This window comes from Jaculus jaculus, chromosome 6 (genome assembly GCF_020740685.1).
Source record: "Jaculus jaculus isolate mJacJac1 chromosome 6, mJacJac1.mat.Y.cur, whole genome shotgun sequence".
In the NCBI taxonomy this organism is placed as follows: Eukaryota; Metazoa; Chordata; class Mammalia; order Rodentia; family Dipodidae; genus Jaculus; species Jaculus jaculus.
In genome coordinates, this window is record NC_059107.1 from 89,994,770 (window position 1) to 90,138,948 (window position 144,179).

A 144,179-nucleotide genomic window follows, 5' to 3' on the forward strand; every position below is an offset into this window, starting at 1 on the left:
AGGAAGGGTGCATGGTCTAGAACAGTCCTGCTCATTAGGGCTGCCTGCAGTGACGAAAATGTCTGTATCCACATTGCCTCCCACAGTAGCCCTGAGGTAAGTAAGCCTAGAACTGTGTTCAGGTGAGGAGCAGAGTGCTTATTTTCATTTACGTTTAACTATTTTAACTTTAAGTTGTTCAACAGTGGGGGTTTAGGACCGAATCTTGGATCCTAAAAACTCAAAATCCTTTTGTCCTGATTATATCTTTCTGGGGTGCATTCCTCTTGGACCCCAGGAAAGCACACATAGCCCTGCAGGTTTTGTGTTCCTCTTGACCCCCTGTGAGAGCACTATGGGGGGCTCCCTTAGCAGTGTCCCAGCTTCACACTCCTCCAGTCAGAGAGAGTCTCATTTAGGCTTTCCTTTCTCGAAGGCTCTCCCTTTTCATGACAAAGCAGTCCTCAAGTCCTGCTTCCAATTCCTTGACTCCCACCTCACCTCTCCCCACGCCTGTGTCTTGAAATCTTTTCAGGTGTTTCTACAACATAAACATAAAGTAAATCACATTTCCAGGTTCCCCTACCAATTTCTCCTTAAAAACTCTATGGGTTGGGCATGATGACCCCATTTACAAATCACAGCCCTGTGTTTTTGGTTAGTGATTCTTGTTTGTGACGTCTATCGTGAACTCCGTTTCCTTGCAAAGGGAGAAGGGTGTACAGGATCTTGTTCCTCTGGGCCCCTAGTGAGCCTTATCTATGCTCAGGAGCCATCTTTAATGCATATCACATTTTTATTAATACTCTCCAGGAAAGGCCACACTTGAGATTGAGTCCAGGACATTTGATCAATCAAACACTTCTTGAGAGTAGAGAACTCTGTGATCCAGCACCTTTCATTTCCCCATCGTGGAGCCCACTTTAGGAAGAAAAACCATGTTTATATCCTCCTTAGCAGATAGCTCATTCATCACTTGTCAGATCCCTTACCCCAGCAGGAGGCAGTGTAATGCTGCATCTAACACTGCATCTAACTCATGGCTTCTGGATCTGGCTGCCCGGGTCCAAATCCTATCTCTCATTCACCACCGGCATAGTTTTGGGCAAGTTATCCTCACTGCCAAGCAGGGGCACTAGCAGTCTATCTCTCACAGGGTCCTTATGAGGATCAAACAAGCTGGTTTTCATAAAGCATTTATTTACAGCATTTCTTTCCACAAAGTAAGTGCTCTGTAAGTATGAGCCATTTTTATTATCACAAGCAAAGCTTTTTTTCATTGGTTTATTTGACAAGCTCCTGGCAAACTTTCTTTCTCATTTTTTTTCTCTTTGGAAATTTCTCTGGAGACTCTTTAAAGCCTGCTGTCTGGTTTTCACAGATTTGTCACACTCCTCGACTTTCTCTGTTGGCCTGACTTGGACTCCCCCTACTTGCTTCCACTTAAGTCATTTGGGTGCATACTTCTCTTCATTTCCAACAATGATCAAAAGTGTTAGCCCGCCATCACGTTTTCAGTAGAAGCAGATCAGATGAGGCCATTTCCCCAGCTCCTGAAACCTTGCTGGTCCCTCTTTTCGTCCCAGCTCCTACTCTTCCCTTTGGGCACAGCCTGGGTGGCTGTGGGCCCTTGAACTGAGTAAGTGGTACTCTGCAGAGGCCAGTGGAGTTTCCTGGAGAAGGCAGGGCCAGAGGGAGAGCTGGAGACATTACAAAGGCCAGTGCAAGTTATTAGGAAGTACACAGCATCACACGGGGCTGAGGAGGAAAGCCCAAAGGCCGGAGCCCGGTAGGAGAGGGGTTCTGATTCACAACACAGGTGGCAGGGACTGAGCACCCATCCTCCTCTTTCAGTGGGGTTATAACCCAGGGAAGAAGAAAGGTCCCGGATTTAGATTTGCTTTAAATTCCAGGGCTTCCTTGCATCCTGGGTCAATTGTCGGGGGGCGGGGGGAATGGAGTCCGAGATCAAGCACTGGGCAGTGAAAAGGACACTGGACCACAGTCTGAATTCTCTCAGGGCCTGGCAATATTTCTGACTAATTGTAAGAGCCTGAGTAAGTCCGGCCTTCCTCTAAGTATCAGTTTCCTTTAATAGAGGGATTGAACTAGTTTAGCAATTTTCAAGCTTTTTTCTCCCATTGAATAGTAAGCTGGATCACATGTTCTGCAGCTAAAATCAAAGGTCTTTCTCTCATCCTCTGTATAACAATGACAATAGTCATCAATGTACAGTATTTTCCCAGTGTAGGCTTTTCTTTTTCTTTTCTTTTCTTTGTTTTTTGAAGCAGGGCCTTACTCTAGCCCAGGCTGACCTTGAACTCACTCTGTAGCCTAGGCTGGCTTAAAACTCATGGTGATCCTCCGAAGTGCTGGTAGTAAGGCATGTGCCACCATGCCTGGCCACAGTGTGTTTCCACAGAAGTGGCTCTGAACTGACAATGTCTGTGACCCTTCATCATAGAACATAGCACAGATGGATTCTGATTCGGAGACCAGCTCATACCTCCTACATCTGAGACGAACCTGTTGTATTCCATTCTGTAATATGGAACATAGCTTTCAGATATTTTTCTACCTGAAGAAGTTCTGGAAAGTGGCCACTGATGGCACTTGCAGGTCAGGTTTTTCAAGGAACAAAAACATGTAGATGGAATGACACATCTTGGGGTTTGGGTGTCCACATGTCTGCTGATGTTACTACCCTGTTGACATGTCCAGTGAGACCGTGTTCCTTAACTCAGGCACCTCAAGGATCCTCTGTGAGGCCCTCTGGGAGGATCCTTTCTGGGAGGCTTATACACCTATAATCCACACTCAGCAAAGAGCGCAGTGGGGGTTAGCCGCAGAGGGTTCCCACCTCCTGGGCTGGACTACTACAAAGGAGAAAACTGAGTTTGAAGTAACACAGCCTACTTCCTCACCTGCTTGTCTTATGGGCCTGCTTTGACTTTTGGGTGGTGGAGTGCGAATCGGCGCAAACTAGCCCACTTACTATACACCTACACTCTAAGCAGTACTTCTACCCTGTCCTGACAGGTGACATGGTAGTGCCTGGTTCTACATATGAACAGCAAACTTGAAATCACATCTGGGCAGCTGATAATCCTCCTCCATCCCGCCCCGCCAGGTGGAGAAGAGGTGGCCCCCACAGGTAAACAAGAGGTGACACTCCTGCTCTCGATGCTGAGCTGACTTCTGGGCCACCCTTGGCAGTGGGAGAGTGAGACCCCTGGGAGGCCAAGAGAGGAGGGCCCGGCCGGGTAAGGAACTGGCAGGTAGAGGTGGACAGGGCTGCCTCTTTTCTGCTACTGTGTGACAACTCAGTCCTGTGCCGTGCATGACTGGAAGGAAAGAAAGTCCCCTCCCACTATCCCCTAGCTCCAAGATGAGGAACCCTGAGCTTTGGGGACAGGCACAGGCAAGGCTTCCATCTACTGGCCTTCTGGGAAGCTGGCATTATCTGGTCTTCACTGCCTGGGCCCTGACTTCTACCCCATCGAGACCTCTCTGTAGCGGGCGTTCTCTATCCATAACTCTGAGGATGGAGGGGAAGCACACCATACCAGAGTTATGGCCTGTGAGGGGATCACTGTGGCAAAGCCACGAAGGTGGGCACTGCAGGTCTAGGGTAGTGCCCCTTAGTCAGTGCAGTGGATGTAATGGGAGTTATGAGCCTAGACATCTGTGTTTTGTCATCCTTGGCAGTGAGTGCCGTAGGCAGGCCAGGAGTAGGAAGGCAAAGGGAAGGGGTCCTACTATGACCCACTGGTCTTTGACAGAACAGTGCAGACTAGAGGGAGGACGAGATGGAATGGGCAGAGGATTGTGGGCTGGGTGAGCATTGGGAGGAGGTTCCCTGCCAGGCCTCTGGACAAGTACATCTAAGGTCGGGGAAGGCATACCCTGAGGAGTGGGAGCATTTCTCCTGCCTGCCTTTCCTCAGCACCCGCTGCAACCCCTTAGGGAGTGGTGGGGACATCCCTGGGCAAGGCCCTGTGTCTCGCCTGAGCCCTCTGCCTTCCCACTTGAGTTTTTTCAAATGAATACCAACTTTTTTATGACTGACATCTCAAGGGACAAGGGGCAGCTATAGCCTGTAGGAAAGGGAGACCTGGTGTTAGGCGGGGCAGGAGAAAGGATGAGACGGGCAGAGTCAGTGGCATAGGAGGGGCTGAACTCCAGAGGGGGAGGGAGGCGCTGCTGGGCTGGAGCCAGCTCAGGGCCTGGGCACAGGGCCCTAGAGGAGCAGCTCCGCCTAGGCTCCACCGCTTGCTCCCTGGTCAGGAGATCTCATTGCCAAACACCTCCAGCACGAGTGGCGTGAGCTTCATGCTGCTCTCCGGCTGGACGGAGAGCGAGCGGTACTGCTTGGAGTGCTCCTCATTGAGGCTGCGCAGGTCAGCCAGCTTCTGGATCATCTTGGCATACAGCTGGTGGCTACCTGGGGGCGGGTGGCGGCAGCGAATGTACGTCTGCAGTGTGTTGGACAGGCGGTCCTGGATGGACTCAATCAGCTTGGCATCTTGTACCCCAGGTCGGTCTGTGGCATAGCAGGCAGGAGGAAAAGACACAGAGACTCTCAGTTGGTTCCCTCACTGCTCCGCCTCACACCACCCACCCATCCATCCACCCAGTCACACAGATTTCCTATCTCTATACTCCCCAGGTCACCCCGTAAGACTGCCCCTCAACTTCTTCCCGCTGCATTTAGGACCAAGATCTCTCATGAGCCCGTGTGGTCCTGTCCCCACCCCACGGAGGCCCCTCTGTCTTAGGGTCAGTCTTTGCCTTGGAACCCTGATGTTCCACACCCCATGAGTAACAGCTCTTCCTCTGCCTGGAGCTTAGCTCTGCTATCTTTGCTCAACTCTGACTGATCCCGTGGGGAACAGACTCAAAGCCTTTCCTAAAAAGGCCCCCCACCTTCATGTCCAAGATGTACATCAGGCTTGCTCTGCTCTTGCAACCTCCTGTGGCAGTGCATTCATCCTTATTTTCAAAACTCTCATCATATTGGGAATCAGTTGATGGACAGTGTTTGTTTAATGTCTCCAACTAAGCTTTATGGGAGAGAGTCTGAGTCTTGTTTGCCACTGAATCCCTGAGCCTCACCCAGTGCCTGCTACCTAGTGAGGGCTCAGTAAGTTCTTGTATGCTGGAGGGAGTTGACACCAGCTGAGCAATGGGCAGGGAGCTCATGTCCAGTCCCTGGGCTTTTAGTATAGGAAGGGTGTCTTGGGCAGAGGCTACTAGCTTGTCCCCTGAGCACATGCAATCCAAGCTGAGCCACGGTTGTACTCTTTGGGCTCCTTCACCGACATAACATCTCCTACACCGCGATAGCATCCTCCTAGCCTTCACTCCCTCTTCCTACTTCAAACAAGCAGACTCGGTCAAGGTTCACAGCGCACTGCCTCCCAGATCAGTCTAGGCAGAACCGTCCATCATCCCTCAGGGTTTTTGTGCCCTCTCTCTGAGGAACCTCAGGTGACAGGAAAGTTCAGCCCAGTTCACTCAAGGACAGAGTCTGGAACACCCAGACCTGTCTGTGGCTCGTGGAACCCTGTTTATCTGGTTCCTCAGGGTCCTATGAGTCAGTATGGTCTACTCAAGACAAAGCTAAGAATGAGGAGGGATCCCTCCCTCTACGTACACCCTATGGGCCATGCCAACCCAGCAAAGTGAGCGTTTCCTTATTTTCCTCTATCTTGTTCATTTCTCTCTCAAATTGGACTATTGGCCCTCAGGGTGTCTTTGCGTCTCACGGTCCCCACTTCTCAGGCCCCAGCAATCCTCCTTGCTGGCTGGCTCCATACCTGGGGAGACAATGCAAATGGCCATAAGCAGGACATGCTCTTCTTCGTGCAAGTTCAGCTTCTTCAGCCCCACCTGGAACTTGATGAGGGGCTCAATCAGCTCCAGGGTGTGCCCAGCTATGAGAGAGAACAGCCAGGGTTGTAGCAGAGCCAAGGCATCAGCCACCCCCTGCCCCTGCTGAGACTCGGCCTTGCTGTCATGGCTTTCCACATGCCTGACAGTGACCCAATACCCCAGGCAGGACAGATCAGAGTCTGGAAACTAGAGAAGGTGGAGATGGAGTCCAGCCGCACCTTTGGTCACATCAGTGACATCGTACTTATAGTCCTGGGTACCACAGTCCCAGGACATGTCATCCATGGTGAAGGACTGGTTGGAGCGCAACATGATAACCTCGATGGCACTTGATTTGAGCAGCACGATTTGGTCATCAGAGGTGAGATCCCTGTGGGAGGGAGGGGAGGAAAAGGTCAGGTGACTAGTCCAGACCTTCAAGTCACAAGCATCTGGTTGGCCAGCATGCGTCTAGATCCTCCACCAAAAAGTTTCATCCTCTTTGGAATGTCTTCCGTAGACAACTCAAGGCTGATTGTGTCCCAAGGTGAGAAGTGCAGTAGTTGTTACTGACAGAATGAGCAATAGCCCCGAGGAAGCTTTCTGTGCTGCGGCATGAATAAGGGGATCTACAAATGGTATGGCCAGAGCCACCTTCAGCATCTCCCATGTGGTGGTGTTCCCCTTCCTCCAGTCCTCCTCAGCAGCAAGCTCAGCCAACTCTGTTCCCAGAACATCTCTCAGGCTTTGACCCCATTCCTGTCCATAGCCCCATTGTCTTTTATAATACTCCCCTACTGGAATCCTACAGTCTCAGGTCTCTCATTCATCTTTCCTATTGCTACCACAGATCACTGCCATTCTTGTCTTTTTGTTTTTTTTAAGGAGGAAGGTTTATTTTGGATCATAGTCATTTGGCCCTATTGCTATGGGCCTGTGGCCACAGAGTACATGAAAACAGTCCATTGTGGAAGAGGCTTTTTCATTTCATAGTGGGTGTGCAGAAAGGAGGTAGGAAAGAGAGAGAGAGAGCGAGCTCAATGACCTAGCATGGTTCCATAAGGCACCACCTCCTAAAGTTTCCATCACCTTCCAATAGTGACAGCATCTATGGACAAAACCTTCATCACATGACCCTTTAGAGAACATTCAAGGGCTGAACTGTGTGTAGTGGCTCAAACCTGTTATCCCAGCTATTTGCGAGGCTGAGGCAAGAAGATCACAAGTTCAAGGCTAGCCTGGGCAACTTAGTAAGACTTTCTCAATGTCCTTCTTATGCCTAGAAACTTCCTTAGCTCTCAGGCACCCCAGAATCAAGCCTATACTCTGAAACTCGGTTCTAACTGGTATTTCTAGGACCCCTGGCCATTGCAAACCCCACCACTCCTATATTCTAGAAATTTTGGGCTACTCTGTATTCAGATGCTGTGCAGTCTCATACTACCATGCCTTTGAGCTCCAGCTAGGATCACTAGGTCTTTCATCTTGAACTCAGTGTAATCCTCCATGGAGCTGCTCACCCCTCCTCACAGCCCTTTGGCAGAACCGGAGCCATTCATTTTATCACCCACTGCACGGTGCTGTGTGCTTCTTCTGCCCTCCCAGCTCTGCTCTTTGTGTGCTTGTCTTCAGCTCCTTGTTCTCTTCTTGTGTGTATATGTGGGTGTGTAGTGTGCACACGTACCTGTCTGTGTGCATGCATGTATGTGGTTTGTGGGTGTACACAGGGACATGTGCACACGGAGACCAGAGGTTGACATCGAGTGTCTCTTCCATTTCTCTCCACCTTATTTAAAAGGTCTCTCACTCGAACCCAGAGCTCACCAATTCAGGGTGCTTACTCACCATGGAGATCCCATGTCTCAGCCTCCCAAGTACTGGCATCATAGGATAGCCATCTAGTGCACCCGCAGGTATGTGGGTGCGGAGGGTTCAAACTAAGGGCCTGCTTGCACAGGCAAGTGCTTTATCCACTGCGCCATCTCCCCAGACCAGCTTTTTTGTTTTTCTTTTCTTTCTTTCTTTCTTTCTTTTTTTTTTTTTTTTTTGAGGTAGGGTATTACTCTAGCCTAGGCTGATCTGGAATGTACTATGTAGTCTCAGGCTTGCCTTGAACTCACAGTGATCCTCCTACTTCTGCCTCCCCATGGCTGGGATTAAAGGTGTTTACCACCATGTCTGGCTTGTTTTTGCATTTTAAAAAATATTTATTTGCAAGTAGAGACGAGATAGATAGAAGGGAGACAAGCAGAGAGAATGGGCAGGCCAGGACCTCCAGCTGCTGCAAGCAAACTCCAAATGCATGTGCCTATTTGTGCATCTGGCTCTATATGGGTCCTGGGGAACTGAACTTGGGTCATTAGGCTTTGCAGGCAAGTGTCTTAACCGCTGAGCCATCTCTCCAGCCCTGTTTTTGCTTTTGTTGACACTAAGTCTCTTCATTTAATTCTTAATTGATTCATTTATTCTCTTCATTCATTCCAGGCTGGCTTGGAATTCAGGATTCTAAGTTCCTTCTCCCAAGTGCTGGGACTCTAGATATGCACCACTACACTCAGCCATAACTTTTACTCATAGTTTACTTGAGAGTCAACACTACTGCTTAATTAGCTTGCTGATTCCCATACACTGATCACTGAGCCCTGGCTACAAGAGGATCCATAAACATATCCTGGTGTCACAAGAAGCCAACTGTTGCACTACTCTGCGTCTAAAGCTAGGCTCATCTGAACAGTGGCAGGAAGAATGTAGGGTTGAGAAGCCAACTTGCTCCCACCTTTTCCTCTGAAAGTAGCACATCCTCTCTGTGCTGAATGTTGGCATGTCATTCAGAAAGCAGAATGAACCCATGGGAGTTCTCATGAACAGACAATAGATGGCAGGGAACGAAATAAGGCTCTCATGGTTATGATGGCGAGCAGAGGATCCAGACTGCAAAAGCTCACACAATGTTAGAGTTGGAAGGCTGTTCAGAGACTGCATGGGCCAGTTCTGCCTCAGAATTTCTGATGGATGGCTGTTATATGATCATGGCAAGACACTCCTAGTGTCAAGCTCATGGCCTCTGGATCTAGATACAGAAGCTGCTAGGTAGCTTCTGAGTCAATGGCCTCTTCCACTGAGCTACCACCCACATGATGACACGTCACCCAGGGCTTAGGATTCTGTACAGAGACCACACTTCCCCATCAGCCATAAGATCTTCCTCTAACCATGCACAATGGATTTTTGTTTGCTTGGTTTTGAAGCAGGGTTTCACTCTAGCCTAGACTGACATGGAACGTATTTGATTGCCCAGCCTGGCCTAAAATTCATTTCTTAAAAAAGAAAAATACCATGTCTTTCTTTTATTTTCTCCAAGATAGACTAACCATGATATCTAAACATGTCACCATCCTTGTTATTTTTTCCCTACTTGCTGAATCTGCATTTAAAAATAAAAACCAATACCACCTTCATTTGAGTTTTAGCTTATTCTGTAAGTAAAACTCCTGAATTATTAAATCTTTAGAATATATAGAAAAATATAAAAGCAAATAAAAATTGTTGTTAACACTTTGGTGTATTTTAGTCCTTTTTTCCAATGCAAATATATATATGTAGATACATGCATAGACATGTATGTATCTATGCAAATGTGTAATATGTTTAAAAACGTACTTAGGCTGGGCGTGGTGGTGCATGCCTTTAATCCCAGCACTTGGGAGGCAGAGGTAGGCGGATCGCCATGAGTTCAAGGCCACTGTGAGACTACATAGTGAGATCCAGGTCAGCCTGGACTAGAGTGAGACCCTACCTCGAAAAATAAAACAATCAATCAAACAAACAAACAAAAACATACTTAGCATTTCACTTCTGACAACATTAAAAATTCTTTAGCTCTCAAGGAGGAGGAATACTTTAGACTAGGAATTTAAGGCTAGCCCCCAAAACAATGCATTTGGGATGGAGAGATGGCTTACAGGTTAAAGTGCTAGCCTGAGAAGCCTAAGTATCCAGGTTCAATTCCCCAATACCATGTAAGCCCACATAAATCAGATGCACAAGGTGGCACATACGTCTGGAGTTTGTTTGCACTGGCTAGAAGTCCTGGTGCACTCATTCTCAATCTCTCTCTCTGTCTTTCTCTCTTTCTCAAGTAAAGAAATAAATAAAGCTGGGCATAGTGGTGCATACCTTTAATCCCAGCACTTGGGAGGCAGAGGTAGGAGGGATCACCACGAGTTTGAGGCCACACCCTGAGACTACATAGTGAATTCCAGGTCATCCTTGGCTACAGTGAGACCCTATCTCAGAAAAAAAAGTACCAAGAAATAAATAAAATGTTTTTATAAATTCTTTTTTTAAATCTATTTTATTTATTTGAGACAGAGAGAAAGAGAGTGCAAACGAACTCCAGAGGCATGCGCCACCTTGTGCATCTGGCTAATGTGGGACCTGGAGAATTGAACCTGGGTCCTTAGGCTTTGCAGGCAAGCATCTTAACCGCTAAGCCATCTCTCCAGCCCAAGTTTTTATAAATTCTTTAACTCACTTCCTAGTGTTCTATCATATCAATATACAGGCTGTTTAATCAGTCTCCCAGTTACATCTTTTCAGATATTTTTGCTTGTTCTATTTTCTTCTGGGACAGGTAAATTTCTGAGGAATATTTATCTCCACTCAGAATGGGTGGCCACAGTGAGCAGTCATCCCTGGATTTGTGGCCAGAGAGATTCAGTGTGATCATGGTCTATGATGACTCAAACATGCTACTGGTGGGAAGGAAACCTACAACGACCCTGTGTTATACCCACCACTGGGAAGTATAGGGACTTTCTAAGTGTAGCTCACAGCCAGAACTGCGATTGAAGTGGTGGGTAGAAGGAGATTTGATGTCTAAAAGGAAACTGGTTGAAAGGGTTTCTTCTTCTATAATAGACATCACCAGGACCTGGCCTGTACCTCCTCCCGGCCCAGAGTCATAGTTACACCCTCGTCACTGTTCACAGTTGTGGCCGCTCTGGACATCTTGAACGGTGTTACTGGTTGGCCTTTCCCAGCCCATGGCAGAGTCAGCCCGTCCCTGCTTGTCTTCCCAAGGGGTGGTACCTAGCTCAGGTTTTCAGCAGAGCACTTATCTCTTTGCAGCCATTGTGTACTAGTCTATCTATCCCATCAGACAGTGAATCCCTGGAGGCTAGCGGCGGGCAGTGTCCTAGTCAACTGCTATTCCTCACAGTTTATAGAAGGCAGCTGTTTGTTGGATGGATGAATAAGTAAATGCACAAGAAAGGGCAGAGAGTAAGAGAAGCCCTGGGACTCCCAGGCTTTTGACTAGAAAGGAGTTCCTGGATAATGGACGTGGGGCTGAAGGCACTTATCCTATGGAGCTGGGTTCAAGCTGGTGTGCCCTGGTCCCTGCGCATTTCACTGGGCAGAGCAACCTGGGAGTTCTCAGCCCTTACGTCCACAGCTGCACCTGGCCACCATAGAAGCTGTTCCCACCACTCCGCCTCTGTGGGTTTCTTTGGCAGCACCAATAGGGAGAGAGGTTTGTGGGTGAGCTGGAGCAGATGAAGGGCAGGAGGTAGGAGGAGGGAGCAGGGCCAAGGCTACATAGCTGTGCAGTTCACGCCCAGAACAACCCATCCAGTCCTGCCCCTTATTGGTCCCATGCCCATGTTAGAGTCTCATCCTGCCCCCCTCACCCACACAGAAGTCTCATCCTTCCTTCCCCACACCTGTCTGCTGCTCCCCCACCCTCCAGGCAACAAGATCAAAGTGGGGCGCCAGTCACTGCTCTTCCACTTCTTGGGAAAGCACAGCTCCTTAGTGTGGAAACCTCAAACCCAGAGAGCTGCTGGGTTAGCTCCCATCCAGGCACAGCAGCCCCTCACATGGCCAGCTTATCCACATCAGTGTCCCTCCAGAGCTCTTGCTGGAGGCCCTCTCCATTCTTATTAAAAAACGGTCACTTTGGACTTCTCAGGCCATGCTGAAGAAAGAACCAGCCCAGGTTGTTCAGATCAATTTAGCTCATAGCTAGGCAGCTCCATCCTGCACCTCCTCAGGTATGTCTAACTTTGGTCATAACTACAGGTCTGGACTTGAAAGACTTTAGCTTAGCCTTAGAGAGAGAAATTCAGGGAAGTATAAAGGGTAAGAGCCAAGGACCTGGGAGAAAAAATAGAGGCTGGCAGGTGCGTAGGAAGGAGGCAGAGCTAGTGTGATCTGGCTTAACAAGGAGCTTTCTTTCCAGGACAGTTTTCCTATGTGAGGGCCTCAGGGGTCACCTGTCCCACTAGAGCAGGGAAAGATGAAGTTACAGAGGCTAAATCAGAATGGAAGCCAGGCGTTACTGGGTAGACTAGTACCCTGTAGTGTTTTTTCTCTCATTACTTAGATAAAACAAGACTATGGGGCTGGAGAGATGGCTTAGCGGTTAAGCGCTTGCCTGTGAAGCCTAACGACCCCGGTTCGAGGCTCGGTTCCCCAGGTCCCACGTTAGCCAGATGCACAAGAGGGCGCACGCATCTGGAGTTCGTTTGCAGTGGCTGGAAGCCCTGGTGCGCCCATTCTCTCTCTCTCCCTCTATGTGTCTTTCTCTCTGTGTCTGTAGCTCTCAAATAAATAAATAAATAATGAACAAAAAAATAAAAAAAAAAAACAAGACTATGGAAGATATGGAGTTTGCAAACGGTGACACAGAATATGGTAGAGGGAGGTGGGACTTGTGCCAAAGGAAAGGCTGTGAGGGTAAGCTAGGTCCAGCACGACACGGGGCTCACAGAAGATGACATACTCCTGCCCGACTGCCAGAGCAGCCCTTGCTCCTACTGCTGCAACTGAAATGAAATAAGAGGGCCTCCCTGTTGCTGAAGACTCCACATACTTGGGCTGCAAGGTCACTGAGACATCCTGCTGGAACTGAGCTGAAAACCTCCTCCATGTAGACCAGCTGACAGAAAGCTGGAAGAAGCCACACTACATGCAGTTCAATGGGAGAGAGAAATCACCAGTGAAGATACTCCACAGTGGACACTGCAAGCCTTTTATTTGGCCAGCCAGGCCAAATGAGCCAATGGGTGCAATAGTGGCACATCTGTTATGGGGGAAACCAACTGCCCTCTAATTTGACTGGAGGCCTGCTCCATGGGAGGAAATACATATCTGATACTGAAAACCCACAACAGGGGTAGTCATGAGCCCTAGGGGTGTAACATCTGCTGCTGTCTGGCTAAATTTATGTACTATGCTCACCAAACTGCCCAGTAAGCACTTCTCAAATATTAATGCTACTCTCACTTTTGGTTAGAGAACCTTCTCTTTTCAGTTGGCAGTGACCTTGGGATGACTCAGAAGGCACCATGGTGCTGAGAAGTGACAGAGGAGTGCTCAGCACTGAAATATCTCTATCACACCTTCCAAGGCTCTGGGTCCATTGTGGAAGAGGTGACGGAAAGAATGTAAGAGCCAAAGGAAGGGTAGGACTCCTTACAATGTGCTCCTCCAGACACAAAATGGCCTGGATATTCATGACCTCACAGTGCCTGACACTACCTACATAATTGCAATTATGGAAATTGTCAAAAGAATTTTTTTTAAAGTGAAGGAAATGCAAGCTAATGGATACCAAGGGAGAGAGGGAGAATAAAACAAATTTAAACCACACACACACACACAAATGAAATAGGAGAGTCTCAACACAACGTGCTATTTTTCTCTTCTTTGAGTTGTTGAGTGGCATAAAATAACACCTAGTCAATTGTCTCCAAGCAGAAGCTAACTGGGGAGTGTTGAGTTTAGTTCTATGAACCACCATTGTTGAGAGGATTACATGGTCATTTAGAGAGTAACTCTCTGACATAGCAGAGAGGTTGAAAGACAATAAATGATACCTCATATTAGTTTTCATCCAGAACTAACCAACATCAAATCATTTCTATCTACCAGGATCCCAGCACAGGACTCAAGTTTCAGTACTTGGGAGGCATTCTGCCATTTCTACTAGCATGACAGCTAATGCTACCATGTGAGATGACAATGACACTGCTTCATAATAAGTGAATTCTTCCTATTTCCCAACCATATTGTGCATATGAACCCAATGAACTCTTGTAAATAATGAGGATATCAATACGCATAAATAAAGATGTAACCATCTGCCAACATATCTACTAAAAGTGACAACATTCTATTGTTTTAAGAATATTTAACATTATGGCCAGGCATGGTGGTGCATGCCTTTAATCTCAGCACTCAGGAGGCAGAGGTAGGAGGATAGCCATGAGTTGAAGGCCACCCTGAGACTATGTAGTGAATTTCAAATCAGCCTGGGATAGAGACCCTACCTCAAAAAATAAAAAAAAATAACATCACATAAGTATTCAACTATAAGTATTATGCATGACATTATTATTAAAAATCAAATATTGAAATGAATAAGCAAAATTTGGATAAGTGAAACTGTAAAGGAAAACCTATTTTAGTGAAACTGTTTATATATCTATCTAGTTTGGCAAGTAGGGTTTAGACAAATTAAGAGATGGTGTATGGATACAAATTTGGACAAAGAATGGTCAGGTCATATATGCTGGAGAATCTGCCTCCCTCCATCTAGGATTCTTGGATTATCTCACAAGTCCACAAGCCCTAGACATTCTCCTTTCTATCACTTCATCCTGGTTTCAGAATAGGGTGTAGAGGAATCTTATAAGTTGAATCTGAAGGGGGATAAGTTTCAAGCCAATGGGAATGGGTACAGCAGAGAACTTTGGGTCCTTGGCCTGGCTCTGATATCAGAGAGTGATCCTGGATGGCCATGAAACCTCTCTGATACTTCATTTCATCATCCAGAAAGTATGGGATAGACCTGCTTTCCAGGACTGGCTCACAAAGCAATGGCAGATGGCCTGGCATGCTAAGATACACATCCCTGGCTTCCTCCAAAGAGTAGTTTAATAGATTGGGGGTGTGGCCTGAGACTCTGGGAGAAGCAGTGGAATAGTCACCTCCAAGAATTGTTATAGCCCAGTCCAGGATTCTGACTGTTCTCAGACACTGTACAAGGTTCTTACCTGAATCCTGGGATCATCTTGGCAAAGCCAATGACCTTTTGGATACTATAACTGACCAGGTCTGCCAAGTGGGGCAGCATAGAGAGCTGAGACAGGTCCAGAGTCACGGAAGGATCATCCGAGTCTTCTTCATTCAGATCCAGGTTGGAGAATGTGCATGGCTCCATCAAGTCTGGAGACGATGAAGAAAGACAGAAACTATTCAAGGACATGAAGGACAGACCCCTTTGCCTGCCCCTGTGAGGAGCTATGTTCCTCAGGCAGCAGAGACACCTGAGGATCCCAGTGACAGTCTTCCTCCAAGGTCATTCTTTAACTCCAGTTTCTCTCTGGGTCTCTTCCTGTCTCCTGTTAAAGCAGTGTGAGACAGTAAAACCAAAGAACCACAGCTATTCAGAAAAACAAAACTCTAAGCCACAATTTTGCAGAGCATGTGGGCTTCCTAATGATCTCAATCAAGAAGGAATTTGGAACTACTCAATCCATGGGAGAAGTGTGTTTGACCTTGCTAGTGATGAAATGACTGCAAAGTGTAGAATATCTATCTCTTTCACCTAAAAATTGAAAACAGAAATGCTTAAAGTTGATGCCATTCTTCGCAGATTCAGGGCATTAGGCAGTGCTTATGCAGTGATGGGTGTTACAGAACGTGTGTATCTGTGTAGGTAATCTAACAAGATATTTGGAATTAGGAGCCAAAAACCTCCCATTGCTGGGTGTGGGCCGATATGTCTTTAATCCCAGCATGCAAGAGGTAGAGATAGGAAGATGAAGAGTTTGAGTCCAGACTGGGCTGCACAGGGAATTCCTGTCTTAAAAAAAATGTAGGGAGAGAATCTTGCCTATTATGCATAAAGTTCTGTGTTTGATTCTCAGCAACACACACATACACACACACACAGAGAGAGAGAGAGAGAGAAAAAAAAAGAGAAAGAATGGGTATTCCAGGGCCTCCAGCCACTGCAAACAAACTCCAGATGCATATGCCACCATGTGCATCTGGCTTATGTGGGACCTGGAGAATTGAACCTGGGTCCTTAGGCTTCAAAGGCAACTGCATAAACTGCTAAGCCATCTCTCTAGCCCCCCACTTCCATGAATTCTTTATAAGAAAAAAAGTTGGACTAAATATACATATTTACTCACAAGAAAATTGTTATCTTATTAAAAAGCTGGAAAACCATCTAGCTGTCCAATAGTAGGGGATTTTGATACACTATTATATTTCAGAATACTATGCAGCCTTTAAAATTTATATTGAGGGCTGAAGAGATGACTCAGTAGTTAATGTGGTTGCCTGCAAAGCCTGATGACCTGGGTTCTGTTCCCGGTAGCCATGTAAAGCCAGATGCACAAAGTGGTACATGCATCTGGAGTTCGTTTGCAGCAGCTAGAGGTCCTGGCACACCCGTTCTGTCTGGCTGTCTTCTCTCTGCTTACAAATAAATAAATAAATAAAAATATTTAAAAACAAAACCAAAAGAACTATATTGAATGACATGTTGGTACAATATATAATTAAGAAAAGAAAGTCATCAGATTGCATCACACAATTCCATGTCTGAATGTGTTTACTTAAAAAAATAAGAAAGACATAAATCAAAGTATTAACAATAATTTCCTTTCAGCAGTTTAGGATTAAAGATCATACACACACACACACACACACACACACACACATAATTTTATTTTAGCTGGGTGTAGTGACACATGTCTTCAATCTCAGCACTTGGGAGGCAGAGGTAGGAGGATTGCTGTGAGTTTGAAGCCAGCCTAGAACTTATTCTAGGTCAGCCTAGGCTAGAGACCTTACCTTAAAAAAAATGAGAAATTTATTTTACTTATTTATTTATTTATTAGAGACAAAGAGAGGGAGAAAGCAAATGAACTCCAGATGCATGTGCCACCATGGCTTACATGGGTACTGGGGAATCAAACCTGGGTGCTTAGGCTTCACAGGCAAGTGTCTTAACTGTTAAGCTGTCTCTCCAGCCCGAGAAAATTAAATTACATTTAAAAATATTTATTTTTGCCGGGTGTGGTGGTGCATGCCTTTAATCCCAGCACTTGCGAGGCAGAGGTAGGAGGATCACCATGAGTTTGAGGCCACCCTGAGACTTAATAGTGAATTCCAGGTCAGCCTAGGTTAGAGCAAAACCCTACCTCAAAAAACAAAAGCAAAAAAAAAAAAAAAAAATCATTTTCAAGCAGAGAGAGATAGAGAAACAGAGAGATGGACAGAGAGAGAATGGACATACTGGGACCTCTTGCCACTGTAAATGGCCTCCAGATGCATGTGCCACTTTATGCACCTGGCTTTACATGAGTACTAGGGAATTTAACCGAGGCCATCAGGCATTGCAAGCAAGTGCCTTAACTGCTGAGCCATCTCTCCAGCCCTAGCTTACATTTTCTAAGTAGCTATGGTGAACATGTATTACTTTGGTATAATTATTTATTTATTTGAGAGAAAGAGAGAAAGAGAAAGAGAAGGAGGATGCCAGGACCTGTAGTCACTGCAAACAAACTCCAGATGCAATTATTACCTTGTGTAACTGGCTTATGTGGGTACTGGTGAATCAAACCTGGGTCCTTAGGCTTCACAGGCAAGCACTCTACCACTAAAGCCATCTCTCCAGCCAATGTATATATATATATTTTAAATGAACTTTTATTGTAGCAACAATTTTATTTATTTATTTGCCAAGTGAAAGAGAGAGAGGCAAAGGAGAGAGAGGGAATGGCACACCAGGGCCTCTAGCCTCTGCAAACAAACTCCTGGTGCACACACCACTTTGTGCATCTAGCTTATGTGAGTAGTGGGGAACTGCACCATGGTCCTTAGGCTTTGCAGGCAAATACCCCAATCACTTATCCATCTCTCCAGCCCAGTGTAATTTTTTTAAATAACAAAATTTTACTTTATTTTGAGTTTTTTAAAATAAATTCATGTGACACTGAACATATCATTGGTATGGGTAAGGACTAAAGAAAGGTCAATTAACTTATCAAAAGTATAAAAATTCCTAGAGGACATAAAATGATTATTAAGCGCTGAAATACAGAGCAATGTGAGGCCTCTACTCTGTGGCCTTCACTGAGACAATGACTATGCCAAAAGCAGAATTACCCTATGGGAGGGGGAGGTCCCTGCAAAGGGAGGGCCTGGGCCAGTCAACCCAATTTTGGGCCAGGGCTTCTTATGCCTAACCACCTTCCTCTCATCACTTCTGGTGGCTATATGTCTGCTCTAACTGCTGTCTTTGTCCACTTAGCATTGGGACCCCTTCTCACCCTCTGGACTCATACACAGGTGTGTCACTGGGTCTGGAAGTAAGGTAACTGAGGGCTGTAACTGCTCCATCTCCACTCTCCTGTAGGCCCCAAGTAGAGGCATCGAGGCTGAGTGAGAGCTAGAGGGAAAAGGGACAGGAAAGGGAGAGGCAGGAGAGATGGAGCAGGATGGTAAAGAGGGAGGTATAAAAAGTCAAAAGTGGGTTGGAGGGCTAGAGAGATGGCTTAGCAGTTAAGCGCTTGCCTGTGAAGCCTAAGGACCCTGGTTCGAGGCTCCATTCCCCAGTACCCACGTTAGCCAGATGCACAAGGGGCACATGTGTCTGGAGTTCGTTTGCAGTGGCTGGAGGCCCTGGCGTACCCAATCTCTCTCCCTCTCCCTCTCTCTCTCTCTCTCTGCCTCTTTCAAATAAATAAACAAACATAAAACAACAAAAAAATTTTTCTAAGTGGGTTGGAGAGATGGTTTAGTGGTTAAGATGCTTGCCTGCAAAGCCAAAGAATCCAGGTTTAATTCCTCAGGACCCATGTAAGTTAGATGCACAAGCGTGTGCATGCGTCTGGAGTTTGCAGTGGCTAGAGGCCTGGCGCACCCATATTCATTCTCTCTCTCTCTCTCTCCCCTTTATATCTGCCTCTTTCTCTCAAACAAATAAAGAAAAGAAAAATAATTTTTTAAAACAGTCAAAAGAATAAAAGTATGATGTTTCTCAGACTCTTGTGTGAGCTGGAGGTGGCAGGTTGTCAAGGAAACAGCAGTCAGCCCCCTCGGGGGCTCATCAGCAAGGAACCCACAGATTCTCATTCCAAGTTCACCTTCCAAAGAGCCCAGGGCCAAATAATCATTTAAAAGAATGAGATCACCGCCAGGCAGGCAGGGGGCTTAGGACAGAGCCTGGCTAAGAGGCCATGCTGGATTTCTGGGCAGCTAGAACCCCAGCTCAGCCTCGTCTCATTAGAGCCTTCTGAGAAAGAGGCGCTGCACACGGCACATAGTGGTGCTTCCCCCTTCCAGCCACAGCCCAAGTGCAGGTGGGTGGGACCCTCTCCCCACTCACTCTGTGGAATCAAGCTATGCTTACCTAGCGAGGTGGTGTAGAGATCAGAGCCAGAGGAGGAGGAGTCCCCAAAGAAGCTGGGTGTGGGCCTTGAACAGTCTTCTCTTCTGTCATCCCCACGTATTGGAGGCTGGAAGGGAAAACAGTGTCTCAGACTCTTCCTAATTTGGGGCCACCTGCTTGCCTTGGTCCCATTTCTGACAGCAGTGGCTTCAGGCTGGCCAGTAGAGCAGCCTCTGTCTGTTCTCTGGTCCTGGGCCAGCAGGCCCCGCCCCTCAGCACCGTCTTTGTTCCCCATGCACTGACTACACGTGATTCTCCACTAGCTTGGCTCACTCGCTGACCAGCAGACATACCCGGAACTGGCTGAAATCGGCATAGGTGGGGTCATAGGTCTTGTGGTGGGCATCCAGCAGGATGGCGATGATGCGCTGCTGCTCCTCCGACAGCTTGGGCCGCAGACTGTCCTTCAAGGCCTCTTCTTCCTTCCGCTTCAGGATCATCTCCCGCTTGCGCTGCACCTCCTCATCCGTCAGAATGACTGTGGGGGAAGAAGGGAGTGGCAAGGTCCGCAGCTCCTTCGGGATCCCTCACTCCACTGCTGAAGGGCCAGTGTGAGAGGGGCTGGCCAGATCCTACCACTGGGGCTCCTTGGGACCCTGCTGCCACAGGAGCTCCGACTCCAGAACGCAGAGGAAGCTGAGTTGTCTGCAGTGACAAGGCAGGCGCATGTGCAAGGAGGAAAGAGGACTGGAGAGGAGGGGTGGACTGGCAAAGGGAAGTCTGGATTCTCAAGAACTGGTTGTGGGAGTTTGGGAAAACTGCTTGAACCCTCCAGGCTTTTGTTCTTTTTTTCCTTGTTTGTAAAATGAGAAGTTTGGACCATATTTTCCTCCAAGCTCTCATTTTTGCAGAGAAGGAAGGAGGGAGAATAGGAGGAGGAGAGAGAGCAGAGAGGGAGAGAAAGAGAGACAGAGAGAGAAGGAAGAAGAGGAGGAAGAGGAAGAGTGAGAGGAGGAAGGGAGGAGACACCACCTCAAAACACCAGTTTGGAGAGCTAGCTGGACACTTGGCACAGCACAGACGCTAAATGTGAGGCCCTGCTCCACCCACAGTGGTCCCTGATCCTGAGGAGACATCAGGGTGAAGCAAGGGTGAGAGCAGCTGAGGGCCCTCACGGTGTGGGAAGAGGCGAGATGCTGAGAAGCACACTCTGTGGCCATCCACATCCACGTTTCCTGACATGGAATTCAGCCATCCAGTTTACTCTGACCACACTGAAAGACTTTGGTTCTCCACAAAACATCTCTGTCCTCTAGCCTGCTTGGTCTTGTGATTTCTGATCAAGGAAAGTTTTAAGTCCTCTTGACTCAAGTCCCAAACCCAATCTGGGATACTCTCTCCAGTCACGAGCAGGGCTGACTGTGGGAGAGCCTCTGCCAACTGCCACCCTGTGCCGAGGCAACTGCCCTGGAGGTCGAGGCTGGGGCAGGGATGCCTGGCACAGCAGCCAGGCAAGCAGACCTCCTGGCCAGGGCTTGCAGAGCCTGATGACAGGAGTGGGCACTGGAGCCCTCAGCCTGTACCTACTTGTTGTTTTCTTGGGCTGCCAAGGCATCTGCCCACAGAACTGTGGGGTTTCACAAGAGCAGGGAAAAGATTAGAACTGGAGAATGGATGGATTCCAGGCTTCAGAAAAATGTCCCTTGGCCCCAGTACCTCAAGGAAAGGAAGAATGAGAAGTTGGTAGGGGGCGAGGAAGTGCTTATGGAAGGTGGGAGTGAACAACCGTGGTCTCAAGCATCACAAGAAAGAGAAGGCTTCAGGAAAGATGGAACATTCCCTTCAGGGCTGAGGTATGCCATCCACCATCTCAAGAGCAGAGCTGTGAGGAGGCCACGCCCAGGTGACTGACTCACCTGTCCAAAGAGTTGCCAACCTTCCTCCCACAGAGTGTCTGCTCAGTCCCTAGGAGGTCATGCAAGTGTGGGGTGGGGGAGGAGAGAAAGAGCCAAGAGCACCCCAGGGGAAAGGGAAGATAGTTTGCAGAGGCCGAGGTCAGATGTTTGGTCTCTCTTGCCCATCTGAAGCGTGGGCAGAGTGGGCGTGAGACAGGAGCTTGGGAGGTCTGGCTCTGCCAGCCACACTGTGGATGTCCACAGATGTGTTTCTCAGCCTAGTACACTTGGGTATCTTCCCCTCTACGGATTCTGTGATGGTATTCTCCTGCTCAGAAACTTCTCATGGCTTACCTAGTCCAAACCAAAGTCAAGGTCCTCCATGATTTAGCTTCTTGCTAAAACTCCAGCCTCCTTTCCCAGTACCCTCGGACCCAGCATTGCTGATCTGTGATGCGACCTGCTCATACGTGCCACTCCACTTCCACCTGGACTGGATGCCTGTCCCCTGGCTCTTCTCTACTCAAGAGCTGTGTGAGCTGTATTCCCCCTGTGGTGACCGACCTAGGGCTCTTCCTCTTGCAGTGTTCACTGCCTGTCCCGATCTGCGTGGAGCTCTTGGTCCTCATGCCTGGAGTAGTTAGTGATCTCCACACATTGGCACCTAAGCCTTCCATTCTTCAGGACTCATGGCTAGTGCAGGTTTTAATAAATGTTTACAGAGAAAACCTGAAAAGGTTTTAATAAATGCCTACAGAGAACATCTAAAAAGTTCCAGGTCTCTTGTGGGTTACTTAAAGGTGGGAGCCAAGTCTTCGAATTCTCCTGACCCTGTGAAGAGGCCAGCCAGAGGGGTCCCTGTCACGGATCTTGCTGGGTAGTCTGACACCAAACACCAAGCACATCAAGAAAGACTGTGTTTACTATGTAGGAGTCAATTTCTTAGGCTCAGGGAAGATCAGAGAGGACTACCCAGGCTGCCTGTGCCCTGTTATGCCAGGAATGTCGCACATAGTATGCTGAGCTGCCAAGTAACTTAGCAAAGTTGACCTACTTGCTTTGACTTCGAACATCGATAAGCACTGTGATGAACACCACTGGACAGACAAGGACAGAGTTGTATGCTTCGGAATTCTTTTATGACTTTTTATGGCTTTGGTCTCCGACTCTGCTAAGCTATGTACTGACTCTTTTTATTAGCACCTTCCTGTAGAAGTTGTTTCTTTCTTGCCTTAAGATTGCTCTTGATTTTTGGGGGTAGCTAGAAGTTCTGTTGATCAATTTTGGTGTAATATAAAGATAATAATAGTAACATATGATCTCTTCAGATTAATAACAACGTGCCAGGAACTACTCTAAATGCTTTCTGGACATTGACATAGTGATCCTTTAAGGCAAGTACTTTATTATTCCTACCTGCAGACAAAGAACTGAAGCTCAGAGAAGTTGTGTGCCTTGCTCAGAGTGACAGGGCTAACAAACAAATGTAGAGCTTGCATTCAGACCTGGCAGTCTGGCTCTGGACTGAGTGGCCGTACCGCAAAGCCCACGTGCCTCTGGTTCTAACCAGCATGACTGCTCACTGAGATGCTCTTAGCACCAAATCCTGACATAGGAAAGCTGAGGGATGTAAGCAATTAAAGCAACATTTGCCAAAGATTTATTTGAAAAAGACAAAGAAAGTCAGGTATGGTTTAATTGCACCACTTGGGAGGCAGGGGTGGGAGGATCTCAGTGAGTTTGAGGCCACCCTGAGACAACATACTGAATTCCAGGTCAGCCTTGGCTAGAGTGAGACCCTACTTCAAAACACCAAAAAAAAAAAAAAAAAAAGACAAAGAAGATTCAAGGTTAACCTTATGACACATTTCTTCCCAATCATTTATATCAAACTGTAGTCACCATCCTCTGCGCAGGGACTGTGGGAGGAACCCCGAGTCCTGTTGGTTGTACACAGGGATCCCTGTCTAGGGTCACCATGAGGCAATGTTGATTAGGGACTGAATCAGCCATATGTCTCTCCTATGCAGATTCTTCTGATTTAGAAAATAATTTGCTTAAAGTGGTTGTTAATTTCATCCACCATTTTTCCCAGTGAGTTGACACTTAGATGCCATTACTCTCCTGTGTGAAGTGAAAAGCCACCCAGAACTAGGTTCTAGAAGAACGAAGAGCTTGGTGAGCTTTGCAACGACCGAAGTCCGTGAACATCAGTGTTTGGCTTTGGGAAACCTCAACTGCTGCTCAGTAGCTTTCTCCACATGCTCCCAAGTCCTTCGAGAGTGTGAAGTGGTTTTGCACAAGTAATTCCCATGCACAATTCTTCCCTTATTAAATAAAATCTGGACTTGAGTTGGGAAGTCGAGATTGCGAACAGGAGCAACTTAAAAACATTTCAAGATGCCACTGGCAGTCTAAGGACAAGAGCAGGGAAAAGGACATAACATGTTGCAGGTTTAGAATAATATTACTAATCTCTACAGACCAGTGAAGATGCAGTGATAAAAGAAGCACAGTGAACAAAACCTTTTAAAAAAATTACAAAAAGCACAGTAGGGAGCTGATATCCATTCATCAACACATAGTAAACCTATTATGTGTTGGGTGCTGTGCTAACACCAAGACACTGGGGGAAAAGATGCACATCTGCAAAAGCATCCAAGTTAAAGCAATAGGTCACTTTGTGCAGGATGGATGTAGCATAAGCAAGATGGAAGAACTCAACTCTAGTCAGGAGGCTAAAATAGAGGGTTGGGAGTTTGAGGTTAACCTGGGCTGCATAGTACAACCCTGTCTCAAAAACAACAAGAAAAAAAAAAATGATAGGTCTCAAATATGATATGTCTTGGGTCCCAAAGACAAAAAGGAGTCCAAAGGCCAAAGGAGTCTTTGTGGGGATAAAGCTCCCTTCAGCCTGTCCCGAGGGCCCCAGGCAGTACCTGGAGACAAATTGTGCTCTGATGCATTGGGTGTGTCTAAGGGGCTGCCCCGGGGTGGAGCCCATAAGCTAGACCTATATCAGAATGAAAGCTCATACCATTGCTTTGTTAGCTCAGAGGCATGTTTTAATTCCTTTGAGCCTTCTTAGCAGATACAAATAGCACTTACATGCTTAGGGGTTGCTGAGAGCATTTAAGAAGAAAATGTATGTCCAACACTGACGGAAACACAGCAGGTTATCAACAAACTCGAATTCCTCTCTTGATCATTTCCTACTTTTGTTACCTTCCCCCTCTGGAAGGCTCACCTCCCTGCCTCGGCTAGAAGGAAGCCTGGGTTTTTTAGCTCCTTTCCTAATGTTTTGGAAGTAGTGAGACACTTGTCTCTGGAAGGCAAGGCCTTGGAGACAAACACAGTGCAGGGGGTCAAACAGTAATTTCCAAGGGCTCTAATCTGAGGATTCTAGGCCCAGACACACAAAGCTGGGTGGCTCTGTGGCAGGAATGTCATCTCTTGGAGACAGGCTTCCCATCAGAGCAGAGTCAGTGATTTGTGCTCTAAGTGTAGCTCTGGGTGAGTTTCTGAAGCCCACCCACCCACAGCCCAGCACAGCTCCCTGGGGGTGTGAGAAGGACAGGGCATGTGAGACTCAATGGAGGAGGATCAGGTGAGGCCCGAAGCTGCTTTGGGGTGGGCATCCACTTCGGCCTGGCATTCTCTACCACATGGTGTGGTATTTCTGGGGCAGGGCCCCTGATTCAGCACTCGGGGCTGATGCTGCTTCCTACCAGGCATGTGCTCTATGTGGAGGCCTGAGGGCTCTATCAGGGATGTGCATCGGATTCTAGTCTCAGATCATCACCAATTTGCTCTTTGACCCCAGTTCTGATGTTTATCCCTTTCTGGTTCTCAGATGATTTCTTTCTGTTTTTCATTAATTTTTTTGGATTTTTAATTTTTATTTATTTATTATTATTATTTTTTTAGTTTTTCAAGGTAGGGTTTCACTCTAGCTCAGGCTGACCTGGAATTTACTATGTAATTTCAGGGTGGCCTTGAACTCAGAGTAATCCTCCAACCTCTGCCTCCCAAATCCTGGGATTAAAGGCATACGCCACCATGCCTAGCTGGATTTTTTATTTTTATTTATTTATTTGAGAGAGAAAGAGGCAGAGAGAGGGAGAGAGAGAATGGGTACGCCAGAGCCTCCAGCCACTGTAAACGAACTGCAGATGCATATACCTCCTTGTGCATCTGGCTTATGTGGGTCCTGGGGAATCAAACCGGGGTCCTTTGGCTTTGCAGGCAAGTGCCTTAACTAAGCCATCTCTCCATCCCTGTTTCTCAGATAATTTCTAAGTGCTTTCAACAGTGCTTTACTGAACCCCAACATTGGAAGCCTAGTCCATTCTCAAATGCTGGGAGCCCCAGGACTCTAGGCTGACTCTTTCTTGAAGAGCATCAGGCTCTGGAGAGGCAGGGTACCTGTATGTGCCCACTCGAGTGTGTGGCGCAGAACCTGCCTCACTAAGAAAGTGTGTGAAGAAGGCTCATGAGGTTTCCAGGTCTTGGGCCTCCACATTCTACTTCCAGCATAAACACAGGAGTGGGTGGGGCAGCTTCTGGGTAGCAGCAAGCGGCGTGTCCAGGCCTGCATGGTTCTGTGGAGTGAACAGGAACCAAGGCCTGGAAACTCCTTCCAGAGCTGCCAGTGGTGACTGCGAGCTGGGGTCAGGAGTGAAAAGCCTCATGAGAGCCTTAGGAGGAGACCCAGCCAGAGGGCCAGCTCTGCCTCGGCCACCCAGCCATGGGGCAGTTGACTTCCTCCTAGAAGAACTCCTCTCTCCAAGTCCTGACCTGGGGCTTGCCCCTGCTCCTGACACGTCCTTCTGGATCTCTGCTCTCTCCCTACTTCCACGAAGATTCCAAGGCGAAGAGGGCTTTGAGAGCTGCCTGTACCTCCTCAGGCTCACAGCTAGGAAGGGCATAGGTTCTGTTCTAGATCAGGATGGGGAGCCGGGTACAAATCCAGACAGCGGTGCCCAAGGGGAGCAGAGCAGGGGCAGAATTGCGGAGGACTTCCTGCTGGTCCAGTGCCCATGCTCTGGCCCACGAGGCTCTGGTGAGTCTCTCCCAGCCTCTGCTAAATCCAATTATTTTTCCTCTTTACCCAAACAACAGCAATAAAAACTCCTTGGTACATTCTGCCCTGCAGCCCTAGCAGCTTTACCCTTGGTCCCTGCACAGGTACAGGCAGATTTCTGTGGAGAACCCTGCGTGACAATGGTCAGTGGACTCCAGTCCAGCCCCTACCACCGCCCATCCACGGACACTCACACTCCTTCATCATGCCAATGTCCACGCAGCGCTTGAGCCGGCACGCCTGGCAGTGGCGCCGGTTGTCCTTGGTGATTCGGCAGTCTCCGTTGAAGGGACAGGTGAACAGGGCCTTCCGCTTCATGCTCCGCCTGCAGAGAGAACACAACCTCTGGGTCACTGACCTCAGAGACCTGTCCTTGAGGTCTGCAGATGTGCTTTCTCTCCCAGAGGATGTGGGAGAGAACACTGCACCATTCTCTGCCCAGGGCCGGACGCAGGAACCAGTCTCTCTTCCTTTCCTTATTGCCTACTGGGCTCTCATGGCCGGCTTTTTACTAACTTTTCTAGTTCCTCGTCCCCCTCTCTGCCCCTACTTGGAAATTATTTGGGACATAAACAAATGAATTTTCCTAGTAAAATGTTCTAAAATAATGAAACTGATGAATATCTCCCACAATGGTAGTTCCAGCATCCAGCCTCTCAGAGTCAGAGATCTGTGACTAACACCTTGTGACCCGGGCATGGATGTGTGCACAGGCACAAGATAGGCCTAGGTCAAATCACAGCTCTGGACCCCAACAACCTGCCTGGAGAAAGAAGAGGCCAGATGAGCAGGGGGAGTATGGGGTCTGGTCTTGGCTTCTGAAAGACACAGGAAGCAAGGACTCTGGAAGAGCAGAGAACTATCAGAAAGTTCTTAGCTAGAAAGGTGACACCTAACTCGATCCTATGTAAATTTGTGGGTAGTGCACGTGTACGTTTGTGGTGTGCCCATGCCCTTGTGCACCCATCTAAGCTTGCGGGCTCACCTTAGCAATTCCACATGTACAGGCTTTAGAAGGCTCTAAGGAGGCTGTCTTCCTCATGATGCCTCCCTGGTAGATTCTGATGCCCTCCCCCCACACAGCAGCACGGATAGACTCACTCTCCTCTCAGCATATGTGATCGACTTGGCTGGGGAAAGGCAGGGCAGACCCCCTTTCTGCACAAGCAGCAGCGTCTTCCAAGACGTGGCTGAGTGTGGAGATGCCCAAGCCTAGGGGGCAAAGGCCCAGCCCCAGCCCTTCACATCCCAGAGCTGAGCAGTGACATCACCTCTCTCCAAATGCCAGAGAGCAGCTGTGATTCTTGGTGAAGCAAATGAGTCACGTGCACGGAAACACACACAGCGGCTAGGATGCCCACACTCATCAATCAACAGTCTCAAATGGACATTGGGGAAGAGACCAGAGTGAAGCTCTGCGGTAGCCACAGGCAGTCACAGACCCTTGGGTCTACCTGAGAGGCCATGGGTGTGACCCTTTGTTTAATAGATGGATCACAGAGGTAGAGAAGCCCTCCAGGAACAAGTTCCGTCCTTCAGATCTGAGAGTCTTAGGGATCTAGGGCCCAGCTTCTAGCTTCTGAGATTTTTTTCAGTCCCTGAAACTCAAAGTGCTCAATGAAATGGAGCCCTCAGGCAAATGGTCCCAGGCTGCTGGTCCTTGACCACAGCTCAAGGCCAAGGGGACTTTGGGATGGAGGTTGGATTTTAGCCCTAGCACCTTCCAGCCTCAACCCTTGCTAGTCAAAGACAGTAGCAGATACGGGGTTCTGACAGAGGTGGATAGCGCCAGCCACATGTCTAGCCCAGCGAAGGCCCAGCCCTGCCGTTGTGGTGAGTGTCCACAGAGAGCCGGAGGGGTGGGCCAGTGTCTACCTTCGTGGGAACAAGAAGTCTTGGCGCTTTCACCTCAACACCTCCACTTCAGGGAACGCCCTTTCCTGAGGGTCAGCAAAATATGGAAGTACCTTGGAAACTGTCAGGGCTCCCCAGGAATGAGACTGTGGTCACTGGAGCCACGTCTGTCTATTCTAGTAAGGGAGCCAGGTCCCTTCCCTTCCTCCTTCCCTTCCTTCCCCTGTGGTTCTTGAGGCTTCTTCACCTGTGGCCACAAATGCCCACAATTCTTTAAACCTACTGCACACCAGAAGTTTTAAATTCAGAACAAACTCTCATTTCCTTTTTGTTCACAACCAGGCATTTTGCCCAGGGTCTGAGGAGGGCTGTTCTCTCTCTCCTCCACCCACTGTCTTGTCTGGCTCAGAGCTCTTCCTGTGAGGCGTGCTGGGCTACAGGCACCTAGAAGTTCTCCCACCATGGGGCAGCCCAGCAGCATGGTAACGTCTCGACCAATTCCCAGGGGAGAGGAGTGTTTCCTAGACCCCAGCGGGAGGGCCAGGGGCCCTTCAGAGGCCCACCTGTTCTTCTTCAGATTCTAGGGGTCCTTGCCTCTGACCTTCACTGAAGGACAGCCCCCCTCCACACAGCTGCAAATTTATTGTTAAAGACATTTTGGAGCATCACCATCTTCTGTGTATTTTGTTTAAAGATCTTTTTTAGGGCTGGAGAGATGGCTCAGTAGTTAAGGTGCTTGCCTGCAAAACCTAACAACCTGAGTTTGATTCCCCAGTACTTACGTAAAGCCAGATGTGTAAAGAGGCTAGAAGCCCTGGCACATCCATTCTCTCCTCTCTCTCCTCTCTCTCTCTCCTCTCTTAGCATGCAAATAAATAAATCATTTTAAAGAAACATTTGGTTTTTTTTTAGTGCTGTGGAGATGGCTCAGCACTTAAGAGCACTTGCTACATAAGCACGAAGCCTCTTTGGCTGGACACTACCAGATGAGTCCCCAGAACCCAAATAAAAGGTGGGCTCGGCCATGCAGGTCTGTAACCCCACTCTGGGATATGGGGTAGAGATCAGTGAATTGCTGGCACTTGCTGATGGGCAGGGGCTCTGAGTTTAGGTAGAAACCCTGTTTCAAGGGAACATGTGCATGAGGGATAGAGAACACCTGACTTTCTCCTTTGGCCTCCACATGAATACACATGGGGAAAGTGCATTTGCACACCCATGTGCATACACCACACACATGCACACACACACACACACACACACACACACACACACACACACACACAAATCATTTATACGTTTGAAATATAAATCCCCTGGGCTGGAGAGATGGTTAAGTTCTTGCCTGTGAAGCCTAAGGACCCCAGTTCGAGGCTCGATTCCCAGGACCCACATAAGCCAGATGCACAAGGTGGCGCAAGCATCTGGAATTTGTTTGCAGTGGCTGGAGGCCTTGGTGCAGTCATTCTCTATCTATCTGCCTCTTTTTCTCTGCATCTCTCTCTTAAATAAATAAATAAGTAAAATATTTAAAAAAATCTAAATCCCACCTAATAACCTAATGAGATATCAGATGGCTGGAAAGGGCCACTGACCACTTTTTAAGGCTGAGGGTCAGAGTGAAGCGAGAGAGAGAAGGGAGAGAAAGGAGCTGGATCAAAACAAAATACTCTGTGTGTCGGGGTGGGGCAAGTACTCTTGCTTCTAGTTTATGAGTTAGGAGTACAAAGTCCAAGAAGGAAGAGGAGAACAGTTATATGGAAGAGGGGGAGGAGGGTAAAACCCCCTTAACACTGCCTGGGTCGAGATAAGAGCATTGCTGGCTCTGGGGAAGGACACAGCCAGGCTCTTGGCCTCTGAGCATTTGCACACTGTATCCTGCAATGCTCTGACTCTGCATTGTCTTCTCAATTTTGGAGGCATTGCAAAAAGCAGCTATAAACTTACAGAGTATAATTATCATCATCATCATCATTTAAAACTATGGCAACCAACTCTTCCTGGGCTCCTCAAAATTCAGAGACAAAGGAAAAGGATCGTAGCTGGACAACTGCGGTTTAACATCACTCTCTAAAGGGTGGGTCAGTTTAAGGCATGGAAGGCTCGCTGGCTGGCTCCTCCCCAGAACCAGACTTGGGTCCCAGGACTGGCCTTTTAGGTATGTCTGTTCCAGTATGGATATCTTCTGGCCTGCTGGCTTAGAGGCCAGTTTACTCTCTGTGCTCTTGCTTTCTATGGGCACTTCCACATGTGGTTGCCATCTAGAGTCTGCCCACAAAGAGTCAGGGTAGCCAGCCTGCCCAGCCTGTGTTTGCTTTGCCCTGCAGATCCACACCCTACCCTGCCTTCCCCCTAAAGCTAATTGTGTATGGCTGGTTTGGTTTTGAGAAACAAGAACCTTCCCATTCCACAGAAGTCCAGTGCCTCCATGTTCTCTGAGCCTGAACCCTGTCATCCCCTGGATGGCTGGCAATTATACCCTTGCTCAGGAAGGGGGCCGGGGTGGTGCAACCAAACTAAATATAGACACAGTTTCTAGAAAGCCAGGGGTGAGAGAGGACATTGAGTGGTTCTCATGCCAGAGACCATACATCAAAACATGAAGGAGACAAGGAGTTCATAAAAGCATCCAGTGGCAGGCAGGGGTGGGAGCTCAAGCCTGGGGAACAAGGCCCTGACGAGCAGCAGGTGGCCCCACACCTCTGGGTTCTGTCTGTAGCTGAGAGCCCTAGAGGTCCCAGTGCCTGGGGAAGGGTGTAGGAGCTAACTGACGCCCCAGATGTGAAAGACCTTATGAGGTGAGGGGCACATTACCCAGCTTGAGTTGGTCACAATGTATATATACTGCAAAACCTTAAATACAGACCAGTTCTATCAAATACAGTTCATTAAAGCAGGAGGAAAAAAAAAGACCAACATCATCTGACATGGAAGTTTATATGTGGCAAGATCAAGGTGTTCACAGAGGGTGGGACAAGCGTGGTGGGGCACACCTTTAATCCCAGCACTTGGGAGGTAGAAGGACTGCCATGAGTTCGAGGCCACCCTGAGAATACATGGTAAATTCCAAGTCAGCCTGAGCTAGAGCAAGACCCTATCTTGAAAAAACAAACAAACATCTTTGAAGGAAGGTTAACACTGGTCATGAGCAGAGACTACTTCTGGGAGGACACAGGCCCTTTAACCCAGAAATCCACATCTAGGGATTTATCCTGTGGGTAGATCAGCTCCTGGGACCAGGCAGTGTGGGGAAAAGCCAAAGACAGAACCTGCTGCCCATCATATTATGTAACAGAACCTTCAAGCAATATGTTATGAGTGTGGACAAGACAGAGGAAGGAGGCTGAAAGGGGAACAAGCCTGAAGGAATGTGCTTCAGGAGATAAAAACAAGAAGCAGAATGGTGACTTCTATATATTACCACCCACCTGTAAGTGCACATGTGCACTCACGCACGCACGCACACACACACATTTACACAAAGATCAAGAAGTGAGCAGAATTGGCTGACAGCGGTGACATCTCTGAGGAGGAGGCAGTGAACTGAGAGGTGGCCGGGTAGACTTAGGTTTTGCTTAGAAATCTTTTGACTGTTTTTGTTGTTCTTGCTTTTCTGAGACAGAGTCTCGTGTAGCCCAGGATGGCCTCAAACTCCCTGTGTAACTGAGGCCTTCTGTGAACACCTGAATCTCTGCTTCCCAGGAGTTGGGATTACAGGTGTGAGTTACCATGCCTGGAAAACTATTCATTTTTTGGGGAAAAAAGTGTAGACATTACTTTAAAAATACTCTATCCAATACAACTATTAAAAATTAAAATTGAAATAGCTTATGTTAGGTATGAAACCTTAACAGAATCAAGTTTTATTTGATTCTGAAGCTTCTGTTCTTTATACACACCAAGATACTCATTATGAATCTATCATCTCTCAATCCAAACTGGGGAAGTGATTTTTAAAAAACGCCTCAGGCCCCCTCTGAGACAGAGAAGCCATTGGGTCATTGACAGTCCTGGCTAGACAGTTTGGAAGTGTGGGGAAGCCCTGGCCATGTGTTCCTCCAGCTCTATATTGACTAGATGTAGAGAAGATGCCCAGGCTCTGTTGCAAGTGAATTCATATAACTGAGCTCAGGATAAAGCTCCTCAAAACCATGACCAAGAGGAAACAATCTCTTCTTCACCTCTTTGCACTTGTCTTTCTTGACAATGCCAATGACCTTCCCTTTCCATGGCCTAGCTTCTCACCCAAGCTCCACATAGGACTCTCCGGTCATCCTCAGATGACCACAGTGATCTTCTTTGATCCACATCACAGCATCTGTGGAGGGACACCAGGTGGCCTAGACAAAGTTCTCTTTGGCAGCACTGACTTCCTAGTGAGTCATTTACTTGTGCACATAGCATGCCCTGTGTGGATGCCTCTCTGTCTTTCCCATTTACTCTATTGCATCTAAGCACTTTTCAGTTTTCATTGGCTAGACATTTGCCCCATTTCTCTGCTTCCCTTCACAACACAATTCTTAGAAGCATTACACATATCAGCTAAGTGATCTTTCCAAAAACCAGAACATTCCTTATGTTCCTGGACTATCACTAGCCTACTTTTTACTCCCTGCACTCTGGAAGACCCATAATTAACCAGGCCCCAGAGGACCTTAGGGCCAGCAAATGAAAACACATTTTCCCCACTGTTTTTGTTATCTTGGTGCATGGAGCACTCAGTTTCACAATGACTTTTTTATTTTATCTTATTTATTTAGTTTTTAAAAGAATTTTAGTCTATTTTTATTTATTTGAGAGTGACAGACAGAGAAAGAAAGAGGCAGAGAGAGAGAAAGAATGGGCGCATCAGTGCTTCCAGCCACTGCAAACGGACTCCAGACACGTGCGCTCCCTTGTGCATCTGGCTAGTGTAGGTCCTGGGGAATCGAGCCTCGAACTGGGGTCCTTAGGCTTCACAGGCAAGCACTTAACCACTAAGTAATTTCTCCAGCCCTTATTTATTTATTTTTGCAGTATCTGGGATTAAATCCAGAGCCTGCCACTGAGCTACAACCTCAACCTACAATGTCTTAGAGAGCAGGCATTAGCAGGGAGGAAGATGGAAAATGAGATGTAGATGATGAACTTTTTTTGTTTGTTTTTGTTTTTTGAGGTAGGGTTTTTCTGTAGCTTAGGCTGACCTGGAATTCACTATGTAGTCATAGGGTGGCCTTGAACTCAAAGCAACCTTCCTACCTATGCCTCCCAACTGCTGGGATTAAAGATGTGTACCACCATGCTTGACTGTTTCTTTTTTTCATTTTAGAGAGAGAGAGAGAGAGAGAGAGAATTGGCATACTAGGGCCTCATCCACTGCAACTGAACTCCACATGCTTGCGTCACTTAGTGGACATGTATAACCTTGTGCTTGCCTCGCCTTTTTGCATCTGGCTTGTGTGGGATCTGGAGAGTTGAACATGGGTCCTCAGGCTTTGCAGGCAAGCACCTTAACCACTGTGTCACCTCTCCAGCCCTAACGAACATTTTTTAATCCACTTTCCATGGACACCTCTTAGATTTCAGTACCAACTTTGAGCTCTTCAACACAATGGTCCTTCCTGCATTCTTCTCTGTCCTTCATAACTTTCCCTTTACATCAGACCTTAGACAAAGGAACCCATGACTACACTCATCTAAGGATGATCCATTACTTATACCTTATGTGGTAGATCTACATATTTCCCCTCCTTTGGCCCTTTATTAAGCTCTGGGTCTTCACATATAATCAAAGAAGCTCTGACCATCTACAAGCTTACCTGTGCAGGCCTTTTCTTTTCTTTCTTTTTTTTTTTTTTAAAGTTTTTCACTTTCAATTATTTACTTATTTATTTGAGAGCGACAGACACAGAGAGAAAGACAGAGGGAGAGAGAGAGAATGGGCGCGCCAGGGCTTCCAGCCTCTGCAAACGAACTCCAGACGCGTGCGCCCCCTTGTGCATCTGGCTAACGTGGGACCTGGGGAACTGAGCCTCGAACCGGGGTCATTAGGCTTCACAGGCAAGCGCTTAACTGCTAAGCCATCTCTCCAGCCCCAGGCCTTTTATTCACACTGGAAATATCATTTTCTTGGACAATATCCATGTACTCCACGACAATAGGAAGCCCATGGAACATGGAATAGTTACTAGGAATGGTCCCTATTTCATGACCACAGACCAATAGAACCATGGTCCAGACTTCCAAACTTCATAATCCCCCTTTGGCTTGATTGGTCTAGGATTTTCTGGGGTAACCATAACTAGCTCTGTAGAGTTAGGAGCCAAATCAAACATCAGTCATTGAATGGGACAACCAGTCCTCAAACTTGGAACCTACCCACGAGCCAATACTAAGATAAAGTTCTTGCCTGAGAGCTGCCATGATGGTGCCGAGGAAGTATCTTAAGACAAGGACTTGGTCACACTCACCTCTGTACTCCCAAGGGGATGGTGCTCGACACGGAGTAGGTGCTGGCCACCTTCTGGGGTCAGAATTGTATAAATGATACAAGTGACAATAGAATTCTCAAGCAACTATCTGAGTGGGGAAAAAAATGGGAAAAAAATCCCAATAAAATCTCAATGAAGCAAAGGAGGGAGAGAAGGAGAGAGTGAGCAGCATGGAGAAAAGAAGAGAAAAAATGATATAGATATAGCCAATTTCCATCATTGTGGTAGTTGTGACCTATAAACTCACTTTGAACAGTGGATTTGTGAATACTTCACTAGTGTTCCTGGGAGAAATCTGAGGTTAGGTTCCTGTGAGCCTCAGGTCACAACTAATTCATTAACTTATGAGTCCAAACCTTGATTTATATGTGTTTTCTGTCTACGGACTACCTTACCAACATATATTGTTGATTTTGACGCTGACCCATCAACAGCACTGTGCTCATAAGGGAACAATGCTTGTCCAACACATACTGCTTCTCTATAAGGTGCACCCCTGCTTCCTTGAGCTCCAGAACACCAGACGTCACTTCAGCACTAAATGTAAACTTCACTGTAAGTGAAAACACCAGTGAAGTTTGTTTTCAAATACAGGGGCTGAGGAGCTTGCTCAGCGCTTAAAAGCACTTGCTGCATAAGCACACAGGCCTGAGCGGGCCCAAGTTCAAATCCCTACTTCAAACAGCTGCATGTAACTATTCATGTCTGTACCTCAGTCCTGCAGGGGTCAGAGACCAGAAAATTACTGCTGACCAAAAACAAATAAACAAACAACAAAAATCAACAGTGAAAACATTAGCACTGGGTTGAATGAGAAACTCCATCTCAAAAAAACAGTCAGATGATTGAAAAGAGGAAACTAGTATTTTCTCTGGCCTCTATATGTGTGTACAAAGAATGCATGCATTTGCACACACATGTGCATACACCATACACACATCATATTGCATACCATACCACACACACCAAAAAATGTGGAAAAAAACCAACAAACAAAACCACAGAGTTAAGTCAGTAGATTGTTGAAAGACCACCTGTGGGCTGGGAATGTAGACCACTGGTACAGCGCTTGCCTAGCGTGCCCAAGGTCCTGGGCATAGCACTACAGGTCAAAAAAATTCAAAGAAAGGAGGAAGGAAGGAAGGAAGGAAGGAAGGAAGGAAGGAAGGAAGGAAGGAAGGAAGGAAGGAAGGAAAGAAGGAAGGGCTGGAGAGATGGCTTAGCAGTTAAGGTTCTTGCCTGCAAAGCCTAAGGATCCATGTTTGATTTCCCAGAACCCATGTAAGCCAGATGCAGAAGGTGATGCAAATGCAAGGTAGCACATGCCCACAAGGTGGTGCACACATCTGGAGTTCAACTGTGGTGGTTGGAGGCCCTGATGCGCCAATTCTCTCTCTGCCATAGAAAAATATGAAGAAAAAAACAACAAAGATTCTTGATCACAGTGTGTGAGCTAGAACAGAAGGCATCATTGTCCTCTTGCTCATCCTGTCCTGGGAGCATATGTGTCAGATGACTCAGTACAGCATAGCTCCGTACATGTTCATAAATGACCACAAAACTGTGGCAAGGATTGATTTTGGTAAATTTTAGTAATTGAGAAAAAATTTCAAATATAGGATCTTTACATAATGAGGATCAAGTGTGTGTGTGTTTAGGTACAGACCCCATACAATGGAAGGAAAACCACAGAGATGTTAGCTCAGTCACCAAGGCGGGGAAGATAACGATGGAAGAGAAATGGAAAGTAGGATGAGCAGACAAAGGCAGCCTTTTGCTCACAGCAGTGGCTGGCAGTGTTGGTGCCATCACAGGGACTAGAGGTGAGTGGGTATGGGAACATCATGTGCCCACAAGCAGCACAGCTGGCACTGTTGGCTGTGGTGACACATGTATGCAAAAGTACTATTCCTGTCCCTTCACATGACCTTGGGCATGACAAGACCTGTTCTCTCCCCACCCGGATGCCTCTCACTGTCCTACAGGAGATCCCCAGCCTAGTGGCCTATATGAGGGCAGCAACCATCAGAGGAAGAGTGGTGACTTGACACAGGGACTCTATGAACGAACAAATAGCCCCATGGGCTTCTGGGAATGTTTTGATCATAGATTGGTGACATATGATCTTCAGTGAGAATCCTCACTTTGGCAGCTCTCATATTAATTCAAATTTGATGAAGGAGTGAATGAAAGAAAACATATAAGGGAGAGGTGCTGGTGGGATGGCTTCAGAAACTTTCACTTGTTTTATTAAGGCAGGCTTCCATCAAGGATATCAATGTGAGCTCATGTGGTCCAAAAGTAATACGCTACATCATACTTTATAGTTTTCAAGGCACATTCCTATATGTCATCTCATTAAACTTCAAATTAACATTGCATAGCAGAGCGGTCAGATGGTAACACACACATGCAGCTGGTTAGCTGAAACAGGGAAGGTTAGAATAACTGAGCAAGGACACGCAATTAATTGATGGCACGGCCAGCGCTCCAGTCCCTGCACTTTTGACTTGTTTCATTACCGAGTTGGCTGTCACGCACATCGGCTATTCCTTAATCACTCTGAAGGTGGCTCTCCCACCCCCAAACCCTGGCAAGTAGGGTCCTGGCGGCACTTGGCACAAAGAACCCTGGAAGGCTCATCCTCAACAGGGCTTCATTCGGCCCTGAGGACTGACAGATGTGATGCCAGGACTAGAGCCAGAGATGTTGCTGGTCAGGTTTCCCAGCTCGGGTGCAGCCTGCTGGGCAGCCAAGCAGGTACCGTACGGCAGGAAAAGTGGCAACTAGCACCAGAGGTACGATGTCCTGCTGCACAGAATCTGTATTGCCCCAGGCCTTCCAGCTCCTAGGCAGTGGGCAGATGAGTTAGGAGCCCCGAAGCTACAGGAGAATCTCACTCTAGGGACCTGCACTTGGGGTCATGCTGCTCCCCGGGGCAGGCAAGCACATCAGTTCAGACAAGGCTGGGCCAATCCTCTTGTGTATATTTTCTGGACTTGATTTGTTTTCTCCACCAGTGCCCCATCCTCCTCCCCACCTACCTACGCCCCCAAACTCTTTTCCAGTTGCTTGCTTCCACACTATTCCCTTGTTGATATATGCCCAGTGCTAATTTCTCAAGCATCTCACTTCCACCCCACCATTCATCTCTTTCCAATCCTCCCTCTCTGGCGTTGAGCCTTTCCAGTGCATTCCCCATGCTGTCTGCACTTGCTAGCTTAGATTCATACAAGAAAAGCAGAGGCTGCTACAGGAGACTCGAGTCCTGACTGACCAACCAAGAATGCTGGTACTCCTGGCACTGCCTGGCATTCTGCTCTGGTGTTCAGACCTGGGTCAAGCTGACTATGGGTGAAGAGTTGGGATCAAATTTGGTCCTGTGGCCCAGACAGGGGTGCAATTTCCTTTGTTTCAAGGAAGAGTTTGGATGAGATGGGAAGGCAAATACTGAGGCCACATCGTGGGGCTTGCCTGGCTCTTGGATGAGGGAACTGGGATCTGCAGCAGGAGGAGATTCACTCTGAAGGAGAGTCACATGGCTCAGAGCAGGGTGCTGTGGGTCAAGGGCACAACCACCTCAGGAAGTGACTTCTGAGGGATCAGATGACACAGTTGGAGTCAAGAGGAGGCAGGAAGAAGAAAGCCTTTAGCGAGACCCCTGTTGCTCAGAGTGGCTAAGAGAGCTGCCATGTTCCCGGAACACAAAAACACAAGGGTCCTCTTCAAGGGAGGGCTTGCTCCTTTTCTTTCCTTGCCCTCAAGGGAAGCCGGGGGCAGGCAGGAGGGCAGGAGTTGGGGGAACTCACCTGAAGAACCCTTTGCAGCCTTCACAGGTCATAGCGTTGAAGTGGAAGCCTGTGGCCCGGTCTCCACACACCCCACAGATCCGGGGTACATTCCGGTCAAAGTCCCCAGGGTCAGGCAGGGAAGTGCTGGCTGCCATCGCCTCCATCCCTGCAAGAACAGCAGGCAGGCCATGGCCAAGGCCGGCATCAGTGCCCGAGCCAGCTGGCATCCTTTGCATTGCCATCCACCACCCTGCTGGAGAGCTTTGCAAAGCCGGTGTCTCCCTGAGGCCAGGCTGTTTTTTGGAGCCCTTGCGGAATGGCTGCCCCTCCCAGAGTGTAAGAGCAAGGCTTCAGATCACGTTGTATCGGCAGTCCCTTAGAGTGTGGCATGAGCAGCCTCTCTAGACCCCTACTGTCCTCAGAGCAGAGGTGGTCTACTTCGCAGCACCATCTGAGCAAGCACATGCATGCTGCCAACACTGACTCCACCTCGGCAGCGGATCTGGGCAAGCCAGAACCTCTGTCTTGCCCACTGTGGCCTCCAACAGGCAAATGAGAAGCTCTCTAATGCCCATACCCGAGCCCTTGTCATTCTGGAGCCTGGTCCTTGTAGGAGGTCAGCTCAGAACTAGGTTCCATGCCCTCCTGGTGGTACAAAAGTAATCAAAATCTTTTCCTCCTGCTTTGCAGTAATAATTCCCACAATTTTTAATATCCTTCTGAGTAATGTGAGTCCTATACAATTAATTAACTTTGTTTTCAGAGATGGTTTCGATGAATGAGCATTATCATGTAGACCTGGTTCCACACTTGAGGAACAGCAGCGTGGGAACAAAGGGTGGCGGCACCGGGAAGTGGCCGACTCCTATTTTCCATTATGCAAAGTGGGCCCCGTGGCCTCACCTGCTGCCTCTGACTGCTATCAGGCTCAGAGCTGATTCCAGGGCACTCTAAAATGCTCTTGGATCTGCTACCTCATGGTTCTGATTTTATGTGAACTTTCCTAAGGGTCATTGTAGTGAGTGACCCCTTTAACCCAAGGCAAAAGGATCACTTGGGTCAGGAGGACAATAACAGGAATCCAGGGATGAGAGGTTGAGCACTTACTCCCACCCCAACCCAAGGAACCATGTCCTCTCATCTGCAGGCAAGAGAGGTAGGGTTGACCAGGGAGGGCCATAGAATATCAAAGCTCATTAGTTACTTTCATTTCATCCTCACACCATCTCTCCCACGCAGGTGCTAGCACACTGTGGGTGTGACAGCCCTCACAAGCGAGGCACTTCATTTTGATTTCACAGAGAGCTTTGTGCCAAAGCAAGAACATGGGACAAGTAAGCAAGGATGACACATTGTCAGCTCCAGGACTCCTGACCACACAGATCCATCTCTTAGCCTTCTCTTTTGTCTTTTCTTTCCCTGGGAACCTTAACAAAATAATGGAGACATTATTGGCTACCCTTTAGCAAATTATGCCAATTATGGTATACGCATACATACTTATATGATATATTCATATATTATGATATATGCATGCACATATGTAATATAGAGATTTTATTTATTTATTTAATTTTTATTTGAGAGAAAGGGGAGAGAGAGAGAGAATGGGCATGCCAGGGCCTCCAGCCACTGCAAACGAACTCCAGATGTGTGCCCCCCCTTGTGCCTCTGGCTTACATGGGTCTTGAAGAATCAAACCGGGATCCTTTGGCTTTGCAGGCAAGTGCCTTAACCGGTAAGCCATCTATAGAGATTTTTTAAGACCAAAAGAAACTCCTGAAGAGATGAAGTTGAGCTGGGGGACGCACAAGCCTTATGTCGTAGCAATATCCTCTTTCTTCCAGTGATAGGGAATGTATCTCATTCTTATTAAAATGCATGTATGCTTTGTATGCCCTTCTGTACATATAGAAAACACTTTACTTTCAAAACAATTGAAAATAAGATAAAAAATGTCTCTGTGTCTGGCAATATTGTCCCTATAGACTCTCAAGTCCAAACTGACTGCTTTGAGTACGGAGAACACAGCAGGCCTCTGAGACATTGGTAGGGATCCCAGAGTCCAGTATCATTACAGGGCAATAGGAGAGACTGTTGAGGATGTTTGTGGTTTAACCCCAGGGCAAGCTGAGACGCTGTTTCTCCGAGTCATCATGGTATTGCTACAGAGTCTGGGGCATCCAGGCTCCCCGGCATCTGGTGGAACCAGTGGGAAAAAAGAGTCAACTCGGGGGGGGGGGGGTGGTGAGGAGGAATATTAATCAACCCACTCCAACAAGTGGTCAGCATGATTTGGAACCATTTGGGGGTGCCATGCATGTGAGTCGGAATACTTCAACGCCACTGCATTGTAAAGTATATTCATGCCACAGGGTAAGGCACTGTTTGATAGCAGGAAGTCCTGACCTAGGCCTGGGGGCTCAGGTACCAGCCTACCCTGGATATAAAGGCTGGATTTGGCAGCCTGAAGCCCCTGGGAACAGTACCATTGCAGGGGTGCTGAGAGGAGATCTAGTGTGGGTACTAAGGGAGCCAGCCCAGCACCAGAACCCAAATATGGAGAGGAGGCCCTGGGTCTGAAGGCCTGAAAGGAGAAAGTCCTAGAAGAGACAGACAGAGACCTAGGAGGGCCAGAGAAAAGTAGAGAAGATGGGACAGAAATACAGGAAACATCGAACACACAGGAGGGACCCCTAGAGTACTGGCCTGGCGCAAGCACCCCTCTGAGCTCCCAACTCCACTCTACTTGCCTGGGCTGCAGAGTCTGCTGATGCATGTGCAAAGGCTGGTAGTATTCCTGACCTTCTGCCTACTGCGTTGCAATCACCCGTCCCTGCCCCCTGGAAAACAGGATGCAGGCCAGGGGCTTGTGCCTGCTGAGGACACACATACCTGAAGAAGCAGGGGCAGGCGAGTGGAACTCACTAGTCCTCTCCTGGGGCGAGGCTTCACAGATGTGTCCAGCTAAAAGGACTCTGAAAAGCAGAAGAGGAGACATTTTATCTAATGCATTTTTAACTTGTAGCAAGTCCTTCTAGGAGTCCAACACACCACAGAGGACGTTCCAGATGACATGGGTTCCAGACCAGCCGGGACTGAAGACATACAAGAAGTGAAGAGCCATGCTGTTACTGGCAACTGGATGAGGTGGTAGGAGCTGCGCAGCAGTCAGAACAACTGTCCTCGAGGCAGAGAGCAGCATGGAGCAGTGGGCAGGGGAGAGGGCGGCAACCAGAGCTGGGCAGGTATGAACAGCCTCCTCGGGTAGTCCCTCCTCCTACTCTCACCCTTCTCTAAGAGAAGCCTACTGCTCCCGCTGCCCCACCCCTAGACTGCAGGATGCTCTGGCATGCAGGACCATAGGGCAGCCTGGGAGGTTACTGAGAGCTGGAAGGTAGCGTAGGCAGGATTGCAAAGGAGCCTTGCAGGAGCTAGGAACTGTGCAGGCTGGGACGGCAGCCCAGGGCCCTGGCCTTAGGATGTCTTTAAAGGTACGTGTCGGAGATCTCCTATGTACGGAGACTGAAAAGTGGTGGAGCAGGTGCCATGGGGGTTAAATACAGCAACACACAGCTTTTAAATAGTATGTCTCCTGCCACTTTTAGCTCTTTCTCAACCTTGCTGAACATCTTGGGCATCAGCAAAGGCTAGGGTAGGGCAGAATTTTACCTGCCTTCTCACATCAACCCACAAGACAGACGACATGCACGCATACTCGAGCATAGGATCTCTCTCTTTCTTCCTCCCTGTTGCCAACAGAAACTGAGTGAGGAAATACATACATGCAAGTACCTGACCCTGAACCTTGACAACAGCCTTTAGGACAAATCCTAGGTACAGAAGGTCCAGTCCTCCAGCTGTTTCTGATCTTCACAAGCCTCTGTCTCATAGTAGCCTGATTAGGCAGGGAAGAAGATAGTCCAAGGGGCCTCCAGTGCTCATTGCCCCAGCCTGACCACACAATGGCCTATGGATTTGCCAGACTCCCTTACTGCTCCTCATGCAAGCTAAGGTGAGGGAAGTGGGTTTAGAAAGTACCATTGCGTTCCTGTCCCCAACCCCTAAAGTTTTCAGAGGTCAGAGGTGACATTCAGGTTAGACCACCAAAACCAAAGTTCAGAGTGCTATGAGTTAGTGGGTGGTACCAAGCAAGGGCAAATGAAGGCAAACTTATTGCAATGCCCAAGGCTTTCTGTGACTCCTGCTAACGCCTCCCTTTCCCAGTGATAGCCATCACAGCAGACACCTATGGCTCTGTACTGAGCCTGGCTCCAAGGCCTTCATGCTACTCACTTACTTAACCTCCACCACACCCTTGTCACAAAGTCACTGTATGATCCCTGTTTTAGGGATGGGAAAACTGAGGCTCTGGGAAGCTGATTGTCTCACGCTTGTGTTTGAAACTAAGGATCTTAGCTCTGAGTCTTTACTGCATTTCCAAAGGGAACTCTCAGCCATTTCCCTAAGCCTAAGCCCTGGACATCTTTCATGTCTATTAAGTCAGAGCCATGTAGAAGATAACCCCAGATCATGAGGGAAGTGAGCTGTGGATCTCCAGACCCAGGGATAGCAGGCCTCAACCAGAATCACTTTCTTCCAACCAGTCCTCCATCTCCACTGGCGCAAATCCTGTTCAAAGGTTGATTCCCTCCTCCCTATTCAACTTTTAACCACAGGATGGTCCTTTTGGGAGAGGGTAGCCCAGAGTTAGCCTCTAGGTTCAAGTTCAAGTTGACTGGAAAGTGGGACAAAGACACAAGGGGAAAAAGAGGCAGGTGTTGGGGGAAACCCTTTATCTTCCTCTTCATAAGTCTCCATACACCTATCAGCAAGCATGTTCTGAGCACAGAGAACCTACTGGTTTGTCTGGGACTGTCCCCAGAGAACCACCTCCTCCTGACTCCTGACCCTGACCCAGTCCCGACCTCGCCTTAGCAAGGAATGAGATCACACAGTTCCTGTCAGTCACTGATGTCACAACCACTGCCTTCCCTGAACTTCTGTCTGCCAGCTCACATGCAGCCATCTTCCAGCAGCTAAGTCTCTGGGTTCTTCTGGACTCAGTTTAACTACAGTACACAGACTAGAACCTCCTCGGGGTCCTGAAGGTGACAGAGCTCAGACTGAGAAGGACTCAGGAGAAGACAAGAAACAGACCACTAAAAAGTCTTCCCCAGGGCTGCAGAGATGGCTTAGTGGTTAAGGTGCTTCTCTGTGAAGCTTAAGGACCCATGTTCTCTCCAGATCCGTGTAAGCCAGACACACAAAGGTGAGGCAAGAGCAAGGTCTCACATGCCCACTAGATGGCACAAGCATCTCCTCTCTCTCTCTCAATCTCTCTCTCTCTCTGTCTCACAAAATAAAATGAAAAAAGTCTTTCCCGGCTCTGAAAGTATGTGACTCCAAGACCAGAATTCTCATCATGAGGAGGCCCTCAATGAAATCCATCCTCTAACCCCTCAGATGATTCCTAGAATACACGCCTGAGGGAAACCCAATCATCTTCAGATGCCAATGATCAGCAAAGGCATAATAACATGGCTCCAATGAGCCCTAGGTGGAGAATGGGTGCCTACTAAAGAGGTCTTCAGCCAGTTTTGGAATACAGTAATGACATCTAGGCTTTTTGTTGACATTGGCTCAAAATGCCTATTCCTTTTAGAAGGAAATGGAAAGCCAAGCAATTCCTCTGCAACAAAAGGAAAAATCTAGTTTAGAGAGATGGCTTAGTAGTTAAGGTGATTGCCTGCAAAGCCTAAGGACCCAGGTTCGAGTCCCCAGTACCCACATAAGCCAGATGCACAAGGTGGCACATGCATCTGGAATTTGTTTGCAGTGGCTAGAGGCCCTGGCACACCTATTCTCTCTCTCTCTCAAATAAATAAAGTATTTTACAAAAGGAAAAAAGTTCTTCCTCAAATTAGCATCCCAGGGTGAACCACACGTTGGGCTCTTTTTGGAGTAGGCAGGCCTGTATGTCCGCAGCCACTACTACACATGGACGTGTGTGCACACATCCTTCTCCCACTATTTCTCATTTTACCACCCTTTCAACTACATCCGGGGTGAGTGGTGCATGACCCTCCCAACTTTCTATTTATTCTGGAATATAACTGAGGCACAGTGAGACCGGCCAAGGAGTTACACTTTCTTCTTCTGCACCATTCTCACCATATACCCACTTTCTTTGTCCAGAACTATCTCAGCATTATCTCCTAGAAGTTGGGAGACATGTGAAATACAAGAGGGAAAGGAGAAAAGTTGTGCTGTGTAAATAGACCTTATCCAAGCTATGTCTTTCCCTATTGCCTCCCTAGATCCTCCATGGATTAAATATGGGGCAAGAATGATTAGAAATTGTATTTTGCTGACTATAATTCCCAAAGTAAAACTCAACAAATAAGGATCATTCACTTAAGAAAATCACATATCATCACCTAACCCAGTCATCTAAAATCCTGTTTAGAATATTCTAGTCAGTTTTCTAGTCCATGCTTGGATATTTTTCATGATATGAAACTATCTGCCATGGCAATCTACTGCCCTGGCATGACTGTCTGCTTAGAAAGTTTATCACTCTACACAGTTTATCACTCTGTGCCAATGAAATTGCCCTGTAGCTAATTGCTGTCCTAGACCAGTTCTTTTCAGACCAGAACATGAACCTTCTAGGCCATTCACACAGGGTCTCTTGGGGAGGGAGAGGAGGGGGCACCACATGGATCACTGGGCAAGTTAGAAAAAGAGGCTCATTCCTCAAGATACTTCACTACCGCCAGTGAGTCAATTGTCATAACAACCTGACGGTCTCCCACGCTAGGTTGGGAGTGGGGTAGTAAGTTGGAAGTAGAGGAAGGGGGTTTGGGCTGCAGTTAATTTTCAGTCCCCACAAACTTCCCAGGTGTGATCACGAGTTTCACAAGGGCAAGAAGGAGGAAGTGAGCACAGACTGTGTCTGCTTCCAGGGCCTCCACTGAGGAGGACAGGTTTCTGCTCAGGTGAAGGACCATGACTGCCTGGGCTCCCCCAGGGCTGCCCATCACCTCTGTCCCTAGCATCACTGCTCTAAGCACATTTATTATGATTACAGAACAAATTTAACTAACTGAATGAAAGGAAATTCAGCAGCTGATGGCTCAAGAGTTATCAGGAGGGAGTTTGCCCTAGAGGTGGTTCTTAGCCCTTTTGGAAATACAGATCTGAGAACATGTAAATGTCATGGACTGATATCCCTACAGCATAAAGGGGCAGAGGCTCATACCACAGGAACTGGGCTATAAATTCCCATTCCCCAAGACTCGTTCTTGGCTGACCAACCTATCACCCTTCTGCGTATAAGCAGCAGCATCTCAAAGCTGAGCAGAACTTTCAGGTCAGAGGCCCCAGGCAATGGGGCCAGAGACATGTAGCTTGCTTAGATAGATTTCTACTTCTTATCTGCAACAATTATTCCTGCAAGCTGCTTTTTTTTCCAGTGGAAACTCTGCCTTCAGCTTTGTCAACAAGATTTCTAGGCTGATTACTGCTCCCCAGGTAACTAGCAAGAGGCCCCATCATTGCTGGAAAGTGTGGGTAGCTGAAACATAGGGTCTTGGCCTCTAATGTTTGAGGTCTGTGGAACAGGAATTGAACCTAGGATCTTGGACATGCTAGGCAAGCACTATACTACTGAGCTATACCCAAGCTCCTGCCTGATCCGTGATGGTGGGCTCTGCCTAATTTTATGTACTGGCTACATGCCAAGGCCTACGCTAGAAGCTGGAGGTGCATGGCGAACAAGACATGGGCCCTGCCTCCTTGAAGCTTACAGTCTGCAGGGGAAGACTAACAGGACCCTTTGATTCAATATGACACAAGCTAAGGTGCAGATAAGCACGAGGAAGGACAGGAGCGAGTAAGAGAGCCTCTGGCCACATCATAAAAGCTAAGAGTAGATTCTTGGAAAGATGCCCCTCCCTCAACCTGTCTATGGAGACAGGGAAGAGCCAAAGAGCTCAGTGTGCCAGTGATGAAGGAAAATGAGGTTCCAGTAAAGGACACAGCATGTGTGAGGGCTAAGAAGGCAAAAGCATGCTTAGGGGAGAGACCAGTCCAATATGGCTGGAGCAAGTTGGGGGAGAACACAGGAAGACATGAACCAACATACCACAATAATTTGTTTTTTATTAGGGACATACTTTGTACAGATATGTCATGTGTTAATATCATCCTTTCCCCTGTCCCTGCCCCCATTCCATGTAAGCCCTTTAGGAAGTATTCACCATTTTTGTCTTCTACCAAGTACTTCCAGTAAACCCAGTGACTCATGAATACCAGGAATTCAGAATTGTTGTAACAACATTCTGGAGCAAAAGACCCCATTCAGATTCCCATTCCAGCCCGAGTGTGACAAACAGAATAAAGATAGGCTCACTGGGTCACTGAGAAAGGATTCCCAAGGCTAGCCCAGCAGGTCTCTTCTGAGTAGATACCGAGAGTCCTTGGGAAATTCCTAGCCCTGATATTAGAACCAGCAGTCATGGAGCTGAAAGCTCAGCTCAGCTCAACAGGGAAAAAAGTGATAAAGAGAAATCAAAAGAACAAATGACTTTTAAAGAGCAGATGGAAGTTGGTGAAGAGCTCAGCTGCCATTTCACTAGTCAATTCTTCCTTCATTCATCAAGTTGCTCAGGGTATCCAGATATGGTTGCTGGGCACAAGAAGTGCTGATAACACCTAGCCTCCCAATTGCCAAATGTCCCTCCGCCAGGCCACTCAGCCCACTCTGCTCTCCTGGCCAACAACTTCATTTCCTGGTTGTCAGGCATCATTTTAAGGAAGGACACTGGGCACAAAAATACATGATGTTCACAAACAACCAGCACCATGGACACAGGTGGCAGGTTCTATATAGGCACCTGCGAACCCAGGCAGAGACCAGATGTCCAAACTCATTGCTGTCTGATACACTAGACTCACCTTAACCTCAAAGCTTTAATTGCAGATAATCTCTTACATCAATATATCAGGCCAAATACCTTAATGCCTCTGGAGGATTATTCCCCTTAGCCACTGAGTGGTAGGAAAAAGTTGTTTCTGCCCTGATTTAATATATATTTCTAGGGCTGGAGAGATGACTTAATGGTTAAGGCATTTACCTGCAAAACCTAAAGACCCAGATTCTTTTTTTAAAAAAAATATTTTATTTATTTATTTGAGGAAGAGAGGCAGACAGAGAGAAAGAGAGAATGGGCATGCCAGGGCCTTTAGCCACTGTAAACGAACTCCAGATACATGTGCCCTCTTGTGCATCTAGCTTACGTGGGTCCTGGGGATTTGAACTGGGGTCCTTAGGCTTCGCAGGCAAATGCCTTAACCGCTAAGGCATTTCACCAGCCCAAGACCCAGATTCTATTCCCCAGTACCCACGTAAACCAGATGCACAAGGTGGCACATGCATCTGGAGTTTGTCTGCAGTGGCTAGAGGTCCAGGTGTGCCCACTCTCTCTTTCCTCTCATAAATAAATTAAAAAAATATTTTTTAAAACTCTCCAAACCATAGCCCACCTTTCCCAGCTCTGTCCATTGGCCATCTTCCTCTTCCTTGTTTCTCTTTGGTACCCAGTGGGGGAGATGGAACAGATTTAATTCACAGAACAGCTTTCAATGACTACTGCCCCAGGACAGGGGAGGAGCTAACCCCAGGGTCTCTAGAGGAAAGATTTCTCCCTCCTGGCTGTCAGGGACCTGCTGCCAGCTGGGCCTCTGTACTGGGCAACAGAACTGCTACTCTCTTCAAACTCTTCCCAGCTGAGGCAGACATGCTGGACCAGGTCATGGAGCAGGTCAGAGCTGGTTCAGGTAGATGGCTGAAGGAGAAAACCAGCTCCAGCGGCCTGACTGCCTCCATCAGGCCACTGGAGTTGCTGCCAATTGAGCAGCTGATGGGCAGGCAGCTTTCTGGGGGAGGAAGCCAGCAGCAGTCCTTTCCACCCCTGGGGGGAGAGGTAGTTGCCCCTTCACCCACTGTTCCCCTTCCTTTCCCAGGATTCCTCTGACCTGAAGGAAAAAAAAAGCTCTGCAGGCAGGCTCTTTGGGAGACCCCCCCCCCCCACCCGATTGAAGTTTAACAGAGTCAAAAATAATTCTCTTGAGTGAGCTATTTTCTGCCTAGCTTCGGAATAATAGCTCAGGGTGACAGGCAGTGGGGGTGTGCTGGGGGAGGAAGTTGGCCATGGGCCATCATCTGTTCAGAGCCCTCCTTTTGCCCACTCCAACTGGAGCCACGCTGTGGAGAGGGTTGCTCCCTCACTGCTGTCTGCCCCTCCTGGGGACTCAAGGTGGGGAATGAATGTGGGGAAGGCCTGTGAGAGCTGCAGTGTCATCTCCATGAATGGCTCTCGCTGTCTTACAGAACGGAAGGAAGGCAGAGGAAAAATACAGAGACTTCACCAAGTCTCAAATAAAGTATACTAACAACCACTTGCCATTCTCACAAGACCCTTGTACCCACAGAGATAAAACATCTCCACATATGTTAGAAAAATGTCACAATCTATCAAAATATTAGCTATCATTTTGCTATTATTCTCCCAGGTTTTGAAGAGGAAGAATAAATTCAGGAATAAGACAGGAGCTGCAAAAAGACACTTTGATGGCTGGGAGAAAAAAGCGCTTGTCATGCAAGCATGAGGAACTGAGTTTGCGTCCCCAGCACCCACATTAAAATGTTGGGTGTGGTGACTGTACTCCCAGCACCGAGGAGGCAGAAACAGGTAGATCCCTGAGATTGATTCACTGGATGGATCAGTGAGCTCCACATTTAGTGAGAGACCCTGTCTCAAAGAATAAAGTAGAAAGAAATTGAGAAAGACACCACACACACACACACATCCACACACTGCGACCATTGTCCATACCTGCTCAGGGGTTTATATTTACACAAAAATAAAATAATTTTTTATTTAGCCAGGCATAAATCACCTTTCGTCCCAGCATTCAGGAGGCAGAGGTAGGAGGATCTCTGTGAGTCTGAGGCCAGCCTGAGACTACATAATGAATTCCAGGTCAGCCTGGGCTAGAGTGAAACCCTACCTCAGAAAAAAATTTTTTTTCTTTTTTAAATGAAGAGACATGAGCTGGAGAGATGGCTTAGCAGTTAAGCGCTTGCCTGTGAAGCCTAAGGACTCCGGTTTGAGGCTCGATTCCCCAGGACCCACGTAAGCCAGATGCACAAGGGGGCGCACGCGTCTGGAGTTCATTTGCAGTGGCTGGAGGCCCTAGCACACCCATTCTCTCTCTAGCTGCCTCTTTCTCTCTCTGTCTGTCGCTCATAAATAAATGAATAAATAAAGAGACACCTTGAAGGATTCAGGTGCAGGATTGGCTCTCTGCCAGCAGGAGGCCTCCCAGCCGGGAGGGGGGAGAAGTAGCCGGCAGGGGCTGGGAGTGTGCTCAGTGGTCAACTGCTTGCCTCGCACACATGAGGCTCCAGGGTTCCAGCCCCAGCACCACACACAAGCACAGAGGCCTTTGATAGCGTGCATGGTGAGCAACACATTCATTTCACACCTTCCGCGGGTGGTTGGCTTTTGCTGTCTCTTGCCTACAGTCCCTCTCCTGGACTGATAGCTTCTCCTCTGCTGTGGCCTGTGATGGCCTCTAACTCACTATGTAGCTGAAGATGACTTTGAGCTTCTGATCCTCCTCCTCCCACCTTCTGAATGCTGAAATCACAGGCGTGTGCCACCATGTCTGGTTTCTATGGCAGAGGGGCATTGTGCATGCTAGACAAGCACTCTTCCAGTGGAATTGCTTCCCCAGCCCTGGTAGCTTCTTTTTAGTTTTTCTTATATAAATTTCCTTCTAATGCCTATGGGAAAATCTTTACTGAGTAGAATGAGTTTGGGAGCCTGAAAGAGAGGGAAGGAGGTAAGGGAGAACTTCATGGAGTGTCAATCTAAAACTTTCATTCTTTAGGTGACTTACCACTCACCATGCTCTTCTTCCATCATTGTTCTAGCTGCTTGGATTTCACACCTCATTGCTTTAATAAAATATTTGAGCTGGAGAGATGACTTAGTGGTTAAGTCACTTGCCTGTGAAGCCTAAGGACTTAGGTTAGCTTCTTCAGGTCCCACGTAAGCCAGATGCGCAAGATGGCACATGCATCTGGAATTTGTTTGCAGTGGCTAGAGGCCCTGGCTCACCCATTCTCTCCCTTTCTCTCTCTTTTTCTCTCTCTCTCTCCCCTGCCTCTCTGTCTCAAATAAAAATAAAGATTAAATAAAATTCTCATTAATAGCCAGAAAAAAATAAATAAAAACTTTTTAAAAAAATATTTTATTTATTTGAGAGTGTGAGAAAGAAGGAGGGAGGGAGAGAGGGAGAGAGGGAGAGAGAGAGAGAGCCAGGGCCTCTAGTCACTGCAAAGAAACTCCAAATGCATGTGCCACCTGTGCATCTGGCTTACATGGGTACTAAGGAACTGAACCTGGGTCCTTGGGCTTTGCAGGCAAGCACCTTAACCACTAAGCCTTCTCTCCAGCCCCCTCATTCTTTTAAAAAATATTGTTATTTTATTTCTTTATTTTGGTTTCTTGAGACAAAGTCTCACTCTGTAGCCTAGGCTGTCCTGAATTCACTATGTAGACAAGGCTGGCCTTGAACTCATGGTGATCTGCTTGCCACAGACTCCTGAGTGCATAAGCCACCACACCTGGTTTATGGGGTGCTGGGGAATGAGCTCAGGGGTTCGTGCATACTAGTCATGCACTCTGGTAACTAAACTCCATCTCCAGCACCCTGAAATTTTTTCCTTTCTTTATTGTTTTGCTTTTTCAAGGTAGGGTTTCACTCTAGCCTAGGCTGACCTGGAATTTACTATGTAGTCTCAGAGTGGCCTTGAACTCACAGCCGTCCTCCTACCTTTGCCTCCTGAGCTCTGGGATAAAAGGTGTGTGCCAACACACCCGGTTACTGAAACTTTCTTGATAATTTACCACAAACAGTGGCTATTCCTCCTTTAAGGAGGGAGTCTTCAATGCCCTACTCTGGGCAGCAGTCACCTGATGAAAGAAAGGAAGTGTGGAGGCTTGCAGGCTAAACCTGGCTGAGATGTGTTTACTTGTCCACCTCAACCACCAACAGTCAGTACAAGTTTCAAACATTTGTTATCAGTATTTTACAAATGGAGAGGTTTTTTTTGAAAAAACTCTACATGTCCAGTTTTCTATAAAAAATATTGGATCATGTGATTATACATGTGACAATCTTGCTGGCCTAAGGTGAGCCAACCCATGGTGCCCCCCAGTCCATCTCACTGGGGTTTGCACCCTTCAGCCTCACTCTCTGCCCTGAGCATGGCCCCCTGCACCAGCCCACAGTGGCAGTACAGCTCTGTGATCAAGGAGACACAGTCAGAAAAACAAGCTCTGGACCAGAACCCAATTCCTACCCAATTCCAAGAAAGAACAAAGTAGTATGTACCTCACAGACTGGTGAGGGTTCCATGTGGTAACACATGTCAAATGCCTAGCACAGTACTTAGTACATAGCACCTGCTCATCAACATCATCAACATTAGTGCTGGTGACTATGCCCCATTGCCACAATCCCCACGGGAGATTCGCCTGAGCTGTCATCCAGCTTTTTAAGATAAGTTAATCACACAAACAAACGCCTTTCAAGACTCCTGTTTAGCTCAGGGTACCCAGTCTACATACAAATATACTTCTAACCAACAGACACCTTCTGAGCAAATCTGTGATGCATTTGGCACTATGACAAGCCATGACACTTCAGTGGTGGGGTTAAGATCTGCTCTTGTGGGGCTGGAGAAATGCTAGCAGTTAAGGCACTTACCTGTGAAGCTTATAGGACACAGGTTTGATTTTCTAATACCCACAAAAGCCAAAGGCACAAGGAGGCACATGTATCTGGAGTTCATTTGCAGTGGTTGGAGAACCAGGCATGCCCATTCTCTTCCTACCTGCCTCTTCCTCTCTCTCTAATAAATAAATTAAATTAATGTCTGAAAAACAATCTGTTCTTGTGGCTCACAGTTGAGTGGGCCACTGGACAGCCAGACAGAGTCACAGCAGTACCATCAGGTGGTAAATCACTAGGGTCTCCCTGCTCAGCCCTGCCAGGCACTATTCAGGCACTCAGCATTCAAAGGGTTCTGGTGTGGGTCTGACCCTTTCTTTCTAGGACCTGCATCTTTGGGGGTCTTACTAAGAGACAGCCAACTTGAAATGAGTTCTGCTGCACCTCCAGCTTCCCAGGCTGTACATGAGATTTCAACAAAGGCATCACATCTCAAATGGAGTTCATTATGATGGAATTTTACCTGAGGCAGCCCATCCTCCACTTCTGAACATCATGGCACCCAAGATGTGCATGTGCTTGCCAAATAGGCTGGGCAGAGGCAACTTCCCACCCCTGGCAGAAGGCCGGAAATTCAGAGCCGTTTGGAACAAAGAACTCTGCCCCGAAGGTGTTTTCCAGTACCTCCTGGCCAGCTCGGAGCTGCCCTGCTCACCCCGGGCAGGCACCACCTGGGGCCTCCTTTTCAGCTGTCCTCTGACAAGCAGGGGCGGGGAGACTGAGCGGAATGGCCCAACACTGCGGGAAAGACAGAGGGCACATGAAGAGGGGCTCCATGCTGGACTAAGGAAGATCTGATTCAAAGTTCAAGTTCAAGAAATTCAGCCTCTTAATCTCTTTGAGCCTCTGTTTCCTCTTCTTAAAACCAGAACAATATTACCTATCTCTTTGGATGATTGAGAGACATAAGTGAGGAACTGCATGACTAACATTTAACAGTGCCTAGAACATAGTAAGTTATATAAACCATTAGTTAATATGATTTTCAGCCATTATATAATGTGGCAACTTCATAAGGGCCAAAGGTTGGGGTAGGAAGAGAGAGACACTGGGGTGTGGGCAGGCATTTGGAGACAGCCTTGCTGTTGAGCTTTGCTTGGGCCTGGAAGCCAAGGTGAGGCCCAGGGCAGAGGCACTTGCCTGCCCCTGGAACTGACAGGCACAGACTGGCTGAGTAATTACAGAGTTGAGGGCTGGGGTGGCCCATGCAACTGCCCAGGCAGCCAGATGCTTTTGTCCCACGGGTGGGTGGGTGGCTAGGTGGGCAGCTGGCTGTTTACGTGGCTACCAGAACACTGGGTACATCTAATAACCTCCTTCCCCAGCACCTTCAGGCAGGCTGTTCAACCTTGTAGGCATTCAAGTCCCTGCCTCATGGCACCTTCTCCGTCCCCCCACCTCAATTCTCCAGCTACTTCCTGCTTCCCAGATAAGATAAATCAGAGAGTTAAAGAACAAGACAGATTCTGACCAACTGGCCAATTAAAACTCCACCTTCCCGGGAGCCCTTACCTAACCTGAACTTATGTGAATCCCATCATAGTCCCTGTCCCATGTGTTTTGATTCACACATGTGACTCCATACTCTATTCCCTGTGTCCAGAATTTATATGGAAGGACAATATGTACCACTCCCAATCCACTTGACGAAAATGCAGTTTAGTAGCTATTAATTGAATATTTAGCATGTGCTCAGGGCTAACATCAGGTTCCTAGCTCCCCTGAAGAGACTGAAAGTTCAGGGAGAATTTAGACATGGAGTTCCCCACCTATTGTTAGTAAAAGTCCAGAGAGGCAAGGCTCACTCAGAGATCCAGCACAGAGCTCTCAGCATATAAGGGGCCAACTGTGCACAATGCTTCAGACAGGTCCACATATCAGTTAGAAATCAGGTCACTCAGCCATGGGCAATGCTATGGTAGCTAAAAGGGGCTATAAAAATACATCTGGATGCCGGGTGTGGTGGCACATGCCTTTAATCCCAGCACTCAGGAGGCAGAGGTAGGAGGATTGCTGTGAGTTCGAGGCCACCCTGAGACTCTATAGTGAATTCCAGGTCAGCCTGGGCTAGAGTAAGACCCTACCTCCTAAAACCAAAAACCAAAACAAAACAAAACATCTGGAGGGGATATGATGGAGAAAGGAGTTTCAAAGGGGAAAGTGGGGGGAGGGAGGGCATTAACATGGGATATGGTTTATAATCATGGAAGTTGTTAATAAAAAAGCAAAAAAAAATGCATCTAATACAACTTGCCATATGTGAAATGACATCTATATTGAGTGTTATAATGAGGAACAATGAAACCTTCTATCTATGGCTATAATGAGGGTGTGATGTATGTCTCTCCTCTGTGGAAAACAGTTTGGCATTTCAGTAGTAACACTGAACATGAAATTCCATGTGAAACAATAATGTTATGCCTAGGTACCAAGAGACAGGCACACTAGCATCTCATATTAGTTCGCACCTGGAAACAACCCAAATGGTCATCTATAAGAGGAAGAACGCACAATGCAATGCTACATACATTATAATGCCAATTAATGAGCTGAAGCAATGTGCATCAGTGTCGATGAATCTCAGAAATACAGTACTGAATGAGAGAAGTATATCACAGAGAAGACACGCATGTAAACTTCAAGACCACAGAGAACAGAGCAATACATTGTCTTCCAAGCACACAGGGCTAGAGAGATGGCCCAGCAGGTAAGAGTTCTTCCTGTGTAAGCAGGAGGCTGGAAGGGACCCGTGACTGCCTGGGCTTGGCCACACACATCTACCTGTAACCCCAGCTGCATGGGGAGCAGAGACTGGAGAATTTCTGGGGCTCACAAAAACAGCAAGCTCTGGAATTAATGAGTGATTCCATTTCAAGGAAACATGTCAATGAGTGTGATGTAGGGGATACCCAAAGTTCTCCCCTGGTCTTCACATGCATATATACATGGCATATGCTTCTGTACACACATGCATACACATGCCATACCACAATACAGTACATACATACATATGTACATGCACACACACACAAAACCACATACACTTAGATGACAACTTACAAGGAAAAGCAAGGAGGTAATTAACCAAAATTAACCTGGAGAGTGAGGAACAGTATATAAATGGGGCAAGGCTAAGGGACTTTTAAGATTGTATAAATAGTGGTGAGTATAGACTTATATACTATTCTGTAATCTATACGTGAGCATATCATATACTCTTGTTTCATATTTCACAGTTAAAAAGCAATACACACACAAAAATGAAGAACCTAGGACGTACAGAGGCTTAAGTAATGCTCTCAAGCCCTTCATCTGAGACACAGCGGAAGAGAAATCATTTTATCAAATCTGAGTTTAGCAGTTTAGCCAGGTGGTAGGACAGCCATTTCTGAGTTTCTTTCCATGGGGCCTTTCTCAATGCACATATCGATATGAAATAAAACCATCTTTCTTTTCATTGTTAACTTCCCAGTCTGAACCCCTATCTACCAAATGGTTCCAGGAGCCCTTCAGGAACCCATTGTGTGCCAGGCACTTGACTTATCTCAGCTAATCCTCACACAATCCTACACTGGAACTATTAGTGTCCCCAAGTTATAGATAAGGAAACTGAGATTTGGAGAGATTAAGAAACTTGCCCAAGGTCACTAGCTGGAAAGTAATCAAGCCAGGATTTTAAGGCAATGTGTAATTTAGACTGTTTCTCCTGTTCGGCCAGGCCATTAGCATGGCTCCTAAGGGCTCGAACCCAAATTCCCCCAGTTGTGCCCCCAGAGAAAGCCATGTTTACCCCATAGGGAAGCCACGCAGATTAAAAGAGAAATGAGCCAGGCGTGGTATCTTTAATACCAGCACTTGGGAGGCAGAGGTAGGAGGAATGCTGTGAGTTCAAGGCCACCCTGAGACTACATAGTGAATTTCAGGTCAGCCTGGGTTAGAGTGAGACCCCACCTTGAACCCCCCCCACACACACACAAAAAAAGAGAGAAATGAGATCTGGATGGGGCCTTGTTGGAAACTTTCAGAGGGGGGCTAGAGTCTGTTTCCTCTTCCAGTCAAACTAGTTTGAGAAACCTTAAGGGACAGCCAGGACGAAGAGAGGTCAGCCAGGAGAACTGCTCCCATGGGTCAATAGGACAGTGGCCTTTAGCTTGCTGTATTGAGCACCCAGTAGAGCATCAGTGCTTGCTCTGAACTAAAAGAGATTTTCTTATTTGCCTTCCAGGCCATTCAAATCTTGCATGGTTCCTAACACTCTCTCTACACAATGCTACATCTCTCAGCTTCTTGATGCTTCTTAACCTCACTTAGTATGTGCCTCACACTGTCATAGAAGCATAGTGGTCTGAAGGAACCTTCTGAGATGCCATGGCACCCAGAGTAACTTTTGGGCAAAGCAAGCTTGATTTCAAATCAACTTGTTCAAACTAGTTTGTAAATCTAACCCTGCAGCTCACATTTCCTGCAGGCCCATAACTTGCAAGCAATGGCCGTGTCTGAGACTGCCCCATGAATGCCCGGGTATGGAGTTCCCGGAGGTTACAAGCACCGGCCTCTCTTCCTCACAAGGTGTGTCACCTCACTTTCCCTGTTTGTAAAGTGAACACAGCAGTGGTTCTTGCCTCACAAGGGATGGATAGGCCTGGGAGACCCTGCTTGCCAAGTACATAGCACAGCACCTGGTACTGAATGCTCCATGAGCCACTGTGCCTAGAGCTACGTATGACTTCAGTGCCAGCAGGTGGTACGTGTTGGATGTGTCACCAGCAAAGCGCTGAGCTTTCTGAGTGCTCCCTAGTGCCCGAAGTGCCTTACCTTGTAAACTCCTCAAAGCTTCAATTTGGCATCAGAAGGCCAGTGAGAGGCAGCAGCTTCCCAGGAACTGGCCTTTGGGTCCTGCCCCAGCTCCATTTTCCCACTGGTGCAGCTGCCCACACCCTGCTCAGGACCAGGACTCTCCCCTGTGCAGAATGAGGACTTTGTGTGGCATCTGGTTCTGGGAACACTGCTTAGTCTATTCCTTGGCACGAGACCTGCAAGGCAGGTTTGCAAAAGCATGACACACACTCACCCTCCCAGGGTGCCTCCTGCTTCTGCCTCTAGCCTCTGCCATTTACCCACCAACCACCTTGTCTTCCTCCAGCCAGCCCAGGGGGTCTTCGTACCTCCCTGCTCCTGGCACAATTTGTTACAAAGGTGGGATTTCCCAAGAGGTCCTCACGGCCTTTCATTTATCATGATGCAAAAGAGTGACTGACTGACTCCCTTCCTGCCAGAGTCGACAAGTCACTACATAGTCATGGAGAAGGCTCCACTCCCCCGTACCCTGTGCCCTAATCCATCACACACGAGGCCTCTAGGGACTCTCCAGGGAGCCTGCCCTGAGCATCTGGACCACAAGGCCCAGTACTCAGAAGGGAAGGCAGTTTCTTTTCCATATGTCACCACCACAGGAAGCTGCCACTGCCACCAACGCCTGTAGCTTGGGTTGAGTAAGAAGTGTCTGTCCCCACCCTGGACCATTTCCCCAAGTCAGACAAGACAGGAGAGTCAAGCTCTCGCATCCAAAGGAATGGGTTCCATCTCCTGTTGAGCAGCTTCTGTCTAGCTCTGCTCTTCACCACGGTTATTATTTTCCTAGATCCTGATTCCAAGTGACCTATGTCCTTTATCTTCATGAACAAGGTTTAACACTTCCTTTCCTTGTTGATTGCTCTCCTTAAAAGGTCAGATTTTTCTGTGGGATAGGATGGTCCCTAGAAGTCTAGGAAGCTGGAAGGACAAATAAACTACAGAAAAGGGTAGAGAAGGAAGAAGCGCTAGGCTGTCTTAGCTCTTCTATAAATCCCAGTTCTTCCAGGAGAGGCTGAAGAGGAGTTGGCAGGCCACCCTGTCCTTGTCTGAAGTAGGGGTGGAGCAGGCAAATCAAAGGCGAGTCTAGTCACGAGTCAAGGGTGAAAGGAAGTCAATTAGGTGGTGGGCTTGGGGGAGAGCAACCCTTGAGAAGTAGCTTTGAGAAAACAACTGGAATTGGCTGGCTATGCCAGGCTGGGGTGTTGGGGCTGTCCTCGGAATGAGGCTGCCCCACCTACCCTTCAGCAATTAGACTACCTCAGCCTCATTGTCCTTTCTTCACTGCGTGTGACCATGCCTGAGTTTGCAGTGGCGTTCACTAGGATGACTGGCTGTTTCTGCTCACCCTGGCCAGTTTGGGTTTATGTCTACTGTCCAGGCATGACCAGGCAGAGCATCCCTTTCACTCTCACAAGAAACCCAGTTTGGATGATGAATTGTACATTCATTCTTTCTAGCCTATCCAGCAGGGCACGGACATGGGGAAAGGATCAAGAGAAATCAGAGGGAAGCATAATTAGAAATAAGGTCCTGGTGGTCCAGAGCCAGACTGGCTTCATTCCAGCTGGATCCTCTTGAATGGACAGCAGTGAAGATTGAGGGAGGCAAAGAAGGGAGGGAGAGAGAGAGAGAATGCCAGCCCTCCAGAGCTGCTGCTCTGCTTAGGGCTCTGATCATTTTGGAGGTAGAAGCCTGGTCAGCTGGGATCTGCTTCCTGGCATCCCTCAGAAGGCTTGGCACCATGCTGCAGCACACAGGAGGCTCTTAATCGAATCTAGTAATTTCCTTACTTCCCTTTACCTACATTCCAAATGGACTTGCAGCAGTGACAAATGGAAGCTGGCCTCTAACCCACCAACCCCAGCGTCACCCAGGCTCTCTGGCCGAGAACCCACTGCTGCATAGGCAAAAGCAGCTTGCTAATGGTGGCCCCTGAAGCAGATATTAGCCACCTTTGTTCCTAAGACACCAAAGTAAAACTGAACAAACAGAACTCCTCTCGTGTCTGATAACCACCTGATCTAGCCCACCAGGCCCCAGGCCTTTCTTCATTGAAGGCCTGAGCATTGGATATCTGCAATGTGTGCTAGGAACCAAAGACAGGGGTCCAGGAGGAAGTCTCTTGGCTCTTCCTCTGGGACTTAGTCCCAAAGGCAGATTAATTCTGAGGTAGAAAAGGGGAGGAAGACTGAAAAACCATACCACAAACCACACTGAGACCTCTTAGAACACACAACATCATGACCTTGTCTAGGGAGGAGTGAGGGTCAGGAAGGCATCTCACTCTCTTCCTTTTTCTCCTTTCTTACTCCATTTTTCAGTCCTTCCTTTGTCTTTCTGAGGAACAGAATTATAGCTGATCAGGATCAGCCAGACCTGAAGACATGGGACTTCAGCCGGAGCACAAACTGGATCCCCCAGCATTTTACAGTTTGAGTCAGGGCCATAGTCTGGTTGGTCTCCCTAGATTCTTCTCAAACAATTTGAAAAAGGCTGCTGAGTGGGGATCATGGACTTAAGGACATCTATTTCTGCTCAAGGGTCTCTAGCATCCACAACCAAACCAAACCAAAAAGAAAAAAAAAAAACTATTCTTATTGCCTCCTGGTCAGGCTATATGCCTGTCCTGAAACTACTTCAGAGAGATTCAAAGTTCCCTTCAGCCCTCAGATGGAGAAGGGATGCAGAAGGTCCTTCAATATCTCACACTCGCTGTTCATTGTATTAAGTCTCTTGTGTCCAGACAAGCTATCTCTGCTTTAGCAAACCACTCTCACTCCTTAGCCTTGGTAAACTATTCCCAGCATTTTCTGGTTTTAGAACCTTTTATTTCTCCTGCATGCCCACCTTGCTAGTTGGGGTGGGCAGGTACAGGACTGCTCATCACAGGTAGAAATGAAATGAGGGGCTGGTCACTCTGCAATACTGGGATACTCCTCAAATCACAGAGAAGGAGAGGACATATGGATTTACCATGAAGCCACAATCCCTTCATAGTCATCATCTCCTTCTAGAATCACTCCATAGCTATCATCCACTGCAACTTGGAACCCTCCTACCCCCACATCCATGAAGAAGATGGCCTTCCACAGAGAGCTTTGGCACAGCTGAACTCTACCCAGGAGAACTTCTGCTATGCTCAGAAAATGCCTGCCTAACTGCTTGCCTGGGCTCTGGCCCCTCTGGCTGCAACTGAGCCCAGACAGGAGTCTGACTCACTCACCACAAGGAGGAGGAGGAGCAGCGGCAGCAGGAGAGCCTAGGTTCAGAGATTCAAGTCTCCCCTAGCCCAGGCAGGCAGGGTCTCAGCCTCTGGTAGGTGTGTGTGGGGGGGGTGGTACAGCTATTTATTAGCTCACTCACCCACCACCAGACTCAAGAACCCTCAATCCCCATACAGAAATTATCCACTAAATCCCCTCCTCAATTTCAGGCTTGCCCCAAGTTTCTCTGGACATCTTTGGACAGGCTTTCCTGAGAAAATAAATCCAGTACACTGGAGCTATTTAGGTTTCAATTCATTAATTACATATATGTTTTATGTATGTATATGTGTGTGTATATATATATTTAAAAAGTAAGAAAAGAAAACTTCTCTACTTAAAAGACTCAACTCCACTTGCACAGGAGACCACACACATGGACCCTAGAAGGTAATAAACAAGGTTACACACACTCCACCCATAGAGACCTCAGCACCATCCACAGCCAATCGCTCCCTTTCTTACTCCTCCATTCCATTCCACGCCAAAGTGCCCGTCAGAGGAAGGAAACAAATGCTTCTTGTTGTTCAGGTGTTCAGAACCACCGTATCGAAGCTCTCCTGCCCCGAGCGGCCCGAGCCTCGAGGGTGGCTCACCCCCTGGCCAGCCTCGCACGAACTTCAGCTTTCTCAGATCTCAGCGTCCCAACCTCATGGCACCACAGCGCGGAACTCAGTGGCCAAGTTTGCTTCCGAGATTTGAAGTCTGGTGCTCAGACCTCGGGACCCCTCGATCCCGGTCCTAATCCCTAGTCTAGAACCCCCTTCCCGCTGCTCCCGGCTCCGCACCTGGTCCGGCGGGTGGACACGCGGCTGGGCGCTCCGGGCGCTCGCGGCTCCGCGTCGGCCTTTTGACAAGCAGAGACAGCCCAGCACCTGGCCCCGCCCCCGGGAGCCCCGCCCCCAGGAGCCCCGGAGCCCCGCCCCGGCGCCCGGCCCAAGCCCCGCCCACAGGACCGCTCCTCTCCCGCCCTGCGCTGCCCAGGCGCCGAAACTGTCCGGACTCGGAGTCACCCACTGCACGGTCGCCGACTGCGGTCCTTAGGGCAGGCTTCTGCCCGAGGTCGGGCCGAGTGCGCGATGACTTCCTGGGTGCCCATCCACGTCTCTGCCGGCCGCCCCCGCCCCGTGGTTCTTCCCCAGCCGGCTGCCGGCGCCTCCCCCACCTGAACTGAGCTGAGCTGAGCTGAGCCGGCCGGCGCAGCCCCGGGGATGCCGAGCCCCGCTTGGGCTGGGAAAGATGGGCGTTCCTTCTGCGGAACGCCTGGGTGCTCAGCTCCTGGGGCCCAAGTGGACCCTGAAGTTGCATGCTAGCTCCCACCGAAGTCCCCTAGGCAGCCACCGCACCTGAGCATGTGCTTGGCCCAAGGCGATCCCTTCTTCGGTGTTTGCACCTTAGCCGACCCTCGCCACCGACACACTGAGAAGGAAATAAAAAGTAAACTTCCAGGACCTGGAATTGTGGATGGATAAAGACGCGCCATAGAAAATTGTAAAATTGGGGCTGGAGAGATGGCTTAGTGGCTAAGGTGTTTGCCTGCGAAGCCCACTCAGGTTCGATTCCACAGTACCCACGGAAAGCCAGATTTGCAGTGGCAGAGGCCCTGGTACGACTCTTTCTCTCTCTCTATCTCTGTCTGCTGTCTTTCTCTCTCTCTCTCTCTCTTTCTCCTTCGCTCTCAAATAAGTGAAGAAAAAAGTTAAAAATTGCTCCCAATTCTGGTGACGCAAAGTGCTACACACTGCACCAGGCTCCCTCCTTCTCAGCACTCACTGAGGGCATATGTATAAATGAACAGGAGTGTTCTAGAATACAGACACCTACAAAGTCACCCAGCAGTTGGTGACCTTTAGACAGGGAATATACAATATACCTGTTAAGGAGGAGGGAGCCAGGTTCAGAAGGGACAAGCTTTGCACCTGGGAAATGAAGACTCCAAAAGTTAAGAGATTTGTTCCACATGCTGATCAATGAAGGACTAGAGCCCACTAAGTGGGCCGCAGCAGTTAGTCTTAATAAAGCAGGTCGAGTGGGAGCTCACCAGGTACCTGCTCTCCATTACTAGATCCAAGAAATGGACTCTGAGGCAAAACAGGAAAGAACCTCCAAGCAGTAAAGTTCTGAAGTGGTTTGTGGAAACTGGAAAAACTTAATAAAATAACAACAAGAATCAGAAGAGACACCCATCGTTTGAATATGGGGATGGACAATCTATCCTTAGAAAGGGATAGTGGAAGTGGCCGCCCTTTGGAAGACCTACTAGTGGCATGATTTCTGCAGTGAAAGAAAGAATCCTGTTTACCAGACATCATAAGAAAGTTGGTTCTCACAGAAAGAGAAAGTCTGGAATAGCCAACACCTTAGGACTTTCTTAGGAGGTCCCATGAGCCCCTGGAAGAGATTGGTCACTCCAAGTCACTTTTTTTTTTTTTTTTTTCAAGGTAGGGTCTCACTCTAGCCCAGGCTGACCTGGGATTCACTATGGAGTCTCAGGGTGGCCTTGAACTCACGGTGATCCTCCTACCTCTGCCTCCCAAGTGCTGGGATTAGAGGAGTGCACCACCACGCCTGGCTACTCCAAGTCACTTTTGTGGTGCTTGATTGCCCTGGCCTTATCAAAAAGTGATGGAAGATGAGTGCTAAGTGTCCTGTAGCCACTGACTGTGAATCTTTTCTCACAGTCATGAATCCGGTACTTAACATATGTTACATGTTACCATGCCCACTGTGCAACTTGTTGACATTTTTACAGCTGAGGGATGACAGAGCCGTGCAAACCCAAGTCCTCTTCCTGAACATTCCTGCTGCTCCATGCTGCTTCCCAAAAACTGGAAAAGAAAATTGCCATGCAGTTTTCAGTGTTGGGTCACAGTCTAGATAAACTAGCCTTGGAGAACTCAGAGGTTTTAGGTTTGGCAAACTTGTAAGACTTTAGATGTCCTCACTGTGTGTGTGCCTACCCATGTTCTGCCCACTGCCCCCCACCCCATTTCTGACTATCATTTCTCACCTATTCTGCCAGAGCCTGCTCTCTCCTCCAGATCGCTGTCCATTCTATCAAACCTTTCTCAACACCTCCAGGCCAGAATGATCCATCATGTCTCTGGTCTTCATAGTATGTATTGTTATCTTGTGTGGCTCATTACCTGCTAACAAGCCATTTTGTATTTATATTGAATAAGGCTTTTTTCTTCCTACCTCAGCTTTATTCCTAGAAAGACTATTTTGTAAGACTGGAAAGTCAGGACTTCATGCCATTCACATCCCCTTTGCTCTACTGGAATTGTTCTTGTAATTCCATGTCTCCCTGGCCAGGTACCAGAAGGGAAGTTACTTTCTCATATCTGCTTCCTTGGAAGCATCTCTGTTAACATGGTACTGAATAGCCAGCAGTTTCAAGCTCCCTTAGACTGCTGTATGAATCATGCTGCAAGTCTTCTGCAGAAAAGGTAGACTTTTCTCTAAAAGTAACATTTCTTGTATTCTTCCTTGTCCCCAGGAGGAGTGGTGTTGGTCACTTGGAGATATTCAGATTGTCTTTGCTCAGTACTCATCTCTGATCATTTGCACGAGGGCATTTCTCTAAACACTTGCTCCACACAAGATGCCACACTGGAGTGCTCTACACTAAACTATGTGCACAGAAACAAAACAGCCCTGCCGGATGTGTGGCCCCTGCAGGAGAGACTCCAGGGCTTAGCTTGAGGCCAGCTTCATCCTACAAGGCAGAACCTGGTCTCTGGGTGTTTCCAGCAAACTCTGAAAGTCTGCAGGTGGCCTGGGTAGATACAGCTGCAACATGGCCTCAGCCCATGAAATCCCCTTTTCTCTAGCCTGGGTACTAACCCCAATGCTGGCTAATACTTCTTGAACCCCTGGATATGATGCCAAAGCTCAGATGAATTACCTCGTCTTTTAGAGACCAGTCTCTAGGATAGAGGGTTTTCAGATAAAAGTGTGCACTTTGAGCTCTCAATGGGACACTCTCCTATAACTTTTGACTTTCTCTTTTCTTAGGACCATTTATCTTATAGTTATGCACATAGCAGTACTGAGGGCAAGCCTCCCAATGAGTGCCCAAAGAACATTCTGAGAGACATAGAGTCAAGAGGGCATAAAAGCAGAAGGGACCAGGTCATCTTCTCACTCATTTGTTTCTCAGAGATAATCTGTAAGAAATCAAGCTCAGAAAGATTAACTTATTTATCATTTAAGACAAAAATGTTTTAGGGTTGCTGTCTTTGATTATGTTCCAGATAGTGAAAACTGGATGAATAAATGACATAAGCAGTAAGCAGTGAAAGCAAACCAAACAGAAGGGTCCTCCCAGGACAATGTTTTGCAAATTTCTAACTGCAACTCAGTGAAAAGTGTGTATTCATCAAGACCTAGCACTCTCTCTTTCCTCTCCTCAGTCCTTCCTTCTCCTTCCCTCCCTCATGCCTTCCTTTTCCTTCCCTTGTTTTCTTCATTGGTTACCTTCTCATTGCTTAGAGACAAACCCAACTAGAAGTAGTTTATAAAAGGAAAGGCTTATTTCTGCTTACGGTTTTGAGGGTGTTTCTGTCATGGTAGGAAGAGTATGTCAGAAGTGGACAGGCAGAACCACATTAGCAGAGAGAAAGTAAAAGGCTGTAACACCTCAAGGCCTGGTCCCAGCAGCACACATCCTCCAGACAGGCCCTGCATCCTAAAGGCTCCACAAACTTCCCAGACTACCAAATAGGGGTCAAGTATTCCAATACACTATGGGAGACAGTTTACATTCAAACTACCATAATTTCCTTCCCCTCTCTTCCCTCTTCACTCACCCTTTCCCCATTCTCTCTACCACAATAAAACTACTACCATCAGTGTATGAGTCAGGGTTCTCTACAATAACATAATGGATAGAATGAATTATATTAAAAAGGGAATTTATTGGATTAGCTTATGGCAGCCCAACAATAGCTGTCTGTAGGCTTGGAAGTTATGGAACCCATTCTGGGCTTAGTGGCTCGTGGCTGTAATCCCAGCACTGGGGAGGCTAAGGTAGGAGGATCACCATGAGTTTGAGGCCAGCCTGAGACTACATACCAGTGTGGGCTACAGTCAGACCCTACCTCAAGAAACAAACAAAAACAAAGAAAAACGTCGTGGAACCCAAACCCAGTAGCTGCTCAGTCCACATACCTGGATGCCTCAGCAGTACCAATCTAGCACTGAAGCCCAAAGGCTTCCTGGAGAGCCGCTGGTCTTCAGTCCATGTTGGAAGGCTAAGGAAACTTGGTTCCAACGATAATAAGGTATAGCTGAACAGGAAAGATGTATGTGCAAAGGAAGGCTCTCATCAGCCAGCAGCATAAGAAGCCAGGCAGGAGGAAGGAACTGTCTTCTCTCAGAGCTTCTTTTTATATACCCACCAACTAGAGAGCAACCACTCTGAAGGAAGAACTTCCTCCTTCAGTCAACCTTTCTTGGAAGCAACCTTGGAGATCTGCTTAAAAGGAATGTCTGAGGATTCCTCGTGAAATCAAGTTGACAATAGAACTTAACCCTCATACTGTCATGAGCTATGAGGACATGATTGCTTCAGCACTTACTAGATAGTGGGCTCTGCTCAGGATTTGATTGACTCCTGCTTTTCTGAAGGACATGGAAAGCTCAGCTCACTATGGGATCCTCTTATTTATAAGCTGAAACATGAGATTCACAAGAAGACATTAAGAGACCAGCACAGCATACAAAGAGTACCCTCAGAATCCCATCATGGCTCCATGGCGGTTTCTGGTTTTGGAGGATTCTACCATCCAATTCATACGGTGAGGATGAGAGGTAATCTGTATCCACTCACTGTTTGCTTTTGTGGCCTTAACCCAGCTGTTAACTTACTGCTGTCCAGCAGTTTCTAACTTTAGGAGTCTCTTCCAGCCTCAGGCACTTTATGGCATCCCAGAACCCTCACTTGTCCAGAAATGACAACTTTGGGGAGCCATGGGTGATTCCATGAGAAGTAAGAGCTGCAGACTCAGCCTACTCCAGAAAGAGTGGAGCACTGCCAGATGCTCTCTCCAAATCTTTCTAGCTCCAGGGCTCCATTCCCAGTAGCCCAGCTCATGTCTCAATTCTTGGGGCTTTTGGCACTTGGTTTTCCCACCTGCTCCCACATTCTCAAGCCCAGGTTGCCAATCTGCTGGCCCTCACACAGCGTCTGCTGGCATGGCGATGCACAGCCTGGGGGTCCGACGAGGAAGATACACACTCCCACTTGCACATCCCAGCAGAGGCAGCTCAGAACTCTCCCAGGCTCCCATGGATTTGTTGGGCTCCTATCCTAGTGTAGAAAGTGGTGACTCTCCTTGGAGCCCCAACTCCAAAACGTTGAAACGAGTGGGAAAATTCTAGAGGCTTGGGGTCCTTTCTTGTTTGCAGTGGTCAAAAGATTTTGTGAGGGGCTGGAGAGATGGCTTAGCGGTTAAGCGCTTGCCTGTGAAGCCTAAGGACCCCGGTTCGAGGCTCGGTTCCCCAGGTCCCACGTTAGCCAGATGCACAAGGGGGCGCATGTGTCTGGAGTTCGTTTGCAGAGGCTGGAAGCCCTGGCGCATCCATTCTCTCTCTCTTCCTCTACCTGTCTTTCTGTCTGTGTCTGTCACTCTCAAATAAATAAATAAATAAATAAATAAATAAATAAATAAATAAATAAATAAATTTAAAATATTTAAAAAAAAAAAAAAGATTTTGTGAGGACCTTGATTCACTTGGCAGGAGATGAAGGAACTCTTGTCCCTTATGCCTATGGGGGACACTTAGTTTGCTGTCTAGGGAGGAGTGTCTTGTAGAAGAACCTGGCAATGGAGGTCAGTGGAGCACCTCTGCAGTCAGGGAATAAGCCATTCTGGCAGCCGGTGAGAGTGCAGTCACTGTCACGCTGCTGCTGAAGGGTCAGTAGGGAAAGCTGACTGCTTTCTGATGCCCCTTCCACAGGGGAAGGTCTTGGGGGGGGGGGATGATTGGGCAACCATCTCCTTTCCTTCATACCAGTGAGCAAAGGCCACACAAACCTGGTCCTGGGCATGGCTGCTTGTCTCTGCAGAGCACCTGTCAGCAGCCCAGGAATGTGTCAGACATCTCTACCCTGGGGCCCCAACTCCTGAAAGCTATAGCTGCTGACAGCCCTTCTCTTTTCCTTCGGGCTTTTGTCTGGGATAAGCACAATGTGAAGCCACTGGTCCTCTCTGATGTGTTTTCCCCTTTAGTTCACATTGGGAAAGATGTCACCATTGTTAAAACTTGTGTTTCTGCCTGGCATGGTGGCTCATGCCTTTAATCTCAGCACTCGGGAGGCAGAGGTAGGAGGATCACCATGAGTTCAAGGCCACCCTGAGACTACAGAGTGAATTCCAGGTCAGCCTGGGCTAGAGTGAGACCCTACTTCGAAAAACTAAAACAAAAAACAAAAAACTTGTTTCTGGTTTCTGCCTCCCCTTTCCAATGGAAGTTGCCCTGGACCCGCTGACAGAGAGGTTGTATTGCTTCGTACCGTCCACATGTCCACACAGCGGAGAAGTGCCTCTTCAACACTTGATTATAAAACCCTACTGGAAAAAAAGAAAAATGCATCTCCACATATGGAAATCATTTTTAAAGTATTATCATTGGCTAATATCTCAAGTCACACATGTGAGATTCATCAACAACAGTAATTAATATGAATTCATATTTTAATTGGCATTCTTAATACTTTTTGAAACTTTGATCTGACTTCCCTGACACTCCTTCTTTGCACTCAGATACTTCATGAGCATACATAACACATCACTTGACAAGAAGACAGAGGGGCTGGGGAGAAATGTCATAAATTAAAGGTGCTTGCCTGCAAAGCCTGCTGGCCCAGGGTCACTTTCCCAGTGTCCATGTAAAGCCGGATGCACAAAGTGGCACATACATGTGGAGTTTGTTTACAGCAGCAAGAGTCCCTGGCATGCTGTGCCTCTCTCTCTCTCTCTCTCTCTCTCTCTCTCTCTCTCTCTCTCTCTCTTTCTCTCTCCTTGCAAATAAATAAAAAATAAAAACATTTTTTAAAAAGAGATGGGGTTGCTGGTGTTCCTCTGGTATAGTCAGTATATTAAAACTTAATTTTTCAATGACCAAAAAATTTAGGGCTGGAAAGATGGCTTAGTAGCTAAGGCTTTTGCCTGAGAAGCCTAAGGACCTAACTTCTATTCCCTAGTACCCATGTAAGCCAGAGGCACAAGGCAGTACATGTGCTTGAGTTTGTTTGCAGTAGCTAGAAGCCCTGGTGCACCCATTCTCACTCTTTCTCTATTTGCCTCTTTCTCTCTGTCAAATAATAAAAACTAGCCAGGTGTGGTGGTGCACACCTTTAATCCCAACACTTGGGAGGCAGAGGTAGGAGGATCACCATGGGTTTGAGGCCACCCTGATACTACATAGTGAATTCCAGGTCATCCTGGGCTAGAGTGAGACCCTACCTCAAAAACAAAACAAAACAAAACAAACAACAACCCCCCCCCCACAAAAAAAAAAAACAGTTCAAATGATAAAACCTAAGTAAAATTAAAAGCTAGGCAGGGTTGGCAGGTGGTGGCTGATGGTCTCTGGGTACTCACTCATTGAGCAGGCGAGGGGCATGATGTTGGGGGAGGATGGGCCAGCAGTGAGCCCCTTGAGGAGTGTGGAATTCAAATCTGGGTATGGTGGTAGTGGTGCATTCCTATAATCCCATACTCAGGATACAGAATTAGGATCAAGACTTCAAGGCCTCAAAACAGAGTTTGGGCAGAATTAACCTATGGAGGTGGATAATGGTGTGCCCAAAAGCCATAGATTCTTGTTGAATTTCAGTGCCAGGGATGGGATACCTTCAGGCAAGTTGTTGGCCAGAGAGGCTTCTAATGCCTCCAAAACATTATTATAGCCCATTGCCAAAGTCTTGGTTTTCCACCAGAACTATATGGACCCTATGGTTGAAGACTTCACATGCTCGGGCTGCAGGTCACTGAGAAATCAAGCTGGAGCTGAGCTGGAAGCCTCCTCCCTGTTGACTAACTGTCAGAATGCTGGAAAGAGCTATGCGGCCTTTTGGGAGAGAAGTCACGAGCAGTGTTAACCAGCAGTGGATCCTGCAAGCCTTATGGCTGGTCAGCCACGCCAAATGTGCCAACTGGTGCAATAGTGAATAGCAAAGTCTATTATCGGGAGGAACCAACTGCTCACTGATTGGATGGAAGGCCTGCTCCATGGGAGGGAATACATGTCTGCTACTGAAAACCTGTGGCTGGGGAGATGATAAGCCCTAAGGAAGTAATGACTACTATGGTCTGGCTATATGGAATATGTTTTGCCCACCGAGCTACCCTCTAGACACTTACATTTATGCCCAAATATTAATGCTATTCTCACTTTTGGTCAGAGAACCTTCTATTTCTCAGATTGCAGTGTCTTCTGGGATGACTCCAAACTCACCATAGTGCTGAGAAAAAGTGACCGAGCAGTGTGCAGCACTGAAACATGTCTATCACACCCTCCAAGGCTCAGGGTCCATTATGGAAGGGGTGATAGAAAGAATGTAAGAGACAAAGGAAGGGTAGGACTGCTTACAATGTAATCTTCAGACACAAAATGGCCTAGATATTTATCATCTCATAGTGCCTGACACTACCTGCACAAGACCTTCATAATAGGAGGAAAAGGTAATAACACCAAAACAGAGGAGAGGCTAATTGGAAAGAAGGGATTCAGTGGAAAGTGGATTTGGGAGGAGCAATGAGGGTGGTTGGAGGAAATTATCATGGTTTATTATTTATACTTACAGAAGTTGTCAATCAAATGTTTGAAAAAATAAAAAATAATCATAAATAAAGAGTTCAAGTCCAGTCTCAGCTATATAGTGTGTTCATTAGCCTGAGATACATGAGACCCTATCCTTAGAAAAAAAATTATAAAAGCAAATCATGGGCTGGAGAGATGGCTTAGTAGTTGGGACACTTGCCTGCAAAGTCTAAGGACTTGTGTTTGACTCTCCAGGTCCCATGTAAGCCAGATGCACAGTGACACAAGCATGTAATGTTGCACATGTGCATAAGACAGCACACGTGTCTGGAGTTCGATTGTAATGGCTCGAGGCCCTGGCACATGAATTATCTCTCTCTCTTGCATAAAAAAAGGCCAGTTTGTTGGGCTTGCCTCAAAAAAAACTTTTTTTAATGCAAATCACAAAAAAGTCATAATATTACCTCTCTGTGTCCAGAAGACCATGGGACATAATCTCTCCTAGAGGTCACACTGTTCTGGAGAAGAGAAAGGTCACACTCAGGTTCAGAAGGCTCAGCAAATTTAGCTGACCTAAATTTACTGTTGATGGGCCAGTGGACAAGGACTTAAAGATTGGGTTGGCTGTCTATTATTGCACCACCAGGCCCCTCCTCTTGCTTCTACTTTTTGAAAAAATGGAGGCACTCATCTTAGGGAAGGCAGCAAGACACACTGACACAGAGTTGCCACATGCCATTGTTTCTTCTTTGGACATTCTCCCTATGGGAGGTGTAGTTTCTATATGTGGTGGTTTGATTCAGGTGTCCCCCATAAACTTAGGGGTTCTGAATGCTAGGTTCCCAGCTGATGGAGATTTGGGAATTAACACCTTCCTGGAGGGAGTGTATTGTTGGGGGCGGGCTTATGGGTGTTATAGCCAGCTTCCCCTTGTCAGTGTTTGGCACACTCTCCTGTTGCTGTTGTCTATCTGATGTGGGCTGGGGGTGATGTCCACCCTCTTCTCATGCCATCGTTTTCTCCTGCCCTTGTGGAGCTTCCCCTTGATCCTGTTAGCCAAAATAAACCTCTTTTTCCCACAAGCTGCTCTTGGTTGATTTTTACCAGCACTGTGAACCAGACTGCAACACTGTATGTAGGATGGTCTAGCTAGGGGCCTTGTTTTCAGTTTGAGCCTTTGTACAACTGGGTTTTAAATAGTTTTACCCCCAGAAAATACAAACTTAGACTCTCCATTCCTGATGAGATCTCTGACATGTTTCTACAAAATCCCAAGGATTGAGACGGTAAGGAGAGTGGGTGAGGCAACAGGTTTGGGATTGCACTGTTTCTTACTGGCTGAGTGACTTGGGGACATTATTTGATCTCTCTTGACATCAGTTTTGCCATCAGTAGAATGAGAATAAACAATAATCAAAGCATTGCTTACTTCATAGGGCTGTTGAGGGGATTGAGTGAAATAACCTATATAAAATCCTTTGTCATTGTGGCACATAGAGTTTGTGGAATTGTAACCTAATAGCTAGTATGTCTCCACTGTAGTCATCAGCAGAGCCCCTTGAAATTGTCATGTTCCCTGGAGTCCCAACCGAATATTTGTTGTTTATTTTTTGAGATAGATTCATGGCTGGCCTGTAACTTACGATGTAGCCCAGAGTGACCTCAAACTCAGGATTCTTCTATGTCAGCTCCCCGAGGGCTACGGCTACATTCTTCTTTGGTCTCTAATTCTAACTTGACAATGAGGAATTAAGAAAGGAAGGAAGGAAAGAAAATAAAGGACAAAGGAATAGGAATACTTGATCCTTCTGTGATTTAAAGAAACAAAAATTCTATCAGCAATACCACCGCCTAACACTAAGAATGCATTACAAGAAGAGCAGAATACTGGGGATGAAATGGTTTAAGTGGAGTCAGGGGAGGGGGATGGAGGAGGATTAATCAAAATTTAAGATGTGATAAATAAGCCATATGTATATCTACCTCTTCACCAGCTAATAACATATATGTTTAAAAAAAAGACAGCTTGGACAGAAGTATCCTGTAGGAATGGGTCATGTTGCACTCAGAAGCCAAAAATTATTACTGGAGTATTTTCAGTGCCAGGGGTGGGAGACTTTATAGCAAATTGTTGATCAGGGAGGTCCCTGATGCCCTCAAAACATTTCAGGCTGCCTGGTTAAATGTATATACTACGCTCATCAAGCTGCCCAGTAATGTTCATATCCATATATTGATGCTACTCTCACTTTTGGTAGAGAACCTTCTCTTTTCAAATGGCAGTGACCTTGGGATGACTCAGAAAGCATCATGGTGCTGAGAAGAAGTGACAGAGGAGTGCTCAGCACTGCAATATCTCTATCACACCTTCCAAGGCTCAGGGTCCATTGCAGAAGAGGTGGCAGAAAGAATGCAAGAGCCAAAGGAAGGGTAGGACTCCTTACAACGTGCTCCTCCAGACACAAAATGGCCTGGATATCTGTGACCTCATAGTGCCTGACACTACCTACACAAGACCATCATAATAGGAGGAAAAGATGATGACATCAAAATAAAAGAGAGACTGATTGAGAGGGGGAGGGGATATGATGGAGAGTGGAGTTTCAAAGGGGAAAGTAGGGGGAGGGAGGGCATTACCATGTGATATTGTTTAAATCATAGAAGTTGTTAATAAAAATAATAAATTTAATTTTAAAAAACATTGCAGGCTATAGTCAAGACTCTTGGTTGCCCACCAGAGCTAAATGGTAAAACCCTACTGCTGAAGACTCCACATACTTGGGCTGCAGGATGCTGAGAAATCAGTCAGGAGCTGAGCTGAAAGCCTCCTCCCTGTTGACTAGCTGTCGAGATACTGGAAAGAACTACCCAGCCTGTGGGAGAAGAAAATTCATCAGTGGTCTTAACTAGCAGTAGACCCTGCAAGCTTTATGGCTGGGACAGCCAGGCCAAAGGTGACAACAGGTGCAATGGTAGCATGTCTGTTAGGCGGGAAACCAATTGCTCTCTGATTGGACTTGAGGCCCACTCCACAGGAGGGAATTCTTGCCTGGTACTGCAAACCTAATCAAAAGCCTATGGCTGGTGAGGTCATAAGCCCTAGGGGAATAACTACTACTGTTGTCTGGCTAAGTGGATAGGGATCTATAACGCTCACCCAACTGCCATTTAAACACTTATGTTTATGCTCATATATTAATGCTACTCTCACAGTTTCTCTCTTCAGATGGTAGTGACCTCTGGGGTGACTCAAAACTCACCATAGTGCTGAGAAGAAATAACAATGGAATGTTTACCACTAAATGAGACATGTCTATCACACCCTCCAAGGCTTGGGGCAGTTGCAGAAGAGCTGGCTGAAAGAATATAAGAGCCAAAAAAAGAGGAGGACTCCTTATAATTCCGAAAGAAGAAAATGGTCATCATGTTCATTCATGGCCTAATAGTGGCTGACACTACCTACATAAGACATGCATAATAGGAGGTTAAAAAAAATGATGCCATCAAAATAGAAGACAGAATTATTAGAAAGAAGACAGGATTCAGTGGAGGGAGGATTTGGAAGTTGACAATAAAAGTTAAAAATAATTAAAGTAGGGCTGGAAAAATGGATTAACAGTTAAAGCACTTGCCTGCAAAGCCAAAGGACCATGGTTCAATTCCCCAGGACCCACGTAAGCCAGGTGCAAGAGGTGGCACATGCATCTGGAGTTCATTTGCAGCAGCTGGAGGCCCTGGCATACCCATTCTCTCTCTCTCCCTCCCTCCTTGTCTATCTCTTCTCTCTCTCATAAATAAATAAATAAATAAAAAAGTAAAAAAGAATGAATTACAAAGCCAGGCATGGCAGTGCACATCTTTAATTCCAACACTCAAGAGGCTGTTGTAGAAGGATTATCTTGAGTTTGAGGCCAGCCTGGGCTGCAGAGTGAGTTCCAGGTCAGCCTGGACTAGAGTAAAACCTTGCTTCAAAAAATAGCAACGGAAAGGCTAGAGAGATGGCTTAGCTGTTAAGGTTCTTGCCTGCAAAGCCAAAGGACCCACATAAGTCAGATACACAAAGGGGTGCATGCATCTGGAGTTCATTTGCTATGGCTGGAGGCCCTGGCGCACCCATTCTCTCTCTCTCTCTCTCTCTTTCTGTCTCTCTCCCTGCCTCTTTGTCTTTCTCTGTCTCTCTCAAATAATAAAATGAATTAATAATAAACTTAAAAAACATAGCAACAGAGCTGGGCATGGTGGCGCATGCCTTTAATTCCAGTACTCAGGAGGCAGAGGTAGGATCACCATAAGTTTGAGGCCTGAGACTACATTGTGAGTTCCAGGTGAGCTTGAGCTACAGTGAGACACGACTTCAAAAAAAAAAAAAAAAAAAAGCAACAGGGCTGGAGAGATGGCCTAGCTGTTAAGGAGCTTGCCTGCAAAGCTAAAGGACCCAAGCTCAGTTCCCCAGGACCCACATAAGCCAGACACACAAGGTGGCACATGTGTCTGGAATTCATTTGCAGTGGCTGGAGGCCCTAGTACACCCATTATCTTTCTTTCCCTCTCAAATAAATAAATAATGATAACAGGGCTGGAGAGATTGTTCAATGGTTAGGGCAAATGCTTGCAAAGCCTAAGGACCCAAATTCAATTCCCCAATATCCATATAAAGCCAGATGCACAAGGGGGTGCTTGCGTCTGTATTTCATTTGCAGTGGTTAGAGCCCATGCCCATTCTCTCTCTCTCTCTCTGCCACTTTCTCACTCTTTCTCAAATAAATAAAATAAAAAATGAAAACAACAACAACAACAAAAGCTAAAACAAGACAAAAGAATGATGGGCTGGAGAGATGACTCAGCAGTTAATGCACTTGCCAGAAAAAACCTAAGGACCCGGGGTTTGATTCCCCAGGACCCACATAAAGCCAGATGCACAAGGTGTCACATGTGTCTGGGGTTTGTTTGCAGTGACTAGAGGTTCTGGTGCGCTCTCTCTTTTCTCACTCTGCTTGCAAATAAAATTTTTTTAAAGTTTTGGAAAGTATACAATATACTTCTGATATACATAGTTCTAGTTTAGTTTTACCTTTTACTCAATATATTTTTAAAAGATTTTTATTACCACTTTTCATACATGTATAGTGTATTTTGATCATAATCCCCTTCCACTACCTTCTTGTGTCCCCCTTTCCCTCCCCCTTCCTTATTCCAACCAGTTCATCTTCTAACTTGATGCCATTTTTTCCTCCCTTCTACTACCCAGAATGTTGATTGGCCCAATATTGTGCAGATCCTGCTGTGATGTCATGAAAGCAAGTTCATGTCTGGAAACACTCCTCTCCATCTGTGGAATTTGCATGTAAATGTGTGTCTCCCATAGCCTGAGGTGTTTTTGATTAAGCTCTCACCTAGAGTCTCCAGCAGGGAGGTGGCACTGGGGGCAGATCTTGCAGTCCAGGTATACTAGGTGCATGTGGAGAGCGGATGGAGCTCTGGCCATTGGTGTTTGCTGGCTGTTTGGTGGTGTGGAAGTGAGCCAGCTTCTTCTGCCATTGACGATGTTCTCCTGGAACTTGTAAGCCTGAAATAAACCCTTTCCTCCCATAAGTTGCTTCTCGTTGGATATTTGTCCAGCAACATAAAGGTAACTGCAAAACCATCCTTTGGCTCTTAATTCTTTCTTTCCCCCTTCTTTAATGTTCCCTGAGCCTTGGGGGACATGATAAGATGTCTCATTTAGTGCGGAGCACTCAACACTTATTCTTACAATTTGACAAGTCTTGGGTGTCTTCAATAGTCACTGCCAACTGCAAAAAGAAGCTTCTCTGAGCTAAGGTGAGAACAGCAGCACAATCTATTACCCAGTATATTTTAAGATTAGGTTAACTTATTGAAAACAATTGTTTTGAAGCAGTCAACTTTAAAAATTTTTTTTTAATTTTTATTTATTTGAGAGCGTCAGACACAGAGAGAAAGACAGATAGAGGGAGAGAGAGAGAGAATGGGCACGCCAGGGCTTCCAGCCTCTGCAAACGAACTCCAGATGCGTGCACCCCCTTGTGCATCTGGCTAACGTGGGACCTGGGGAACCGAGCCTCGAACCGGGGTTCTTAGGCTTCACAGGCAAGTGCTTAACCGCTAAGCCATCTCTCCAGCCCTGAAGCAGTCAACTTTAATTAGCTGAGAGGACCAAATGACTCCAGTCCTGATGAACCCTTTACTGATCCCCCCCCCACCACCAATAGGTTACTCCTTGTGAGAAGTGAGGAAGGGAATTAAATCTTTTCTTTTAGATCAAGAAGAGAACCAATTGGAAAGAATTTCCCAGGGTATTTGCAAGTCATGTGAGTCTTAGCTGGTCATAGAGAGTCACTTTGCTGATTAGCATTGTTCCAGACACATACGAATAACTAAATAAAAAAATTAAAAGTCTCTTCAGAACAGCTGAAGACACTGATGTTTGAGGTGTTAAATTCTCTGATCTGCTTGGCTTATTTAAGTAGAGCTTAAGGAAGGATCCAGAGGGAAGCCAATCTATGGTCTATATCTGTGACTACGGTTGCCTGCATTCTGAAGACATGGGCCCTGGACAGACCAAACTAGGAACAACAGGATGAGCCTCACAGGAGATGCTGTGGTGACCCCTGAAGGCAGTCAGAGCAGGAGAGCACCTTGTCAGTTCTTAGCCTGGCCACTGCCAAGGACCTTTCTTCAACCCACAAGAAAGATAGTTGTCACTTAACTGGTGTTACTGACCTGAAAATACTGGTGTCCAGCTTGGCTGACCTCTGAGTGGCAGCTACAAAGTCCATAAAGCATGTGGTGAAGAGGCCCAAACCACCAGGGGTTTGTAGTCCTCCATGGACCTCATGTCATTTGAGCTCTTGACCCTTAAACTCTCCTCCCCACCCTCTGCTCCACGTAGATACATACACTAAGCATTTGGTCTTTATACTTTCTGTCTTGCCCTCCCTCTGCTCCCAGTTTACCAAAGGTGCCTTTGTTTCTTTTCATCACCAAGCTTTTCATCCATACAGTGGTGACTTAGAGACCTTGTAGAGCTGGTGGTCACTGAGTCTATGACTATCTCCTAATGGGCCAGTTTAGAGAATAATGTCCCAGTTACCAACCCTGTTGTGGTGGTGTGAATCAGATGTCCCCCATAAATTCATGTGTTTTGGGTGCTTGGTCCCCAACTGATGACAACTTTGGAGGTAGAGGCTTGCTGGAGGAGGTGCTCTGTTGAGAGTGGACCTTAAGACACCTTATAGCTGGCTCCCCTTGACAGAACTGGGCTCACTCGCCTTCTGTTTTCTGCCTACTGTGGCAAGGGCATGATGTCCAGCCTCTGCTCTACCATCCTGTCCTTGCCATCATGAAGCTTCCTCTCGAGACTGTAAACCAAAAACAAATCCTTTCTTCCCAAGAACTGATTTTGGCTGGGTGTTTTGTCTCAGCAGTGCAAAGGTAACTACAACTGTCCACCATATTCTCCTTCCTTTCCATGTCATGAAATCTAAAACGTGGACAAAGAAGAATGACTTAGAACATTGAAAAGAGTTATTCAGGTTCCTGGGCATGAAAATCTAGTCTGTCCATGTCCTCAAGGGCCAGGGGGCCAGGTTCTAAGCAGGAGATGCTGGGCAATGAGTTCCAACAACCACACCCTTGATGCAGCTGTGGTGTGCATCCACCTCCTTTTCCCAGGAAACTTATCCTGGTCGCAGTAGCAATTAGAGTGAATTTTAGAGACAAATGTTAAAAATCTTTTCTGGAGGTAATTAAAGGGAGTCAACCATTTTGACCATGTTGGGAGCTGAAACTCTACAGAATCAAGTATTTCTACATCCCCTGTGCACCATCTTCTCCCTGAATCCTAGAGTCTTAAACTTTGGACTAATACCATATACCCTGAAGGTTCACTAGTGCACTCTGATCCAATAGAAAGGCTCCTTTGGTGTTTACAGCTAACCACTTCCTTTTCCAAGCTCTGAATGTGGGAGACACAATACTTGCTCTGTGGTTAATATTAGTCTCTTACTTCATTAGGTGATCAATTGAAATTTGATCCCTAGCAATTAAGAATTTATTACTGTGTTTTCTTCTCTCAAACTGCATACACCCTTTAAGGACAGGGTATTTGGGAGGAAGTTGTAACAAATAATTGTATGTGTCAATGTTACACATATTAAATAGGGAGTTATTTATAATAGAATACAGTCGATACCCCGAATGATTCTCTCAACTGAAACAATTTCTTACAATTTCAAGTTTACATACTCTGGTTTCTCTTCAGATCATAGAACTCTTTCAAGTTTGTCACAAAAATGGCACTAAAGAATGAAATCTATAGAACTCAACATGAGGTGAGCCTATAATCTCAGCTCTTCAGGACCCTGAGGCAGAAGGATCACAAGATCAAGATTAGTCTGGGCAATTTGTGTTCCTAAGAATGTCAAGCATAACATATATTTAAAGTAATCCCAGAAGTAGAACCTGGTGGTGCAGGGATGTAATCTAGCTACTCCGAAGTCTGAAGCAGGAGGATCACAAGTTCAAGACTAGCCTGGGAAGTTTAGTGATACCCTGTCTCAAAATAAAAAGTAAAAAGAGGACTATGGTAGAGTGCTTTCTTAGTAGGCCCTAGGTTCAGTCCCAAATGCCCCAATTCGCACCAAAATGCATTTTTAAAAAATCTAAGCCAGGTGTGAACATGCATGCCTTTAGTCCCAAAACATGGGCTGAGGTAGGAGGATCACCATGAGTTCCATGCCAGCTAGGGGTTACAGAGTGAGTTTAGTGAGTTTTAAGTCATCCTGGGCTAGAGTGAAATCCTGTCTCAACAATGAACAAATTTCTAGAACTTTTCTCTGCAGGAACTCTCCACCTTATCCTCATTCTCAAACACTGGCTACTGATGAAACTTCAAGAAGTTATAGCTCTGGGCTGGAGAGATGGCTTAGCGGTTAAGCACTTGCCTGTGAAGCCTAAGGACCCTCGGTTCAAGGCTTGGTTCCCCAGGACCCACGTTAGCCAGATGCACAAGGGGGCGCATGTGTCTGGAGTTCATTTTCAGTGGCTGGAGGCCCTGGTGCACCCATTCTTTCCCCCCCGCTCTCTCTCTCTCTGTCGCTCTCAAATAAATAAATAAAAATGAACAAAAAAATTGAAAAAAAGTTATAGCTTATAGTCAAAGTCACAAAACATACATGCAAATAAAGCATAATGAGCAAGAATAGGTCTAAGCAGTGTGCTTTCATACTAATTGCTTTCTCTGATCACATTCAACTAAAAAGGAGTACTATCAGGCCAGGAGAGATGGCTCAGTGGCTTAGTACACTTCCTGGGCAAGCATGAGGGCTTGAGGGTGGCTGAGACCGCCTGAGTTTGAATTTCCAGAGCCCATGTACAATGACTGGGTAAAACCTTGCACATGTGCAATACCAGTCCTATGGGGAGCAGAGCCTGGAGAATTGCTGGGGCTCCTGAACCTCAAGCTCTGGAGTCAGTGTCAGTCACCCATCTCAAGGAAAAAAAATCCAGGCCACATCAGCCCATGCATGCACATATACTATACACGCCACACCACGCATACAATACACACACACAGAGAAGTAATATCAAACAGGCTAGGTCAAATTATGTTATGCACACATCAAAGCTCAAGTAATTTGACACAACAGAATTTTGTTTATTTATTGATGTATTTATTTAGCTCAAGGTGTAAACACTCCTCCAGAGCCACCGCTGTCTGTGTGGCTCAGGATTCTAGACTGTTTCCATCTGGTGTATCTCAGCCTGTGTCTGTCCACTCTCCGTGGAAATGGGGAGAACTGGAAGAATTGTGTGCTCTTTTTTTTTTCTTTTTCTTTCTTGTTTTTTTTTTTTTGGTTTATTTGTTTTGCTTTTTTGTTTTTCGAGGTAGGGTCTTACTCTAGCTCAGGCTGATCTGGAATTTACTATGTAGTCTCAGGCTGGCCTGGAACTCATGATGATCCTCCTATCTCTGCCTCACGAATGTTGGGATTAAAGGCGTGCACCATCATGCCTGGCTACTTTTTGTATTTTGTTTTGTTTTTCCAAGGTAGGGTCTCACTCTAGCCCAGGCTAACCTGGGGCTCACTGTAGTCCCAGGGTGGCCTTGAACTCACAGCAATCCTCCTACCTCTGCCTCCCGAGTGCTGCGATTAAAGGCATACACCACCATGCCTGGCATGTGCTCTTTTTCTTTTAAATTCACTGTAATTCACTGACCAGAATAAATCACCTGGCCATGATGATGGTCAGGGATCAATGAAGATCAATCAGTCCTCACATAGGTCCAGGAAAGGAGAAGGATGGGAAGAGTGATGTGCATCACAGTCATCAATAATGAAGACTGCAGGGAAAAACCCAGGCCATGTGCAATTTTAAAACGTGTTTCTGCAGAACAAGCCATGGCACAAAAGAGGAAATGTCTAGAACTTAATAGTAACAATACTCTACATTGAAACTTACGGATGCAGCTAACATAGTACTTCCATGAAAATGTATAATACAATTTCTTGGTATATCATAACAATGTATAATGTAATTTCTTTTTCATGTACTTTATGAACTCCATGTATTTTATTCATTAACTTCTCATAACAACCCGTGAGGCAGGTATAAGTGAGCTGAAGTACAGAGGTTAGCTGAAGTCACATAGCAGCTGATAGCAGAGCCAGGAGTTGGACCCTGGCAGCTGGCTTTAGACTCCATGTGGTGGAGTTTGCAAGAGGTTGCGTTAAACTTTCTAAAGTTCAAAATTACTGTGATAAGTGTCCCATTTAAGAAGTTAACCTGAGTGTGGAGGCACACGCCTTTAATCCAAGCACTCAGGAGGCAGAGGTAGGAGGATCACCGTGGGTTCGAGGCCACCCTGAGACTACAAAATTAATTCCAAGTCAGCCTGGGCCAGAGTGAGACTCTACCTCAAAAACCAAAAACAAAACAAAACAAAACAAAAAATCAACAAGAAGGGCTGGAGAGATGGCTTAATGGTTAAGCGCTTGCCTATGAAGCCTAAGGACCCTGATTCGAGGCTCGACTCCCCAGTTAGCCAGTTGCACAAGGGGACGCACATGTCTAGAGTTTGTATGCAGTGGCTGGAAGCCCTGGAGCACCCATTCTCTCCCCCCCCCCCCCGTCTCCCTCTTTCTCTCTTTGTCTGTTGCTCTCAAAATAAATAAATAAAAATAAACAACAACAACAAAAATGCTACATAAAGTAGCAAAATGAGCTCAAAAATTATAAGAAGAAAAATAAACAGAATAAAACTTAAAATTTAGATATATAAAATAAAAAATAAAGTCAAAAACTGGATATTTAAATTAACATAGACAAACCTAAGGCAAGGTTAACACAACAGAAAATAAGGAACAAATAGTTATTTAGAGGTTCAAAGGGGTCTAACTAGAGAGATGTGGAAATGAAATGATTGAGGTGTGATATATATAATATCTAGTAATATAAAATAATATATAATATAAATTTATATATATAATATAAGTGTGATAGTTAATATTGACTGTCAACTTGACAGGATCTAGAATCACCTAGGAGATGAACCTCTGGACATGTGGGGGGGGGAGTTTCTAGATTAAACTGAGGAGGAATACCCACCCTGAAGATGGGCAGCATGGTTCCATGGGCTGGTGCACAGGCTGAATAGAAGAAGAAAGTGAGCTGAATACCAGCATCCACTGTCCTCTGCTTTCTGAGTATAAATTTAGTGTTATCAGCTGCCTCTCTCTCATGCCTCCCTTGACATGATGGGTACCCCACACTGTAAACCAAAATAAACCCTCTTTCTTCCTTAAGTTGACTTGGCCAGGTGTTTTATTATAAAGAGAAATAACTAAAGTTGCTATCAAGTGGGGCTATTTCTGTGATAAACCTGGCCATATATTTCCTAGGCCTTTAGAACTGGCTTTGGGGAGGAATGTAAAAGAGTATGGAACACCCAAATGCCAAGACAAACAAGCACTGTGGAGGTCCAACTCACAAGACTTCAGAGGAGAAAAAGTATCCTGTTAGGAATGAGGCTAGAGGTCTTTGGAATTATATTTTGAAAAGAATCTAGCTGCATTCTGCCCAGGTCCTGGGAACTTGAATGAGGTTGAATTCAAACATAATGGACTAACTTGTTTGGTGGAGGAAATCTCAAGACAAGGCAGCATTTGGGCTGTGTGGTAGTTCTTGCCCACCGCTCTTATTCAGCCCTTCAGTGAAAGCAACAAGTGGAACAGAAAGATGTGACAAATGCCTTTTAGTGGGGAAAAGAGCAATTTTAAACTTGCAGAAAGCAAGTTTGAGAAAGCAGCTGTTAAAGAGATTAGGACCATCAAAGAAAAATCTTTTGGTCTGTACTACCACAATAGTAAATCTTTCCTGAAGGAAAGACCACACCCATCTTATGAAAATTCATACTTATTTGAAAGGAGAGAGCCTAAACTTCGAATGCCACTGAAGAGGTTCCCTGTTCAAGCACAAGCCCTAGGGCAGTGTTTCCCTAGGGTCAGCCTGGAAGGCACACAGGCCTATGCAACTGGGTTCCAGAGGGGCCAGGATCCATCTTGAGCTGGTGGTATAACTTAGAAGCAGCGTCCATGTGGTATTGGCTTTACAGCAATGAGATACAAGAGTGGGGGGTGGGTGGGTCATGAAGGCTTATGACAAAGAAGGTTTCTGACACCAGGCAATAAATGGCAGGGTCCGATTTCTCACAAAAAAAAAAAAAGAAAAAGAAAGAAAGAAAGAAAGAAAGAAAGAAAGAAAGAAAGAAAGAAAGAAAGAAAGAAAGAAAAAGAAAAGAAAAGAAAAAACCCTGAGTGGAGTTGCTGAAGCCAGGAAGGTGACTTTGACATTGCAATGGAGACACCAGGATGTTGGATATGCCAGGATTATGGAACACTCACCAGGGAACATTGAAGCTTCCCAAGAGAGATACTATCTGTATGGCAGGCAGATTAATGAAGTGGCTACTCAAGTCCTTTGGAGGCCAGATAATCCCATAACAAATACCAGATGCCCAACATGGAGTTATAGAATTTGATGTTTTCCCTTCTGGGTTTCAGTCTTGCTCTAGTCCAACTATTCATTTCTGTGTTTCTCTTCTTCAATTTTGGAATGGGAATATTTTCTCTGAGCCACTGTTGTTGGAAGAATGTAAATTTGTTTGATATCATAGACTCTTATAGTTGAGATTGTATGAGTCTCACAAAAGACGCCACAGTTGCACTTTTGTACAGTATTGGAATTGCTGTAAATTATTGGGTGTTTTAAAGTTGGACTGAGTGTATTTTGCATTATGAGAAGGCCATGAACCTATGGGAAAAGGGAGAGGAAGTTTAGGCTTAAAAATGTTATATTTGAAGCTAAGGAGATGGCTCAGTGAATAAAGCACTTAGAGCTCAAGCTGGAATACTGAGTTTGATCCCCAATCTTATATAAAAATGCCAGAAACTGGGCTGGAGAGATGGCTTAAGGGTTAAGGCATTTGCCTGCGAAGCCCAAGGATCCAGGTTTGATTCTCCAGATCCTATGAAAGGCAGATGCACAAGGTGGTGGATGCATCTGGAGTTCATTTGCAGTGGCTACAGGTCCTGGCTCTCTCTCTCTCATCTCAAATAAATAAAAATAAATTAAATAAAATAGTTGTATTCATTTTAAAAAGATGCTAGAAACCATGGTGTGCTTCTGTAACCCCAGAATACAGACACAGATGGCAAGATGGGAGGAAAAAACAGATTTTCCAGAAGAGCATTGTGAGCACAGCAAAGAACAGTAAAATGAGCATCCAGAATGAGAAACTCTGCTTTAAATGAGGTGGGCAGGGGAGACTGACCTGAAAGCTGTCCTCTGACTTCTACATGCACACTGTGGCATGTGTGTGCCTGTACACACACACACACACACACACACACACACACACGTTTTAAAACGTCATAAGTTTAGGTGTCAGGTTGATGAGCAGTAGTTGGGTGGTTAATATCGATTGTCAAATTGACAGGCTCTAGGGTCACCTAGGAGTAAACTTCTGAGCATGTCTGTAAGGGAGTTCATAGATTAGATTAAATAAGGTGCAAAAACCCGTCCTAAATATGGGTCTTCCCATTCCATGGGCTAGGGTCTCAGAATGGATAAAAAGGAGAAAGCGAGCTGCGTACCTGAATTCATTACTCTCTGTTCCTGACTGTGAATGTAATGTGATGACCTGCCTCATATTCTTGCTGCCAAGCCTTCTCTACCATCATGAACTGTACCTTCAAACTGTGAGCCAAAATAACTCCTTCCTTCCTTATTGCTTCTGTTAGGTGCTATGAAACATTGTCCTCCAAGTATGACATGACCATTGCCCTCTCGGACTCAAAAAAGCTGAGATTACCCATATGAGACCTGTACAAGGTTGTGTCCATTAACATTCTGCTATGAGAAGAGAGGCTCACGAGATTCTGCGCCTCCCTGAGGCTACACAGGCAGCTAATGGTGGCTAGAGTCACAAGGCCCCATGCCTCCTGAGAATCTGTAAGCATTTGCCCAGTGCTCTGGGGCAGATAAGACTTGTGTTCACAGGAGAACTAAGAAAGAGGCTGGTTTGGCAGAACCTTGAGACTGGTATGGGGCTTAGTGGCTTTGTGCAGCTCCATGCTGGCCATGATCTTTCCATGGCAGGAGAGGCTCGGGGATATCTGAGTGATTTAGACTGAAAGTTGATCCAGAGCTAAAGAAATCAAGAGTGAATGAGAAAAAGAAAAAAACAGACAAGGAGCCCTGTGTCAAGTCATAGTTTCTACAGGAAAAATTAACAGAGAGCCAAATTCAGTGCTGTGAGCCTCTGGAAGGCCTGAGAGCAGAAGTGTCAAGCCTTTGGGCTTCTTTGGGCCACATGGGATCAACAAGAATTGTCCTGAGCCTCTCAATAAATACATAGTCTGTTGTGTTGTGGCCACCTTCACTGCTGGGACAAGGTACCTGACTAAGGACAGCTGATGGGAGGAAAGGTGGTCAGTTTAGCCCACAGTTTCAAGGAAGGCTTCATGCTGGCGGGGAGAGGATGGCATGAGCACGGGCTGGACAGCGCCTCCGCCACAGCAGGTGGGAAACAGCAGCCAGAGAGTGAGCCCCGCTCTGTCAATGGGGAGCTGGCTACAACACCCCGAGACCACCACAACAACACATCTCCTCCAGCAACACTCCACCTCCCGAATTGCCACCAGCAGGGGGCCAAGAATTTATTCAAAGCACAAAAATTTATGGGGGACATCTGATTCAAACCATAAAAAAATCATGAAAGCTATTGAGATAAAAGGACTGAGTATAATTTTCATGATATCTACCACCACATGAAAGCAAAGAAAAAAAAATACTCACAAAATAATTCTAGTGCCAAACAAACAAGCAAAAATAGAAAACAACAACAAAAAATAATCCTACTGTCAGAGTCATTTAAACTCATTAAGTAGGTCTCCAGTTTGTGATCACTAATAAAGAAAACAAACATGTCTAAACAATAAAACTTCAGTTCTGATATTTTACTAGAAAAGAGAGCAACATAGTATGAATGGGATATTTGATACTGTATATGAGAAATGAATGTATCAGTATCTGCTTTGATGGAAATATTTGCAATCTCAGTGAGTTCTGAGGGTTCACAGCAGATATTTTGGTTCACATTTTACTCTTAGTGAGCTTCATTCATGAAATAGGTGCTCACAGATGTAGATGCTGCCAAAAAGTGTTGATTTGAGTAAGGTATGATTTCTAAGCAAGGGATATTTCTCTGGGCAAGAAGAAGTACAAAAATCAAGAAAAGAGACATGAACAAAGTTTTCTTTTTCTTTTTTTTAATTAAAAACATATTTTGTATGGATAAATTATGTGATGGCACCATCATTTCCCTCCTCCCTGTCCCCATTCCGCAGGGGGCCCTTCTCAGTGGGGTTCCTGGTATTCCCCATGGAGTTGTGGGTTATGTGTTGTGGGAGCAGCAGTCAGTTATTGAGGGGAGGCCATGTCTATGGGTATGACATCCCAACTAGTGGCTCTTGCAGTCTTTCTGCCCCCTCTTCTGCAAAATTCCCTGAGCCTTGCTGGGTGTATTTCAAGTCTACTTCAGTGATGAGCTCTTAGGAGCCTCTAGACCTCTGCTTTGGTAGGTGTTGAGTGTCCTCAGGGTCTGTCTCCTTCACCCTGGCACTGCGTGTCAAGCTCACCATGGAGGCAGCACTCTTGCTTGTCTCTCCACTTCCTCTGTGGTTTCACCTGGACCTTGACTGAGATGTGAGAGGTGGTTTATCTCCTTGGGTCTTGCTACCTTCTGAAAAGAAAAGCAGATTCTCCAACAGTGAGGGAAGTCAATATAGGTTAAATAGGATAAGCATTGTTAATTTAGGGAGAGTTTGATGGATGTAGCCCCTCTTTTAGCCAAAGACTAGTGGGAGCTTCACATTGGAGAGCATAATCTCTGTCTTCATGGGATTCAGACCTGGTTTCTAGTTCCAGATATGGGTTCCTTTCCATTGAGCTGATCTCTTAGCCAATCAGAAAGACATTGGTTACCCACCAAGGCTGTGTGCCACCATTGCACTGGTGTGCACTTCTTGCCAGGTCAGTTGTTTCTGAGTAGCATAGACCCCTGCTTGCTCACATATTGTTGACCGCTTTCCCCCAGTAGCTCATGTAGCGCTTTCCAGCACAAGATGCACTAACAGTCTGGGAACTGGCTCTCTTCTGGACTCTAGTCAGGTCTCTGTGTTCTGTGTCGGCAGCACATGGTGTCTTCAGCAATAGCGTTTTACCTCTGACCTCAGGTGGGTAATCAAGTACTTTGACAGAAGCCTGTCTTGTTTTGGGGACCTCCTTTCCAGGATCCTTCTTTTCAAATGTTCCCCCTATACTCCTGTTGAGGGTTATATCTTTTAGTCTACCTTCTAGGAGAAAGGTTTCTATGGTACTGTTTATTTCGAGTTTAGTTTTGTATTTATTTTCCCTGAACCTCCTCTTCCCCTCCCCGCAGACCCTTCCATCCTGATTGTCTGGGCCCCAAGTTGCCTACACAGTATGCCAGCAACTCATGCTGATCCAGGTTAGGAAGTGCAGATGAGTGAGAACATGAGGTGTTTGTCTTTCTGTCATTGTGTGTGTTCACTGAGTATGATCTGTTCTAAGTCCATCTATTTTCCTGCAAATTTCATTTAATCATTTTTTCTTACTGTTGAGTAGAATTCCATTGTGTAAATGTACCACAACTTCATTGTCCATTCATCCAATAATGAGAACTTGGGTTGATTCCAGTTCTTAGCTATTATGAATTGAGCCACTATAAACATGGTTGAGCAAATATCTCTGTAGGGAAGCATGGAGAGCACTCAGGGCAAATGCCCAGTAAGGGAATAACTGGGTGTGGTGGTAGTTCTGATTCATCTTTTTTTTTTTTTTTCAGGAATCCCCATATTGATGTCCATAGTGGTTATACAAGTTTGCATTCCAACCAATAGCAAATGAGGGCTCCTCTTTCCCCATGGTCTTGTCAACATTTGTTGCCATTTGATTTTGTTTATTAAGGCAGGAGTGGTGGCTCATGCCTTTATTTTATTTTATGTATTTGAGAAAGAGAGAAGAGGGGAGAGAGGCAGAGAGAAAGAGAGAATGGTGTCTCCTTTTTTGCTATTAAACATGCTAACACATAACTAACTTTTACAGTATAATACATCTGAGCTGAAACTTTAAAAGCAGTTCTTCTGGGCTGAAGAGATGGCTTAGTGGTTAAGGCACCTGCCTGTGAAGCCCAAGGACCCAGGTTTGATTCCCTAGTATCCATACAAAGCCAGATGCACAGAGCGGTCCATGTCTCTGGAGTTCATTTGCAGTGGCTAGAGGCCCTGGTACGCCCATTCTCTCTCTCTTTCATAATAAATAAATAAATCCATCTGAGGCCTTCAGAACCTCACAGTGATTAATTACCATAACCCCACTGAGGAGGTCCTCTAGGGTAATAGGAGCTGGGGTGAGGGAAATAAAAGATTATAACCTGGGCTGGAGAGATGGCTTAGTGGTTAAGCGCTTGCCTGTGAAGCCTAAGGACCCTGGTTCAAGGCTCAATTCCCCAGGACCCATGTTAGCCAGATGCACAAGGGGGTGCACGCATCTGGAGTTTGTTTGAAGTGGCTGGAGGCCCTGGTGCATGCATTCTCTCTCGTGCTCTCTCTCTCTGCCTCTTTCTCTCTCTGTCTGTCACTCTCAAATAAATAAATAACAATAAAATTTTTTTAAAGATTATAACCTGTTGTAATATATATAATTAAGTTAAAATTTATATTTTAAGCCAGGCGTGGTGGTGCATGCCTTTAATCCAAGCACTCGGGAGGAAGAGGTAGGAGGATCGCAGTGAGTTTGAGGCCACCCTGAAGCTACATAGTGAATTCCAGGTCAGCCCAAGCTATTGAGACTCTACCTCAAAAAACCAATATATACTTTTTTTTGTCTCCAACATCTTAGCGAAGCCGCAGTGGTCGCTGCAGCTCTCCAAGCTTCGCCAAGCCGCTCAAGGACGACAAGAGGAAGAAAGACTCCGGGAAGTCAGCTAAGAAAGACAAAGACCCACTCAACAAGTCTGGGGGCAAGGCCAAAAAGAAGAAGTGGTCCAAAGGCAAAGTTCGGGACAAGCTCAACAACCTCGTCCTGTTTGACAAAGCTACATACGACAAACTCTGTAAAGAAGTTCCCAACTATAAGCTTATTACCCTTGCTGTGGTCTCTGAAAGACTGAAGATCCGAGGTTCCCTGGCCAGGGCAGCCCTTCAGGAGCTCCTTAGTAAAGGACTTATCAAACTGGTTTCAAAGCACAGAGCTCAAGTGATTTACATCAGAAATACCAAGGGTGGAGATGCCCCCGCTGCTGGTGAAGATGCATGAACAGGTTCAACTCAACTGACTGTACATTTGGAAAAATAAAATTTATTATGTAAAAAAAACACACAGTATATATATATATATATATATATATATATATATATATATATATGTTTTAAATAAGTCCTTGTTAAAAAGACAGACTCTTTTTCCGGTTTCTCACAATCCTTGGCATGCACTGAATTTGGCAACATGTTTTTGCATATAGTGCCTGTTCAAATTAATAATAATAATTAATTAATTAAAATGAGTACAAATTCCTCATAAATAAAGCAGAGTGCCTTACTATTTGCCTTGACAAAAAAGTAGTTATCTATCTACTTTTTGATGAGCAATCTTCCTTCAGCTGTAAATTTTCTTTTTGGGAATTATGTTTTCCTTTGAGACATTGTAGAAGCCATGCTAGGATTAGACTAATAATAATAGGTAAGGGGATATTTACTTTTACTCTGAAAGTTAATTGACAAAAAAATAAAAAAAAAGAAATAGAAAGCAAGGCTTGTGCTTTTTCACATCTCATCTGCCCATGCAGTGTGGACTGGAGGGCAGATTGTAAAGTACTGAGGGAAGGGTTGATGCCTAAAGTGTGGCCAAGGTGTGGAAGTGCCCTTTATAATTAAATATGGTTAGTGACCTGTTTTCTACATAACATTAAACACTTATTTCAGTAGTAGTTGAAAACATTATTAATAATCACTGCATTTCATTCTCCCAAACACCACAAGCACGTGTAATGTCTGCTGGTAAGAATCCAACTTGTGCATTTGGAAGGCATCACACTGGAGCTTCACGCCACCAGAACATACATGCCTACAATTAGTGAGAAATTACAAGCTTATTTTGTGAGGTATGACAATGATATTGTTATCTATAGAATTTGCACTTGAGAACTGCACAATCAAGTTCCAGAAAAATAAAATCACAAGAGAGTATCATAATGTATTAAGTAAGTTGACAATTTTGCTTGGGCCATATTCATAGCTATCCTGGGCTGCATGGGCTACAGTGTAGACACTGATGGGGATGGTTTATTTGGGGAAATAAAGTGTTTTATTGGTGGTTGTGGGGGGCTAGGAAAAATGAAATAAAGAAAGGTCCACACAATCAGGACTCAATAATCAGGCTAGAATGTTCCTTAGAACCTGAGGTGCTTGAGGGATGAAAGAGGAATACATTTTTCATATGTCCCTCCCTCCTTAGTCAAGAGTTTTTCATGGGCTGTTAACTGTCTTCAGTTTCAAGACATCAAAGCTTCCAGTCACAAACTTCTCCTGGTTCCTGTCATGATCATTGCTGTAAAGACTACAGTAAGAGAGGTACCTAGAAAATGGGGAATGGAACAAGAGAGGTGATATGCATAATAAATTATAGCAAACATACAAGGATTCCTTCATTTTAATCTTATAAAATTATTTCTTTATTTACATGTATGTATGCATGCACACACGTGCATGCACTGGGGTCTCTTCCCCTACAAATGAATGCCAGACACTTATGCTATTTTTTACATCCAGTTTTTATGTGGGTACTTGGGAAGCACTTTTAACCACTAACGCATTTTCCCACCCCCCAATTTAATCTTTTTGTAAACCTTTTCTTTATTGACAGCTTCCATAATTATGTACAATGAATCATAATTCCCATCCCCACTTTCCCCTTCACAAATCCACTGTCCATCATAGCCCCTCCCTCTCTCTGTTAGTCTCTCTTTTATTTTGATGTCATCATCTTTTCCTCCTATTATGAGGATCTTGTGTAGGTAGTGCCAGGCATGAGGTCATGGATATCCAGGCCATTTTGTGTCTGGAAGAGTGTATTGTAATCAGTCCTACCCTTTCTTTGCCTCTTACATTCTTTCTGCCACCTCTTCCACAATGGACCCTGAGCCTTGGAAGCTGTGATAGAGATGTTTCAGTGCTGAGCACTCCTCTGCCACTTCTCAGCACTATGATATCTTTTGGGTCCTTCCAGAGGTCATCACTGTCTGAAAAGAGGAGCTTCTCTAACCAAAAATGAGAGTAGCATTAATATATAGGAATGAACATTAAAATAAGTGCTTACTTGGCATTTTGCTGGGCACAGTATATTCATTTAGCCAGACACCAACAGTCCTTACACCCCTAAGGCTCATGACCACCACTGTCACAGACTTTTGACTAGGTTTTTAGTTCTAGGCATGTATTCCCTCCCATGGAGTGGACCTCCAGTCCAATTAGTGAGTCGTTGGTTCCCCCATAACAGATGTGCCACTATGCAATGTTGCCTCATTTGGCCTGACTGACCAAACTTAAGGCATGCAGTGCCCACTGTTGTTTTTCACCACTGATGATTTCTCTCTTCCATAGGGTTGCATGCAGCATAGCTTTTTCAGCTTTCTGTCAGCTGGTCTTTAGGGAAGAGGTTTTCAGCTCAGCTCCAGCTTGATTACTCAGTGACCTTACAAGCCAAGCATATGGAGTCTTCAGCAAATACCCAAGTTTAATCTTATATCATTGCTTTCATACAATAGATAAAGAAGAGACATTCCCTAACCTATTTTCTAAGATTACTATAATCTGAATACAATGAATAGGCATGCCTAGTACAAGAGGAGTCATCTCTATCACATCTGTTAGGGCCCAGGAGACACTATAGAGGAAGTTACAATTTAAACACAAGTGCTGCTCTCACTGCTAGCCTGACAACTTCCTCCAGGTAGATGGCCATAGACATTAAGGAAACTGAAAACTCATCAAAGCAGAAATTTGGAGGATGCAAAGAGCTCAACACTAACAAGGCTCAGGGAACATTGCAGAAGAGAGGACAAAAGAGCCACAGTCTGGGAAGTAATATCCTGAAGCACTGTCTCCTCCCACCGAGAATTTTTGGTGCATTTATGACCCCACAGTGAATACCACTAACCCCACTGAGGAGGACCCTCAGTGAATGGGAGCAAAAGACAGGGGATATAAGAGCATTGGGAATATGACCAATATGCAAGTGTATTCATACTGTAAAGTTCATAATAAAATTTTTTAAAAAACTGAACAAAAAGTTACACCTCCTGAAGAGTGACTCAGAGAGGAAGAGAATTTAAAATCCCACCAATAAGATTGGCTGTTCCTCCTCCCTTGGGAGGAGAAGAGGGAAAGAAAGAGTAAGCCCCTCCCCAAGAGGCTAGAAGAGAAGTCATCTCTCTATTAGAAACAAAATGGAGAGTTTTGTTATGGATTTTTAATTTTTATTAAAGAGCTTATTCAACTGAATTTCTGCTTTGATGAGTTTGAGGCCACCCTGACATTACATAGTAAATTTAAGGCTAAAACCCAACCTCGAAAAACAAACGAAAGAAAGAAGTAAGAAAATCACATGATTATTTAAAACTATACCACCCCTGTCACAGACCTGTGACTAGGTTTTTAGTTCCAGGCATGTATTCCCTCCCATAGAGTGGACCTCCAGTCCAATTAGTGAGCAATTGGTTCCCCCATAACAGATGTGCCACTATGCATTTATTTATTTAAGAGAGTGAGAGAGGGAAAGAGATAGGCACAGAAATAGAGAGAGAATGGGCATGTCAGGGCCTCCAGCCATTGCAAACAAACTCCAGACACATGTGCCACCTTGTGCATCTGGCTTACGTGGGTCCTGGGGAATCAAACCAAGGTCCTTTGGCTTTGCAGACAAACACCTTAAACTGCTAAGCCATCTCTCCAGCCCTAAAATTATGCATTTCAAAAGTGTCTTACAAAAACAAAATAAAAAAAAGTGTCTTACATTTGTTTTTCAGTTTTTATAGGAAGATCTACAAACTTGGTATGAATAAGAACTACAATTTGATGAATGCCAATTACTTACAAAATTGAATTGTGAATTCAATGCAATTACACTAAAAATTCTAAGAGTTTTCTAGGAAATCGGTATTCTATTTATTTATTTTTTTTTTTTGTAAATTCAAGAGTCAAAAAAAAATAAAATAAAATGCCGGGCATGCTGGCATGGTGGCGCACACCTTTAATCCCAGCACTCGGGAGGCAGAGGCAGAGGCAGAGGCAGGAGGATCACTGTGAGTTCGAGGCCAGCCTGAGGCTACATAGTGAATTTCAGGTCAGCCTGGGTGAGAGTGAGACCCTACCTCGGGGAAAAAAAAAAAAAAGAGCCAAACAAAAGACAAAATACTCCTGATTAAAACAACTAAAAAATCAAAGTGGGTTATTCCTTTTCTAACACCAAGCCATTTTATATCATGTTATAGTCATGATATAAAACCATAATAGTTCATACCAAAGGCAGACAATTTGTTGTTCATATGCATAGACCTGGGTTCAATACCTGGTATTGAACATAAGAACTCTGTTATATTTTAGATAATAGTCCAGTACTCTATTTTGTGGCTGATATTGTACTAACTTTAGCTATAGGAAACTCTTTTTAGAAGTATTTTAGCCAGGCATGGTGGCGCACACCTTTAATCCCAGCACTTGGGAGGCAGAGGTAGGAGGATTGCCGTGAGTTCGAGGCCACCCTGAGACTCCATAGCGAATTCCAGGTCAGCCTGAGCTAGAGTGAGACCCTACTTCAAAAAAATAAAAACAAACAAAAAAGTATTTTAACTTTTTCATTTATTTGTTTGAGAGAGAGAGAGAGAGAAAGAAAGAAAGAAAGAAAGAAAGAAAGAAAGAAAGAAAGAAAGAAAGAAAGAAAAAAAGAAAGAGAGAGAGAGGAAGAAAGAAAGTAGAGTGAGGGGCAGATAGAGAGAGAATGGGCATGCCAGGGCCTCCAGCTGCTGCAAATGAACTCCAGATGCATGCTCCACCTTGTGCATCTGACTTACATAGGTCCTGGGGAATTGAACCTGGGTCTTTTGGTTTCACAAGCAAACACTTTAACCACTAAGCAATCTCTCCAGACCAAGAAAGCTCTTTAGTTGTCCTCTGCATCCCTTTGACGACACCTCCATCATTTTGTGCCTTGATTTTTTTGGGTACAAGATGCTCCAACTTTATCTTGTATATTCTCGGCCCCTAGAATTAGCCATTCTCTAAGGAATTCTGATCTCTTTTATTTGAGAATGGAGAATGGCGTTAGGAATTAAGATTCAGGTACCAGGTATACTTGTAATTATTGAGGTGCTCTTGCTTCTAGACCATCTCCACAACAAAGTTTAAAAATATTTCTGTGTGTATTGTAATGAGTATATGTATATATATATAAAATCTGTAATTATTTCAGTATCTATCCATTGTATGCATATAAAGCCAAACATGGATTCATATTGACGTCTCCAGCTCTCATGCAGAGCACAAAGTTCATTCTAGTCTTATACCCTTGCTTATCTGTAATCTACATCTTTAATAATGAGAAACTTGGCCTTTATGTTATCCACACATTAATAAACAAACATCTGTGGTAAACAGGTATTATTTTTAAAATGTTTTTATTTATTTATTTGTTTATTTATTTATTTCAGGGAGAGAGAGACTGTGGGTGTACCAGGGCCTCCAGATAAACACATGCATCGCTTTATGTGTCTGTCTTTTATGTGAGTACTGGGGAATCGAACTGGGGCCATCAAGCTTTATAAGCAAGTGTCTGTAACCACTGAGCTATCTCTGCAGCCCAACAAATATTATCAGTGATAAGCTGCTGTTTGCAGTGGCCCCAATTCACCCTACCTCTAGCATGGTAAGGAAAGGATTGCCCCACATCTTTGCTGGAAGTTGAGTTGACTGACTTTAATCTAAGGGTGTGAAGTGGCATTTTATTGTGGTTTTACTGGGCATTTCTCTGATTACTAATGTTTGCAAACCATTTGTATAAACACTGTGAGATGCCTGTTTAAATCTTCTCATCTCCTTACGTGATCATTTATGTTTTCCTTACTGACTAAGTTCTTTAAAGATCCTTGATACTGATCTTTTGTTTATTATCCATGTGGCAAATATCTTGATCTACTGGTTTGTTTATCTTTCTAGCATTTTGTTGATGTTTTTGTAACAGAATTTTTCCAATGTGATAAAATCAAGTTTTAGTATTTTCCTGTTCTTTACGTTTAACCCTTTTCCTTTCTGTTAAAAGTAATCCTCTCCTTCTAAACATTCAAAAGAAAAAAGTAACTTTTATTTTAAAATGGTTTTTAAGTTTATACAAAAGTTTCAAAAGCTTCTCTAAAATTTCTCACATACCCCACACTCTTTCCCCCTGTAATTAACGTCGTATATGTTAGTCATTATTATTGGGGATTTGTCTTAATTATTACTGACTTGCTCTGGAGGCTGAGTTCACCATTATGGTGAAATTGTTTCCTAGACTCTGAAAAGATCCTTACCCTCCTCCTCTATTTTCATTTCCACCACCTTGAGTCAAAATGAGATGCCTGGAAACCAACCTCAGATCTCCCCAGGGAAATGAGTTCTCCATGTCCTGACTCACTCCTAATGCTCAGAGAACATTCTTTATCCATAATTTCTCAAAGTACCTCATTCTTCTTGAAATCTTCCCGATTTCTGATTTCAATTCTCTTTAAAAAATCTTTTTAGAAGTATTTTAGCTGTTTGTCAGAAAGAGAGTCTGAGCACGCCAGGACCTCCTGCTGTTGCACACAAACTTCAGACACAGGAGCTCATTGTGTGTCGGGGTCTGCGTGGGTCCTGGGGAATTGAACCTGGGCTGTCAGGCTTTGTAAGTGTCTTAATTGTTGAGCCATCGCTCCAGCCCTGATTTCAATTCTTTTTCCCAGGTTCCTGACTGTTCACTCACGCAAGTAAAGACTAACTAGCCTTTTTGTTTTGCTTTTTTTTTTTTTTTTTCGAGGTAGGGTCTTGCTCTAGTCCAGGCTGATCTGGAATTCACTATGTAGTCTCAAGGTGACCTCGAACTCATGGCAATCCTCCTACCTTTGACTCCTGAGTGCTGGGATTAAAGGTGTGCACCACCACGCCCGGCTAAGAATAACTAGCCTTTATGTTTAACTGTTGCATAGGGGCTGAAAACTGTTGCTACTCTTGTTCTCTAACTACATAGAAGGATCTTCATTTGTTTGATCTTCCCTCCTTTTTGCCATTCAATCCTCCTGATTTTGAAACTTTTTATGAAGTAATAAAAAAGCCAACAGTCAAGAGGCAGAGTGGCAATAAAATATTTAAAACTTACAAAAAAATCTATGTGAATAGCCTGTATAAACTTCGGAAATAACTCTTGATCATCAGGACCTGTTTTATGATTCGAATAAAAACCAGAAGAGGAAAGGAAAAGACTCTCCCATCTACTAACTGAAGTCTGCATGTGTCTTTTAGAGTTTTATTATGTTGAGCCACTGTTAGAATGCAAACTCCTCCACTGGAAAGGGTAACACTTCAGGCCTGTGTTTTGCAAACTGTGTTTCACGGCATACTGACAATATAGATAAAAAGTAATAGATAATACTTTTCTGTCACTGGGAACTGAATCTATGGCCTCACACAAGTGTCTACCACTGAGCTCTATCTCCAGCCCTCTATTTTCTTCTCATTTTGAGTCTGGCCCTCTCTAAGTTGGTGAGTCTGGCCTTAATCTCACTCTGTCATCCAGGCAGGCCTTGGATATGTGATCCTCCTGCTTCATCCTTTAAGTAGCTGGGGTTACAGGCCTTCATCACCTGGCCTGACTGAGATGTTTTTGTACTGGGAAAAAATTCCTGTGATAAACTAAGGTTGGGAAATGCTGTGTAAAATAAATACCTTACAGGAGACAAGCAGGTCTTGAATCATCTGCCCCTTCTTACCTTCTAGATCTCACCAAAGGGCACAGGCCCTTCTCAGCCTCCACTGCTCAGCATTTGCTAGTTTGTCGGGTGGGATGCCCTTCCCAGATCCTCATGTACCTAGCTTCTCCTTGTCATGTAGGTTTCTCGTCAAATGTCTCATTCTCTGAAGGATCTTCACTGTATTCCATCTACTGCACATCACTCCATACCAATCTTCAATACCAGCTGAAGTGGGTTGCTTGTGCGTTTTCTGCTCTGATTACAGTTCAGCTCCATATATATATTTGTCTTCCTCATTGGCATTGCTCCAGTACTTAGAATAACACCTAGCTCTTGCTAGGAACTAAATAAATATGTGAATTTTAAAAAGCAACATTAAAAAGATTTCTCTAGTACAGGATTTATCAGGGCCTTTCATGTGTGAATCATCTCTACTGGAACACTTCAAGAAAGAAAGAGTATGCAGCGTTTCCCAACCCTATTGGAAACATTCCCTGAAGCATCTAGTGGAAATGTTTATATTGCCCATATTTTAAAAATATTTTTATTTATTTTGAGAGAGAGAGAGAAGAAAGCAGGGGGAGAATGGATGCTCCAGGGCCTCCAGCCACTGCAGATGCATGTGCCACCTTGTGCACCTGGCTTTATGTGGGTAGTGGGGAATTGAACTCCGGTTCCTAGGCTTTAGTGCCTTCATTGCTGAGGCATCTTTCTAGGCCTACATTGCCCATATTTTTGGAGACACTGCTTTATGTTTTACCAGTGTCTTTCCTATGAAATGAGCCTGGAAACCAGTGTAGTAAATGGGAGAGTTGGGAGACCCAAGAGACTGTAGGTAGTGAAGGTGTGTAGACCATAGAAATGGGGATGGAGATGATCCTAGGAGGACACAGGAACAAGAGATGGAGACCTTTGCCCAAGGTTTTCTCCAAATCCAGGCAAGAGATCTCTCTAGGCTATCATTTTGTTGCTTTTATTATCTATTTTTTTGCTGCATATGTGTATGTGATATGGGTACATACATATGTTTGCATGTTGGAAGATGTATGTAGATGCATGTGGAGGCCAGAGGCCAATGTTGGATGTCTCATCTAACACTCTCCACATTATTTTTAAACTTTTTAGTTGACAATTTTCCTACATGTGTATGTTTAGATCACAATCCACTCCAGTTTCTTCTCATGTCCGCCCTTTCCTGTCCTCCCACTGAGCCCCTTCTTCTTGCCAACTAGTCCCTCTTCTACTTTGATGTCTTCATTCCCCCCCCCACCTTCCATGATAGAACGTTGATGGGCCCAATATTGTGTAGGTCTTGAAGGCATGAATGCAATGGCCACTTTGTGTCTAGAAGACAGTGTCCCAAGGCACTTCTCCCCAGTTCTTTCTTTTTAAAATATTTATTTATGTGAGCAAGAGAGAGAGAGAGGTAAAGAGAGAATTGGTACACTCCAGCCACTGCAGATGAATTCCAGATGCTTGCGCCACCTTGTGTATCTGGCTTATGTGGGTACTGGGGAATCAAACCTGGGTCCTTAGGCTTCACAGGCAAACACCTTAACCACTAAGCTCTCTCTGCAGCCCTCCATTCTCTGATTCTTATATTCTTACTCCCTCTCTTCTACAGTGTTCCTTAATCCTTGGATCGTGTGATAGAGATGCCTCATTTAACACATTCCTCAATAGTCACTGATTCTCAGCACTGGGATGAGTTTTGGGGTCCAACAGTAGTCACCACCAACTGCAAAACAGACCTGACCAAAGGTGACAGCAGCACAAACCTATGGGCAAGAACATAAATATGTAGAGGGCATTTGATGGACACACACATCCATTCAGCCAAACAACATGCTTTATTTAAAACAAAAACTTTAGACCACTAGCTTTTTAATAATGAAGAAAATAAGAACTGTATTCGTTTGGCTTTTTCTGAGTTGATTTAACATTTTTATATGCTTTTGTTATTATTACCCGGTTGCTACCACTTGCAGTTAGGAAAGTAAAGACAAATATCAAAAAAATATTTGTGTAAGAATAACTGAAAATTAAGAAAGTTCTAGCCAGGCATGGTGGTGCACACCTTTAATCCCAGCACTCCAGAGGCAGAGGTAGGAGGATCACTGTGAGTTTAAGGCCAGCCTGAGACTACATAGTGAATTTCAGGTCAGCCTGAACTAGAGTGAGTGAGATCTTCCCTTGAATAAAACAACAGCAGCAAAACCAGAAGAAAGAAAGAAATAGAAAGACGGAAAGAAAATTCTACATATCTACATATTACTTAAAAATGTATTTGAGGGCTGGAGAGATGGCTTAGCGGTTAAGCGCTTGCCTGTGAAGCCTAAGGACCCCGGTTCGAGGCTCGGTTCCCCAGGTCCCACGTTAGCCAGATGCACAAGGGGGCGCACGCGTCTGTAGTTCGTTTGCAGTGGCTGGAAGCCCTGGCTCGCCCATTCTCTCTCTTTCCCTCTATGTGTCTTTCTCTCTATGTCTGTCGTTCTCAAATAAATAAATAAAAAATGAACCAAAAAAAAAATTTAAAAAAATGTATTTGAGAGCCAGGTGTGGTGGTGCATGCCTTTAATCCCAGCACTTGGGAGGCAGAGGTAGGAGGACTACCATGAGTTCAAGGCCACCCTGAAACTACATAGTGAATTCCAAGTCAGCCTGGGCTAGAGTGAGACCCTACCTCAAAAAACCAGAAAATTAAAAAATATATATATTTGAGAACAATCACAACAGCTTGCCATTATGTCTTAAAGTAAAATGCTCACTTCAGTGGGCACAGTGCACTGTTTTTCCTGGAGACTGTGGGATGAAAACGCTTGTGTCCCTGTCCTTGTGCTCACATGGGTTACCTTATGAGTCATCTTTTACTTATTTTTAACTTTTCAAATTATTTATTTATTTATTTTATATACATAGAGAGAGGGAAAGTATGGGACCACCAGGGGCTCTTTGTGCTGTAAACAAATTCCAGATGCATGTACCACTTTGTGCATTTGGCTTTATGTGGGTACTAGGGAATCAAATCTGGGACATCAGGCTTGGCAAACAAGTACCTTTAACCACTGAGCCATATCTCTAGCCCTATTTTTTTATTTTTATTTTAATATCTCATATATTTATTTGACATAGAGATAAATAGGCAGATAGAAGGGGAGAGAATGGATATGCCAGGACCTAAGGCCACTGCAAGTGGCTGTATCTGGGCCTTAACTGAGATGTGAGGGATGGTTTATTTCCTTGGGTCTCACTGCCTTCTGAAAAAGAAAAACAGATTCTCCAGTGGAGAGTGAAGTCAGCATAGGTTAAACCGGATAAGTGTTATTAATTTAGGAAGAGTTTCAGGAGCTATAGATTGTTACTAGAAAATTTTCAGTGCCAAGACCCTTGGTTTCCACCAGGAATAGATGGTAAGACCCTATTGCTGAAGATTCCACATACTTGGGCTGCAAGGCCACTGAGAAATCCTGCTGGAACTGAGCAGAAAACCTCCTCCATGTAGACCAGCTGACAAAAAGCTGGGAAAAGCCATGCTACATGCAGTTCAATGGGAGAGAGAGAAATCACCAGTGAAGATATTCAACAGTGGACACTGCAAGCCTTGCATTTGGCCAGCTAGGCCAAAGGAGACAACAGGTGCAATAGTGGCATGTCTGTTTTGGATAAAACCAACCACCCTTTAATTTGAGTGGAGGCCTGCTCCATGGGAGGAAATACATCCCTGATACTGAAAACCTAAAACAGGGGTAGTCATGAGTCCTAGGGATGTAATGTCTGTTGGTGTCTGGCTAAATGTACATACTATGCTCACCAAACTGCTCAGTAAACATTTCTCTTAATATTCATACCTGTATATTAATACTACTCTCACTTTTGGTTAGAGAACCTTCCTTCTCTTTTCAGATGGCGGTGATCTTGGGATGACTCAGAGGGCGCCATGGTGTTAAGAAGTGAGAGAGGAGTGCTCACTGAAACATCTTTGTCACACCTTTCTAAGGCTCAGGGTCCACTGAGGAACAAGTGGCAGAAAGAATATAAGAGCCAAAGGAAGGGCAGGATTCCTTACAATGTGCTCCTCCAGACACAAAATGGCCTGGATATCCATGACCTCACAGCGCCTGTCACTACCTACACAAGACCATCACAATAGGAGGAAAAGATTATGGCATCAAAATAAAAGAGAGACTGATTGAGAGAGGGAGGGGATATCATGGAGAGTGGAGTTTCAAAGGGAAAAGTGGGGGGAGGGAGGACATTACCATGGGACATTGTTTACAATTATGGAAGTTGTCATTAAAAAAGAAAATTAGGAAGAGTTTGATAGATGTAGCCCCTTTTTTAGCCAAAGACTACTGGGAGCATAATATTTGTCTCCATGGGATTCAGACCTGGTTCCTAGTTCCAGATATGGGTTCCTTTCCATTGAGCTGGCTCTTAGCCAATCAGAAAGCCATTGGTTACCCACCAAGGCTGTGTGCCACCATTGCCCTGGTGTGCACTTCTTGTCAGGTTGGTTGTTTCTGAGAAGCTTAGACCCCTGCTTGCTCACACATTGTTGACCGCTTTCCCCCAGTAGCTCATGTAGTGCTTTCCAGCACTAGACGGACTAACTGTCTGGGGACTGGCTCTCTTCTGGATTCCACCCAGGGTTTCCATGTTCTTTTTTGCAGCATGTGGTGTCCTCAGCAGTAGGGTCTTACCTTTTACCTCAGGTGGGTAATCAAGTGCTTTGACCGAGCCTGTCTTGTTTTGAGGACCTCATAAGTCTCGCTGATCAACAGCTCCATGTGGGTAGCACCTATTTCTGGTACTGTGAGTTACAGGTCAGAGCCAAAGTTTTTTAAGGTTAGGCTTCATCCCACCCTCTCCAGGGCCCTTCTTTTTGAGGTGCTGCCCCTATACTCCTGTTGTGGGTTATATCTTTTAGTCTACCTGTAAGGAGAAAGGTTTATATGGTAACAGTTCATTTTGGGTTTAGTTTTGTGTCCTCCCATCCTCCCTTCCCTTCTCCCCCTCAAACCTTTTTATCCCTATTGTCTGGGCCTCAGGTTGCACTTTTATGACCATATTACTTGCATTGGTGCTTAATGCTTCACTCTTTATCATTCCTGCCTAACCAAACACCCAGGTTCTGGTTCACACTGTCCTCCCATTCATAGAATGTCATTTATCAGCCAGTACCTTCATAAGAAATGAATGGTAAACACTGGTGGGATTGGCCAGGAGAACATTACCAGGGCCATGGTCATACAGCTCTGGGTTCCTACCACAGTTATGTCTTACCATCCTGGGCATCCTTCTACCCAAAGAGGAAGTTTTAAGAGTGAAGAGCAGCCGGGTGTGGTGGCGCACACCTTTAATCCCAGCACTTGGGAGACAGAGGTAGGAGGATTGCCATGAGTTCAAGGCCACCCTGAGACTACATAGTGAATTCCAGGTCAGACTGAACTAGAATGAAACACTACCTTGAAAAAAAAATAGTAGATTGAAGAGCTTGGGCTATGGAGATGGATCAACAGTTAAAAGAGTGAAGAACAGGGCTGGAGAGATGGCTTAGCGGTTAAGCGCTTGCCTGTGAAGCCTAAGGACCCCAGTTCGAGGCTCGGTTCCCCAGGACCCACGTTAGCCAGATGCACAAGGGGGCGCACGCGTCTGGAGTTCGTTTGCAGAGGCTGGAAGCCCTGGCGCGCCCATTCTCTCTCTCTCCCTCTATCTGTCTTTCTCTCTATGTCTGTCGCTCTCAAATAAATAAATAAAAAATGAACAAAAAAATTAAAAAAAAAAGAGTGAAGAACAGGAATATTAGAGAGCAAAGAAAAGAATGATGCATAAAAGACCATATGAACATCTCAGACATTTACTCAAATAAGAAGCCTGTTTCCATGCTAGGTGGAGATGATGTCGTTGCTACAAGAATAAAGGACAAATAACGTTGAACTCAACATTAAAGGCCAACTGGACATGATGGTGCACATCTGTAATCCAAGAACTTGGAAGGTAGAGGCAGGAGGATCAGGAGTTCAAGGCACTCCTCAGCTATAGAGTGAATTGAAGTTGAAGGTCAGCATGGGCTACATGAGACCATGTCTAGAAAACAAAAATAAGGGTCTGGGAAAATGTCTCTGTGGCTAAAGGTGCTTGCTTGCAAAGCCTGTGCACCTGGGTTCAATTCCTCAGCCACCTATGTAAACCAGATGCAAAAAGGAGTGTTTACAGCAGCAAGTGTGTGTGTGTGTGTGTATGTGTGTGTGTAATTATAATATGTACATATGATAAAACACCAAGTTAAATAGGAAGATGAGAAAAAAGTAAAACTTCTCACCCAAACTCTGTTCCTCTCACTTTTCTCACTGTTGACAGTTTCTTACATCTCCTTCCAGAAAACAACTTTTATGGTATCTGCATTTTAGGCTCAGTCATAATACTTTTGCAGCTAGTACACAATTTAATTGGGGTCTTATTTCTGTAAAGAACATTTTTCTTTCCTGTGAACTATTAAGCCAATTTAGAAGCATTTGGCAAAACTATTTTCAGGTAAATTGTTGAACTTGTTTGCAGTTCATCCAAGACAAAGATGTGGTGTGATTTTGGTTCCTGCAGAGAGCAGCTCCCCTCTTCCTCCTGCCTCCAAGTCCTTGTTCCCAGCTCATCTTTCTCTTGCCCAGAGGAAAACAGTTAGGAAGTTCAGGAAGACACTTACAAAGTTGTATCAGTGTTTCCACTGGGAAGACAGACAGTGGACCGAACATCCTCCTTAGCACTTTCCTAGCTGGCCCTAGCTTTGGCTCTTCATGAATACAGCAAGAAGGCAGTTACTGAGCCATTCAGATAGAGAACAACCAGAATGTTACAGACACAGGAATCCTTACTAGTTAAAGTATAACAGTCTGACTAGTTATATTCTAATTTACCTGTTAGGAAGTACATACTTTGGAGCATTTATTAAAGTTGATTTATTGCAGGGGAGTGTGTGTGAGTGTGTGTGTGTGTGTGTGTGTGTGTGTGTGTGTGTGTGTGTGTTAACTAAGGGTAGTAATTTTTCTGTTTATAAAGGAAGTCTCAGCAGAAGTGAATGAATCCAGGGCTAGAAACAGGTGAGCTGTGAAAGACCTTACTTGGGGGCTGGAGAGCTGGCTCAGTGGTTAAGGCACTTGCATGAAAAGCCTAAGGACCAGAGTTCAATTCCCCCAATACCCATGCAAAGCCAGATGCACAAGGTGGTGCATGGATCTGGAGTCTTTTTGCAGTGGCTAGAGTCCCTGGCACACCCATTCTCTCTCTCATTTTATCTGCCCCTTTCCCTCTCTCAAATAAATGAATAAAATATTTTAAGTGCTGCCTGGGAAATTAAGGAGATGACATGTTTCATACGTCATTCAGTTCGTCCTGGAGGGTTCAGATAAATGGACGTTGATGAAAGATCAGTTGGCAAAGGCGTGGGCAAGGATAGAGTGTGGGAGTGATATGAAGGCAACGCCGTCTTGACCGAGATGGCCTGAGGGATAAGGGAAGAAGTGGGAACCGGATCCCAGTGGCATGGGGACAAGGGCACTAACAGGACCCATCGTCTCAGTGGCAAGGAAGGGTCCTAAAGCCTGAAGGAGCGGGAGGAATACTACCCCTCTCTCCTGTCACCCCCAGACCGCAGGCAGGCGCCTGCTTTGCTTTGCTGGACTCACTCAGAAGCCATCCAGCAAGTGAGCAGCAGGGAGGTGCCGTCCAGAGAGCCTCCCCTGACCACAGCAGCACATTGGGAAAGGCAGGTGTGGATCTGGAAATGACATAGAAGTGAGGAGTGAAGGATAACCAGCACACAGGGCCAAGAAGATTCTTTACTTTACCATGATGTGGATTTGGTCACGATCTCTGTGTGGACTCAACCAGGGCCATATTTAACCCTGGGACCTCCATGATGGCTGTTCCCATGCTGGTGAGCATTAAAGAAGGGACAACCTGAGCAGGGGAGGGTTTCCTTGACAGCAAAGCACACATCCTAGCCAAATAGCTCAAAGGCCTCCTGTGCACATCACCTTCCATGACTAGGGAGGGCATGGAGGAATGAACTTGGAATATCACATATCACTGTGGGGGCATCTAGCCCAGGAACATTAGGGGCTTCCCAGCGATCAGAGCCCAAACTATTTAGGGTCTACATACTCAGCATGGTGGGAAACCATGCCTGGAATTGTGGGCTGCTGGGCCACTTCTGCCAGGGCTGTGAGGCTCGGCTTGGAGGAAGAAGGGCAGGAAAGAGATTACACAGGGGAAGGATGTGGTTGAGCCCTTCTTTAAAAGCACAGCTTGTTATCTTTTGGGTCAAGAAAATTATAGGGGATTGATAAATTTACTAGAACAGCAAGAATCACACTGTTTTGTTTTTTTTTAATTTTAAATAAGGACATTCTTTTCCCAAAATATCCTCTAAAGCCTTAGGAGAATCCTAGGAAAGTTTTGAATCAACCAGACACTCACAAGTTAATTCTGGGCAACAGCTATCATGGGGCTATTATGACAAATGGAGTCCTAGAGTGACTCCAGTTCTACCACATGCCCCCTGAGAGCCCCTGTCGCCTCTCAACCTTCTGGCTCAGAAAGGAAAAGTTTTATCTCTTACTTGTGGCCCATCCTTGTAGCTGGCTCAGCTTGGAACTCACTGAGGTAAAGATCATCCATCCCTGAGGGACTTGAAGAACCAGGCCGGCAGTTAGGAGCAAAGACAGGGCAGACTAAGCCCAGGCAAAGAACTATGGGTACATCCTTTGGCTGGAGTGGCCTCCCTTCCTCCAGACAATTCTGTGTGGCCTGGCTTAGGATACTTGGCCCTCTCCTTCAACCTCAGGCAGCTGGTAGGGCACTTCTTCCCAGGGATTCAACTTGTTTACACTACCCTGTGGCCAACCCTCCCTCTAAAACTAGAGGAGGTCCCTGCAGCAGTGATTTGGCCCCAGAATTGCACAATTGGATTCTCTGCCTGGGGGATTGGAGGCCCAGGTCAACGTGGCCAGTGGGGAGGTTGAACCCAAGATTCTGCTGCCCTATGGTCTCTGGAGCCTGCTTCAGCTCCATGGGCGAGACAGACACAGAGGCATCACAATGTAGACTATCCAGTTCCTTCATGGCTTCCCAGCGACTCCTGAAGCCTGCGAGCCTGGCAGGAAGCCCTCAGCAAGACCTTTGTGCCCATTTGTAAAGGCAGGACAGGAAGGTGGGGGCTGGGCCTCAGTGGAGATGGGCAGCCACCATTAGGCTCTTCCTGGTTTGATGTCCCAAGATGAACCAAAGGCCTGGTTTAGAGTTTATTAGCATCACAGTCAACGAGAAAACCCACTGTAAGCAAGTGACCCAAAGTTGGGGATTTTTTGCCCAATGTCAGTGCCTCCATGGTTGCCCTAACCCCTGCTGCAGTTTCCAAGGTACCCCTGGACCAGGTTCTTCTGCTCAGAGGCACCAGGTGCAGGAACACTGCCTGTCAACAGTCAGCTTTCAATTTCCTAAACTCACTCTGGTAGGTTCAGGTCTGCCTCCCACCCCACCCCACCCCAAGCACAATTACACAGCTCACCTGCCACGGTGGTTATCAGTAATCGGCCAATTGCTCTAACTGCCGGTACTGAGAGGAAGGGACCCACCCACATAGCCCTGCTGAGAGACTTGCTTTCAGCGCTGTCTGCCTCCCCTGGGTGCCACTGCTCCCTGGTGCCCTGGGAGACCTTGATGCACCGGCTGCTCCTGATGACTTCCCTCTGCACTCCCATCCCAGGGGATAGGGTCGTGGCAAGTCAAGGGGAGCAGAGGGCATCTGTGCACCTCCAAGAGGCTACAGACGAGCCTCAAGGCTGTTCTCAACCCAGCACCGAATCACGTGGCTGAGGAAAGATTTGGTTTGTGTTCTGCTCCCTGGAATTTAGTCACATGCTACTCTGTGTGGAGGGCTGTGGTCCCTAGCCCAGTGCTCTTGCTCTCTTGCTCCCTTGCTCCCAGGGCACAGAGAGCCATCTGTATTCAGGCCAATTTTGACCTGCTAAGGCTACCTGGCTTGCTTATATCCGGGCATGCTTGGAGGTGAGCCAAACTAAGGAGGAAGTCATTGTGGGAGATGTGTCTGGTTCCTGTTTCAGATGCCTGGTCTGAAGAGCCCACACTCAAGTATCAGCTCCCTGGACCTTAGCTTAAGCAGTGGAAAGCGTTGTACAGATGTGCCTACCTACCCACAAGTTTGTTGCCTTTCACCCTACATTTGCGTGCTGAGAACCAGTATGGTTGGGCAGAGAGCATTCATTGTACAGAAATTGTTTTAATGCATCATGTTTTTTCATTTATTTTCACAGACATATTATTTTGAATGAAGTTGATTCCTGAGCATAGTTTATTGGTTTTTTTTTTTTTTTGTGGTGGTTTTTTGAGGTAGGGTCTCGCTCTAGCCCAGGCTGACCTTGAATTCACTATGTAGTCTCTCAGGCTGGCCTTGAGCTCACAGTGATCCTCCTACCTCTGCCCCCTGAGTGCTGGGATTAAAGACATGTATCACCATACCTGACTGTAGATTTCAAGACCAACCCCATTGATAAGAAGAATAGGACAAACACCAGGTGAATATGGGTGCTTCTTTTGGTTTGTTTTTCCTTTTTTGAGACAAGTTCTGGCTGTGTAGCCCGAGCTGGTTTTGAACTTGTAATCCTTCTGCCTCAGTGACCCCAAAGCTGAAAATACAGCTGTGCCCAACTAACTCTGGCAGAAGGGTGCTTTGTAAATCTATTTAACACCATTTAAAATTTTTTTTGTTTATTTATTTATATGAGAGAGATCGAAAGTGAAAGAGACAGAGAGAGAGAGAAAGAGAGAGAGGGAGAGGGAGGGAGAATGGGTACACCAGGGCCTCCAGCCACTGCAAATGAACTCCAGACGTGTGCAACCCCTTGTGCATCTGGCTAATGTGGGTCCTGGGGAATAGAACCTTGAACTGGGGTCCTTAGGCTTCACAGGCAAGCACTTAATGGCTAAGCCATCTCTCCAGCCCTACTTAACACCATTTGAGTATCTGATCAGCATTTTACCCAAGTTCCCCCTCTCCTACCTTAAACCAAAAATGTCTGCTTTGCTGACTTCAAAGAAAAGGAAACGTTTTTGCCAATGTTTCTCTTCAGAGCAAATTCCTCCCCAGCCGGTTCATAGTGGACAGCCCAGGGATTGTGGGTGTAGTGTGCGCACATGCAGGTGTGTCAACCAGTGTAAGCAAGGAGGGAGGGCTGCGGAGAGCGCTCTGGGGCAGGAGAAACGGTGCCACACAGGGAAGAAAGGCCAGAGACGACACAGGAAGACAAAGCTTTAGCGGGCAAAGGGCTTGACTTTACTCCCAGGTGCCAATGGAGCTCACTGGGTTGATGATGAAGCTGAGCCAGCCCTTGTGTGTCCCTCTTACCTGCCGAAGGAAAGGTAAGTAAAGCACCCTACCGTAGGTGGTGGCCCGGCACTGGGGAACAGAAGTGTACAGGACAGATCCAGAGAGAGTTGACGCAGATGACAGGGTGTACTTGCCCTTTAAATGGAGGATAAGGCAAGCTCCAGGGCCATGCCTTAGAGAAGACTTGTGCTCGTGCTCCTGGCAAGGGCAGGGACACATTCAGCTCCTGCCCCAGGGATTCTGACAAAGTCCATGTGTACAGTGCTAGCAGGTGTAACATATCTAATACAGGACAAAGGTTCTCAGGTTGATTTGTTAAAAGCCCATGTATGTTTTGTTCATAAATCATATAACACAAAAATGTTCAAAGTTGTTGGGCATGGTGGCACATGCCTTTAATGCCAGCACTCGAGAGGCAGAGGTAGGAGGATCGCCACAATTTCAGGGCCACCCTGAGACTACATAGTGAATTCCAGGTCTGCCTGAGCTAGAATGAAACCTTACCTTGAAAAAAAAAATGTTCAAAGTGAAATGATGTAAAAAGAAAGTTAGTATAGTAATGTGTTAATATCAGATCAAATGTATAGTTTATTTTAAGGTAAAAATAAAAAATAAAGCAGTAACAAAAACCCCACAAATGGGCTGGAGAGATGGCTTAGTGGTTGAGCACTTGCCTATGAAGCCTAAGGACCCCAGTTCAAGGCTCTATTCCCCAGGACCCACGTTAGCCAGATGTACAAGGGGGTACATGTATCTGGAGTTTGTTTGCAGTGGCTGGAGGCCCTGGCATACCCATTCTCTCTCCCTCTCTCTCCCTCTTTCTCTGTCTGTTGCTGTCAAATAAATAAATAAAAATAAATAAATAAAAAATCTTTTTAAAAAACCCACAAACATTATAGAGATTTTTTAAAGGGGGCTGGAGAGGTGGCTTCAGTGGTTGAACACTTGCCTATGAAGCCTAAGGGCCCCAGTTCAAGGCTCGATTCCCCAGGACCCATGTTAGCCAGATGCACAAGGGGGTCCATGTATCTGGGGTTCGTTTGCAGTGGCTGCAGGCCCTGGCATACCCATTCTCTCTCTCTCTCTCTCTGTCACTCTCAAATAAATAAATAAAAATAAAAATATTTTTAAAAAACCTACAAACATAGAGATTTTAAAAAGGAGGCTGGAGAGGTGGCTTAGTGGTTAAGCACTTGCCTGTGAAGCCTAATGACCCCGGTTCAAGGCTCGATTCCCCAGGACCCACGTTAACCAGATGCACAAGGGGGTGTACACATCTGGAGTTTGTTTGCAGTGGCTGAAGCCCTGGAGTGCCCACTCTCTCTATCTCTCTTTCTCCTTCTCTCTGTCACTCTCAAATAAATAAATAAAAATAAACAAACAAAATATCTTTTAAAAGCATCATACTTCAGGTTATACAAGGAAGAGGTAGCAATACTAAATTATACACATTTAGCAACATAATCTCAAAATATAAAGCAAAAAGTTGACAGAATTGCAAGGAGACAGTAATGAACACCCAATTTTAATGGAAGGGAAGTCGTCCATCTTTTTGGAAACATAAAACTTAGGAAGTAAAAACCTGAATAAGGGGACTAGAGAGATGGCTCAAGAGTTAAGGTGCTTGCCTGCAAAACCTAAGGACCCAAGTTCTATCCCCCAGTATTCATGTAAAGCCAGATGTGTCTGGAGTTCGTTTACAGTGGCTAGAAGACCTGATGTACCCATTCTCTATCTGCCTTTCTCTCTCATTTGTAAATAAATAAATAAAAATTTAAAAACTGAAAAAGACATCTGAAGAGATGGCTAAGCAGTTAAGGCACTTGCCTGCAAAGCCCAAGGACCCATGATCGACTCTCCAGATTCCAACATAAGCCAGATGCACAACGTGACATAAGTGTACAAGGTTGCACATGTGCACAAGATGGTGCATGTGTCTGGAGTTCAATTGCAGTGGCTAGAGGCCCTGGCGTGCCAATTTTCTCTCTCTCTTTCAAAAACAACTGAATAGAAGCATAGATCCTTTTGGCAGAACTTGTAAGTGCTGATTTGGCACAGATAAACTCCCCACCACAAACCACACAAAACAAATTTTTGTTAAGAACAGATGACAAAGTATTTATGAGAGCAACCAGGCAAAGCATAGGGTCAAAGGTTGGGAATTTCAGTACTCAGGAGCCTGGAGCAGGAGGATGTGAGGCCAACCTGGGTTATGTGGTTAGTTCTGGGCCAATCTGTGTTATACAGTAAGACCATTTCAAACACACACAAACACACACACACACGGGGGGGGGGATATAAAATAATCATAAAGTAAGTCCCCCAAAGAATAAAAATAACGTTTATATGTTCTGCACCCATTCTAATGAAGTGGGATAAAAATTCAGGTTGAAGAAGGGTGGCCGTTTGAATCAGATGTCCCCTATAAACTCACGTTTTAGATGCTTGGTCCCTAGTTGGTGGCAGTTTGGGAGAGGGCGCTTTGCTGGAGGAAGGGTGTGGCTGGGGGCAGACTTGGGGTGTTTCCATAGCTCTGCTCACTCCTGCTGTGCTTGTACTACTGTGGCAGAGGGGCTGTTAGGCTGCCCCCCCCCCACTGCCGACAGCTTGACGATTGCTCTCGAGACTATAAGCCAAAATAAAAACCTTTCCCCCATAGGCTGCTTTTTTGGTTGGGTGTTTAGTGCCAGCAATAAGAAGATAACTGCAACAAGAAGATAAAATATTTATTTGAAAAATTCCAAGTGTTCTCCTAAATAACAGGTCAAGGGAAAAAAAGAAACCTGAGAAATTGTCCAAACAAAATGCACATCAAAACTTGTGAATATAGGGCTGGAGATATGGCTTAACGATTAAGGTGCTTGCCTGCGAAGCCTAAGGCTACAAGTTGAATTCCCCAGTATCCACCTAAGGCAGATACACAAGGTGGCACATGTATCTGGAATTTGTTTTCAGTGGCTAGAGCACTCATTCTTTCTCTATCTGCCTCTTTCTCTGTCTCTCAAATAAATAAATTAAAATAAAATAAAAATTGTAGATATATAGACTGGAGGGGTGGCTTAGCAGTTAAGGTGCTTGCCTACAAAGCCCAAGGACCCTGGTTCAGTTCTCCAGGACCCACATAAGCCAGATGTACAAAGAGTTGCATGCATCTAGAGTACATTTGCAGTGGCTGGAGGCCTAGCATGCCCATTCTCTCTCTCTCTCTCTCTCTCAAATAAATAAATATATATATTTTTAAAAATTGTAGATATAACAAAAATAATTTTTGTCAAAAATGTGTAGTTTTAAGTATATGGATTATAAACAAGAGTTAATGTTAATCGTCTACATATTGAATTAAAAAATAAAAGGGCAATCAAATAAAGTAAAAATAAAAAGCATAAATTTGGCATGGTGGCACACACCATTATTCCCAGCACTCTAGAGGCAGAGGTAGGATTGGCATGAGTTTGAGGCCACCCTGAGACTACAGAATTCCAGGTCAGCTTGTGCTAGAGCAAAACTCTACCTTGAAAAACCAAAAATAAATAAATAAAATAAAAGCATAAATTTGTCAATCATGAAAGTGCAGGTGGGGTGGGAGATTTAGAGGAGGAGACGATGGTAGAAAGGTTAATCAGAACTAAAATGTATGTAAAAAAGCATATGGAAACTTACTTCTGTGTTGCTAATTTAAAAATATAAGTTAGGAAAAAAGAGTTAGAGCCGAAATACCTTGCACAAGTAGATAATACTGTTTCCAGAAGCCATATGTTGTTAGAGGAGAATGCCAGTGCCATGAATGGTATAAATTCCAGTGAGTTGGTCAGGGAGGCCCCTGAGGCTCCCAAAACAATACAGGCTATTGGTCACCTACCAAAACTAGATGGTAAGACACTGTTTCTGAAGATACCACATGCTTTGGTTGAAGGACACTGAGAAATCAATAGGAACTGAGCTGAGGCTTCCTCCCTGGTGGCTCAACTGCCCTAGTCTGGAAAGTGTTATGCAAACTCCTAGGGAAGAAAAGTCATCAACAGTCTTACCCAGCAGTGGACCCTGAGAGCTACACAACCAATCTGCCTGGCACAATGTGCCCACTGGCACAACAGTGGCATGACTGTTGTGGGAGTAACTGACTGCTCTCTGATTGTACTTGAGACCTGCTTTGCAGGAGGTCATTCATGCTTGGCACTGGAAACATGATCAAAAGCCCATGACAAGGAAGGCCGTACACTCTAGGAGAGAAGCTACTATTGTTGTTTGGCTAGATGGAGATAGTGTGCCCATCAAAATGCCCTGTAAATATTTGTGTTTCTGCCCATAGATCAGTGCTGCTCTCACCTTTGGTCAGAGAAGCTTCTTCCTTCAATTGGCAGTGATCACTGGGAAGACTCAAAATTTGTCAAAGTGCTGAGAATAAGCACTGTGGATGCTGAGCACTGAAACATCTATATCATTCTCTCCAAAGTGCAGGGAACATTGTGGAATGAAGACAGAACGAGTGTAAGAACCAGAAGATTGTGAGGAGTGCTTTGGAACATTGTCTGGTGGACATGGAGTAGCCATTGCATTCATGATCTCACAGCAACTGTTGTAACCTGTACAATATCAGGCCCATCAACATTCTGTCATGAATGGTGGAGGAGGGCAAAATAAACAAAAAAATTTTTTTTAAAGGCATCCAAAAGCTGAGCATTGGGGCTGGAGATATGGCTCAAGGGTTAAGGCACTTGCCCACAAAGCTTAATGACCCAAGGTTGAGTCCTCAGTACCAATGTAAAGCCAGATGCACAAAGTGGCACATATGTTTGGAGTTTGTTTACAGCAGCTAGAGGCCCTGGTGTGCTCATTCTCTCTCCCCCCGACCCCGACCATGGTGGCTCACACCTTTAATCCCAGCACTGGAGAGGCAGAGGTAGGAGGATCACTGTGAGTTTGACGCCACCCTGAGACTACATAATGATTCCAGGTCAGCTTGCGCTAGAGCAAGACCCTACCTCAAAACAACAACAACAACAAAAAGCTGGGCATGTTGGCTCATGCCTATAATCCTAGCACTTAGGAGGCTGAGGTTGAAGTATTGCTGTGAGTTTTCTGTCAGCCTGGGTTACAGAATAAATTCCAAGTCAGCTTGGGCTAGAGTGAGACCCTGCCTCAGAACAAACAAACAAGACATCAAAGTAGAAGAGGGCTAGTTAGGAAGAAGAAGGATTTCAATGGAAAGGTGATGGGGATGGTGGATAAGACAAGGTAATAGGAGATTGTGGTCAAAATACAATAAGTACATGTATGAAAACTGCCAAAAGTTTAAAATATGCCAGGCCTGGTGGTGCATATCTTTAGTCCCAGCACTTGGGAGGCAGAGGAAGGAGGATTGCTATGAGTTTGAGGCCAGCCTGGGACTACATAGTGAATTCTAGGCGAGCCTGGGCTAGAGTGAGATCCTAAATTGAAAAAAATAAAAGTTTAAAATGCAAAAAATGATAAATAATGTTTGACAAACCCAAAAGCTAGTTACCAAGATTATTAAACCATATAAACTTTAAGAAAAAAAATCAAGATTCATCTAGGAAGAACAGGAAAGAAAGTGGCAGCAGAATTTGGAGCCAAGGAGAGTAATGACTCAGGGAGACTAGTCCCCCCACGTCCAGCCTGCTCCAAGGGTCTGTGCCCTGTATCATCCAAAACCAGCAGCCTGGCACACAGCGGATACTCAGTGAGGTTATCTTGTGAAACCAAATCCCCTCCTTGAACAGGCAGTTTGGGAGCCCATTATTGGAGAGTTTATGGGATGAAATCCTCAATTAAGTGTTACATACTGATATTTGTTACTGATGATAAGCAAAGGACTGACGTTCAGGAATCTTAAAAAATGATCATCAGAGCAAATCAAGGTTACCCTTATAGTCTCATTTACTTGATATTTTCTTGAAGAGAGACAAAAATAGAGTTATAGCTTCACAGGGAGGGTCTCCATTGCCTAGGACACACCAAGGTTACTCTCCCACGCACGAGCACCTCCTGCTGGACTTGCTGAGGACAGAAAGCAGTTGTTGAGAACAAGGGCTGTGTGCACCTTCGCATGGCCGATGGCTGAGACCTGCCTGATTCACCCCCAGCCTGTGAAACCGAGGAGTTTGTTACAGCTTTCACACACACAAGCGAGCAGGTCCGGAGCAAGACCAGAAGCACGACAAGGCTCGGGCAGGACCAGCTGAGAACAGAAATGGCAAGGCATGCAGTTCAGGATGCTGAAGTCTGGGACTACGAAAAGAGCCACCCTTTAGAAGAAGCTAGGCCTTTGTGGTCCAGACTCCCATCTTGACTTTGTTCCCTAAGAACAGGTCACTCCCAGGGCGAGTGTGCACATCAGATGTGTTCCTACATGATGATTTGAAGAGGTCAGGTTGAGTAGGCTGAGGGCACCAGGGCATGAGGGTATGAGGGCACTGGCTGTCAGAGGGAGTACAAAAACCAACAGGGCACACTTCCCATTGCAGAGTGCCAGCCCAGGCTAGTCCTAAGGGAAAACCCACAAGCTGAGAGAGGGAGGAATGTGTCCTCTTGTTCCACACAGCTGGGAGCCCTGTGGCCTCTCTGGGTGGCAGCCAGGAGCACAGGCAAACTAGCAATCAGAGGGTGGAGGGAGAAACACAGCATCTGGTTCTGCAAATAACATCTTCCGGGAAACTGCTTCCTGTGATGCTCTTAGAACAAGGCCAAGGTGCAAGCTGCCGTCGCTCCATCAGCCCCACCTGCCAGGTCAGCAGCCCCTGAGGGAGCCTGTGAAGGCAGAACCCAGCAACCCATAAACAACCCCAACAAACATGCATCAGGCGCTTGACAGTGTAGAGAGGGCTGTCACATATGCTATCTCCTATGAACCTCATGAGATCTTTTGGGAAGTATGTATTTAAGACTGTTTTTATTTTGCAAAATAACAAAGCAACGCTCAGCAAAGATAAGAAAATGTGACCAGGCCTGTGACGCCTAACCCCAGGCCCAGGATAGTTTGTACCTCTGCTTCCCAAAGTGTGGTTCACAGACCAGCAACATTGGTGGCCCTGGGAGCTTCCTCCTCACACACTCAGATCAAGTGAACCACTCATGTGCATATTAAAGTTGGAGAAGCACTATCTACCCATGTCAGAGCATCGCTCATCAGCCTCTAGTGATCTACTTGAGTGACACCTTCTGAGAAGAGCTGGAAGACGCCTCCCATAAGCACTTAGGCCTGCTCTATCTTGGCACAAATGCTGGCAATGACAAACGTTTAAAGCAAGTCCCCAGCAGAATTGAGAAAAAAAAAAATCTTTTTTTCCCCCTCAAAAAGCTTCCATAATACCTCTTGTTCTTCCTTTATGTTTGTTTTTATTTTCTATTGAGTTTCTGTTTTAAAAGCAGACATTCCTTAGTATTGCAATGCAGTCTAATGGTAAATGTCACATTTTCTAAGCACATATTAGTGGGAAAGAAAACAAGAATGGATGGTTTTCTAGCAGGCTTGCCTTGTAGCCTTACACCCATGGTGTAGTCAGATGATCATATGACAGATAGCTACGGAAAACCAGACTGGCATAGGATGAATCTTAGATAATCGGGAACAATCTTTGGGTTGGTTACAAATATGTATTAGTAGTATGCAGAGATATATTTAATACTAAGGTATGGAAAGCTATCCATGCATCTTCAAGAATGTGGGCCAGTATAAACATGCACCCATCAGGCTGGAGAGATGGCTTAGTGGTTAAGGCATTTGCCTGCAAAGCCAAAGGACCTCGGTTTGATTCCCCAGGACCCATGTAAGCTAGATGCACAAGGTGGCACGTTTCTCTGGAGTTCATTTGCAGTGGCTGGAGGCCCTGGCATGGCATTCTCTCTCTTTTTCTCAAATAAATAAATAAAATTAAAAACAAAAATAAAAATAGGGCTGGAGAGATGGCTGAGCAGTTAAGCACTTGCCTGTGAAGCCTAAGGACCCCGGTTCGAGGCTCAATTCCCCAGGACCCACATTAGCCAGATGCACAAGGGGGCATATGCGTCTGGAGTTTGTTTGTAGTGGCTGTAGGCCCTGGCACTCCCATTCTCTCTCTCTCTCTCTCTCTCTCTATCTCTCTCTGCCTTTAAGTGTCAGTCGCTCTCAAATAAATAAAAATACATTTTAAAAATTTAAAAAGGTGTACCTATCAGTGCAAGTACAGGACTCTGGCAATTTTTGGGTTAATTTACTAAACACAGATGGCCAAAGCAAATGATTCAAACCAGTGATCGAATTTTTAAAAAACTTATTATATATATAATATAACAAATTATTCTCTTTCATCCCTTGGCCCCTGCTCCTGTTTCCCTGGGGCCCTCTTCAATGGAGTTATGATATTCATTGTAGGGTCATGAGGGCCTCAGCCAGTCCCTGAGGGGTAGCAGGGGAACCTGCCTCAGTGCATTCCCACCCACTCTGTGGCTCTTACAATTTTTCCACTCCCCGATTCTACAATATTCCCAGAGCCACATGTCATCCCCAAGAACAGGATTCCTTACACCCAAATTCCATTTGCTTTAAAATTAATCAACTGTGAAAGAACACGGAGACATAAAGGAAAATAAATAGATATTCCCATAGGGAGTTGAATAGACAAAGAATTAATTGAAGAGCAAGTTCCAAGGTCATGTTAGTCCTCAAACATCTGGGTTATAGCAACTCGCCACAAATGTCACTGGGAGCGAGAGACCCTGGGAGGGGACAGAAAGGCTGCACAGGCTTTCCTTCCTACATATCTCAGAGGCCTTAAGTGAGCCCACCTATTGAGATAGGGAAAGGGCCAGGCCTCTGTGGAGGAAGGAGGAGAGAGAGGATGACCTCCAGCTGCAGGGCCAGAGGTAGAAGGGCAGGACCACAGGGAGCAGGGCTGGGTGCCGCATTTCACCAGCATCTTCCCCACAGTGTATTCCCCAGGGCTCAGAAGCCACTAGGAAACTAAAGTCACCAGAGAATATGTCTAATGTGCTAATGGTCTTGTCTTTCAAATATCAAGACAGCTCTGCTGCACAGGATTGGGAAAGTCCTCCCTCCATTTGGCTCCTCCATCCCTTCTGACTCTGGTGTGACTGGCAGCTGTGGTCCTTGGGAGGGATGAGCTCTTCACGGAACACAGGCTGCATCCCAGCTCCACTGCTGACTCCCAGGTGACCTTTGCTAGGTTATAGACTTCTGAGAACATCCATTTCCTTATTTAAGAGATGCCCATTATAATTTTTACCCTAGGGTTGTTGTGGGGGTTAACACAGTTAAGTCATTATGGAAGGCACCCAACTTTATGTCTAGGGACAGATAGCTGGTGACGTTTTTATCCTCAGGGTGGGATCATGTTGCCCAGAGCTCAAACACTGAACACTTGAGAGCAGGGACAAGTGTCACACATCTTTGTATCTTCCACACCCAGATCTAGTGTATTCAATAAGCTTGCATTAAAATGACCAACACTAGAAAGTCATAGAGAAGAAGGCACCTGATGGGGTCTATGACCAAGCAGGGGACCAGGCTCTCCACTTTTCCACCCAGATCTGTGGCTCTTTGAATTTTCTTGTATTAGGTACTTTTCACATTGCTCTGACCAAATACATGGCAAGAAACAACTGAAGGAAAGCTTTCTTTTGGCTCACGGATTGAAGGGTGCAGTCCAGCATGGCTGTGGGAGTGGCTCAGGCTGCAGAGACAGGAGCATGAGGCGGCTGGTCACCGCGCATCTGCAGCCAGGAAGCAGAGAGAGATGAATGCTTGTGTTCATCTCGCTTTCTCTCTTTGTTTGGTTAGGAAACCCAGCCTAGGGGATGGTGCTGCTCACGTGCAGGGGGTGGGGTTTCCTTCCTCAGTTAAACTTCTCTGGAAAAGGTCCCCACAGAAATGACCAGAGCTGAGCCTCCCAGGTGATTTTAAATATATTTTATTTCGTTAATTTGTATTTATTTATTAGAGAGAGAGAGAGATTAGGTGCGCCAGAGCCTCCACCCTCTGCAAACGAACTCCAGACACATGCGCCCCCTTGTGCATCTGGCTAACGTGTGTCCTGGGGAATCAAGCCTCGAACCAGGGTCCTTAGGCTTCACAGGCAAGCGCTTAACTGCTAAGCCATCTCTCCAGTCCCCAGGTGATTTTAAATATATTTTATTTTGTTAATTTTTATTTATTTATTAGAGAGAGAGAGAGAAAGAGAATGGGCACAGCAGGGCCTCCAGCCACTGCAAACGAACTCCAGACACATGCGCCCCCTTGTGCATCTGGCTAACGTGTGTCCTGGGGAATCAAGCCTTGAACCAGGGTCCTTAGGCTTCATAGGCAAGTGCTTAACTGCTAAGCCATCTCTCCAGCCCCCAAGTGATTTTAAAATCACTCAAGTTGACAATCAAGATGAGCCATCACACTGCTTTCATCTCAACTGTCTCTGGCTGGACTCATCCCGAGAGTGCTACAAGCTGGAGCGTGGCTTTGATGTGCTTTGTGCCGTCTGACTCCAGAGCTTCCTTCCGCACACTGTCCCTCAGTGTCTATACAGCACTAGGTTGTGCTTCCCCTCCCCCACCCCCATTACTGACTTGGTTGCCATATAATATTCAGGATGCACAATTCAGTTTTAACTTCAAATATGTTCGTGCCAAAAATACTTTGTGGTTTATGGAAATTGGAGTTTAACTAGGCATCTAGTAATAGTATTCGTTAAATCTGGCAACTGAACCTAAAATATGCACTTAAGAAGTACCTGGGAAGATGGAGGAGGTGGAGGCAGGACCGGACTGGGATGATGCACTGGGAATCACTGCTCTTACCTAGACGTGCTCAGCTGGGGGCTCCTGGTAGAACTCACGTAGAACTCAGAGGGAATGGCTTCTGGAGGCTGGAGCTCAAAGACGGGGATGAGCTTCATCAGAAAACTGTGCTCACCACAACAAGGATGCCAAGGAAACATGGGGAGAAAGCCAATGACCTGAGCAATGGGGCTGCACTGGCATGGATCATGGAGAGGGCCATTTTTTGTCACAAGTATGTGTGCATGTATATAGTGGCTACGTGTGTATGCATGTTTGTATGTGTGGGTACACATGAACATGCGGAAGCCAGAAGACAACCTTGGGTGTTGTTCTCAGGAACACCATTCACCTCCTGTGAGACAGTGTTTCTCATTGGTCTCGAGCCCTCGCCATTTAAGCTGGACTAGCAGCCAGTGAGCCCAGGGATCCTCCTGACTCTGCCTCCCCAGTTCTGGGATCAAAGGCACATACCACCATGCCTGGCATTTTATGTGGGTAGTAGGGATCAAACTCAGGTCTGTCTTCATGGTTGTGTAAAGCAAATGCTTTGCCAATTCAGCTATCTCCACAGTCCCAAAAGGGACATTTTTAAAGCTAGGGAGATTGCTCTACACTGCTGGGAATGGCTTCAGGAGTATATAGGCATGAAAGAGATTTGAGGTAACCCTCTCCTTCACATACCCCTGTTCTTTTCACTTTGGACCTGGACTGGGCCCCAGTCTCCGCCACTCTCTAGCCTGGATAGAGGGAAGCACCAGGAGGAGGTGTAGACCTGCCTTTGCTCTGGAAATAGAAAACCAACATTGGTAACTGAGTAACTCCTGGAGAGGAGGGCAAGACACTGCAGGGTCTGCAGGAACAAAAATAATGTGTCCCGCTTGGGCAGACAGGCGGATCAGACGTGGGGGTGGAGGCCCAGCCTGCAGGGTCAAGCATGCCTGTTCTCGGTCTTGCCCTTCCACTGGCCAGGGACAATGGTTTGCTGGCAGGCAGAGCATTGTCAAGGAAATCAGTGCCCAGGCCAACAAGTTGCATTTCCTGTACCCTCCATAGCCACTGCCTGCTCCAGAATGCAGCTGAGCCCATTGCACACAGACAGACAGACAGCAGTGGGGCCCCACCAAGCCCAAGCCCGCAGAGCAGGCTATGCACAGAAGTCCAGAGCCTCCCTGACTCCTCAACCCTACCCCTCTCTCCTTGACCATACCTACCAGCCAGTCTTGCTCACCTCCACCCCAAGAATGCAACCCCTGGCAGCCTCTGCCCCTCAGAGCTCCCTCTCAGAGGTCCAAAGCATTGGGCCACATCTGATTTTCCTGCCCTCCCCCAACACACACAGAAACCTAGATTTCAGGTTACTTCCAGAAGATGTCAGTTTTCTAACATCACTTTTGACTCAATCCATCAAGTGTAATAGTTAATTCTTTTCTCTTCCTTTCTTTTCTCTTTCTTTTTCCCCACCTCTCTTTGTACAGTACTGAGGATTGAACATAGAGTCTATGATAGGCAAGTGTTTTACCACTGAACTAAATCCCCAGCCTTAATTAATTAGTTAGTTAATTTTAGAAACAGGCAGAGAGAGAGAATGGGCATGCCAGGGCCTCTAGCAAACTAACTCCCAGCGCTTGTGCCACCTTGTACATCTGGCTTATGTGGGCACTTGGGAATCCAACCTGGGTGCCTAGGCTTCGCAGACAAGTGCCTTAACTGCTAAGCCATCTCTCCAGCCCTCTTTAAGCTTTTTAAGACAGGGCCTAAATTGCCCAGGCTATCTTGAGCTAACCCAACAGCTGAGGCAGGTCTTAAACTTGTGATTGTCCCTGGCGCAGCCTCTCAAGTAACTAGGATGAAGACAGGCATGGGCCACTGGACCAGTTAAGTGCTGGTTTTTGAATGTGAGAGCTACTGGATGGCGATCTGGGTTTGTGGCTGTTTGCTTCAGAGCCACCGCCCTCCCTCCCTGGGGTCTGGCTCCTGTGTCCCTCTCAGGCTTCCTCTCCGGCACTCAAACTCACCTGTATTATGGTACTCCCCTCAGGGGATGGCTCGAGGAGGTGGCAGCAAGCCCTGCTCCTGGCTCTGCCCCAGGCTGCCCTCCTCCCCCACAGCTTGGAGCCAACAGGGTGGTGAAGGGGGGAGTGCCAGCCCAGGGAAAGGGGGATTGGGCTCCACCCTCCTGGGCAGGAAAGGAAGGTGAGAACCAGTGACCCAAGAAGTTTCCATGAACTCTGGCCATGAGGGAGAAAGGAGGGGAGGAGCAGAGAGGGTGCACACTCACAAAGTGGCTTCCTAACCATAAACTACTAATTGGATCTCATGGTAAACAGACCTGCCCTGAGGAAGAAGGGCTGGGCATTAGCAGGACAGGAGGGGCCTGAAGCCAAGGGAGCCATGGCCCTGGCAAATAGGGGATCAACCTAAGGCAAGAGGAGACAGTTTGCCCAGGAAGGAGCCGAGCCCATCCCTGCTCCAAGGGCCTCTGGCTCAAAAGTGCATGCTGTTGCTGGGAGAATTGTGTGAGTGTGTATGTGAGAGAAAGAAGGGGTCGTGCTGGCCCACCCAAGGAAGTACCAAGTTCATACCCCCAGCTGCTGACTCAGATGCCTGCCCTCCCCACCTTGCACACCTCCCTTCCTAGCTGATGGGAACAAAGATGCCGAAAGTTTCCAGTTATAAAAATCGGGGAGGAACAATCAAGAACAAAGATCAAGGCTTCAGATTTTCCATTACATGGGTACGGGGGGGGGGGGCAGGGGGGACGGACGGCACCTTGCCTACCTGGCATAGTACCCATCCCCAGTGCCCTCTGGGAAGCAGGAAACTGCTGTCTGGGAATGGCAGGGCCCGCCTCACTATTAACATGGCACCTCCCCTGGGTTGGCTAGGGATGGAGGCATGCTCACTGGCAGATCAAGCTTTCTAGCTCAGCCTCCCAATTCCTTCTGGCTCTTTAAGACTACCTCCAAGGCCACGGAGCTCAACCAGCAGACCCCAAAACCTACAGCAGGGCACAGAGGTCAAAGGTCAAGAAGGGGAAAGGCAGGGGACAAGAGATACAGGACAGGCGAAGGAGGTGCAGAGTTTGGGTGGTTAGACCTATCTATATAGGGCATTGAGAAGGGCAACAGCTGTTATCCCTATGTAATCCCAGGTCAAAGGGTGACTGGGACCTGGCTGCCTCAGGAGTGTGAATGACATCTGGAGCCAGTCCCCTTGCAGCCAGTCTCTCCACTGCCGGGAGACTAGGGTAGGTCCACAAGGGGTGGGGGGATGGCCCCCAGAGGTGCGCAGATGCAGCCTCCACTTAATGAAGTGCTCTTCAGCTGTTTAGAGTGAAATAAGCCAAACTATCCCCATCGGGGATACAACCACATGACATGCACTGGGTAAAGGACTTGAAAGGGGTATGTACACTCTGATATCTTTTCAATAAAAATAAATAAACTTGATATGACTACATGTGAGATATGCGTGTATAACTAATATAAACAGTTATATGTTTGGATGTGCTTTAAAAATATACAAAGATATCGCTTCTCGGCCTTTTTGCTAAGATCAAATGTAGTATCTGTTCTTATCAGTTTAATATCTGATACGTCCTCTATCCGAGGACAATATATTAAATGGATTTTTGGAGCTTGGAGTTGGAATAGGAGCTTGCTCTGTCCACTCCACGCATCGACCTGGTATTGCAGTACTTCCAGGAACGGTGCACCAAAAAAAAAAAAAAAAAAGATAAATATTAAATTGCTAAAAAATAGTATAGCTGAGATGTGGATTAGAATTAGGGAGACTTTTACACTTGATTTTTTACTTTTTGTTTTGTTTTTGGTTTTTCAAGGTAGGGTCTCACTGTCATCCAGGCTGACCTGGAATTCACTATGTAGTCTCGGGGTGGTCTCGAACTCACAGTGATCCTCCTACTTCTGCCTCCCAAGTGCTGGGATTAAAGGCATGCTCCACTACACCCGGCCTACTTTTTTTAAAATTATTCATTTTTATTTGAGAGAGAGCAAGAGAGAAAGAGGCAGATAGAGAGAATAGGCATACCAGGGCCTCTAGCCACTGCAAATGAACCCCAGACACATGCGCCACCTTGTGCATCTGGTTTACGTGGGCACTGGGGACTCAAACCTGGTTCCTTAGACTTGCAGGCAAGCACCTTAAACACTAAGCCATTTCTCCAGCCCTTACTTTTGTTTTTTAAAATCTATTTTTTTTAAATCTATTTTTTAAAAATCTATTATCTATTTGTGAGGTGAGAGAAAGAAAGGATGCATTAGGGTCTTTTGCCACTGCAAATGAACCCCAAACACATGTGCCACTTTGTGCATCTGGATTTATGTGGGTACTGATCATCAGGCTTTACCAGCAAGTGCCTTTAACCACTGAGCAATTTCTCCAATCTTATACTTGATTTAAAAAACAAAAAACAAGGGACAAAGAGGAGACACACACACAGAGAAAGGGCATGCCAGGATTTCCACCTGCTGCAGATGAACTCTAGATGTATGCACCTTTCTGTGCATCTGGCTTTACAAGAGTTTTGAGGAATCAAACCCCTGTCATTAGGCTTTGCAGGCAAGTACCTTAACCACTGAGCCGTCTCTCCAGCCCATACTTGATTTTTTTTAAATTTTTTTTAATTTATTTGAGAGCGACAGACACAGAGAGAAAGACAGATAGAGGGAGAGAGAGAGAATGGGTGCGCCAGGGCTTCCAGCCTCTGCAAACGAACTCCAGACGCGTGCGCCCCCTTGTGCATCTGGCTAACGTGGGACCTGGGGAACCGAGCCTCGAACCGGGGTCCTTAGGCTTCACAGGCAAGCGCTTAACCGCTAAGCCATCTCTCCAGCCCCATACTTGATTTTTTAAAGTCATATACCTGTGTAGTTTTACAATTCAAAAGAGAAAGGGGTGAGGTTGGTGGAGATGGCACAGAACCAACTCTAGATAGAATAGGGCACACACCTGGCCTGCTAGGGAGGGTGCACCTGGTAAATCTGGCAAAACCTGGGCAACACCTGGCTCCGGTGCATACCCACAGTCTCAGGTTCCCTTGGCTGCATCAGCTCAGGAACAAATCTCTCTCCAGACACACATTCATCCCAGATCAGCCTCAGCTTCTCTTGCTTTCCAACATGCAAACTATTTCCCCTGGACCTTACCCTGTTCTGCCACACTCACAGAGCAGTGACCTCTAGAAGCAGGAGAGGAGCGTGCACCTGGTGGATGGTACCAGCCTGACCCAGAAGAGGTCCTCCTCCCCTCTCTAGGACACCACGCTACCTGTGTCCAGCACTGGGGTTGTCCTGGGGTTTCTTGTGGATTCTGGTTTGACCAAGAAATTATCCTCAGATGACAGCCAACCCAAACTATGATCCTACTTCTGTTCAGTCTCCAGGAGCTCGTGGAGTTCCTGATGTGTCTCAGTTAACTTCTGGCTTTAAAGCATTGTGATCTGATATGATGCGGGAAGTGACTTCAATTTTCTTGAATTTATGGAGACTTTCTGGCCCAATATATGGTCTATTTTGGAGAAGGTTCCATGGGCTGCTGAGAAGAATGTGTATTCTGTAGAGTTGAGGTGGAAAGTGTTATAGATGTTCGTTAGGTCTAGTTGATCTATGATGCTGTTGAGCTCTATTATTTCCCTATTGATATTCTGCCTGGCTGATCTGTGTATTGATGATAGTGGGGTACTGAAGTCTCTGACTATGATGGTGTTGGTGTTTATTTCCTTTTTAAAAATACTTATTATTTTTTTTTTTTTCTGGTGGTAGGGTTTCACTCTAGTTCAGGCTGACCTGAGATTCACTATGTAGTCTCAGGGCAGACTCAAACTAACAGCGATCCTCCTACCTCTGCCTCCCCAGTGCTGAGATTAAAGGTATGCACCACCATGTCCGTCTTATTACTACTATTATTATTAACAAGATGTTTCATATGGATATGTCATGTGTTGGTACCCTCTTTTCCCTTGTCTCTGCCCCCATTCTGTTGGGAACGCACCCCAGTGGGGTTGCAGGTATTCACACAACCTGTGGGGTTGTCGTTTAGGCATTGTGGGAGCAACAGTCAGTTATTATTGGGGGGAGGGAATGCCTCTGGGAATGATGTCTCAACCTATGGCTCTTACAATCTTCTGCCCCCTCTTCTGCAAAATTCCCTGAGCCATGATGGGTGAGTTTTAAGTCTACTTCAGTGATGAGCTCTTAGGAGCCTCGGGATCTCTACTTTGGTAGGTGTTGAGTGTCCTCAGGGTCTGTCTTCTACACCCTGGTGCTGATTATCAGGTTCAGCATGGAAGCAGCGCTCTTGCTCATCTCCCCAGTTCCTCTGTGGTTTCAGCTGTTGCCTAGCTGAAGTGCAAGGGGTAGTTTATCTCCTCCGATCTCACTACCTTCTGAAAAAGAAGAACAGATTCTCCAACGGAAAGTGACGTTAGTATAATTTAAATGGGATAAGCATTATTAATTTAGGAAGAATTTGATGTATGTGACCCCTCTTTAAGCCAAAGACTAGTGAAAGCTTGACCCTGGAGAGCATAATCTTTGTCCCCATAGGATTCTGATCTGGTTCGCAATTCCAGATATGGGTTCCTTTATACTGAGCAAATCTCTAAGCCAATCAGAAAGCTGCTGATTACCCACTGTGGCTGTGGGCCACTATTGCACTTCTTGTCAAGTAGGTTTTGTTTTATAAACTCTGGTGCACCTGTATTTGGTGCATGTAGATTTATGACTGTGATGTGCTCATGTTGGATCATTGTCTTGATGACTAAGAAGTGGCCTTCTTTGTCCTTTTTGATTACTTTTGGTTTGAAGTCTATTTTATCAGATATTGATAGCAACATCTGCTTGGTTCTTAGTTCCATTTGCTTGGAATATCATTTTCCACCCTTTCACCCTGAGGAGGTGTCTGTCTTTAGTGATGAGGTGGGTTTCTTGAAGACAGCAGATAGAAAGGTCCATTTTTTTTAATTGATCCTATTTCTGTCACGTACTTATTGGTTGGTCTTGGGCTAGTTATTTTCATCTTTCTGAGCCTTAGTTTCCTCATTGTAAGATGGGAATAATAAACCTACTTGTATAACCTAAAGATGGTTATCTGAGAAAATATGCTTTAGAAGATAAACAAGGAAATGACAATAACAAAAGTCAGGGCACCAGCTCCCTCTGGAGTGGCAGGAAGATGGAATGAGATCAGAGAGGACACAGGGACTTCTGGGGTGCTAGGAAGAGTACATAGTGAGCTGGTGATGGAATATAGTTGCTTCATTTGTTAAACTGTACATATATGTTTAATACTCATGTGTTCTGTTCACAATGTCAGAAGAAAAGGTGTTCACTTTTGAAATTTTCATGCCCAGTATAAATGTAAAATAGTATCAAGAAATGATGCGCTGGAGAGACAGCTTAGCGGGTAAGCACTTGCCTGTGAAGCCTAAGGACCTCGGTTCGAGGCTCAATTCCCTAGGACCCACGTTAGCCAGATGCACAAGGGGGTGCATGTGTCTGGAGTTTGTTTGCAGTGGCTGGAAGCCCTGGTGCGCCCATTCTCTCTCTCTCTGCCTCTTTCTCTTTCTGTGTCTGTTTCTCTCAACTAAATAAATAAAATAAACAAAAAAAAAATGAGGAGCCTCAGACTAGAAAGATTAATTTGCCTGCAAAGCCAAAGGACCCAGGTTTGATTCCCCAGGACCCACGTAAGCCAGATGCGTCTGTTATGCAATGCATTTGCATTGGCTAGAGGCCCTGGCATGCTCATTCTCTCTCTGTCTCTGTTCTCTCTCTCTGCTTGCAAATAAATAAATTCTTTTAAAAATGCTTTAAAGAAAAAGAAATGCGGAGCCTCCTTTTTATACCTTCTGAGGAGTCTAGCTGGAGGACTCTTGACCTTGCCTGGTTTCCCAGGGAAATGAAAAGGAGTCGAGTGGCAGGGCTGTGGTCCAAGTTAGTTTGGCCAAGTACAGATTTCAGTTTTAAGCTAAGACTTTGTTGTTTTCCTGTTTGGGCTAGACTAACAGGGCAGCAGGGCCCAAGGTGTGAGGACCACTTGGAGAATGTCTTAAGGGAGGCTATTAGCCCAGAGGAAGCAGAATTGCTTTCCCCAGGGCCTGCCCCCACTGCAGACTACCAAGAGAGCAAGTCCTTCCACCCCGAGTTTCTGGCAATGGTTGTCCTCACCCCTGCCTGACTCCAAACAGCCTTCTTGCCATACATGCCAACCACCCCATATTCTCCAACAGCATCATTGCTTCCCTGTCCTCAGGCCCAGCACTTCCTGCTACACTGGCACCCACCCTCTTGCTTGTCGAGGGTCCCCAGACAAAGACCCCTGATTTCCTCAGCCCCCAACCTGCAGCTTTTTCCTGCCATCACAGACTCCACAAGGAATTCTGCCATCCACTGCTTCTCATGGTTCCTAGGACCAGGTTTGCTTAAGAGCCTTGTCCCCTTCCCCACCCAGGCTCACAGGCTCAAGCAAAGTAGAGGGAGCCCTCAGGAGAAGCCAGGAACATGGAGGGCAGGCCCGCCCTACCACCCAGGCCCAAGACCCCATGCTGGGGCCCCCACACTGGCACCAGGCAGCCCTCAGGGCAGAGCCCACCCTGCCATCAGAGGCCACAGGAATGTCCATGTGGGTCAGCCAGGGCCCTGTCTGGGTAAAACTGTCCATTCCCTCTCTTCCCCCCTCTGCACTGACTCTTCTGTCCTCCCCCCGCCCACTCGGCTCATTTGACTCTGTGATTTAGTTCCTTTTCCATTCCAGACTTTCTATGGGCCTCTGTCTTCACAGTCCCTTCCCAGCCAGCCAGGAGCAGTGCCGGCCTACCCTCTCTGCATGTGGGGTGGTTTGGGGCTTCTGGTCCAGGCCTGGCTGAGTTGGAAGGTCTGCCCCAGAGAGATGGCTGAGGGGAAAGTTCTTACAGTCCCGAAGCCCAGGGCCTCAATGGAGAGCAGGGCTGAGAGGGATGAGGAAGCAGATCAACTTAAGAGCAGGAGGATGCAGGGGGCAGAGGAGGCTATAAGGGGAAGTTACATGTTAGGTGTATGAACAGACACTGGGTTGGGGTAGGGATTGTGTGAATCCTACATAATCGGAGTGGAGAAGGAAGTTGAGTTCTGGAGAAAGACATGGGGTTTTGGGTGAAATACCGGTGACTACAGGAATAGATTCTTTCACTAGGAAGCTCTTCTCAGTATCTAACCTCAACCCTGCTTGTTGCAAACCAAGCTTTCTTCCATGTGTTGATTTCTTGCGTCCTCAGAACTCAAGCAGGACATATGTGAAAACAAGCACAAGAGTTGCTAGTGGGGGACGCAGAGTCTTTCTCCTTGTCTGGTGAAGCCACTCGAGTTTCCCCTCCCCAACCACCTGACAGCTCTCCAGCCTTTGGCATGGTCCACATTCCCACAAGCTGTGATGGGGGCAGCTCAAAGCCACGCAGACAATCTTCCTTTCACACGCTCATTTATGATTCTCTCCCACCTCTCCCGCCCCTTCCCCACCAGCTGCTTAAAATATTTCTCAAACAGAAAAATCCAACCACAGCTGGAAACCAACCCTAAAGTTAGTCTGGAACGTGGGTGCTGCCAGGGAAAATTGCCCAGGCTGAGGAGGGAGTGCTGTGGGAGGAAGGGCCTCTGTGGTGGAGACAGGCTGCCTACAGGGACCTGCAGGGGGCTCTCAGACTAGGAAAGACACTCTGTCCTCATCCCACAGATAGTAAGGATGCTGTGCACCAGACCCTGTGCTGGATTGCAGAGGACACAAATTGACTTAATGAAAGTTGTGGGTTCAGCCAGGTGTGGTGGTGCATGTCTTTAATCTTAGCACTCAGGAGGCAGAGGTAGGAGAATCGCCATGAGTTCGAGGCCACCTGAGACTACCTAGTGAATTTCAGGTTAGCCTGGGCTAGAGGGAAACCCTACCTTGAAAAACCAAAAAGTCATGGGTTTAACAAGGAGGTAAGACTCTCTGATGACAAGAAAAAGTATTTGGAATGTGACAGCCAGGAGATCCTAGCCTAAGCATTTCTACATGAAGTGACCCATTGAAACCCCTCATCAACCTTACAGAGAAGGTGTTACCATTATCCCCATCTTGAGGAGAAGGAGACTGAGGACCACCACCTCTGGCAAAGAAGTACAGGTGGCCCTCAGTCTCTACAGGGTTCAGGACTCCTCCCACAAGGACATCAAAATGCAAGGGTTAGCCAGGTGTGGTGGTGCACACCTTTAATCCCAGCACTTGGGAGGCAGAGGTAGGAGGATCGCCATGAGTTGGAGGCCACCCTGAGACTACACAGTGAATTCCAGGTCAGCCTGTGCTAGATGAGACACTACCTCAAAAAACAAACACATAAGGGACAAAAAAAGAAAAAAATGCAAGGGTGCTCAAGGTCCTTCCATAAAATGGCCAGTATTGCATACAACCTATGTACATCTGCATAGGTACATCTCTTGTAATACCTAATACAAGGTAAATGCTGCATAAATACTTGCTATACTATAATGTCTTGGGTAATAATTATGAGGAAAAAAGCCTGCACATGTTCAGTATAGTTGCAATTGAAAAATACTTTGGGGGTTGGGTGTGGTGTCACATGTCTTTAATCCCAGCACTCAGGAGGCAGGAGGTAAGAGGATCCCCATGAGTTCGAGGCCACCCTGAGACAACATAGTGAATTCCAGGTCAGCCTGGCCTAGAGGGAGACTCTACTTCCAAAAACAAAAACAAAACAGAATACTTTCAGAGGCTGGGGAGATGGCTCAGCTGTTAAGGTGCTTGCCTTCAATGCCTAAGGACCCAGATTTGAGTCCCCAGTACATAAAGCCAGATGCTCAAAGTGGGAGTTCATTTTCAGTAGCTAGAGGCCCTGGTGTGCCCATTCTTTATCTGTCTATCATCTATCTATCTATCTATCTATCTATCTATCTATGTATCCATCTATGTGCCTCTTTCTCTCACACACAAATAAATAAAATATATAACAATACTTCTGATGTGTGATTGGCTGAATCCACAGAACCCACAAAAATTGAAAGTAACCATATCTGAAACAAAGTTCTTGTCATTATTCCCGCCTAACTATTTGCTTATGTGGCATTAGGTATTATATGTACTCCAGAGATGGTTACAAGCACACACAACATGCATAGGCTATATACAGTGACTACCATTTTATATCAGGAACTTGAGTATCCTTGGGTTTTTGGTATCTTTGGAACCCCTGTAACCATTCTCCTAAAGATACTGAAGGCCCACTGTGTAAATCACCTGAGGATTCAGGGAGCATCAGTCCCTTGCAAAGGGTCAATAATGCCTTCCTCCACGTCTGCTTGCAGAAAGTAGCAGACATCTGCAGCTGGAAGTGTGGTGGAACTTTTGAGCCACCACTGGGGGAAGGGCAGAGAGATGAAGCAGAGGCAGATAGATATGGGACCCAAGAGGCGGGCTTCCAATGTAGTACCCACTGCGTGAAGGGCCATCCTCACAGTGGCCCAGGCCTCCCAGGAGACACTGACCTAAGGAACCCAGACACAGTAGAACTGCGACTCAGATTCATGGCCCCTCTCTCCAAGGCCCGCTCTGCTTCTCGTCTCCCAAGTCCACAAGCAGGCTTGTTTGGGATGATTGAGCCCAGGAGGGTGGCCACACAGCTCCGAGCAGCAGGTCTCCAGGACAGAGGACACAGGCTTCAGGGTTTGTGTTCTTCTCCCTGCCTGCCTCTCTCCAGTTACTGTGGCCTTTCTGGGGCACCTGGTAGCTCAGGACTCTCCCTCTCTGGACTCACTTGCTATGCCCCTTTTGGGCCTGAAAGCCCCAGGGGCTCTGGGTGCTTAGCACCCTTCTCTATACCTGAGGACTTGCTGCAAATGCGCCCGTTGAGTGGCTGCCCAAGACTAACTTCAAAATGGTGGCAAAAGTGTCAGGCCACTGACTTGGCTGGTCTGGTGGGTGCTTTCTGCTTTCAGGTGCTCCTAAGGGCCTGCTGGTGAAGAATCTGCATGGTGAAAACAGTTGACACCTCATGATTGTCTACTGACTGACAGGCAGGCACTGCTCTGAAAGGCTTCTATGGACTGATTTATTTAATTGTCTCAACAATCTACCCGCAGGAACACTGAGGCTCGCGTTAAAGACTGAATTCAGCCATACAGTGAGGGCTAGGCCAGCCCTCACACCAGGCCTCTAGGGTCTGGAGCTTCAGTCCACAACTGGCAGAGTTCTGGCTGTTTCCAGCAGGGGGAAGTGCCTGGAGGGCAGGGACACATCCTGCTCCTCACTGTATCCTGGGGCATGACACCAGGCTGGGCACAGGTGGTGCTCAGACTGAGGGCCAGAGCTCCCAACTTCCTGGCAGCTGGCAGAAAAAAAGCGTTGCCTTTACTGGCTGGGGGGTGGGGGGTAGAACGGGCAGGGAATTTAAAGAGCCACAGTTCAGGAATTTTTGCAAATACTCTCCCCACGGGTGATGACGTAACAACTGAAGGAATTTGAGCTCTTTCCCAGTCTAGGCTGACTAGATTCCAGCCATAGCCTCCAGCTGCAAGCATCTACCAGTTCCAAGGGGGCCTTGCCCAAGGGCATCCTTCCTTCCTGTTCCACAAAGTCAGAGCAGACCTCCGCAAATTGGCTTTGGGTGGGCACCTTCCCTCTGACCAGGCTGCTTCCTGAGCTCTTGTCGGAGAGGAATACCACCAAACCTCCAGTGGCTTTTAAAGGGCTGGCTGCCCGGCCTGCCGCGCCCCCTGGCGGGAGGAACAGAAACACGTCCGCACCTGCACTGCCCGGAGTCCCGCGGTCCCGGGCTCTCGGGCTCCCGGGCTCCGCTCGGCCTTCAGCCCTGTCTCTTCTCACTTTTCTTCTTCGTTCACCCTTTGATTGAATTCTTACTCACTGTGTTCCAGGCACGTGTCGTGTGATGGTGAGAGGGAAATTAGATAGCTAGAAAAAGGCCCGTAAGAGAAATCTTAAACTGATTTCTGGCTGCTTACAGACGCGGCTGCTGACTTCATACATTCGCCCTGCGATCTGCAGCAGCCTTCCCAGAGCTGGAATTCTTCAGGTGCGCGCAGAGTTCAAGCCCAGCCCCCTTCTGGACCGACACTACCCCCAGGAATGCTGGCTCCTTCCGTATTCATCCCCGGACCCAAAATAAAAAGCCTGGCTGCTCACGAAGATTTGGGGCTTTTGCTCCTTTTCTGGCTCCGGGGCTGTTCATCTCCCAGCGCCTGAGGTTTTCGCCACCTTAGCTGCTGCCAGGGTGGGAAGAGATATTTTGTTTTCCCTGCCCATGGACTTTCACATGGGCCCTTAGACCACGTGGAGGTATCCACTCCTCACCCTTTGTTTCTCTCACTTTTCCTTTCCTCACCTAACCTCCCCTGGAATGGAATAAACATAATGATTTACAAAAATCATCCCAATTTATTTTCCCAATTCTTTGTTAAAACAGATGAGCTCAGATATGGAGTTTGCGTTTGAACCTCTATAAAAAAAAAAACCTGTCACAATGGGGACACTGTCACTCATTCACTCACTCAACATGACTTTCTGTCATGCTCTTGTAAAGGTCCCAGCGACACCATCACAATTCCCAGTCCAACAGAACACACACTGGCTAGCAGTCACAATACAGCGGGGAGGCACAGGACCTAGAGGAACAGGGTCCGAAAGAGGAGACCCGCCAGGCGCCATGACAGCAACAATAAACTGAGCGGTTGATGTTGAGAGCCCAGAGGAGTGAGCGTGTGTGTGTGTGTGTGTGTGTGTGTGTGTGTGTGTGTGTGTGTGTGTGTGTGCGCGCGCGCGCGCGCGCGCGCGCGCGCATGCGCATATGCACACGTGTGCATGGGGCAGGAGATGGGTTTGGACAACATCTGGGCTGCGCTTGTTCACAGGCCGTAGGAAATGGTGTGGATTGGCGCAGGAACAGGGAGGAAAGAACACTGCCCAGAGGGAGACCAAGCAAGCACACGGAGCACAGGCAACTTAGGAAGCTGCAAATCGTCTTCTGTGCTCAGATGTGTGGTAAGCAGGGAGGGCAGCCCGAGACAGGAAACCACCTCAGGCTGTGTAGGCTTTGGGTCTTGCCCTGGGGCTGGGAGGAGCCATGGATGGATTTAGGAAGCAGAAAGAAGGCTGGAGAGATGGCTTAGCGGTTAAGGCGCTTGCCTGCAAAGCCAAAGGACTCAGGTTCAATTTCCCAGGACCCATATAAGCCAGAAGCACAAGGAGGTGCATACATCTGGAGTTCATTTGCAGTGGCTGGAGGCATGCTCCCCCCGCCCATTTTCCTCTCAAATAAATAAAAATAAAATATAGTTTTAAAAAAACCAAGTTTTATATCCTCAGCAAAAGAAATACCTCTGGTGGCATCACCATACCTGATCTAAAGCTATACTACAAAGCCATAGTAATAAAAACAGCATTGTACTGGCATAAAAACAGGAGTATAGACCAATGGAATAGACTTGAGGACCCGGATTTTGGGTCAAGCAACTATAGCTACTTGATATTCGACAAAGGCCTGAACAATATAGGTTGGAAAAAAGATAGCATCTTCAACAAATGGTGCTGGACAAACTGGATAACCACATGCAAGAAACTAAAACTTGATCCACACATTTCACCATGCACTACACTCAAATCCAAATGGATCAAAGACCTCAACATAAGACCAGAAACTCGAATACTACTGGAAGAAAATTTAGGAAGTACTTTCCATGATATAGGAATGGAAAAAGACTTCCTGAACAAAACCCCAGTGGCTCAAGTTCTTAAACAGTCACTCAACCAATGGGATGATATGAAGCTGAAGAGTTTCTTTACAGACAAGCATATAATAAGCAAAGCCAATAGAATACCCACAGAATGGGAGAAAATATTTGCAGGTTATCCAACTGATAGAGGCCTTATCTCTAGAATTTACAAAGAACTCAAAAGTCTAAACAATAAGAAGACAAATACCCCACTCACAAAATGGGGCACAGAGTTGAACAGGCAATTCACAGAGGAAGATATATAAATGGCAAACACACACTTAAGAAAATGTTCATCATCCCTAATCAGAGAAATGCAAATTAAAACAACTATGAGATTCTACCTTACCCCAATAAGGATAGCCAACATCAAAAAGTCAAATGAAAATAAATGCTGATGAGGATGTGGAGAAGCAGGGACACTCATTCACTGTTGGTGGGAATGCAGGATGGTACAACCACTTTGGAAAGCAATATGGAGACTCCTGAAAAGGCTGACTATAGAAATACCAACAGACCCAGTAATACCCTTACTGGGCATCTACCCTAAAACCTTCAAACCACAGGCCAGAGAGATTTGCTCAACCATGTTTGTAGTGGCTCAATTCGTAATAGCTAAAAGCTGGAATCAACCCAGATGTCCATCATTAGAAGAATGGATAACAAAGATGTGGTATATCTACACAATGGAATTCTATACAGCAGTAAGAAAAAATGACACAAAGAAATTTGAGGAAAAATGGTTGAACCTGGAACAGATCATTCTCAGTGAACTTACCCAATCACAGAAGAAAAAAAAAAATCGACACATAGTCTCACTCATCTACAACACCTAACCTGAATCTACCCAAGATACCTTACATACCCAGCAAGCACCTCATGGACTAGACAATAGGATAGATGGGGAGGGTGGGGAGGGCATCAAAGGGTGGAAAACAGTAATCTGGACCCAAACGGCAATGGTACCGTAAAATTCTACTTACTAAAAGACAGACCAAATGGCTGAACCTTCACTAGACCCTTACAGGAAACACCTGAGCCACAAGACACTGGAGAGGGTAGGATCAAGACTAACCTAAATCTTCTACATCTTCCCTCCCTCCCTGTTGCAGTCCGGTTCGCATTGCTGGTAGAAATCACCCAACCAAGAGCAGTTTCTGGGAAAAAGAGATTTATTTTGGCTTACAGGCTCGAGGGGAAGCTCCACGATGGCAGGGGAAAACGATGGCATGAGCAGAGGGTGGACATCACCCCCTGGCCAACATAAGATGGACCATAGCAACAGGAGGGTGTGCCAAACACTGGGATGGGGAAACTGGCTATAAAGCCCATAAGCCCACCCCCAACAATACACTCCCTCCAGGAGGCATTAATTCCCAAATATCCATCAGCTGGGAACCTAGCATTCAGACACCTAAGTTTATGGGGGACACCTGAATCAAACCACCACATTCCGCCCCTGGCCCCCATAAACTGATATCCATACATGATGTAAAATACAATGCATTCAGTCTGACTTTAAAAGTCCCCATAGTTTTTATCAATCTCAATGATGTTCATACATCCCCATAGTTCAAGATCTTTTAACTGAGCCATAATACCAAAATATAACCTCAAAAAACCCAGAATGGCACAGAATAAATATTCACACTGCAATAGATGGCATTGGGCACAGCAAAGAAACATTCAACCAATACAAGATTTAAAACAACCAGGTCAAACATCAAACTCTGCAGCTTCAAGTCCAGCAACTCTAGCCAGTGACAAATCTTCAAGTCCGATAATTCTAACCAGCAACAAGTCTCTGGCATTCCAATTCCGCCCCTCCAGCTAGGCTACTCACAGTCCTGGAAAACTTCACCGGGGCCAGCAGCTCCTCGGCAGCCATCTCATGGTCCCAGCATCTCCACGGGGTCTCCACTGCAAGCCATGGTTCATCTTCATGGCCCCATGGGGTCTCTATGCAGGCAACCAGCAAACCTGCTTCACACTGCCAATGGCCATTTCCAAAACACAAGACCATGTTGCAAACTCAATGACCCTCTTTCCAGCATTTCTTATACTCCGTAATACCAGGTAGGGTGCCAATTTGTTAATCCAGGGGGGATTAAAGCAGACTTTGAAGTACAGGACACTCCTTGAGCACTCAGACCCCTTCAAAAGAGTTGACATTCTTCTTGTTGCCCCAGCGCAGGTCAGCTAGCCCAGTCTCAAAGGTTGTAATCTCTCAGTTGCAGCTGAACGGGCAACAGTTCACCCAAAGATTTTTCTTTCTGTGCCATATCCCTCTGCACATACCAGTTCATTTCTACACAAAGCAACCCTGCACAACTTCTCAGGACATGGGCATAAGAGCAAGCTTCTTACACAAACTGCTAGCCCAGTCCAAGCAAAGCTCTTTCTCGCCCTCATAAACCAGACCTCACAGTCCATAGTTCTTACTGCCTTCAGGTCTTTCAGCTCTGACCAGGATAGACCATCAAGCTGTACTTACAGCACTGCAAAGCATCTCTTAGGCCAAGGTTTCAACTCTTTCCACATTCCTCTTGAAAATCAGCTTCAAAAGACTGAAGCCACATAGTCAGGTGTCTAGCAGCAACCCCACTCCTGGTACCACTTTACTGTTGCAGTCCAGTTCGCATTGCTGGTATAAATCACCCAACCAAGAGCAGTTTCTGGGAAAAAGAGATTTATTTTGGCTTACAGGCTCGAGGGGAAGCTCCACGATGGCAGGGAAAAACGATGGCATGAGCAGAGGGTGGACATCACCCCCTGGCCAACATAAGATGGACCATAGCAACAGGAGGGTGTGCCAAACACTGGGATGGGGAAACTGGCTATAAAGCCCATAAGCCCACCCCCAACAATACACTCCCTCCAGGAGGCATTAATTCCCAAATATCCATCAGCTGGGAACCTAGCATTCAGAACACCTAAGTTTATGGGGGACACCTGAATCAAACCACCACACTCCCTCTCCCCCTCTCCCCTCTATCTCTCTCCTCTCTAACTCTTGTATATTAGTTATGTTTTTTCTCAATTTCTTAGTGGGCACTGACCTGTAATCCCCACTTCCAGCATGGGGCTACCATCCACAATGAGCTTTTGATCAGAGAAACCTACAAGGTTTCCCAAAACAATGACAGACTTCTGTCAGAGTACTTGATAACCCACCAAAGGCCAGTGGTAAGACCCTATTGCTGAAGACTCCATACGCAGCTGACACGTAAAATGGAATGGCATGGCTGGAAGCCAGGAGAGAGTCAGTCCCCAGACAGTCAGCGTGTCTAGTGCCAGAAGGTGCTACATGGGCGACTGGGGGAAATGACCAATATCTGTCCAAGCAACTCATTGTCTAACCTAATTAGCAACAAATAACCTGATGTGATGCCCACACAAGTGCAATAGTGACACACAGCCATGGTGAGGAACCAACTGCTCTTGATTTGGCTAACTGATCCCCTCAGTGGTACTAGACCCATAGCTGGAGCTGGGAAACAAGTCAGAACCATACCCAAACACAAGCCCACTCTCCAATATCAAGCTACCATCAATCATAGGGTACAAGAGGGCCTATACCTATCAAACTCTCTATCAAAAAAGTAAGTGTTATCTCAGTTTTCCGGGTGCTAACTTACTCTCCGTTGGAGAATCTGCTTCTCTTTTTCAGATAGATGCAGATCCTAAGGAGAGAGCTGCCCCAACATACCTCAAAAGGGGCCCAACTGAAACTAAGGACAATTGGCGAAACAAGCAAGGGTGATGTTTTCCTGTGAACCAGATATCAGCACAAAGGGGAAGGAGACCAATGCAGAGAAAAATCAACTCCTACCAAATCAGAGAGCCAGAGCCTCAGAGGCCCTCAACACCTCAGCACTGAAGCAGACCAAAAATGAACCCAACATGGCTCAGGGAAATTTTGCGGAAGAGGGGGTGGAAAGAATGTCAGTCACATGTTGGGTCATGATTTGCAGAGACATTTATCATACCAGTAACTGTGGGCTAACTCCACAATGCACGACCCATTTACATCAACAAGGAGGGTCCAATGGGAGGGGGTAGATCATAGATGAGCCTAAACAATGGTACCAAACTGCCTGTATTTGCTGAAAAGAAAACTAATAAATTAAATTTAAAAAAAAAAACAAGTTTTACAAAAGAAGCAGAAAGACATGATTGTGCTTTACTTCCTTAAGCAGCACTAGACTAGACTACTGACCCCACAGAGCATGGAAAAAATGCTGGATATGCGGTGGTACTTATGGCCTAACTGTGTCACGCTGAGCAAGTCATATCACTTCTGTACTGAGTCAGCTGTCACACACAGCACCTCTGTCAGATGGGGATGGTGAAGAGAGACAACATGTTGAGATCACCTATCTTGGAGGTTGATTGAGTGGGGAGTACTCCATGCACTAGCATGTTTAAATAAGCCAGAGGAGCAGCCCACAAGACAATTGCAATTGCCTAGGAAGAGATGCAGAGCTGGGCCACAGGCACTGTGTACGAGAGGGAGGGAGAAGTACAAGGCGGGGGGGGGGGGGAGCAGGGACTTACTTGCCTTTCTAAAGCCCCCTTGGGGTCCAGCTCCTCGTTTAAGCCGGGTACTGCCCCGGCTCTGGGTTTGTCACTGTTGGCTGTGTAGCATGTCTGTGTGGCATGTCACAAGCTTGCTCATGTGCCATCTGCCTGTCTGGTCTCAAGCAAAGGAGGATGGTCATGCGCTGGCAAAGGCTCTGTTGACTAAGGCTGTAGATCAGCCATCCAACACAGCAGGCAGCTCACTCAGGGGTTCACTGGGGTGTTCAGGCGGTAGTTACATGTGCTTCTGTCCAGTTGCCAAGTTTGTCTGTGAAGGTCGTGGGACAGGAAATATGGGGGAGACTGACGGTGAAGACTGGCTGACGAGTGCCTGGATGTCATCACTTACCCATGGGGAGTTAAAACCCAGCATGCCCACCTCTGGCTGCTCCTCAAGCATGGCTTTCCAAACTCTCCAGCTCGGGCAGCCATCCTCCCACACCCACTGCAGGCTGCCAGCTATTTACATGGTTCCCAGTAAGGGATAGGATGGCTGGGAAGGGAAGCAGTTTCTGGTACGTCAGGGTTCACTGACAATTCTCCTTAGAGTCTGTGGTCCTCAAGTTGTCAACAGTGAGGATCCCCATAGCTACCACTATATGGTGCCTTCCCAGCCCAGGAATGGGTGATAGTGTTCACAAGCACCAGCTATTAGTTTCTTTGGTCTATAGGTCCTCATATAAGAAAGTCTGGTTTAGATGTTGCTTTGAAAATATTAGTGTTTGGGGGCTAGAGAAGTGGCCCAGAACTTAAAAACACTTGCTTACAAAACCTGATGGTTCTCAAAAAAAAAAAAAGAAAAGAAAAGAAAAGAAAAGAAAAGAAAAGAAAAGAAAAGAAAAGAAAAGAAAAGAAAAAAGAAAAAGCCAGGCGTCGTGGCGCACACCTTTAATCCCAGCGCTTGGGAGGCAGAGGTAGGAGGATCGCCATGAGTTCGAGGCCACTCTGAGACTACAGAGTGAATTCCAGGTCAGCCTGAGCTACAGTGAGACCCTACCTAAAAAAAAAAAAAAAAGAAAGAAAAAGAAAAAACCTGATGGTCCAGGTTTGATTCCCAAGTGTCCATGTAAAGTCAGATGCACAAGGTGGTGCACTCTTCTGGCATTCGTTTGCAGTGTTAGGAGGCCCTGGTGCACCCATACCCACTCTGTCTCTTTCTCTTTGTCTCACGCTCAAATAAATAAAATATTTTTTAAAAGGTGTTTGGAAGCCAAGTGTGGTGGTGCACACCTTTAATCCCAGCACTCGGGAGGCAGAGGTAGGAGGCTCACCAAGACTTCAAGGCCACCCTGAGACTACATAGTGAATTCCCAGTCAGCCTGGGCTAGAGTGAAACCCTACCTCAAAAAACAACAAAACAAAAAGGTGTTTGGGGTTTGGGGTGTGCCTGCATTTCTGTCCCCTTCTCCAAGTAATGACAGTTGCTGTGAAGTTATGAATACAACAGCTTATATCACGTCTGGAAGACAGCATTCCATAGCACTGCTCCCCATTCTTTGGCTCTTGGATTCTTTCCAGGCCCTCTTATTCAATGTTCCCTGAGCTTCAGAGGGGATGACAGATGCCTCATTTAGCACTGAGCACTCCACAGACACTTATTCTCAGCACTTTACTGAGTTTTGAGTCTCTTTAGCAGTCACTGCTAACTGCACAAAGACACATCTCTAACCAAAGCTGAGAGCAGCACTAATCTATGGGCATAAACATTAATAGTTAGAGAGCAGGTTGATGGGCACAACATATCCATTTTGTCAAACATTAGTAGCTTCCCTTCTAGGGCCTATGGCCTTCCCAGCTGTACAGAAAATACTTGAAAGGATCCTCCATGCTGAAGAGAAAGAAAAGCACACACGTAAGGAACCAGGAACAAAGAAGCCATACTCAAACAATAGTTAATACAAGAGAGTAAAGGAAAAACTGGAAGAGCTACAAAACAAAAAGAATGGCAAGAATAAACACACACCTTTCAATAATAACTCTTAATATTAATGGTCTCAATGCACCAACCAAAATACATAAGTTTGCAGACTGGATTAAAAAGTAGAATCCAGCCTGGCATGGTGGCTCACGCCTTTAATCCCAGCACTTGAGAGGCAGAGGTAAGAGGATCACCGTGAGTTCAAGGCCACCCTGAGACTACATAGTGAATTCCAGGTCAGTCTGGGCTAGAGTGAGACCCTGCCTCAAAAAACAAAACAAAAATAAATAAATAATAAAAAGTAGCATCCTTCTATTTGTTTCCTCCAAGAAACCCATCTTTCCATAAAATACGGACACTGGCTGGGCGTAGTGGTGCATGTCTTTAATCCCAGCACTGAGGAGGCAGAGGTAGGAGGATTGCTGTGAGTTTGAGACTTCATAGTGATTTCCAGATCAGCCTGGGCTAAAGTGGGACCCTACCTCAGAAAAAAAAAAAAAAAACCGCAAAAGACAAAGATGGACACTGTTAGGGTCGAAAATGGTATTTCAAGCAAAGGAGCCTAGAGATCAAGCGGGTGTTGCTATCTGACAGAGATCTATACTTGGGCCTTCAGAGCATGGGATCATTTTCTAGCTTCTGAAATACATGAGACAGAGCTTAGGGCTCTGATATCTCCAGCTTGTGTGATAATAAATACAAACAGCATTAAGTAACAGTCTACCTGTGTACCACAGTGACTACAGCAGAGGGATAAAGATGCAGCTTTCTAAGCACCTGCAAGTGGGTGGATCCTTCTGTAAAGTCCACCAAACAAGGAGATATCAGACTGGGTTCTGGTCCTGTTGTTTTTACTTACTGTCATGTAATCTCACACATATTCTTCATCTATAGACTAGGTAAAGGGGGCAGAATGCAGACCCTGAAGAGCACTTCCATCAGTGCAGGCGGATGTTAACAGCCAAGTACCCTCCTGCATCATCCTATACCCGGGCTTGAGTTTCAAGGAGTGTGTGGCAGAGCTGAACAGAGCTCTTTCCTGGCCTCTAAGGCCTGTTAGAATTAATAGCACTGCCCCCAGGCTGTGTGACCAGGGGTCCATAATAGCCATGGAAACACTGATGAAGCTGGGAGTTCAGGGATACCCAGGAGGCCCCACTCTGCCCTGACCACCAGGAGAGCCCCAGTGAGCTCACGTCTGCAGTAATCTCACTACTCATAAGTGGGATGGTGAGACAGACCTGGAAGCCAGGCGCAGGTGAGAAGCAATGGCTGTCTCCTCAGGAATGTGCTGGCCAATTAAGATGACCTCCCAGATGGCTCCCTGAATGCAGGGGCTACTCCCTCAGGCCATGCTGGCCAGCCTCCAGGCTGGGTAGTTCTGCAAGCATTTACTGAAAGCCCATTATTCACTGGGCATCAGGCTAGGTCCTGGGGAGACAGAGAGCAGTAAAAGCCAAACTGGAGGGGGGATGGCCTCTCTGTCCCCAGCCACTTTCAGAAGCAGACTGTCACAGAGCATCAGGGTTCTGTTAATGATGTTCAGACTCCATTTATAGGTCCACCAACCTAAGCCCTACCTCTTCCTGGCCACAAACAATGCGCTCAGCCTGTCTCTCCCTCATGAAAGCATCCCCAAGCCCTGATCCTCCTTCAAGGCCTCCTTCCTCTCAATGGTGGATGAGACCCTGGCCTCCTGCCCATTCATAGTGTGGACAGCTGACTTACTTGCACACTGTCACTGGCAGGGTGTCCAATAGCAGCCACAAAGTGAGCTAACACTCATGCAACTAGAGGACAGGCTCTCAGGAGAGAGATTTCAATCTCTAGGTAGAGAACCAAGTCATTCTTCAGGTAAATTTCGTATCAGAGGCAGGCCCTTAGTCAGGGAAGCCTAAGCCTGGAGGACAAAACTTTGACATGCCTGTCTCTGAAGGGCAAGTGTCGTAAGAGCTTAACTTGGGAGAGGGTAGAAACCTAAGTGTGGCCTTAGGTTTGACAGTATATGGTTAATACAGTCTGCCTGTGTTGATTCATTTCTCAGGCTGGAGAGATGGCTTAGTGGTTAAGGTGCTTGCCTGCGAAGCCTAAGGACCTAGTGCCCACGTAAATCAGATGCATAAGGTGGCACATGTATCTGAAGTTTGTTTCCAGTGGCTAGAGGACCTGGTGTGCCCATTCTCTCTCTCTCCCTCTTGCCTGCTCTCCCTCCTTCCCCCTCTGTTTCTTTCGCTCTCTTTCAAATAAATAAATAAATTTTGGGTAGTTATTTTTTCTCATGTAATGAGAAGTTGGAAGATCGGCATTTTATCTGGGACTAGACTTCTTTTATCCATCTGCCTAGCATTCTTTATGGTCTCATGGTCACAGTGATTGCCTTAATCTCCAATATTAAGTCCAAATTCCAGACCGGAAGAGGAAGGTCAAAGGAGCAGTCGGGTCCCACCTCTTTGAAGGACTTGTCTCAGAAAGTCCACACAATTTCTCACATCTCATTGGCCATATGTAGCTGCAAAAGAGGCTGGGAACTATTTTAGATGAGCATTTGCTTTCCCCAACATCAGATTTATTTAAGTAAGAAACATTAAGTGGCACTGAAATTGCAAAGAGATACAAAACATTTCAGGAGATGGTGAGGACCAGAGGGAAGGCGTGGTGGCTCCTTGTTGCTTCACACTAAAGACTCAACGAACGGATGCTGGCCAGCTAGCAAGGGGCTAGACAGCAACAGGAGCACCCACATTCCCCACAGGAACACGAGGAACATATGGAGGTGACAGGACCTAGGCAGGTGGACAGCCTTATTCTTCATCGCCACAAGGTATTCTCATTCATCCAGTTTCAGGCTACCAAGATATCTCTTTTCCTCCAACATTTTCTTTTTTGAGGCAAGAGCTCATTCTATAGCTCTGGCTGGCCTAGAACTAGCTATGTAGACCAGGTTAGTCTCGAATTTGCAGCCATCCTCCCTATCTCTGTCTCCCAAACGCTGAGATTAAGGGCTTGCGTCAGCACAGCGGGCTCCAGCCTCATCTTTATCCCTTCCACCTGCCTCACTTCTTCAGCTGCGGGCTGAACTTCGTCTGGCAGCGCGTCACTCTCACACGTTTCTTGGGTCGCGCCTCCTCCGAGCCCAGCGGGCGCTCCGCTCCGCCCGGCTCGCCCACTCTGCCCTGCCCTCTGCCGCCCCCTGGCGGCGCCGAGCCCCGCGGCGGGCTCGCGGGCGGCGGGCGGGCTTCGACAGCGCAGGCGCACGCCGGCGACGCGGCGCCCACTTGCCATCCTGCGCGTGCGCCTGCGCCTCGCGTGGCGGCAGGTAGAAACTCGCCTGAAGGCGGCTGGTGGTGGGAGCGCGTGCGGGAGAGCGGCCGCTGCGAGCTGGTGCTCTGCTGGTCCGGGGACGCCGGACGTTCTCCCCACCTGGAGACTGAGGAGCTCCGAACTTCACTTTTTTTTTTTTTTTTTTTGCCGGGGACGTGAGCTGAGCCTGCCTCTCGGGACTGAGAGTGGAGGAAGATGCGATCTCAATGGCCTGTTTGTTAGCTTGGTGCCTGATTTTTCCCTTTGGAGTTTGCAAATAGTGGGGTCTGGACCACAGGGAGCTGGGGTTCTAGGGGCTGGCCAGACAGGTGTGGGGGGTGACGGCCCCGTCCCGTGCATACGCGGGCGGAGCAGCTTGTCACGTGCGCTTTACTTTGCTCCTAGATGGAAGTGATTTTTCCCCCTGTACTGGCCCGGTATGGGCCCTCACACGCAATCCTTTGCCTCCGTTCTTCTAGGACATGACACATGGGAGCCTCACATTCTGACTGTGCTCACAGTCCTTGCCAGCGAAAGAAATACGGCCGAGCGGACTTGCTGGCTGGCTGGCAGAGGGCAGGAAGAGGCCATCGCTCAGTTTCCATATGTGGAGCTCACAGGGAGAAATGGCATCACCTGCCAAGGAGCGGGCTACATTC

At 46.3% G+C, this 144,179-nt stretch overlaps 2 protein-coding genes and 1 non-coding gene across 5 annotated transcripts; 2 read left to right on the forward strand and 1 right to left on the reverse strand.

Annotated features, from left to right (window-relative positions):
- Positions 1-1,159: 1,159 nt before the first annotated feature.
- Vdr (vitamin D receptor) lies at positions 1,160-61,199 on the reverse strand. Of its 3 annotated transcripts, none has more exons than XM_004668543.2 (10): positions 61,135-61,199; positions 41,256-41,338; positions 38,379-38,526; positions 26,440-26,570; positions 19,621-19,805; positions 19,289-19,394; positions 14,913-15,084; positions 6,093-6,244; positions 5,799-5,915; positions 1,160-4,522 (listed from the first exon to the last, which is right to left on the reverse strand). In XM_004668543.2, the coding sequence occupies exons 3-10, from the start codon at positions 38,522-38,524 to the stop codon at positions 4,263-4,265; spliced, it is 1,269 nt and encodes a 422-aa protein (XP_004668600.1). In that variant the 5' UTR covers positions 38,525-38,526; positions 41,256-41,338; positions 61,135-61,199; the 3' UTR covers positions 1,160-4,262. The 3 variants fall into 3 exon arrangements, with proteins under 3 accessions (XP_004668600.1, XP_045008043.1, XP_045008044.1); XM_045152108.1 differs by lacking the exon at positions 61,135-61,199 and adding an exon at positions 60,812-60,981; XM_045152109.1 differs by lacking the exon at positions 61,135-61,199 and adding an exon at positions 57,045-57,182.
- A 23,984-nt stretch (positions 61,200-85,183) lies between these two features.
- LOC123461526 (40S ribosomal protein S25-like) lies at positions 85,184-89,097 on the forward strand. Its single transcript, XM_045152218.1, has 2 exons — positions 85,184-85,240; positions 88,622-89,097. The coding sequence occupies exons 1-2, from the start codon at positions 85,184-85,186 to the stop codon at positions 89,036-89,038; spliced, it is 474 nt and encodes a 157-aa protein (XP_045008153.1). The 3' UTR covers positions 89,039-89,097.
- Positions 89,098-122,476: 33,379 nt separating this feature from the next.
- On the forward strand, positions 122,477-122,667 carry LOC123462010. The gene has a single exon (XR_006638045.1). It is a non-coding gene; the product is annotated as a U2 spliceosomal RNA (small nuclear RNA).
- The last annotated feature ends 21,512 nt before the right edge of the window (positions 122,668-144,179 follow it).

Bases quoted from the DNA above. Each gene is read 5' to 3' on its own strand.
- LOC123461526 (XM_045152218.1), top strand. From the start codon at position 85,184: ATGAGCACGGGCTGGACAGCGCCTCCGCCACAGCAGGTGGGAAACAGC. The intron at 85,241-88,621 runs GTGAGCCCCGCT...CCAACATCTTAG, and splicing joins TGGGAAACAGCAGCCAGAGA to CGAAGCCGCAGTGGTCGCTG.
- Vdr (XM_045152108.1), bottom strand. The intron at 19,806-26,439 runs GTGAGTGTCCGT...CTTCCCCCACAG, and splicing joins CATTGGCATGATGAAGGAGT to TCATTCTGACGGATGAGGAG. The intron at 4,523-5,798 runs GTATGGAGCCAG...GCTATGCCACAG, and splicing joins CATTTGCATTGTCTCCCCAG to ACCGACCTGGGGTACAAGAT.